We start from the raw sequence: 141522 nt of genomic DNA, 5'->3' as shown, positions 1-141522 counted from the left end.
TAGAAGTGATGCTCTCTTCTGAGAAGTTTTGTGACCATTCCACTAAGTAGTAAATTGGAGGTGCTTAGTTCCAGGTCTGGCATATAACCTTCAGCTCAGAGCTGGGGACTGACCTAGTGACCACATGACACAGTGGGGATCCCGGTCAGATCTGAGTTCCAGGCTGGAAGTGTGAGCACACCCCAAGGCAGGTGTGTGCCCTCATGTGTGTGCCCTCAGGTGTGTGCCCTCAGGTGTGTGTCCTCAGGTGCCTGCCCCCAGATGTGTGCCTTTGAACTTGACCTGATAGGGCTGCAGTTGTTTCAGGTCCCAGCATCTGACTCCCAGTTTGATGCTTCTTGGAAACTGGGGTGAGGATTGACATAACAAAAGGGTTGTGACAAGGAGGATGGCAGAGGTAGGGCAGGGCCAGGTGATGAGGGAAGAGCCCAGGACAGAGGCAAGGACGGTGACAAGGTCGCGGCCATAACCCGAGTGCCACCCCACCCTGCTCCACTACCTGTGCTTTTCGGGTTGTGCCACCGTGTACACTTCTAACCCTCACATACATTGCAGAATGTCATCCAACACCCCCAGAGGTGGGGCTGTTTCAGCCCATCGTACAGGTGAGGACACTGAGGACAGAGAGACTAGGCAGCGTGCCCGAGGTCTCATGACTGTAAGTAGCAGACTCCAGATTCCAGCCAGGTCTGTCTGGCTCCAGGCACCCCCCATCATCTCCCAAAGCCACCTCCAGCCCCCTGGCTGATTCAGTGCAGCCTCCCCACCCTGTTCATACTAGGGTGCCTCATACAGAGTGTTCCATGGATTTCCAGAAAGACAGACTGGCTGTCAGTGCTGTCTGCCTCTCTCTGCAGACAGGCAGGCTGCTCAGGTTTGTAAGAACAAGCATGCTAAAACCAGACAGTTTGATTTCGACTCCTCTCCCTGTTACTTACTGCTGTATGTCCCTGGGCAGGTGACTCAGTTTCCCTGTGCCTCTGGTTCCCTCCCTGAGGAAATGAAGTTTATGGCTGAGCTGCCTCTCGGGTGCTCTGCTTGCATTTGTAGTGTCTTTCTAGTGTTGCCAGGTAGAGAAGTAAACTTTCAACAGGGTGTCCCAGGCCAGGTCCTGGTGTCAGGATGACCTTGAATGCTCAGGGCTGAGTGGTTCTAGGAGGTCAAGGTCACCTGGCTGGGGCAGAGCCATCAGAGTCCAGAGACACCGGCCTTGTCACTTCCATGTCCAGGCATTTCATCTCCTCTCCCCTCCCCCCACCAGGAAGTAGTCCAAAGTCAGGAGGCCACCAAGGCCTGATAGAGTCCGAGGGTCCAGGGAGGACAGACTCAAGGCCACATACTGATCCAGAGGCCGAAATACCAACCTGGCCTACCCCCAGTGCGATGTCAACCTGGCAGCCCAGACTTGGGGTGACAGTGACCGCGACACAGCCTCCTTAATTGTTCTGCAGGTGTTTGCTGATTGCCTACTGCACACTGGACTGTCCTTGACACTACAGATCCAGCTGAAAACAAGGTCTCTTGTCCCAGCACTCACGCCTCATGGGCAGGTGATGACTGCAAACACAACAGACAGTGAGATTCAGAATAGACCTGTGAGGCACAGACTAGCGTGGTGAGGAAAAAAAGGGTGAGCCATGGCCGGGGGGAGAGGGGGAGAGTGCAGGAGAGGAAGGAGGGAAGTTTGGTTGTTTTTCAAAGATTGAAGACATCTGGGAAAACAATTTAAAAAATAAAAAACAAAATTTTAAACCAAGCATGGTAACATGCACCTGTAATCCCAGCATTCAGGACACTGAGGCAGGAGGATCACAAGTTCAAGTCCTTGCTATACAGCAAGGCCCTGCGTCAATAAACGACAACAAAAACCGAGCTCTCCGGTACTCCACTAAGCATTTGCCCAGTGGAGAAAGAGAATCGACCAGATTCGTGATGGACACGGAAAAGGAATTCTTGAGAGAAATATTTTGCAGCACCAAAAAGCACTGGATCATGTGCCCGTTCCTGGGACCCTCCTGAAATGACAGCCAGTTGGTCCAAGGACCAAGTTCCACCCTGCTAAGCCTCGGTCTCTTCAGCTGTAAAATGGGTCCCACGCCCATTTGGCCAAATTCAATGAGCTATGCGTAAGCAGTCCTCACACTGCCATGCCTGGCCGGGCAGTGTCTGTTCAGAAGTCTCTGAAAGCCTGCTGGAGACACTGACTTCAGGGAAGTTTCTGCAGACCCTGTCCTTTCCCTGACTCTGCCTCCTTCCCGTCCTGGGCACCAGTGGTTCTTGGCCTCTGGCTGGCCAGGCCTCCCAGGCAAAGAAAGGGCAACGGTTCCTTTAAGGCAGGCCCCAGCTGGACCGCTGGATATTGGAGCTGGGACGAGATTAGATGGGGGAGGCACGGGCCCAGGCCAGATGCGCCTGAGCGGGGCCTCGTTATGTATTCATGAGCTGTGAGGAAAAGAAATAAAAGGATTCATTATCGCCCAAACTGTTACTAATGACATGTACCTGGAGCCCGTGCACCTCTTGAATCTAATGTGACACACTCCGAGAGAAATGTATTCCTGGGCTCGGTGCCGGGGAGGGTGGAGAATATCCACCCCCCCCCCCCCGCCCTTCCTCATTGCCATTCACTCAGGCGACATTTACAATTCTTCTGCCATTATGTCAGACCAGGGCCTCTGAGCCTCAGTCACGACCCGCACATTAGCTGAAAATTGGAAATTCCACAGCGTGGTCATGACCATAGCCATGGTGGGCCAGGGCGCAGCGGGGTGTGGGAGCCCAGAGGTACATGGGTCCCGATGACGTGCTGAGGGCCAGGGACAGCAGGAGAGGAAGGACAGTGGTGCTGGCCATCAGGGGTCCTGCCTGCCCCCACATCCACCCCCAGGGTGGTCTTTCAGCACCCGAGCCCAGCCTGGGAGCCCAGACACTGGCCCTCAACTCCTGATACGCTTTAACCTGGCTCTGCCCACCACCCCAAAGTCCTTGTGCCTTCTGTGACATTTCCCGTCGTTTGTTTACTTCTAAGGCTCAGTGGTCAACAAGAAACACCTGTGCCCATCTTATTTGCAAGATAAAATGAACACCAGGTGTTTCACAGGCAAAGGGCTCCATGGGTCTTCACCACACTGGGGGTGCTCCTGAGGGGTCCCCATTTCACAGTGGGGAAGGAGGAACGGAGCTGGGATTTGACCTGGTGCTGGAGTGAGACAGAAACTCCAAGCAGCCCTCTTGGGCAGCTTTGGCCTCTATGGCCAGAGCCCTATGGGCAGCTCTAGGCCGCCCCAGGTCTGACTGCCTCAGGTGACAAGCTGTCACCTGTCTAGTGCACCTGTGTGGGAAAGAGGCTGTTGCCTGTCTGGACTGTCATACCCTGAGGGCAGATGCTTTCTGAATACCATGCACCCCCTGCAGTGTCCAGCACCATGACTGAGCCCTCTGGGGCACTTGTCTGGTCCAGGTGGCCTGGGAGGCCAGGCTACATGGATAGGAGATATAGAGGAAGACTACATAGGGAAGACTACAGTCGTTCAATGAATAATTTTTCAATTTTTCAATATAAATATGCCCCCCCAATGTAATTGTTTATCAGAAAATCAACATAACCTGTTTTTTTTGTTTTGTTTTGTTTTGTTCTTTTGGTGGTACTAGGGTTTGAACTCAAGGCCTTGTATTTACTAGGTAGGAGCTCTACCACTTGAACCATACACCCCAACCCAAGACACTTCTCTTACACATTACCACTTCCTGCTTGCTTGGTTGCAGGTGAGATGGCAGGAGCTGAAGCAACCATATTGAACCAAGTGGTACAAGCCACATGTTGGGGAAAGATACAGTTGCTAGAGAGCAGGCCTGAACCTCTGGAGTGTTACTCAAAGTAAAGAACAAACAAACAAATAGACAAAACCTTTCCAATTAGTTTATGACACTGTGTTGCTGGATTTATTTGTTCTAGTAGGTTTTTTTTTTTCATTTTTCTTTTATTATTCATATGTGCATACAAGGCTTGGTTCATTTCTCCCCCCTGCCCCCACCCCCTCCCTTACCACCCACTCCGCCCCTCCCTCTCCCCGCCCCCCGTTCTAGTAAGTTAATCTGTACCCCAAGTAATACACTCCCCCGTAATGGTGCCAGCCACCATGAAGGTGTGGACTTAGTCTGATTCACTGCTCCAGCACCTCTGTGTGTCACCAGGTAGATCTTTGATTAAGTATTTTTCATGACTGGATGAACTGTGGGGATACATTCACAAACTGTGGGTGAGCCAGTTATAACTGTCAGCACTTATTAAACGCTCACTAGATGGTTTTACAGCCAGTGATCTTTGATCCTCACAGCTCTGTGGGGTCCAGCCGTTCACATCCCCACTTTGAGGACAGTAAGGCTACGCCTCCTGGCTTATAAAGCAGGTGGGAGGGAGGTGGATCCTGACCGCAGCGTGAATCCAGGGCCTGTCGCTTAACCCTGTCTTCTGCCTCTGTGAGCAAAAGAACCAAGCAAGTAGGCAGGTGAAAATGCAACTCTACAACTTCATTTATTCAACAAATATTGCACTGTGTGTTCTAGAAGCTGAGGATTCAGCAAGGAACAAGACAAACCCACAGTCTATACTAGAGCTCCCCAAGTAAGTCAGGCGGGTAATGATTCTGTAGGACTCCATTTATATGAAGTTCAAAAACAGGCTAAGTTAATCCACAGGGACAGAACTCAGAGCAGCAGCTGCCCTGGAAGGGCAGATTGGCCGGAAGGGGATCCAGAGGGCTGTCTAGGGTGGTGAGGGGGTGGCAGGTGAACCCATTTGCCAATACTCATCACAATATGCATGTGACACCTGTGTACCCCACTAGAGCCAAAGTGACCTCAGCAAAGTGTAAGTAAAATCCATGTGTGTGGAAGAGATGGGGTGTCAGACAGTCCTCGCTACTACAAGGAAATAAGGAAGGAGAAACAGGTGGGAGATTGGGGCTTGACATCAGGCATCCATGGAGGAGGAAAGAGGGGAAGGGAGGGAACAAAGGGAAAGGGGAAAAAAAAAGAGAGAAGAGCAGAGGGAGGCGGGGTGAATGATGGAGTGAAGAAGTGGATGACTGAACTGGTAAAGGTCACCTTGTGTCTGAAGAGATGCAGTCCCCTGAGCAGAATCCCCTGGCCCAGCGTTGCAAAGCCTGGGGCACAGGCTCCTCCAAGATAGAGGGCAGAGCCATATCCGCTCTGGAACAGCCTCTTGTCAGGATGACTTTGGAGACACATTCCATCCGTGTCCCAAGCTCTAGAAGACAGAAGTCATGAGACAGACAGAGCAAGTGACTGCTCTGATACCGAGCGGCAAAGAGAGGCCCCCTACCTGTCCCACTCCAATGTCCCCAAGGCCACAGTCCCTCCCCTCTCCCACCACTGGACTTCTCAGTAGTGGCAGTGACACACCTGGAAACCCAAAAGGGAAAGACGATCCCAGCCTTCCTTGCGCCGCACAGTCAGTCCAGATGGGCTGCAGAGTTCAACATGAAGGACACGATAATAACATCATGATTTTACAGAAAAACAGAACATCTTTGTCACCTTGGAGTAGGCAGAAATTTCTTCAAAGGGTCACAAAAAATGCTACCCATCAAAGAAACCATTCGAAGTGAGACTGTCTTGAAAGGATGAAGTGCTTGCTATTCATCAATGACCCCATGAAGAAAGTGGGAAAATGGCCAGGTGCAGTGGCCATGCCTATCATCCCAGCACTGGAGAGATTGAGGCAGGAAGATCACAAGTTCAAGGCCAGCCTGGGCTGCATAGCAAAACCCTGCTCAAAAACCCAAAGAAAAAACCAACAAAACAAAACAGAAGGTGAGAAGGCAGGCTGTGGTGCAGGATGGGGGGCGGGGCGGGGGGGGGGGGACATTTGCTCCCATCCCAATACTTTTCAGGTTTTCCTACAAATAAATATGAAAAAATAACCCCATAAAAATATGGTCAAGAGACTGAGCAGGTACTTGTTAAAAGAAAATATCCAGGGCTAGAGGTGTGGCTCAAGCAGTAGAACACCTGCCTAGCAAACGCAAAGCCCTGAGTTCAAACCCCAGTTCCACCAAAAAAAAAAAAGAAAAAAAGAGGAAGAAAAGAGAAAAATAAAATATCCAAATGGCTAATGAATAGGAAAGGTGCTTGGTCCTATCAGTCATTAAGGAAATGCAAACTGAAATGACAGAAGACACTGAGTGTGGCTGGGCAGGCAGAGCAGGACTCTTGCACTCTGCTTTGGGGTGTCCCTGCATGGCCCCTTGGAACAGTGATAAGCCCTCCCTATGCCAGCAATCCCAGGTCCACAGCCCACACAAATGCTGATTCTGACTGCCTCAGGCCCCAGGTGGCACTGCCATAGAGCCCACACTGGAAGCCACACACAAGTCTATCGGCATAATAGACAGTCAGAAGCACAGTTTTGTGACAAGCCAGAAGGCCACATTGCAATGAGACAGGGATGGTGCCTAGCTGCACACCCAACAAGCCAAACCGAGGAGGCCAGACACAAACAGCACCCTGAGAAGAATATAGCACCCTGAGAGTCCATTCCTCCGATGGACAGACAGACAGATGGACATAGGTGCCCTTGGTGGGGACAGGGGCTTCCAGGCCAGGATGTCCTATTCCGGGATCTGGGTGCCAGCTACACTAACCTGGTGAGAAGTCCAGGTGTGTGCTGCAACCTGTCCTCTTGTCTGTGCTTACACTGTATTTCAAGAAAAAGGGTTTTTCAATTATTTTTAAATGGTAATTCTGCTGCTTACAGCAAGGCTCAGCTCAGCAGCCTTGACATCTGAGGTGACGTCTGCCTATCCACACACCCTTGAGAGCTGAGCTCTTGGTGGTTAGGAGCGCGTTTTTCTGAAGTTTCCCTATTTTCTGTGATTGTGAGATCGATGAGGGAGAGGAGAACCTCTGTCACAGATTTTTGTGACATGGGGTCAGTAGGACACTTCACCCAGTATGCAGAAGTGCTCAATAAGTGAATAAGTGTATATAAAACTCAAGGAGTGAAAGAAACAGGGCTCTGGCCCCTCTGCTCCTGGTCATACCTTTAGTGACCAGAGCTCTTCTGTCCTGGAGGGGCCTGACCTGCCATTGGTAAGCCCTGGTCATGAGAAGTCACTCTTGGAGGAAGCCCCCCTCCTCCTCCACCCCTCTACCCTCCAGTTCTCCAGTCACTCTCCAGCAGAAGCCTGGTTCCCAGCCACAGCCCTCAGCTCCCGGGCTGTCAGAATGAAGGAGGGATGGGGGTTGCCAGTACCCGCTGTGCACGCTCACCTGGCTCACGCTCCAGCCACGCTCCTGGGCCCCCTCCCCTGGGTAGAGCCTGAGCTGCACATTAGGGGAGTTGGCAGGATGAGGTGGTGAACGTCTATAATCCCAGCACTTAGGAGTCTGAGGCAGGAGGATCATGATTTCAAGGCCAGCTTGGGCTATATTATAGCTGGACCCTTTCAAAACAAAACAGAAGAACAGAGTTGACCGGAAAACAGCTTTTGTCCTCAAGGGGCTCCCAGTTCATTGGGGTTAGGCCGACAGATATAGATCCATGCAGTACCTGGGCTGTGCTGGGAGCCAGGAGAGAGTGGGGCGGACATCATCCCCTCCCATCCATAAACTAACGGTCCCAATCTCACTGACGTTTGCAGGGTGGCAGAGATAATAATGTCAATAGCAGGAACAGTTCTGAGCACTGAGTCTCCACTAAACCTCGTGACAGCTGGGGAAACTGGGAGGCTACCAGCTCCCTTTTGAAGGCTTCCTGGAGGAGGTGGCCCTGGATGTTGTTCTTGTTCTTGAAGGAGGTTTGTCCAGAGACCAACAAACAGTCCATGGCCATATTACACACAGAAACAGAACCTGCTTCCCCTGCTTCCTGCAGCAGCTGCCCTGAAACCAGGCCTTGACCAGCCAGGAAGCTGCCCATCCACTCGGACCTGCACACAACTGGGTACCATCTCTAGAAGACCCAGGAATTAAAACAGCTTCTCTAACAACTGGCTGGGAAATGGCCAGGGCTTAGGGACTAACTGAGGCCTCTCTAATTTTTGTCCACACTTCCAACTTAGAACCAATCAGAGAAAGCCAGATGTGTCCATAACTGACTGCATAGGATGCTCTGCTCAGTGTTAGCTGCCCATATTTCCCCAAGCCAACACCTGCTCCAGGGCATACCTCGCAGTGCCCTTCCTTCCACCACAAAGCTCTCCAGGTCCTCTGCCTGCCCTCGAGTCTCTATCAAAATGCAAGTGACAGTGGCAGACACCTTGCCACAGCCAGCACAGTATATAGAGCCTTGACCTTTCTTATAGGTTTGGTCTTGCTGTGCTACAATGTGTAGGAGTTTGCCAGGTGGCACAGAAGGCAGAACAGTGTGTGTGTGCAAAGGTACTGAAGTGTGACTTAACCAGTGATACAGTGGCAGAAGGGCAACAAGAGATGAGGCCAAAGGAGCAAGAAAGTTCCTGTGCAGCCTACAGCCCCCAGTTCATTATGTCCCCTCTATACACACAGAGTAAGGAAACTTTCTGCGTTTGTAGACAGCAAGTAAACCTGCTCAGCCAGGACTCGCCCAGCAGCACGAGTGCTGCAGCAGTTTGCCGCACCACGTAAGGATGGCTGGAGTTGTGCGGTCCTGTTTTCCAGCTGGAGGCCCAAGGTCAAAGAGCAGCTCTGGTCCTCCAGGCCCGCCTGGGCTGCACAGAGCCTCTGCTTGGCCCCGAACCTCCATCCTGGGCCCCTTGCCCTCGCGTGTCAGCCACATCTTTTCCACGTTACTCGCCCTCTCTGGCTGTGCTAACGGGCACAGACTGGTGGAGCATCCTGATTTAATCAAGGCTGAGAGAGGTTCCCCTGCCACCACCGCCGCTCACACTGCCTGGGGCCTGGGACACTCACATTTGTTCGCAGGACGTCATAGTCACTGTTCTGCTGTGTTTGTCATCTTCCCGGCCAGGTGCGAGGCTCCCCCAGCCCTGGACATGAGGCCTTAAGCATGGGCTCAGAGGCTCCATGTCCCACCCCCTCCCACAAACCCAGCACCCCAGGGAGTTCAGGCTGCATGTGAAAGGTCCTAGGTCGGGGGGCGGGGCTGGGTGGCCCCTGGTTCAGATGTCTGCATCTGAGATGGGCACAGCGTTAGGAGGAGACAGATGCCTGCCTGGGGGGTGGGCAGAGATCCAGGTTGGAGGCATGAGAGTCCAGCTCCATCAGAACACAGTCATGGGACAGTCCTTACCTTGGCCTCTCAGCGAGCCATGCTTAGAACCTGGGGCTTCTGGCTCCACATTTAGCTTTTGCATTTGCTGCCTCCTGGACCCAGAATGCTCTTCCCCTAGATCATTGCTTGGTTCCTTCTTTCTCACCCTTTCCTAGTCATGTCATCTCAAGCACAGGTCCAGCCCTTCCCCAGAAGGTCCTGTGCTCTTCCCAGCTGCATTTCCAAGTACCCCACCCACCTACCCACCCACATGGAGATGGACTTGTAACCTGTTTACCCCTTGAACCTTGCTTCCAGGCTGTCCTGCCCAGAAAGACAGGACCATGCCTGTCTGATCCCTGGCAGTCACAGTCAGAACTAGACCACCAGCACCTGGTGTGTCGGTGGGTCCGTAGCCTTTGGGGAATGAATGACTGAGGGACCATGAAGACCCCTCAGCCTGGAGCTCAGGCCTCTTCTACAGCAGTGCAGGAGGGAGGCTGGGGACCAGCACTGTGGGCCACACCCTTCTCGAGGACAGCTGTGGCTGCAGCCGTGTCTGATTAGACCTCAGTTAATAGAGAGGCCTTTCGGCCATCAGCTTCCATTAGTGGCCTTGGATTTTAGTAGGAAGTTTGGCTGAGGGCCAAGAAGTGATCTCCAGAGAGGCCGGGAGCCGTCAGGGAGGCGACTCGACAGGCTAACTCACAGTCCAAGCTGTTAGAAACACTGCACCAGTTGGGACCCCCAGGACGACTCTGCTGTCTGACATGGGGACAGGAGCCCGTATTAACCCTGACTCGGCAGCCTCCCTGTGTGACCCTGGCCAGTCACTGGCTTTCTGCAAAGGGCAGGGACACCTTTAGGGCTCTCCCAGCTTAGGGGTTCTGAGGTCCCATCCAGCTGTGCTTCCCACATTTCCTGGGTTTTGGGGGACTCCCTCCCCATCTCTCCCAGCCTCTGCTCCCACCTGCTCTGGCCCACTGCAGTAACCTCTGTCATACAAGTTGCTCTGAGTCCCATCCCACTGTCTCCTTGGCCACCTGCCTCTCGTCCCACACTCACACCCCTAGTGTGGGCCCCTGTCCCTGCCACCTGCAGTGTCCTCCCTCCCTTGTCACCCCAGCTCCCTCCTACACCCCTAGGCCCAAGCAAACAGAATCCTGACCTCTGGGTCCTCACAGCCACTCATGCTCCTGAGTGAGGGGTCCAAGCACCTGTGCTCCCCAGAGAGCCTGTGACCATCACACGTCACACGAGTCACCTCTGGGCCATCATCCCCTGCCAGTGATAGTGATCGTGATAATGACAGTAACGATGACAGCATGAACATCAGAAGAGTAAACACTGATTTTTGAACTTCTGCCATGAGCCAGGAGCTGTGTGTGTTCTTTATGCAAACATCTCATTCAGTCCTCACAACAACCTTGCAGAGCAAGGATTTAAAAACTAGACATTTATTTGTCCTCCAGCTCAGTAAGGTCTTTCCTGGACATTCATCTAGAGGTGCAAATACCAATGTCCACGCAGACGCCTGCACGTGAATGCTTGTATGAGTTTCATTTGTAATGGCCAGAAGCTGGCACCAACCCAATGTCCATCCACGGGTAAAGATCACATAGCGGCCCATCCAGGCCATGGAATCCTCAGTCATGAAGAAGAAGGAGCTGTCGATAGAAGTGACAAGAAGGATGGATGTCAAGGGAAACTGAAAAACCAAACCCGAAAGGTCCCGCACTGCGTGATGGCACTTGTATAGCGCTCTCAGACTGATGAAGTTACCGAGACAGAGGGCACATCAGTGGTCACTGGGGTTGGAGGTGTTGTGAGTGAGTATAAATGTTGGTCTTGGCTGAGTATACTGGTTCGTGCCTATAATCCCAGGCTACTCAAGAAGCAGAGATAGGGAGGACCACAGTTTGAGGTCACCCAAGGCAAAAAAGTTCTCAAGACCCCATCTCAATCAATAAGATATGGTGGCACATACCTGTTGTCCCAGTTATGAGGGAAACACAACTCAGGTGATCGTGGTCCAGGTGGACCTGGGCACAAAGTGAGACTCTATCTCAAAAATAATCAATGCAGAAAGGGCCAGCAGAGTGGCTCAAGTGGTAGAGAAAAAAAAAAGTTGGTCTTTGTGCCTGCATCTTGACTGAGGTGGTGGTGGTTACACCAATCAACTCAAGTGACAAAATGCCAGTGGACCACATAGCACAGTGGGCCAGTGGTAATGATCTGGTTTTGATCCTGGATGATAGTTAAGTAAGATGTGATTACTGGGGGAACTGGGTGAGGACACAGGCAGCCCCTTCCTATCATCTTCTCATCTGCCCGCGACTCTGTGAGTTCAACATAAATTTAATTTAAAAGCAGGACTCAAAAGTCTGTGATCCTGACAATGAGGTGACAGCGTGGGGAAGGTGGGAGCCATTCTTCCATAACCACCACGAGGTAAACCGGTGGTGCTCACACATGCTCTTTTCCACATCACCTTCCTTTATTGCCATCCTCCCGTGACACTATCCCCTCTTCCATGGGAGGAAACTGAGTCTTGGGAAACCAGAGCACCTGTTCCAGGGGGCAGAATTCGAGCCCCAAGTATCTACCTGTCGGCTGCTCCCCACCACCTCTGTGTTAGTCACGTTCTCCATTGGGAAGGGGCATGTATTTTCTTCTTTCAGCTTCTCTGTAGTATCTCTAACAAATGTGCCCCGCTGTAATCGTCAGCATTAAAAGTGAGCAAACCCTAGAGCGTTCCTTGGTAGATTGTCTGTTTGTTCTGGAGCTCGGGGCACCTCAAGTGAGCAACTTCTGTCTCTGCGACACCCTCTCCTGGCCAGGGCCCGCATCCAGGGCACTCTGCCCTATTGTCCCTATGTAGACAGTGGGGTCAGCTGTCAAACCCTGACTGCTCCCACCAACTAGGATTCTGACCTTCAGCCTCAGTTTCCTCATCTGCAAAATCAAAAGAACCCATCCTCCCTCTGCTGAGGGTTTAGGAAGAGCACGCGGTGATGCTCCACCACATCTACGCGTGCATCCCCTGCGACAGCGTCCCCTCGTGTGCAGAACGGGATTCCCACCGCGGGCGGCAATGGCTGAGTCATCAGCACTGCAGGCTGGTACTGTTGTGACTGCCTCTGTGTGCCCACAGGGGCCTTGCTCAAGCAGACGGGCAGGCGGCCGATCCTTGGGAACCTGGCGGGCCCGGTGGAACCGGAACGGCACCTCCCTGGAATGGCAGCTCTAGAAGACCCAAGGGGATGTGCCACAGCCCACAGCTCAAAAGACCCGAAAGACCCGGCTTCGCTTCTGGTTTTCCACACCAAGAATCAATTTTCCAGGGTGTTTCCAGAAGCGGGTTGGCCTCTCTCCTGGGCTGTGATCCACCGCGCCCTGGTTGCTGGCCACCTCCCTGCCACAGCGCCTCACCCTCCTGCCTCTTGCCACTGGGACCCCCACCATGACTTGGGGGAGAGGGTAGCTCAGTCAACCCCCATCGCACCCCAAGGGTCTGAGCACTGGCACCCCTGCCCCCTTGGCTTAGCCTTCACCAGCTGAGGCCCTTGGCAAGGCTGGGACCAGGGGATGCCACACAGAACCAGGACAGCCTTTCCCAGGCTGGGACTTAGAGGAGAGTGGGCCCCCGCCAAATGGCCAGAGCTGGGGTGACTTCCTGCCCTCCAGAGGAGATGAGGCGGCTGCCAGCTTCTCATACCCATCCCACTGCAGATGTCCTGGGCACAGACCCAGGGAAGGGCACTGATTCAGGAAGGGAACCAGGCAGGAGAGGCAGAGATCTCGCCAGGAAAGCTGAGAGAGGTACCATGGAAAAGGGCTGCCTCTGTGGCTGACCCGCTATGTGACCCAGGATGGTCACATTGCTCTCTGGGCCTCAGCTCCTCCATCTCCACCCCAAAAGAGCTGGACAAGTCTGCTACTTTACAGTACTCATTGAGCACCTACTGCATGCAGGGATATGGCAGCGAAGAGCACAGGCCTTCTCTTTGTGCTCTGGAGCTGATGTATGGGAGGGGGCAGAGAACAAAGGTCCAGTAAGGAAAGGCGGTGGGGGCAGATCCAAGGCTAAATAGTAGGGCAGGAGCTTGCTGGGGATTCAGGAGCCTCCTAGGGAAGCAAAAACCTAGATTTACGAGAGTCCATCAGTGTGGTGTGCAGCCGGGGCAGGGCAGGGGAAGTTGGCATGGACTAAGGATGAAAAGGCCCAGCAGCTAGTGAGGGCTGGCCGTGTTGTCTCTGAGGCCACAGGAAGCGTTTTGATCTTTATGTTAAGAATAGTCAGAAACCACTGAGGGTGAAGACCAGGTAAGATCAGAAGTTAGAAAAGCTCCTACTGGATATAGCAGACAGACAAGTCAGCACCGCCATGCACCCTTCGGTACCATTCTCACCCTCCCCCCATATTTCAGCGGAACCTCTGAGGCCCTGAGGAACCCAGTTTGGGAACCACCAGGATGGATGACCTCTAAGGGCCTTTCTGGTTTCTATAAGGGTTCTAGAACATCCCCAAGCAGCACTGGCCCCCAGTAGCAGTCCCACCCCACCCATCCTAAGGAGGCAGCTCAGCTGCGCCCCGTCCCACAGGCTCCTTGCCCGCCTCCAGCAGCCTCTGAAAGTAGGAGGTGGAAAGAGAGCCAGTGGCCTAAAGTAAAGCCTGGGGTACAGTTTTCCCATGACCCTCCTCCTGGTGGCATCACCCTAATGCTCAGGTTACTGGTCACCCCTTTTTGGAAAGTTTCCCAGACCCCTGATGGTGGTCTTGCCCCCCCACATGCCCAGAGCCTGGGGGCCACTCCTACTTTGCCAGTCTGTGGGCTCTCTGAGCAAGGGGCCAGGGTCGCTTCTTCTGCACACCCACTCCTCTGTTCATTTGCTCATCTGTTCCTTCAGCAGGGCACAGACTCCTTCAGGAACATCTGTCACCTCCTGCTGAAGAACCTCCGGCCATAGTATGGTCAACATCCCAGCTGGGTGAAAAACAAGAGCATCCCCCAAATCACCACCCCATCACCAATGACAGCACCAACACCATCCCTGCCACCACGAACAGCAGCACCACCACCAGAAATAAAATAATGTTAGCTCCAATGTCATCACCATCACCATCACCACCAGTAACCTCTCATACCAACAATGCCAATCTGCCACAACACCACCACCACCAGGAGTGAAGTTAACATCAACACTATCCGTGTTGACGCCACCATCACCAACAACAACCCTGACACCAGGAACATTACCAAACTAACACTGCCACCAATTCTACCAATACCCCCACACCACCACCATTAGCCTCTACTCATTGACTTACTGCCAAATTCTACCTTCACAGCAAACCCAATCACACAGTTGCCATCAACACCAATAAGCCCTCCCCCGCCAGCCCCTCTAGACCCGCTCTGTGCCAAGACCTCCCCGCATCAACGAAGGCTCATCCACCTCCACCTTGTATGATGGCTGTTTTACTCTCTCCACATGACACACGAAGGAACAATTGAGCACCAGGTGAGCAGTAAAGACGTTGGGCTCCTGACTCTTGGTCCAGCGCTTTCCCGCCATCGCTGCCATGTCTCCACGGCCTGAGGACCCTCCCTCAGTTGCTCCAAGGGGCTGGCTTGAAAGGAGGCTTTCACTGGCACCTACTGGCCCTGCCGCCTTAAAGGAGTCTCTACCCATCTCAGGGTCTCTCCTCCCTGGATGGAAGGGGGAGACAGTAAATTGCTGTATTCCTGAGAGGCAGGCAGAGCCCAGAGATAGCACAGGCAGGGTGCCCAGGATGCAGAGGCTGTGGAGAGGGGCAGAGGCTGTGGCTCTCAGGGTTGCAAGAAGAAAAGCGTGCTCTGAGTGTTCACCCACATGGCATTGTGAGCGATGACCAGAACCATACCAACTAGTGCTTACTGCGCTGGCAAGAACATACAGCATGCATGTGGGAAAACTAAGGTTCATTAATTCACTCAATTGGCAGAGTGGGGATTTGAACCTGGCAGGCAGGCTCTGCCTATGCTCTTAATCAACAGTCCATCCCCCTCCAGGAACATATTAGCACTGTCTGTGCTGGTGTTCCTCAGCTATTATTGCTAATCTTCACAATGACCTTGCAGAGTGGAAAATACTGGCTCTGGGATAAACTTGAACTTGAGTTCTGCCAGACTCTAGGGCTCTTGCTGTGCCATGGGCCCCCACCTCCCTGACTTCTGACCTGTGGTGCCCTAGATACCCAGTGGAAGTTCAGCACCTGAGGCAGGGACTCCATGTGCTCTCCCCAACTCTCATAGCCCCGGGGAAGTTTAGAAGCCAGGCTGGTTGAGGTTTTGGCACCGCCACAAGCAGCTGGCCGGGCAGCAGGGTTTCGTCTTTCCAGGCTGGATAGGAGACTCTTGCCCCCCTTCTGAGTTCTTGTTCCCAGAGAAAGACCTTGGCAGGACCCCCGATCCTTTCTCCTTCCCTGGGACAGATGGCTTCCAGCTGCCCGCCGCCCCAGCCTGGGAAAATTCCTCCAAGCTCTGCAGGTCCTCAGATCCTGAAACCTGAGTGGCCTCCTCCATGTGCCCCACCCAGGGATGGTGCACAAGGCCACCATTTCCCTTAGTGCCAAGCCCTCTTGTAGTCCCAGCAAGTCCTCAACGAGAGTAATTGCAGAAGCGGGGTGAGTGCAACCTAGGGGGTTCAAGACAGCTACATTCTGGGTCACTGACCACTCTGTAAGTCAGGCCTGGGGCCAGCCTGTTAACAAATGGTGAGTTGGGGCTCCCAACATCCAGGTGAGTTTCTCACTTTACAAACAGGGAAACTGAGGCTCAGAAAGGTTCCCATCACTGATTAATGACAGAGCTGCATAGTAACTGGCTTGAGATTAACTATTACACGAGTGGGGAAACAGAAGCCTGGAGAGGAGAGGTGTCTTCACAAGGGACAGTGCCAGGAACATGAGGACCAGGGGAAGCTCAGGAGGGCCTTACTCCCCAGCTTGCTCCCCACAGAAGACATCTCCAGCTTCATCGACTGCCTTTGGCCTTGCTGTTCCTAAGAGCTCAGAGAATCTTCACAGAACGTGTTCTGCTCACGTCCTTCTCCTGCAGTGTCACCCCATCACCATCAGGATTAGTCCTAGTGCAGTGCCCGGTCTCAACGATGCAGCCCCCACCTCCCCCTGCAGCCAAAGCTGCCACTTTCTGTCTCACACCTGTGAGTTTCCCTACACCCCTTCCTCCCAGCATCCACAGAGGGAGTTTATTCCCTCAGCCCAGCTCTCTTTCCCCTCACTGCCGGTGCTACTGTCCACACATTGACTCTGTCTCCCTTTAGAATGGAAGCCCTCTCAGGGCCAGAGCTGACTCCATCCTCTCTGGAGCTCTCCAGGACCTTCCACCACTTCTGGAGGGATGGGGGGAGGCCAGTGTGGTACCTAGAGGACATTCCAGGCCTTTGGCAGGCTCCCACTCTCAGCATAGCCTTGTTGCCCTGGGCGATGTCAGCCAGGCTGAGTACGTGACTGTGGCAGACATCCCCCCAGTCCTCCCCCAGCCTCATCACTGCCTCCAGAGAGCTGGAAGCCTGAAGCTGAGGTTAGAAGAGTGAGAGAAACAGGTGCCACCCCCCTCCCTCCACCCGCTCTGCCCCCAGCGGCCTTTCCCACATGCTGGCCGCCAGCTGGGAAGATGAATGGGCCTCCCCCCCAGCCAGGGCTGGGAATGGGCTCATGTCACCGGGGTCGTAAAAATGTTCCTGGGCCAGAACATAAGGGATTCGGGCCATTTCTCCAAGTCCTGGGAGAGCATGGTTGGGTGTTGTTTTTAGAGGAGAAAAGAATGAGAGAGAAGGAGAAGAGACCTTCCACAACTCACATCCACAGGCACAGCCAGGAGACACCAGCAACTCCTAGCCAGGCTTCATCTCCCACCTGTTCTGCCTCTAGGGGACTCTGCTGACCTTGCTCAGAAGCCTCAGTTGCTCCTTTGCCAAAAGCAGCCATAGACTAGGCCCTTCCAGTTCGATTTTCTGCAACCCTGGGTTTGTCCAGAGAAGAGGCAGGATTGCAGTGGGGTTTCTGAAATTCTCATCCTAAGCAGAGAAATCAGGCGGAGAGGGAAAGGGTAAGAATTTGCAGAGATGTCTCCCACTCAGTGTGCAACTTAGCTGAGTTAAATATTCAATAAATACAGGACTTGTCTCTGGGACTCACTGTTCCCTGCTGGGATATGGGTGTGCTCATGGCTTCAGTAATGTGGGACCATAGCTCCCACTCCCTTAGAATATTAGCCTTTTTACTGTTAGGAGATTTTACTATGTTCACACTGAGAACTGGGCCTGCCACCTGTTCATCCATCCAGCAGTCATTGATTGAGGGCCTATTGTGTGCTGGGCACTGAGTAGGCCCTGGAGTTCAGCAGTGAGCTCCTTCCTTCCAGCAGGCAGCGAGAAGGCACTGGGGAAAAGGGGACACAGAGGGCCAACGGGCTGGCTGGCATCCCTAAGGAGGCGATGTTCAAACTGAGACCTGAAGCCTGAGAAGGAGCCATCTGGCATCTTGTTCCAAATGAGGGAGATTTAGGCAATCTCTTTCTACTTACCTGTTGGGAAACTGAGGCACAGAATGGTCACCCAGCCAATTAGAAACTTGATAGCGTCATCAATCCAGAATTTGAGTTGTCTTCCTCCCCAGGCACCCAGGAGGTGGAGAGAGAAGGATCTCTGTAACTGAAGGACAGCTGGGGAGAGACAGGGGGAGGTGACAGGGCTATGTGCCATCTGCTGGGCACAGAGGCCTTCCCCACCCAAGCCTGAGGCTCCCTGGGCCTGCCTACCCTCCTCACTGACGGAGCTTCAGAAAACTGATTTTCTTATAGCCATCCATCAGTCCGGCACGTTCAGCTGTTGGTGAGACACCCACGTCCTCAGAGCCTCATCCACCTGCTAAAGCTGCTCCCAGACCTCCCTCTCCTTCCCCAAAATGGCCTCTGCAATCCAGGAGCTGGACACTGGAGACCCCAGAGAGCAGCTCCCTGTTAGCGCCCCTCCCACAGCCCACCAGCACCGATGGGGAGAGTCTCCCCAGCCTCACAGCCCACACCCCTCAGGTCTGGGTCCTCAGTCCCTCCTGGGGCAGCCTGATGAGGACCTGGGCCCCATAGGCTGTGGGACCACTGGAGTGGTCCTTGTTGTGCTCAAGCCTCAAATCGCTCTCATCCTTCTCATTCAAGAGCTGCTAAGTTGAGGTTACTTAGCCAGTTAATGGCTGAGTTCTATCCAAGAGCTGGCTCATCCCACTCACGGCTGGGTCTTCCTTCCTAGCTGTAAACGAGCTGTTTCACCCCAGGGCTTCTCCTACCTGCTTCGGTTCCCTGAAAAGCCTGTGGCACCTTCCCTAACACACCCCTGGAGTTGCAGAGCTGGGGAAATGGCTTGAAGCCAACTCTGAACTCTCTATTCACTTGGCCCTGACAACAACTGAGAACCAGTGTGGCTCACAGATCCCTTTCCAAAGCCAGGTGGGAAAGCAGAAGGAAGGAGTGTTCTTGCCCTGGAGTCAGCAACAGAAAACCTGAGCTCCGGTCGAATTCTACTTGCTGTAGTTTCTGAAAAAAATAGCAATTCCTACAACAGGCAAGTACCTCTTCTTATGGATTAAGTACCCCCCAGGGACAACTATGCTATGAACATGGTGAGATCCAAGGCCAAGAATCAAATTTCATAAAGACAAGGCTTGAGAAACTGGGATTCCCAGATGGGAGGTGAGGGGCCCAGAGAGGGAAAGCAACCTGCCTCAAGTCACTCGGCCACAAAGAGGCAGACTTTGAGCCAGAGCCCAGATTTTCAGGTTGGGCCAGACCCTCTGATCCCCAGACCCTCCTGCAGGTTCCAGGGGACAAACAAGACCCCAGAAGATCTATCCCTCCCCATAAGTTCCCCTGCAAGGGACCAGTTTGGCAGGGCTGGTGGAAGACAGGAGCCAAGCCCAAGCTGGTGGAAGTGGGATTGCAAGGGGTTAAGACTCTGCAGGGACCTCCTTGGTCCCCCTAAGCAGGCAGGACCCCAGGCAGAGCCAGGCTTGGGTTTCATGCCACCCCCGGCCAGGCCAGGCTATAAAATACGATCGTGTCTCGCTGCTGATTGATGGTCTGTGGGAACCTCAGGAGATGGGCTGGATGAGATCAGATTTTCAAGAGCTCAGTCACTGATATTCTATCCTGGGCCTTCAGGAACCCTCTATGGGGCCATCTCCACTGCCCCCCAAGCCCTGGAGGAGACTGGGGAGTGAGTAGGCCAGACAGAGAGTCCTCCAAGGACGGCCACGGGCACAGTCAGGCTCAAAACCCACAGTCCTCTCTGGAACTCTCAGGCAGGTTGACCTTGGGCAGCTCACACACTTCCTGACTATCTACTGTGTGCCGGGTGAAGCAGAACCAGACACAGTCCCTGACCTCATAGAGCTTTCCAGAAAACAATGATTCTGAGATATTATTCCCACCAGAGGTGTGCAAAGCCTGAAGACCAGTTCAATGGTGAAGAACCACCTAGGACCTGGGCTATCTGGGTTCAAACCTCAGCTCTGCCACTCAGGAGCTCTGTGGCCTTGAACACATTCCTCAGCCTCTCTAGGCCTCATCTATAAAATGGGCCTCATAATGATTTCCGAATGGGGTTCTGGGGTGGAGCCAATAAGGTAATGATCCCAGAGCTCTTCACACTAGGCCTGGCATCAAGTAGCTAAGTCATCAGTGATGCTCATTATGACCCTAAGTGCCGGAAGACTGCCTGGCACTGTGAGTGAGTGAGTGAGTGAGTGAGTGAGTGAGTGAGTGAATGAGCAAATGAGTGAGTGAGCAAATGAGTGAGCGAGTGAGCGAATGAGTGAGCGAGTGAGTGAGTGAATGAGTGAGTGAATGAGTGAGTGAGTGAGCAAATGAGTGAATTAGTGAGTGAGTGAATGAGTGAGTGAGTGAATGAATGAGGGAGAGAGGGAGTGAGGGACTGAGTGAGTGAGTGAGGCAGGCTGCATTATGTGCTTTCTCCATAGCTTGTTTAACCCCCATCATGATGCTATGGGGAAACTGAGTCTCATGAAGCACTCCCTTCATCCTTGGGCCTCATTTATGAAGGATGAGTCTCCAGTCAAGGTCAAAAACAAGGGAGGGTCTGAGGCCCAAAGATGAAGGGATGCCTAGAGTGAAGGTGCCCAGAGCAGACGCCCTGGTGGACTGGAACTCCTGCCATCTCTCTTTTCTGACCTCTCCCCTTCCTCTTTCTTCCTTTCTCCACATACCTGCAACACCCCCATGTGCTTGGCACTAAGTGATCAAGAAGAGGTCTCAGTGGCCATATAGGCAGGACCCCTGTTCCCAGGAAACTCCTGATTGGTATGGCTGAAAGAGAAACAGTCTTTAAAGATCATTCCAGGACTGGTGTGGTGGTGTGTACCTATAATCCCAACACTGGGGAGGCTGGGGCAGGAGAATCAAGAGTTCATGACCATCCTAGGCTACAAGCAAGACCCTGCCTGGAAGGAAGGAAAAAAGGAAAGAAGAAGGGAAGGAGGAAGGGAAGGAAGGACAGAGGGAGGGAGGAAGGGAGGAAGAGAAAAAGAGAGAGGGAGGGAGGGAAGGAAGGAAGGAAGGAAGGAAGAAAGGAAGGAAGGAAGGGCCAAGTTTCTATCTCAGCCCTGGTCAGCCATGGCTGCCCATTGAGACCCCAAGGCCAGCACCTAAGAAAGCAAGACATGACCTTGTGGACATGCACAAGTCACCAGAAAGCCCCTTTACTACTGCCCTCCAAGGAGCCAAGCAGGGAGAGAGCACTCCAAGACATGTCAGACCCCCCCCCACCGAGACCTTGCAGAGCCTCCACTCCTCCCCACAGCTGCCAGGCATCCTGGTCCGGCTTCCCAGGAGTCCCTTCTTCACCACACTGACCACCTGTCACATACCCCATGACCTGGGAGGTGGCCCCCATCTCTCCCTTATTCTGCCCTCATGTCGGTCTATGAGACTGTGTGTGAGTTCAGTGTGCAGATGTGAGCACCTGGGTCCACCATCCCTATCACCCATGTGACCTGGGGAGTTAGCTCCCCTCATCTGTCCCATGCACGGACTGTCATTTCCAAGGCCACTGTGGTATCCGAGCACATTCCCCCATTCCCCACAGAGGGACTTGGGAAGGGGAGGAGCCCCCGCTCAGCAGCTGGCCCTCAGCCCAGCCCCCCAAATCCCTTTCTCCGCACCCCCTCAACCCCCTGGCCCAGGGTATTTAATCCCCCTCAGAGTGACACAAAGCAAGTGCTACATCCCAGCACCCACCTGACCGCTGAGAGGGGCTGGAGGATCACAAAAGCCAGGAGAATTTCAAATCCCACACCCACACCCGGCCCCCAGACTCAGCGGAATGTCAACACAGATTAGAGCTCGTGCTGTTCCCAGTATCCAAGAAAGGTAGGGGTCTCTCTCAGCCCACCCCTGCCTTCTGTTCAGGGGCAGAGACCCAGCTCCCTGCCCCACAGAGCCGGGAAGGCCAGGACTGTTGATAGAGCTAATCCACTCATGGCATAGGGGCTCAAAAAGGGAAAGTGACTTGTTCAAGTCACATAGCAGTGATATCAAGAGCCAAGGCCAGACCCCGGGCTTGCTCTTCTCTGGCCTTGCTGCTTCCTGGACAGTCTCCTTGCCTTTTGATCCTATCTCACTCCAGAGACTTACCCCGACTGCAACCCCAACTAGACCAACAGAGATTTTCTTTCTCATTAACTTGTCAGCTAACAACACACACTGGCTGGAATGTCCCAGGCTGACCCAGTATCCCTGTTGCCCACCCCACCTTAGTGTTCCCCAACCTCACTGGCCAGTGCGCTAGAGAAGGGTTTACAATGCAGCCTCCAGGCTCATAGGCCCTTTCTTTCAGGAGCCAGGGTGGCCACACCACAGCTCACACTAAAAGACCTCACACTAAAACCCACATTTATGGCCTCGAGTGAAAAAAGGCACTGGGACCACATGAGTTTGGAGCATTTGGACCTGTGCTGGCCACTGTCCCGGGTGTACCACAGATATTGAGACTTCTGCCATCACGCACCAGGGACTTCCCATTCCATCCACAAAGTCACCACGCCCAGAGTGACCTGGCTTTGAGGATCATGCTCACAGCCCAGAAACAGCAGAACTGGAACTCAAACCATGGTCCAGCAACTGCAGAACCCAGAGCCCCTACCACTTCTAATCCAGAACTCTGGGGTTCCTGTTCTGTGGTCCCTCTTTTCCTTCCCAGTCCCCCAAACTCCTGGAGTTTGGGCTGGGCTTAGAGAAGCCACCCCTTCCAGCACCTCTCCCTCTGAACTCACTTGCTGGGAAGTCCTCTAGGGTCCAGCCCCCACCCCCACCCTTTCCTCTCATTGCCACCATGATGCTGAGACAGACATCAAGGTCTGACTTCCTGGACTCCTGTGGTCTAAACCAGCCCACCTTCCTTTCTCACCTCCCTCCCATTCTCTCCTGTCACCCTGTGTCCCCAGGAAATCTAAACTACTCCCTGACCCCACGGGCAGCCTGCTTCCCCGCCTTGCTCACTGTGGCCCCCCGACAGAAGTTCCCTCCCAACCCCGCTTCCCCTGGTCCAGACCTCATCCTCCTTCCAGGCGCAGCTCTGTCATACCTCCTCACATGAGATCTCCGGCTCTCCTAGGCACAGATTTTGAAGCCAGACAGACCCGGGTTCGAAACCAGATGGGTGCCCTCAGGCATTCCACTCTCCATGCACACCTCACCTTCCCCACCGGCAAAATGAATGTCTTTGAGAATTCACCCTATCCCCATCAAACGGCTGCAGAGCCCTCAGCACATTGTCGGAACTCAGGAAATGCTGCCATGCTTGGGTTAGAGACCATAGCTTGCCTCTCTTATTCCGGGTTTTTTGGAGGCTGAGGCAGAAGGATCACTTGAACCCAAGAATTCAAGACTAACCTGGGCAACATAGAGAATAAGCAAATGAATAAAGAAGCATGAGTCACAGTGTACCAGGATTTGGGATCCAAGTTGTCCTTTGTTTACTGACAGCAGCTGGGGTGAGACCGTCACAGCCAAAGAGCTGGGTAAAGGGATAGAAAGGAGAGAGATCCTTTGAGTTCACAGCAATCTTGCTCATGTGGTCAGTTAATCACTAACGTACTGACACCCTACTGCATGTTGGCATTGTCATAGGAGCTCAGGTTACCACAGTGAACAGACGAAGTCCTTGCCCTCAGGACCTTTCCATGATAGGTCATAAAGTCAAAAACGAGAAAATAAGCAAGGTAATTTCAAGTGCCCAGTGATGTGACTGGAGGTCAACATTAGCCAGGTGGTCACTAAGGTTGGACTGATAGGGAGACAGTCATGCATGCCTAGGTGTGGGGCAAAGCAGTCCCTAAAGAAAAGGGAAGAGTGTGTGCAAAGGTCCTGGGGTGAGAACAAATCAATGAGCTTAAAGAGGAGGAAGAAGGACCATTATGTTTGAAGCAATCAGAGAGTAATAAAAATGAAGGGAGGGCCATGAAAGATGACACTGGAGACTTGGGAGGTGAGACGAGTCATCAGAGCATCATGTACTGGCCAGGAGGCTCCTTCTAAGAGTGCTGAGAGGCACTGTGGGGCTGTAAGGAGGTGATGCGACTCCTACCATGGAAAGCTGTCCTTGGCTGCCTCATGAAGACTGGACCCGACAATGGAGGCAGAGGCCAGTGAGGAGTCCACAGCTGTCCAGGTGAGAGACAGCAACCAATTCCAGGATGGCGCCAAAGGAGCCAGAGTCAACATCTGGAGGTGTGAGGGTTGTCACAGCTCACCCTGGGCAGATGTGAGGGCACAGAGAGTAAGGAATTGGGGTGATTCTTGTACAGCCAGCACCAGCCACCAGGTCTCCAGTTTGGAGCCTGCATTCGGTAGGTCAAAGGTCAACTATCACTGCTAATGTGACTCAGCTACTCTCCTCCCCTCGCCGGAGCTCAGTGTCCACATCTGTGAGATGGAATTAAGAACATCTACCACGTGGGTGTGAAAGGCTTGGTAAGCTCTGAGCTTCCTGAGACGTAGAAACCGCAGCTGTGCGCTGTACAGATAAAAGCCTATAAACACCCGTGGTGGTGCTCACTGTTCAGAGTTGGAGGGTGACACAGGACACGAAACACAGAAGGCACCATGCTGTAAGCTGAGCCTTGGAGTCTGTGGCCACATCCAGAAAAACTGTCCCCAAGATGGGTGGAGGGGGATGCAGCTTGGGAAGCTGAGAACATTCCAGCTGGAATCAGGGAGCCTGAATCTATTCCAAACTCAGCTGCCAACTCTTGAATGACCTTCAGCAGGTGGCTGGGCCTCAGTTTCCCCTTCTGTAAAGCAAAGGGATGGGGCGACATGAGCCCCATTGGCCCCTCCAGTTGTGACCCGACTTAAAGCCCAAGCCCTCCTCCTCCCCCCATCACGCCTCCCTGATGCCCCCCTGAGAGCCCCAGTTGGCTACACCTGTGGATGGCTACCCAGGCCCGACCCACCACGGGCCTACTTCAGATTCGCTGAGTCCCCACCTCCCTGCTCCAGCCCTGCCAGGGTTAACTGGCCACAGCCCCTACCCCACAGGAAAAGCCGAGAAGGGGGCCCGGCTCCCAGGAGCCCTACGCCAGCCCGCACAGCTGTCTCCCCACATCCAGGATTACCAGGATCCCAGGGCCCGGGAGGAAGTGACCACATTCGACCACATTCTTGACAGCCTATGTCAGGCTGGCTGCTCCCACCCCCACCCCAGTCCTCCACCCCCTTCTCACTTCCCTGCCAAAGCAGCTCGGCAGGCATGGAGCCAGCCAGGCTGGGCACAAACCCCTGGCCAGACAGGCTTCCTCCTCCCTCCTCACTTCCTTCACCTGCAAAGTGGGATCATTTCTCCTTCGCTGGGGACAGGGATCAGTGAGGCAAGTCTGATATAGGACGTGCTGCACTCCCCTGCTCCCCCTAGTGGTCACTCCAGCTAGGGGCAAGCCCTGGGTGGGGGGTGCGTGGGTGAGTGGGAGGATCACACCGTGCCTTTCACCGGTCCTCTGCCTCCTCTGGCTGTGTTGGTGTTGCAGGAGCCACTGCCCTCTCTGTTCACAAGTCACACCTTGCACACTGAATGGTGGTGCTGGCGTGGGGGGCAGGCTGTGGATGTGGTTTTGTGGGCATGTGGACAGCTGAGCTCCCAGATACCGGCGGGCACTGGACAGGGGGTTCCCAGATGCATCTGCAGATGCATTATAAACCCATGAAAGGGAAGTCGGAAGGATGTTCAGACATCCGGGCAACTGCTCTGAAATGGATCTCAGCCCTGCTGTGGTGCAGGCCAGCCCTGAATGTCCAGATGCGCTCTGTGTCCCATCCGAAAAGCAGAAGCAAAATCAAACACCTTAACACCACAGAGAACCCCAGGCCCATCTGTGGGGAGAGAGCAGCCCAGGGTCACACAGAGGGTGGGGTGAGCTAGGGATGGACCTGGGGATAGAGTCAGAAGACTAAAGTTTACCTTCCTATGTGGTTGCCCCACCTCTACCCTGTCCCCCTCACTCTTTCCTGACCTTTGAGAAGCCCCACTCCATGTTCACACCATCCTGCTTTCCGAATACCCAGCCTGGGCCACCTCCTGGTGCCTTCTCTGGCCCTTCAGCCCCTGCATCCCCTCCAGTGCACCCCCCACTTGACACCTGCTCAGATGCCACCTTGTTTTATTCCATGGGTGGTGCGTGAATTTTCTACTTTACACGTGAATCCTGAAAATCAAAGCTCACATTTACATTTTCCCCAAAATTCTGCTGGTACAAAAACCACACTGGCTATTGAATTTGTAAGTCCTGAGTTCCTGTCACCACCACCATCATCAATGTCACCACCCTCACTCCACCACCATCAACTACCCCTGTGGTGAAGAGTCGTCCGCGAACACTGCCCTCTTCACACCTGCATCTCCAGTGAGGCACTCGTCACCCTCAGTGAGGGCAGTAGCCTGGAGGCCACCACCACAAAGCTGCCATTTACAAAGCCACCCTGGCCTCACGTGGTCAGATGTGCAGAGTCGTCCCATGGCCTCTAGTTTAATTCTCAGGATAGCCCTGGTCCAGACCTTGGCCCACGGAGTAAGTGCTCTTATTGTGCCCATTACAGAAGTGAACACTGAGGGTTGCTGGAGTCCCTGAAGTGAGAGAGGCAGGAGAAGAACCAGGTCTGTCTGACCCCAAAGTCCTTGTTCCTAAAACAAGTTTGATGTACCCTTGCCCCAAAGCCACAGCAAGACTACCACTGTTGTCACTACCACACAGCAACTGACATCAGCCTCACCAACACCATCCCCAGATGTTAACACCGGCATCATTGCTGCCACCAGGGCCGCCAGCCCGTCTTCATCTTCTACGTCCAACTCAGTGGGCAGCAGCCGGCCCCACCACACACCAGAGAGCGAGGAAGCCCAGGCCTGGCCTGAGGGAGCCCCATCCACCTCTTTGCCAGGGTCCTTACTGCCCAGCCTAGCCACCCTCACTGCACAAAGCGTGGCCACACCAGACGGCTTGATTTGCTCACCATCGCAGATGTGGGACATTTTTATGAGCAAAGGTCTCACCTTTGTTTGAATGGCAATATTCAGTCACTCGTTCAATAAGCAATCGAGCATCACGGTGTGCCCCAAAGGGACACAGAAGTAAGCAAACAGAGACATATCTACTCGAAAGGACAGAAAGGACAGATGTCAAATCATTCCAGGAAGGACAAAGTGCCGAAGAAATAGCCTAAATGTGAACTGGACAGCCTAGCCCAGTCTGGGAACTCCAGGAGGACTTCCTGGAGGGAGGAAATAGCCAACTGATGCCCAATGCTAAGAGGCACTGAGCTAGGCAAAGGGAAGACTGTGCTGGGGCAACTGGTGGACACAACACGTGCAAAGGCCCTGGGGTAGGAAAGTCACCGCCTCTTGGTGGATCTGGAAGGACCATTATTGTGGCCAGTGTGAGATGACACAAAGGAATGTGAAGGAAACCAGACACCAAGGCAGCCCTACAAGCCTCATGGGTTGTGGAATGGGGACAGCAGTGGGGGACAGGGACCAGTCTTTCTGCAATTTGGAAGCAGAGCATCAGGTCCTAGAACAGAGGCCATGGGTAGCCCAGTGTGAGGCCCCGAGGAAGCAGCCCTGAGGACTGATGGGGGCTGACGCAATGTTATGGACGGTGCTTTGTGATTATCCAGGGAGAATCGATTGCTTGGGCTGGTGCCTGCCTGGCACAGAGGCACAGACACCGAAATGTCAGCCTGTGATGTGCAGGCGTCGCCCGGCAGCCGCTGTGCAGTGAGCAACAGCCCACAGGCGCAGGCAGACACGGGAAAAGAAGAGAAGCCACAATGTCCCCCAACAGAGAGCTTGTCCTGGCAGTGCTGGAATCAGGCCATCTCAGCAGGGGCCAGCATGGAGGGATGTGCCTTCCCGATGTGCAGCGAGTTCCGCACCCAGAGACCAGGCAGGCAGGCAGGGACAGTGATGCAGCCCTCCCTTGGCAGATCCTTCTAAACGCACAATCGGAGAAGGCAAGGGGGCGCCCTCCAAACGCTGCTCCCTGGGGCCCAGTGAGAGAGAGGCTGGGGGACAGTAAACGGAGGGAGAGCTGAGGTCACCGGAGCCGGAGCTGTCCTCATGCTGACTCTGACCCCTCCTGGCTCTCTAGAGCGGGCAGGATTGTACCTCCTGAAGGAGAAGGAGGCTGGGCTGGCTGGGGCCCTCTGAACTCTCCGTGCGACACAGGTTCCCCATCTAGAGGGGGAAACACAGCGTTAGGAGACTAAGGGACCCAAAGAGGGCTCATGGGAAACTTGGTAACCACCTGAAAGCGACAGCCAATGCTAGATCTCATGAAGCACCACGTGGAGCCCTCACTCCATCCCGTCACCCCTCCCCACCACAGGCTGAGGCAGTGATCCCATTTCACAGAGAGGGAAACTGAGGCCCTCAGAGAGATACCTTGACCCAAGTCATCCTGCTGGTAAGAAATGAGCTGGGATTTGAGTCCTAGCCTGGGATCTACAGCTGGAGCCCCGCCTCCCTCCTGAGAGCCAAGAAGCCTGGATGGGGTCAAGGGGAAGGAAGAGTAAACCCAGGGTTCAAGGTTGTCCTCCCCCATGTGGCCACCCAGTGGCTTGGGGTGGCTGTTTTGTGGAATCCCTGCTGCATGTGGGCCTGACCTGCAGAACCCTCGGGGCCCACACACCATTCTCCTCCATGCATCCGGGGATTTTTGAGGCTCTAATCAGATCTCCTGTGTACATCCTCCCAACCTCCTGTGGACCTGAGAATGAAACTCTGTGTGGCCCTGCTGCCCCATCCCCTATACACCATCCCTGCCTCTGCCCAGCCCTCTGCCTGCAGACCTCCTTGTCCCCTAGGTGTCAGCAGTAAGGCCACTCCTCAGAGACAACTGCCTGTGTCCTTCACAGCCTTCCCTCGGCCCGAATGCTGGGGTTTCCTCTTTATTGCTTCTCTCATGTTCTCTGGAGGCTCCATGAGGGTAGAGGGCCTGTCTGTCCAGCTCCCCCAGGCCCCAGCATCACATAGTAGGTGTGATGTAATCAGCTACTGGAGAAACTGGGACCGAGCCCAACAAGTTTTCCTGCATGACCTCAGGGCCTAGGACACCTGGGCTGGCAGACAGGGAAACTAAGGCTTCAAGAGGCTGACCTGATGGCCGAGGGCTGTGACTGATGCTCTGTGGCAGCCCCTGCCACCCAAGCTGGGCTTTTCCACTGCTGGAACTGCCACCTTTCAACCCAGGAGTCCAGGGCTCCTTTGCCTCTTCTCACCCTTGGCCTTCACAGCTGGTGGCCCTGGCCTAAGACTCACATGACACTCCCCCACCCTGCCCCACCCCACCCTAACCCACCCCATCCCGCAGCCAGGTTTGCTGCAGGTGGAGGCAACCTAGGTATACAGCTCAGGGCAAGACTTTCACTCCAGACCCAGATCAGCAATCCCAGCTGTGAGACTCAGGCAGGTTTCTCTGCCTCCCTGGGCCTCAGTTTCCTCATCTGTGCAATGAGGCTGTTAAGGGAGCCTGCCACAAAGCAGGGGCCACTATCCCACAGTAATAGTGGCAGGGCTGGCCTTCCCAGCTCAGGACCAATCTGAGCCAGCATCTCTAGGCACACCAGGTCTGCCTGCCTCAGCCTGCTCGCTCGCCTAACAAAGAGGTCAGTGAGTCCTTCCAGCCTGTGCCTCCACACCTTCTCTGCTGCTTGTTCATCAGCCCAGCCGAGAGTCACCAGGAGTTTAGATTACCGCACAAACGCACACATGTACACATGTACACACACACACACATACACATATGGGCAGCTGTGGGCACACTGTCTCCCTACACACAGCAGAGGGGAGCTGTGTACAGCGTCTCCATGTACATACATTGCCTCCCATGGCCACATGCAGACACACACAGACCACAGACACCTGTGTGCCCACACATCTCTGCAAGAGCCCCCCACGCACACCTGTCCTTTCATTTAGCCCTGCTCTCCCTCTCTTACACCCTTGACCTCGGGACCCCACGCCACAGAAGTGGCACGTATGCTTACACGTGTATGAGTGAATACAGAAATTTGGACCACACCTTGAAAGACAGAACAGCCTGATTGCACCTCTTTGTGTCTTGGTATTTTGTGTCTGTCTATCCGTCCATCTGTTCATCTGTCTCAGATCTTTTTCACCACTTCCAGGCACTCAGGCTCAGTCTGACCAGCCCAGGAATGGAACTAACAGCACCACCTGCTGTTGGATGTTGGAACTGTCCTCCAGGGAGCACAAGCCTGGCCATGGGAACACCCCCAGTCCCCTGACCTGGAAATGAGTCCCCTCATCAGAACCATCCAAGAAGACAAGGAAACTGAGGGCCAGAGTCAGGGAGTGCAGAGACCTATTGGCTACCCCAGGGATGAGGATCACATATTTTCAAGAATGGAGTTTTTCTCAAATTCTTCCTTTTGTTCCCTAGTCCAAGGCTCAGTGCCACTGTTATGACAGGTGGGGGCTGACTGGGGGAGCTGTGTGGTGGGCCCAGAGGCAAGTGACTGGGTAAAGTGGCCAGAGCCACAGGCTCCTCCCCAAGCCTGGCCCTGTCCTGGGCAGAAGGCCACTGTGAGAGTGTTATTTCCTCCACCCCAGTGCTCACACACTGGACCCCTGTGAAAGGGGCTTGGGGCAGGGGAAGCCCTGGGACGAGGATGTGAGGGAGGCCAGACCTGGGCAGACAGTGCCAGGCCAAGGCCCTTCATGCTGATGGCAGGTGGGAAGCAGAGATGACCCAGTCCAACCTGCTCATTATACCGATGGGGAGACTGAGGCCCAGTAGGAGTGATAGGCACAGGTCCTAGAAGCCCATGGCCCAGCAAGGAATCTGCCCAGGTCCTCTGATTCCCCGCCAGAGCTCAGGCCTCTCTGCAGCTGCCTCCTTCATTCCCTTGGATGAAGAATTACCTTTTCTGGCAAGAAGGGTACCAGTTCCCTAGTGGAAGTGGGGGAGTTTGGCGCCCAGAGAGCCTAGGATGCCTCCATGTACACTGAGGGGCTCTGAAGAACCTGGGGGGAAAGAAACCTGGAGACAGGGAGGTCCTGCCAGGCTCCTAGGTTAGCGCCATTTCTGCCTCCCTGATGGAAGTCACAGATGTCAGATCTTGGGGTTCATTACAGTAATATTCATAGTGCAATGGACTAAATGCCTGGGTTCCCTAAAACTCACATGTTGAGTGAGTTTTCACTCACTCCTTCACTGTGACATATCAGCGGAGGGCCTTTGGGAGGCTATAGGTCACTGGGATGAATGCCTGTGGGTTGGATCAGTGTACTTATAAAAGGGACCCGGAGAACTCTCTCATCTCTTTCCACCATGCAAGGATGCAAAAAGTTGGCATCAGCAACCCACGAAAGGGCCAGAGCCCAGGCCTCCAGACTCCACAACTGCAAAAACTCAGTGTGTGGTTGGTAAGCCCCTCTCTGGGGCGTTTTGTTACAGCATCCAGAGCTAACTGAGACACACAGCCTGTGGCTACTGTTTATGACTGCTTAGAAAGCAGCCTGCAGGCACCTCCCCATGGGACAGATCTCAGGAAACAAGGCCCCAGGAGGGGCAGTTTCATGGTCCCCTAAGTGGCTGCACCACAACTCAGTCTGGGACACTGTCTCTGAGTCCAAATACAGGACAGGGTACTGTTCGTGTCCTGAACCTGTTCATTAGTGTTGGTGCTCAGGTGCCATTCAGAAAAATACATAGAAGTTCATTTGGGAAATTTGTCCAGCTCTGTCCCAAGTACTGAGGGTGCAGCAGAGACTAAAATGGACAAAACTGCCCTCTACAGGGAGACAGCAAAAAGCACATCTTGCAAAATGTGACAGATCCTGGAGTAAAACAGAGCAGGGAAAAGATAAGTGTGAGTGTGTGGGGTGGGGTTATGTGTGGGAGTCATTGTATACAGGAGCTCAGGAGGTGCCATTGCGAATGGAATGACTGAGCAGGGACCTGAAGGACGTGAGGGAACCAGGTATATGGATGTCACTTATAGACAGAGGAAATAGCCTGTGCAAAGGCCCCGAGGTTACTGTGTTTGAGAAGCAGCAGAAGGCCAGTGGTTGGAGCACAGGGGACGGGAGGGGAGGAGAGGGATGAGGCAGGGAGATGGGGCAGGGCCTGTGGGCCACTGTGAGGACTCTGGCTTTTACTCAGATGAGATGCGGAAGACATTGAGCAAAGAAATGGCAAAAGCTGGTGTGGGCTTCGAAGGGCACTTTGGACCCTGTGTGGTGCCAGACTGCAGGGAGGAGCAGAAGCAGGCAGGCACCCAGGAGCTGCCATCACCCAGAGCAAGACGGTGGTGGCCAGGTGAAGGTAGGAAGGATGAGGCACAGACTTGGTAGGACTTGTCCGGTTTTGAAGACAGACAGGCAGAAAGAAACACACACACACACACACACACACACGTGCACAACTGAGCCCAGGACCCCCTTAGCTACACAGGACCCAGCTACACAACAAGCCATTCACTATCATTTGGCCCCCAGGTGGCTGGCTGTGCACATAGGCTGGCTGATGGCAGTGCCCTGCAAGGCTGCAGAGGGAGCCCAGTATGGACTGTCTGCTTCATACTCACCCTAGAAGCAAGCCCTGAGGTTCAGCTCTGCTCCAACCTCCTGCGTGTGCAAGTGGGGAAACTGAGGCACAGAGAGGCAAAGAGAATTGTAATCACTGGAGAGTCAGAATTGGACTCAGTCTCCTGACTCCCTGTCCTGTGTTCTCTTCCAAATAACAGCCCAAGGTCTGCCCTCCGGATGGGGTGACATGGGGACAGGGCTTGGTCAGCTGCCCACTGTTCTAGAGAAGGGGTGGTGAGGAACTGACTGCAAGGACACAGCTATGGCTTCCAGCCACCACCACATCCACTCCAGGCTGCGGTCTGCCACTACCAACCGGAACCCGGTGGATCTATTCATCACCCAGAGCTGCCAAAGAGCAGCATCTCCATCGTGCTGGGGCAAGAAGGGACAAAAGAAGCAACCTTGGCTTTGGGCTCCTAAATCAGAGGCTTCATGAAGGCATCCTGCCAGACAGGTAGAGATCTGTGTTAGCATTCTCACCACATCACCACCAACACCACATCACCATTAACACCACCATCACCACCCCAACCACCACCACCATCAGCACCATCAGCACCATCAGCACCCTCACCATCACCTTCATCACCACCATCACCACCACCACCACCATCACCACCAACACCATCATCACCACAACCACTACCACCATCAGCACCATCAGCACCCTCACCATCACCTTCATCACCATCACCACCACCATCACCATCACCATTACCACCATCACAATCACCACCACCATCACCACCAACACCATCACCATCACAACCATCACCATCACCATCACCACCACCATCACCACCAACACCATCATCACCACAACCACTACCACCATCAGCACCATCAGCACCCTCACCATCACCTTCATCACCATCACCACCCTTACCATCACCACCACCATCACCACCTCCAACACCACCACCACCACCATCACCACCAACACCATCACCACCACCATCACCACCAACACCATCACCACCAACACCACCATCACCACAACCCCTACCACCATCAACAACACCCTCACCATCACCTTCATCACCATCACCACCCTTACCATCACCACCACCATCACCACCAACACCATCATCACCACAAACACCACCACCATCAGCACCATCAGCACCCTCACCATCACCATCACCACCACCATCACCACCAACACCATCATCACCTCCACCATCATCATCACCAACACCATCATCACCAACACCATCATCACCACCAACACCATCATCACCAACACCATCATCACCACCATCACCACCATCACCACCATCACCATCATCACCATCACCATCATCACCATCACCACCATCACCCTCACCATCACCACCCTTACCATCACCACCATTACCATCACCACCAACACCATCATCACAACCACCACCATCAACAACACCCTCACCATCACCTTCATCACCATCACCACTATCACCAACATCACCACCACCATCACCTTCACCACCTCATTATCACCACCACCAACACCACCACTCCATTATCACACTCACTGACACTACCACCATCACCACTGTCACCATCACCACCACCACCACTAGCAGCAGCATCAACATAACACTGTCACCACTACTGCCACCATGTTCCGGCACCATGTCACCACCACCTGTGCCCAGCCTCACTCCTATGAACACCTCTCTATCTCCCCACCATATGGCTGGCACAGGTCCAGGTTGGGTTGCACCAAAGAGCCCAGGGACCCCCTGCAGATGATGCTGGACTGGGCATCTCCTGGAGGGCAAGTGGCTGGGCTCAGCCCCTGGGATTGCCTGATGGCTGTCTTGGTCAGCAGGCAGGTGGAGCTGGACAGGCAAGTGACTGGCCTAGAGTCGGTCCTGTCACCAAGAAGCAGCAGACAAAAGCCTGTCCAGGGCAGCATCGGGCTGGCCAGAGAAAGAGGGACCATGTCGTCGTGGCGTGAGAAAGCAGTAGATATCATCCACATGGGACGTCAAGAAGGAAGGGTGCTGTTCTACAGGAGCCGGAGCAGATAGGGACAGCAGGCCGGGATCGTGGCTCCTGGGTGCAGCAGGCAGGGGAGCTTCACCCGGGTGCCACCGTCCTAACACTCCACGCTAGCATGGCTGTGGCCGCCTGCGTCATGAGGACCAGCCTCATCACCACCTTCTCCATGGCTACTGACGCTTGACATTCCCACGTGACCCCTGCCGTGATACCGCCACAATGACGCAAAGATGGCTGTCACCCACCAGTGGTCACTTCCCCTTCTGCCTTTAGTGACAGAGCTCCCAGGGTCTCCCAGGGTCATGCAGACCACAGAGATGGAAGCAGCCCTGGGCTGGACCTTCGTGGACAGGAAGTGTGCCGGGGGGGGCGCAGAGGGGCAGGGAAGCAAGTGGAACAGGACTGAGGGAGAAGTTGGACTGCAAGGCTGCCCCAACCAAGGTCTTAGCCGACCCACAGGACCTCTGAAGACCAGGTGACCTCACAGCTAGCCTACAAGAGCTAGAGCGACTCTCCTGCCCCATGTCATTCGGCACTGCATGCAGTCTGCCCCCAGGAAAGAAGCTGAGCATGATTAGCCACCCCCCCCACACACACATCTCAAATAAGATGTCCTTCTGTCCCCATAGGTGTCTGTGAAGTACACCAGTGCCCACTAAATACTACATTTCTACCTTCTGTTATAGAGAAACAAAGCCACAAGGCTAAATTCTGGGCAATAACATGAGAGAGGAAATTATGTCTGCCACTTCCAAGTCATGCCTGAAAAGGAATGAACATACCCTTCCCACTCTCCTGCCTACTGACTGGAATGTAGATGTGATGGTGGGAGCTGCAGCAGCCACCTTGAGTCTATGTGTGGAGGGTAGCAGAATTGCTCACTTATTCTCAGTTGTCAGAGGATAACTTCTACTGTGCTTAAGCATTTTGGGGGTCTCTTTGTTGTCTGTCCTCCTTGACCTTTATTGTGCATCACCCTTTTGTCAATAACCTGACCACTCTGTCCACTGTTATCAACACTCAAGTGGCCACCCCAGGCTCCAATCCTGGCTGGGTTGAACAACTAACTACCCCTTTCTGGGCCTCGATTTCCTCTTTGGAGAAATATATTTCCACAATTATACCTTCCAAGGTAATTTTAAGGATTAAACAAATGCGTTAGCACACAGGCTCCCCACCCTGCTGTCTGAACCCAGGGCCATCTCCTCAGTGGTAAGTGCTGTCACTGGGGCTGATGTCACTTCTGGGTTATGACAGCAGCATTGCAACGTCATCCCCAACTCAGGCACTAGAATCAACGCTGCCATTTTCACTTTAGACCAACAGAGTTGGGTCCCAGGCCACCTCCATCCATTAATGAATGAATTGCCCGTGACTGGTCACTTGGCTCCCCTGAGCCCTGGTCTTCTCTGTGCGCTGGTGGTAATGACAATCTCCAAGTGAGTGGCCGTGAGGATTAAACCTCACGGCGGGGTGTGCGTGAAAGGCCGAAGGCGGCCGCCAGCTTGTAGAAGGAGCTCAGTAGGCGGTGTCAGTTGACACTGCGGTGTCGCCGCATTGTCTCTGTAAACACCTTTGCTCCAGTCTCACCAGCGCCACGCACGAGTCCTCCTTGGACCCAGAGACGTGTGGGCTGAGGTGGACAACCTGGAATGCGTTCCAGGCGGCTCGGTTCTGGATGTGACCAGGTCCCAGCAACTCCTCACAGGCCCTGGGAACCTCACGGTGCTCTGACTGCCTCGCCGCCCGAGTTATTCCCTGGTCCCTGCGGCAGGATGACAGGTGGGCTGCCTGAGCCCTGGCTCTGAAAAACTGGATAGATAGGAGGAAAAGGACAAGAAAGGGAGGGAGGGACAGAGGACAGTGAAAACTCATCAGTTTGCCATAACCCAACCCCAGCCAATGACAAAGCACCTGGATGTCAGCCCCCCATGTCCCCGTTTACCCTCCCACCCATCAGTATCAGGCTCAAGGTCATGTGAGAGGAAATGTGAGCAGAGGTGACAGGTACCACCCCTTGCAGAAGCTTCAACGGTCATTGTGAACTTTATTTATTTTTTTTTGGCAGTGCTGGGGCTCAAACTCAGGGCCTACATCCTAAGCTGCTCCACCAGCCTTTTTCGTGATAGGTTTTTTTCATGATAGGGTCTCACAAAACTATTTGCCTGGGCTGGCTTCAAACCATGATCCTCCTGATCTCTGCCTCCTGAGTAACCAGGATTACGGGCGTGAGCCACCAGCACCCAGACCGTTGTGCACTTTTGCCGTAGCTCTTTTCCCTCTGCTGTGAGAGTAGCATGTTTCAAATAGGACCTGCTTCTTGGCCAGCCAGCCTTGCAGCATGAGAGAGAACTCAGGTTTGTTCCTGTAAGTGACTGAGACTTGGGGGATGTTTGTTACAACCGCATAAATGCTGACTGATACAACAGTTGGCATTTGTACAGCTTTGACTGTGGGTCAGGCCCAGCTCTGAGTCTGTTATGTTTGTTGCCTCATCTAGCCCTCATGGCAAACCCAATAAGATCCGGTAGACCCCTTATCCAGGGTGGAGATGCTCTGAGACCCCCACAGGATATTTGAAACCAGAGTGTGGAGCCCTGTGTATATAACACTTTCCTATTTATTCTTACCATAAATCTTGCCAACCTCAGCACAGGAGTTTATCTTTCCTTATTAAGCCAACAACATTCACCTTTTCACTTGAAGGAGACCCTGTGTGTCTTCTCTTTGGCATGTTCAAATTGCCAGTGTCACAGCTCTTGAACTCTGTGGCCATTATTAAGTAAAAGGAGTCACTCAAACATGAGTGACTGTATCATGATACAACAGGTATCTGATAACCAAGAGGATCACCAAGTGACAGATGGGTAGCATATACAGCATGGATACACTGGACACAGGTGTGATTCACATCCAAGGCCGGACAAAGTGGGACAGAGCAAGGTGTCAGCATGTCCTCAGAACAACATGCAACTTAAAACTGGTGTCTTGTTCATTTCTGGGCGACTAAGTGTTTTCAGAACACAGTTGATCTCCTTGGAAACAGCGGAAGGTGAGACTGGGGACAAGAGGTGACCACTGTGACTCTGTCTTATAGGCAAGATTTGTGGAGTACTGAGAGGTTAAGAACCAGGTGCAAACTAGTTGAGCCAAATTTGTGTGCCTTGGGTGAGGCAGGCTTGTTTTACCATTTCACAGATGGGAAAGCTGAGGTTCCAAGAGGCAAAGCCACTTGCCCAAAGCCATACAGCCTCTGTCCCTTCCTATCACAGGACCTCCATTTCTTCCTCATAGAAGGTGTGGACAGAGGACCACACTTGGAGCCCATTAGCACTCCACTGCCTCACTTGGCCGTGACAGGACCCAAGGGATCTTGGATGTCCCCAGACACTGCTGGGGTCAGGACCACCCCAGTCTTTGTACTCCTGAAGTCCAAGCTTAAGTTTCAGGAGCCCCGTGCCCCTCCTGGGTGCAGGGGGAGGAAGCAGCACTGCCCAGGCGCGTCAAAGTTTTTGACACTTGTTAATGTGCTCCACTTCTGTGTGCACCAGCTCTGGTTCCCATTAGCACCCCGCGCCCCGCGGTGGTCCAAGGCAGGGCTTGGGCTCCATCCAGAAAATGTCAGAGTCCACTGGGGCTGTCCTAACGACTTATCTAACGTGGAACATCAGATGGTTTGATATCCCAATTAGGCGTCCCCAGAGCTGCTAACTGGAAGCAGGTGGCCCATACATCACCGGGGAGAGCCGAGAGCGAGCGCCTCCCACTTCCCAGTACAGGGGATGGCAGGCCTGTCCCTCTCCCTCGCCCGCCATGGACATCCCCAGACAGGTGGGATATGGAAGGCCCAGGAAGGCTCAGCCTCACCCCCATCCCCAGAGGACCGAGGGACCCGTTCCTCTGGCAATGGCGTGGGTCTGGGTGGGAGTTGGCTCAAGTGAACCCCGATTCCCTGAGCAGCACAGCACAGCTCCACGTGGAGTCCAGGCACAGCCCTGGCATCACTGGCCACTGGACTGGGTCCCAGACCTGCACAGAGGTAGGAAGATGGTGTAGATGGTCTCGGGGTGTCCTTCTGCCACTTAAGTGACCAAACAAACCCAAAAACCTTCCCAGGCAGCCCCTACCCAAATCAGGAGTCCTTTCCCCAGCTCCCCTTGTCTCACTCCCAAGGAGAAGGCCCCAAGACATCCTGATGCGGCCCCAACCCCACAACCACCACCGCAATGCCAGGTCGCTGTCCTTGCTCACCCGGGCCTCGTAACAGACCCCTTGAGCCCCTCATGACTCTCTTCAAAAGCCCCCCCAAAGCCCAAATCCTCACTTTTGTTTGATACCAGGCTTTCTGCTGAGGGCTTCACAGCTGCCCTTTGGGGCACGGGGCGGGGCATTACCCATCATTGTCCCCACTGTCCAGAGACAGCAGAAGTGCAGAGCAGAGAGGAACAGTTAGCTCAGCCACACAGCTGCCTGACTGGCCCTGTCCACCCCCTCCATCTCTCTCTCCCTCTCCCTCAACCTTTCCTGTCTCCCCCTTGAGCTCCCTCTACGCACTCCTTCTTTTTCTCCCTTTTCTCTATCTCCCTCCATCCCCCTCTCCTTTCTTCCTCTCCTCCTTTCTTCTCCTCTCCCATCCCACACCCCCACTCTTCACCCTAAACCCCGCTGAGGTTTTCCAGACCTGCCCAGTCTCCCTGCCACAGGGCCTTTGCTCAGACTCTTCCTCCACCTGGTGCTTGAGTCCTCCACAAAAGTGCAGGGGCTGTGCCCTTGGTCCCCCACAGGGGTATTGTTCATTACCATTTGCTGAGTGAATGAAGGCACAGAGGAGGGAGGAGGGAAGAGACGGAGGGAGGGAGCAAGTAAATGCTGATCCCCAACACCCTCTCCCAGGACTGATCTGAACCACACTCACTCCAACCATTACCTTCCCGACTTCTGGACCAGCTGCTGGATCTGCTGGTTCTGACCCCATGATCCACTCCATTCCTGTGTCATCCTTCCTAGGACAGCACCTCCTCTGGGTCAGATACTTTCCTACATGCCTGATACCTCCATGTACCAGACTGACAGAACTCCCTGTTCTCATGGAGTTTAGGTGTCCTGAGTAAGTAAATAAGCCAACGAAGCAAAATAGATGTGTGCTAGACAGCAGTAAGTGTTAAGGAGAACGGTTAAGCAGGAAGGGAAAATAAATGAGAGAACAAACCATGTGATTCTCTGGAAAGAGCATTCCAAGAAGCGAATGCAGCCAGTTCAAAGGCCCTGAGGCATAAAAATGGCATTTGGGGGGTGGTGAGTAGGTCAGCATGGCTGCACAGGGGTATAGGAGGGAAAGAGGGCCCACAGTGAGGCCACAGACGTGATAGGGTGCCTTATGGCTCTGATCCACCCTGAAAACTGCCACTACCTCCCTTTCCTGGGTCTATGGTCCAGCACAAGTCTTGAGAGTCCCTTTGACTGGCCCGACCAAGGTCATGTGCTCACCCTCGAGCCAATCACTATAGACGAGGACAAGGTCACAAGGGTCTCGGGTCCCTCCCAGCACACTGAGTTCCAAACCACCCAGTTTAGTCTCTGAGAACTGGGGCTGAGGTAGCATGGGAGGGAAGGGGTGCTGAGAGTCATCAGCCCAGTCCACGGAAGTCACTGGAACCCCCCCACCGGCACTGGCGCTCTGCAGATGTGGCCCCAGCAGGTGCCCCTTGGAAGGCAATCTGGAGCAGGAAAGGGTCAAGTTACCAGCTGTCCCAATGGCTGTAGAAGGAGGTGTGGACAGCCGTCCTCTGAGGTCACTGAGACTCCCGGATTCTCTCCTCTAATGGTGGCCCACAAGGCAGAATCAAGAAATGAGGCCATTAGCTCTCTTTCAAAAAATTAAACCAAGGCGTAGGAAGCATGCAGTGAAAGCGAATTAAGAGATTAAAACTTGCTGAGCTCTGACAATCTGGTCCCGAGGGCCAGGAGAACAGGACACAGCCACGTCCAGGACCAGACCGTACAAGGCTGAACCCCAAAAGCTCATGGCCAGACCAGGCCTCTGCCAAGGCCCCAGGTCCCTCAGGAAGTCAGTGGAGGAGACAGAGAAGGGGTGTTCCCGAGAGAGCCTGCAGTCTGTCTTTGGGGTCTGTGATGGTTGATTTGGGTCGTCAACCTGATTCTTTGAGAGGCGCCAATAAAATTGGTAAAGCATGCTTCCAGGTGTTTCTGAGGGCCTTGATTGGCGGGTGAGCCAGCAAGCACCCCGAATTTGGGCAGCACCATGGGGACCCAGATAATGAAAAAGGAGAAAGAGGGAGTGCTAGCACACATACAGGCGACCTTTCTTGTCTTACTGTTGGCATCTCTTAAATCGTACATAGGAAGAGTGTTCATCAGGACACTTCTACACAAGCGTGTAATGTACTTCGATCATTTTCACCCTCTGTTATTTTTTATTCCCCTCCCTCGTTTTTCCCCTCCCCCTTTCTTTTTTGTTTTTTGTGGGGGGAGGCACTCAAGGTTTCACTACTTGCTAGGTAGGTGTTCTATCGCTGAAGTCTCACCTCCAGCCCTTTCTGCTCTGGTTATTTTAGAGATGGGGTCTCTCTTTTTGCCCAGGCCAACCTGGACCACGATCTTCCTATTTATGCTTCCCTGCATAGCTGGGATGACAGACATGACCCACCACACCTGGCGTATGGATTGAGATGGGGTCTCCTTAACTTTTTGCCCAGACTGACCTCAAACTGCAATCCTCCCAGTCACAGGCTTGAGTTACCGTGCCTGGCTTCCCTTCTCCTTTCTTGAGTTTTTTACTGCTTCTGTTGCCCCTGGACATTGGACACCAGATTCTTCTATCTTTGAAGGTGTGACTTCAAACTTGCACCAGTGACTCTCCAGGGGACTTCTGGACCTTGGACTAGGGCTGCATCACTGGTCCCTCAGGCTCCAGCCTCTTGGGCTAAGCAGCTAGCTAACAGTTTTCCTGCTCTCCAGCCTGTGGACAACCATTGCGGGACTCTCCCTCCTCTGATGGGGTGATCCATTCTACCAAACACCCACGTGTGCCCAGATATACCCTATTGGCTCTGCTTCTGTGGAGACCCCTGTGTAATATGGGGTCCCCCTGGCAGATTCCAGTCCCCTCCTCTAGACCAATATTGAAGACTGTGGGAAGAACCTGGACACAGTAAGTGAGGACCAGAATGGGGTCTCAGGTGACCCAGCAGAGGGCCCAACCACATGTGCCCAGGACACACTGACAATGGTCACCCAGGGAGGAAGAGGTCCAGCTGCCTGGGGCCAGCCCCCAGCTCTGGCCTCAGTTGTCCTTACACTTGTGTTCTCACAGTCAGGCTACCCTCAGGCACCGCTTCTCTGGACACTGCCCAGGCTTCCAAATGCCAGTTCCCGACGTCTTCCCTTGTCACTGCACCCACCAGCAGGCTCCCGAAAGCATGAGTCCCCAACCACAGCACGGTCCCTCACCTGGGGAGACTGAGTCTTCCCATCATGCATTTTGGTTCCCCCAAAGCAGCTTTCTAGGCCAGGCCATCTGGATTTACTCCATGGAGGATAGTGGTTCCAGCTGCGGGCGGGGGCTGGGGATTAGACAAGCTATGTGACCCTGGGTTCTCTCCATGACCTCTGGGAGTCTCCTTCCCCACCCTCTGTACAGTAGGGATCCTGACAGTCCCAACTGAGAGAGCTTTGTGGAGAATCCCTGGTAGGGCGGTGAGGCCCTCGGGGGGCCTGGCATCATATGTTACCTGTTGTCCTTGCCATGGCCCATGGGATAGCGCGACTCGAAGGACAAGTACAGAGCCATCTGTATCCATGGGCTCCAAGTTCACAGATTCGACCACCCACAAAGCAAATGCATATCTATTTTAAATTGCATCCCTAAACGACATAGCGTGACAACTGTTCACACAGTACTTGCACTGTCTGAGATGTTCTAAGAAGTCTGGAGAAGAGTTCAGTTTATGGGATGAAGTGCCCAGGTCACAGGGAAGTACTTTGCCATTTCACATGGAGCACTTGCGCACCCTCAGATTTGGGTATCTGTGGGGGCTCCTAGGATCCATCCCCTGTGGATATTGGGGCACAGCTGATCTGTTTTGTATTTCTGAATACCTCTATTACACCCAGCTCTAATAGATCCCTGAATTAACACTGCCATGGCTTGAAGAAATGGGTGGTGGAGGACAGCAGGGAGTCCACAGTAACTTAGCACTCGTAGAGCACCTGCTCCATGCCAGCCTCCAGAATGAGGCTTGGGAAGGGAAACCCCTGCCCTTATGGAGAAGTGGCCAGGGAGTCATCCAAGGTCCCACCACTCACCACCTTGAGTGTTAAAGAAGTAAACTGAGGACCAGGCAGAGGCAGCCCTGCTTTCCCATCAGACACTCAGCTTATGGAAGTTGTCCCTGATACGGTCACTTCTGGACAAACCATGAATCACTCCCAGAAGAGTTCTGAGGAGGCCCCCGTGTCCCCTGTCTCTCTGCTGGACTGTGGAGACTCAGACACCCACTGCCTGGCCTGCGAGCTGGAAGCAACTAAGTTCCTCGCTCGACTTCTCTGGACGGCTGTATGGAAGCCTCAGTACTGGAGCCCTGGCTCCCTGGTGAACTGCGAAGGGCCAGGTCTGACCCCTGGACACAGGGAGGTCAGGGTCCCCCTGCCATTGGAGCCCACCATAGGGGGTGGGTCACCTTGGGTAGAGCCATGCCCAGCAGTGTGGCTTCTCCAAGGTGCACAGTGCAGAGGGGACCAGGCCACAGCGCACTGGCTCTGAAGCATCCCTGAGACCCAGGGGACCCCAAGGCTGCACCAGAGCTTGCAGGGCGGGAGGCCTGTGGAAGGATTTGTGGGAGACTGATTTCCCAGCGGCAGAAGCCATGGCTGGGCATGAGGAACAAAAGCACAGCCTTATATTGTCCGATGGTTGCAAGGACACAGATTTGCCATGGGTGACATTTACTGAGCACCTATTGTGTGCATTCTACCACATTATCTTCAGTCTCAAATGCCAGTATTTGTGAAATGACCATCGTTCCAATGTCAGAGGAAGAGAAGTGGGGACATAACTGGCTCCAGGTCACACAGCCTGGAAGAGGCAATGCTGGGGTCGAACCCAAAGCCTGAGTCCATGTGTCTTTCTCAGGGGACCTCTGAAAGCAAGAAAGAAGGTCATTCATTTCACCCAAGTGAGGTTTATTCATGAGCATTTATGAAACACCCCTATGCCCAGCCATCACTTAGCGAGAACACAGAATCCCAGTCTGAGCTCTTCCAGAATCAGCAAACAGGACACAGTAATGACAGCTGCAGGACAGCATGGCTGGAGCTCATACACCAGCCCTGGCCCAAACGCCAGTGTGGCTTCCTCCACCTTAAAAATTCAGAAAGTAGCCTAAACCTGCAGGTGCCCACTATGGCCACCAGATGGCGGCTGTAGGCTACTAAATCAGACTGTCTTTGGAGACCACTAGGTCACCTTGGGTGTCTTCTTTCAGAAGGCAGTAGCAGTGCCTGGCAAGCAAAACAGCTCAAGGGAGAGGAAGAAAGTGTGGCTATTTGTAGGCAACCATCACTAAGTAAAAATGGGTAAAAATGGACCGGCTGCAGAGACCTCAGAAGAATACCATATGGGGGACCAGAATGCAGTGGGGTCATCCCTGTCCCTCATCTCATAACACCGAGACCTCTGTCCCCCAGGCTGGTGGGCGGTGCTAGTCCTTCCTCATGGTGTAGCCCTGGATCATGCTGTTAAAGTAGGCTGGTGTGTTGCGCTCTGGGCAGAAAAGGATCATATAGCATTTGGGGCCGAAGTACCCCAGGCTGATGGCCAGGAAGTTAAGCACAGTGACCAAGAGGTCCATGATGGTGACCAGCACTCCGTCATGGACAGACATGAAGGTGCAGAGCGAGATGGATGAGGTGAAGGAGAAGGTCATGCTGAGGGTGATGAACTTGGCTTCGTTGTAGTTGGTGGGCAGCTCCTTGCCCATGTAGGCGAAGCTGAAGCCCACCATGGAGAGAAGCAGGTCCATGCTGGTGTTGAACAGCAGCCCGTTGCGGTAATTGGGGTGACAGGAGAGAATCAAGATGTTGGGGTCTTCAGGGTCAGTACGGCCAATGGGGTTGATGGTGGTGGTCAGCATGTTACCAGCTATGATGGCTGCCTTAATGGCCGTCATGAGTGCCACAAAGACATAGGGGCCATGGTAGCGGACCCAGAAGCCATAGGCACGCGGGAGGCGCCTGGCCATCTTGAAGATGTAGACGATCTGGAAGGAGCGCACAGCTATGCAGGAGATACAGATGGTGAAGCAGAGGGTGAAGAAGGCCTGGCGGCAGATACAGGTGAAGACCGTGGGCGGCCCCACGTACACCGGCACCATCCCGAACACCAGCAGCAGTGGTGTGAGCATCAAGAAACACATGGGACCCCCTGCCGAGCGGACCATGGGCGTCTGGTAGTGCCTCCAGAATATGACCAGGATGGTCAGTGTGCTAAGGAAGCCTAGGACAGCCAGAATGACCACGATGATCGTGGGCACCTCCTGCCATTCGAGGAAGGCCAGGTGCCGCTTGAAGCAAGAGATGGCGTTCTTGTGTGACCATGAGGCACTAGGACAGGGCTGGCAGTCAAATTCATCTGCAAAAGCCACAGATTCCCCTTAGCTCAACACACCCTCTGCGTGCCTGCGTCCTCTGAGCCTGGCCCTGGACCAGGGAGGGGCTACAGGAACTAAGCTCACGGCTGAACCTTGCCACATCCTCCCTGCAACCCTATTTCCCAGAATAGGAAACTGAGTCTCAGCCAAGTTAAGTAATTTGCCCAAAGTCACAAAGCCAGAGAGTTTTAAAGGCAGAATTTGAACCCAGGTCTTCTTGTCTTGGAGCCTACTAACTGTAACTCCTCCACCTCTCCAAGACACCACCCTCTGCTGCAAGAGACAATGAACCACTTCTGCAAGAAATTCATCAATGAGCACCGTCTACTATGGTAGGCTCCCAAGACCGTGGAGAGACAGATGTGTACAACACAGCCCCTGCCTGCAGGCTACTGACTGTGAGAGGAAGACCAGAAAAAATGCGTTCAAGAAATTTGTTCAGCCCATACGGCATGCCTGTGCTCTGCCAGGCATGAGAGCGTTCCTCGGGAGATGAACCCACCCACTTCATTTAGTAATCAATGAAGGCACAAGAAAAAAACAATTTGAGACTCTGAACTGTACTGAAGATTAACGTGGATACGAACATGACATTGTCCCCATTTTTCAGGAGTCTATGTTGTATCAGGAGAGCCGGTATTTCCTTCAATCAAGAAATCATTTCACCCTCACCCCCTCCACCCCCACAGTGAGCAACCATGCTCACTAGCCATCAGAGACTGTCTCTGGCGGCCAGTCCGTCCTGCTGGGAGAGCCATTTGTTCCTTCACTGATCATCAGTGGACACTCTCAGGCCTGACACTAGATTCCTGTGGCTGTGTGCTTATGGCGGGCATCAGGGCGAGTCCTGCCCTGGGGGACTGGAGTCCCTTCTCCCTGAGGGACTGGAGTCCCTTCTTCCTGAGCCAGCCTGGGCTGGAGGATTTGTGCCACACAGGTAGGTACTGGGGGGCTACAGAGGAATCAGACCTGGCCCCTGGCCTTTGGGCACTTACATCCCCTGGGGAGAGGCCAGAGACCTTGTCAAAGGAGAGGAGCCCCCTGGAGAGCCCAGGGATAAAGCAGGGGTGTGGCCAGCACACTACCCCTGCAGGTTCAGGGGAATGGGGCAGAGGGGGAAGGGGAAGGGGAGGGGAAGGGAGGGGACGATGGAGAAAAGGTATGGCCAGCGCTGCATCTGCAGGCTGGGTGGGGGAGGGCTGGCCAGGTAGGCGCGCAGCAAGGGGCATGAGTCTTACCTGCTGATTGGTTGAGGAAGGTGCCAGGCATGCAGTCCAAGCACTCAAAGCAGCAGGGGTGGAGGCCCACGGGCCTCTTCATTTGCCCAGGTCGGCAGTTTTTAGAACACATGGACACAGGGATCTGCAGGGCGGAGGGCAAGAATCCCTGAGCCCCCTCTCCCACCCTCTGGGGATCTCTACGCACCCCAGTAGCCGTACACTCAGGGGAGGCCAGCCTGGTCTCTGCCTGGGAGGGGGAGGGCTGCTAGAACTGCCACTAAAACTGGACCTTCTTGGGGACCCTCAGTTTTGCCTGACCAAGACCTACTCCACCTTCCTCTGGTAAAAGCACATTAAGAAAGACCAAGAAAAGGACACTGAGGGAATTTCAAACTCTGATGTCACAGCTACAAAAAATAGTAAACAGAGCCCAACTCCTATCCAGATAAGCATAAAACTTCATACTAAAAGTTTATTTACCTCAATTTTGTTTACCCCTACATCATGTATGGCTTCCAACAAAAAATTACAAAGCATGCTAAATGTCAGAAAAACACATTTGAGCCAGGTGCTGGTGGCTCACACCTGTAGTCCCAGCTACTCAGGACGCAGAGATCAGGAGGATCACAGTTTGAAGCCAGCCCAGACAAATAGTTCAAGAGACTCTATCTTGAATAAACCCTTCACAAAACAGGACTGACGGAGTGGTTCAGGTGGTAGAGCACCTGCCTAGCAAGTATGAGGCTCTGAGTTCAAACCCTAATGCTGCCAGAAACAGTACGTTTGAAGAAAACTGCAAACATCAGAACTGACTCAGATTTGACAGATATTTTTAAATAATTTCATTTGCTAAGGGCTATAATTGAAAAAGTGGACAAAATGCAAAAAAAAATAATAAGAAGAAGATAAGTAATTTAAGAAGAAAACTGAAATCCTAAGGAAGAATCTAAAGGTAATGCTAGAAATTAAAAATAAACAGAAATAAATATATCACAGAAATTTTTTAAAATGCCTTTGATGGACTCATCAGTAGACTGGACATGGCTGAGTAATGGATTTTTGAGCTTAAAGAAATGTCCACAGAAATTGAACACCCCCAAAAAACAGGAAAAAAGTGGGAAAAATAACAGAATACCCAAGAACTATGGGACAATTATAAAAAGTATGATATGTACTTAATGGGAATACCAGAAGAAGAGAGAAAGGAACAGAAGAAATATTTGGAGCAACAATAGCTGAGAATTCTCCAAAATTAATAACCAAAGCACAGATTAAACTCAAAGATAACAAAGCAGGATAAATACAAAGTAAACCATACCTACACCTGTTAATATACTCAAACTTTAAATAGTAAAGACAAAGATAAAATCTCAAAAGAAGCCAAAGGGAAGAAAATACCAACAAAAATGGAAAAGGAGACTATTCTGTGATGATAAATGATCATTTTATCAAGAAGATATAATAATAATAAGCATATATGCCCCTAACATGAGAGCCCCAAAATACATAAGGCAAAAAAAAAAATCAGAATTGAAGGGGGAATAGACAATATGTACTAGTCAACAATAGGTGAAAACTTTGATACCCAATAGAAGACTTGAACACCACTATAAACCAACCAAACCCAACTGATGCCTACACCACACTCTACCCAGCACAGCACAACATACACCCTCTTGAGTGCACATGGAGCATTCTCCAGGATAAACGCTGAGGCAAGCCATGAAACAAGTTTTACCAAATGTAAAAGGATCGAATTCATGCCAGCATGTTCTCCAACCACAAGGTAATGAAATTAGAGATCAATAACAGAAGGAAATTTGGGAAATTTGCAAATATGTGGAAATTAAACTCCACACTCCTAAATAGCAATAGGTCAAAGAAATATTCACAAGGGAAATTAGAAAATATCTGAAGATTAATGGAAATAAAACACAGCATTCCTTCTTCACAAAAAGACAAATACTGTATGATTCCACTTACATAAGGTGTCCAGATAGACAGAGTGGCTGGCCCAGCAGAGGCTGGTTGGCCTCTGTCCTCAGCCACCCCAGGGCTTGCACAGAGTGGCTATGGGGCAGGAATGGAGGCTGAAAGCATGGACCCAAAGACCTGGGCTTTCTTTCACCATAGTCATTCTGGCTACTGCCATTGCCAGACACCTAGCCTCCCAGCCATGAAACCAGTGCCGAGCAGCCGGGAGAGTAGCTGGCCCCCACTGTTCCCCATGTTCCCTGCATCTGACCCTTTTCTGGTCACAGGAAGCAGTGCTTTGCCTTCCCTGCCCACAGCACAGCACTACTTCCCATGTGCTTACAGACCAAAGGACTCATGCACGATCCCATATAACTGCAGATAAGAGGCCCATTCCATGGTGATGGAGGTGTGACACAGCCCCAGGACCCACTGACCCTAATGCATCCGGAAGCATGCAGCCTCATAAAATGATGGGGTGGCATACCAAAGGCTCAGCCAAGGTACCACCTCAGGGATGACACTGTGGGATGGGGACACTGCCCTTGGGGATGAGACACATGCACTGAATGTGCAGGTCAGGGGTTCTAACAACTGGAACACGTGGTCCAGCAACCTCAAGGTGTGAAAGATTGGCCACAGTCCCCATTCTCCTCCCCATGGAGGTGAGATTCCCACAGGGAGGGGCGCACACTTCCACCAGCAAACACGATAGGGCTCTGTGGTCATCACTGGTCACTCTGGGTTCCTCACACCAGTGCATGAGAAGGCCGAGGAAGGAGAGGCATTTGGCCTGGGTTCCCATGAGAAGTGGGGCAGGAGGGGCGCGTGAAGCCCAGGAGCCTCTCCACGGCCCGGCCGTAATGCCCGTGCAGAGGCCCAGCAGGGACAGCCACAAGGACAAGGCAACTAGGGCTCAGGTGCCCCGGGGATGACAGTCTCCATCACCCTAAGCCAGTGACCCAAATGCTGACAGAGGGAAAGAGCAGGAAGGGAGGGAAGAAAGGACAGATGGCAACTGCCATTACAACCATAGGCCTGTCACTGAGCCCCTTTTGTAGAGGCTGGGCTGGCTGCTACTCTAAAAACTCTGTCACCCACCAGCCTCAACAGAGGACATGAGCACACTGAGTGGAACGAGGAGGGGACATCTTGGTGTCCTCCCACCTATTTTCCCTGCCATTGCACCAATATTTTTTTACAGCTGTCACCCGTCAGTACCTCGCCTCAGTTCTGGGGCTGCAGTAGGAGACGCCCAGGGGAAGCGGCAACGCTCACCCAGGTGGGGACTGGAAATACAAGGGAGTGACGCCCTTGGCCATGAGGGGGCAGAAGCCAGCAGATCAACGCTGCCCTGTTATCTCCCTTGGCAGACAGTTCTAAGGGAACTCTTTGGGGGATCTTGGTGAGCTTGAGGTCTAGCTGCTCACAGCAACATCCAAAAAGGACACTCCCTCAGAATGACTATCCCCCTTCTCTGTTGGACGCTCCCATCACCCGGCAGCATGTCCAGGTGATCTATTGCACATAACCTTGTCTCAGGCTCTGCTCTCTGGGGACACCCGGCTAAGACACTGTTATAGGCTGAACTGTGTGCCTCAAAGTCCTAATTCCCAGGACCTCAGTGTGTGACCTTTTTTGGAAACAGAGTCATTACAGAGGTAATTAGTTAAAATGAGGTCATACTGGGGGTACAATGATCTAGATGTGACTGGTGCCCTTCTGCAGAGGGGACACTTGTACTTTGGAAGAACTTCAGGTGAGGTGAAGTCAGGGATCAGGGTGAAGCCTCGACAAGCCAAGGCGGCAGAGGAGCCACCAGACACCGGGAGAGAAACAGGAGCTGGTTCTCGACCTCAGTAGGATCCAGTCCCACCCCCACCTCCATCTCAGACTTCCGCCTCCAGGACAGTAAGAATAAACATCTAGGGGTTCAGTCTGCTTGTGCCTCTTAGTTACTGCAGCCCAAGGAAATGAATTAAAGCCCCACTGGAATTGAGTCCCCAAGATCCCCAAGAAGCCCAGAACTAGCTCAAGGTACCCTGGGGAGAAGGCATTGGGTAGGGACAGGAGCACAGGATGTCATAGGAGAGAGATGAAGACGCTTTTAGATCCCTAGAGCCCTTTTTCACTCCACCAGGCTGCTCCCTATCCTGCCCCACTCCTGCAAGAGTTCTTGATGGTCTATTGACAAAAACCTTCAGATTGACAGGTGTCAGGCACAGTCGAGACACAAGTATGCAAAGTCAGGCTGCAAGCCAGAGGGCTGGATCTAGAGAACCTTCACCACCAACAAGCTGTGTGGACTTAGGCAGGTCACACAACCTCTCTGTGCCTTTAGTGTCCTGATCTATAAAATAAGGAGAATGGTAGCCTCAAACTCCTAGAGCTGATAAGGAAATTGAGGTTCTTAGCATGCGGCCGGCTACATGCAAATTTGGTACAGGGCTACTTGCCCTCAGGAGCTGGAGGACCCTAAACTCCACAGTTCTCAATCAACAGGGACGTGCAGGACCCCAGACTCTGCACCCCAAGCGGAGACCCCACCAGCAATTGCTGAGAAACCCCCAAGTGCCCTTCTGGAGAAGGGAGCTGCCCTCTGCCCGCCCCTCCGAACTGACCGTGTTGTCTGGAGTGTGCCAGGAGACGTTGCCAATGTGCTTCAGCTCCCGCTGCATGGGGTGATAAGAGGCAAAACTCTGGAACGGATTCTGGCTTAAGTCCCATCGCCACTGGATGATGTCCAAGCGCACAGGCACGTCCCCTTGCTCATCGAAGAAGATCTGGTTGCCCAGGAGGGTAAAGTTGACCTTCCAGATCTCCTGGAGTAGCTGGAGGGGTCAGAAGGAAGGGAAAGGGAGCTGGCATCAGAGCTGGAACCAGACATAGGAGTCTGTCACCTCACTAGCCTCAGTTTCCACTCAGTAAGTCTTCAGAGAGCAGCTGTTCAGAGCCAAGGAATAAGAGCACTGGCTCTAGAATAGATGCATTTGGGTCTAGACCTCACCTCTGCCTCTTGCTGTGAGACCTTGGATCTGTTGCTTAACCTCTCTGAACCTGTTTCCTCTTCTGCAAAGTGAGAGCTATCAACCCTATCTTCTGGGCTCTGGAGCCATAAATGGGCTGACCTATGGAAGGAACTTAGAACAGCACCTGAGAAGTACCTGTCTCCTCCTGAAGGGCTGTTTCCCAGAAGTCACTACGGTCATTCCGCAGGGCCCACAGCCCATGTCCCTCTGCAAAGGCCAACCAGATTGCCCCTGCTCTCTGGGTCTGTCCTGCCTCCCCACACTTTAGAGTTAGCTCTCTTCTCTTGCCAGTGTCTCCTCGCCCCCTCACCCAGAAACTTGTACTAAGCAGACCACGTGATTGCTGAGGAATCTCCAAGTTCCCTTCATAAGAAGGGCCCTGCCCTCCTTGGCCCCTCAGAAGTAGGCATTGTCTTGTCTGAATTCCAGTCCTTGTTCTGTCTTCAGTTGGCTGTGTGACTTTGGGTAAGTCACTGAACCTCTCTGGGCTGATCCCCAAAAGGTTTCCAGCTCTGATACCCCATCAATCTGCCTTCTAACTTTCCCTCCATAAATAGGAGAGTCTACCAGGCTATATGATAGGTACCCAGAGCTTACCTCACCTGGGGGACTGAAAGAGAGACAGATAGTCAAGGAGTTGGGCCCTAGCCTTCTCCACTCCCAGTTCAGGGGGTGAGGATGGGGCTCTGGAGGCCTCTCTGGGATTTTCACAGGTTGCTAGATTCAAGCATGAGAGGAAGGGGGCTCCACCCAGGTGGTCGGCCTAAGGATGGGGAGCAGGATGTAGAGACCTGGGCAGCAGGTCATGAGTATCCCCTGTCACACTCCTGCAATAACCTGGCCATGTACAGCTGAGTGACCTGGGCTCCCACTGCCAAGGGGCCAGAAAGTATGGTCTCTGTGATTCTCCTGAGTGGGTGGGGACCCAGGTATCCTGGGGCTCCCCTGTTAGATCTTAACCCTGTTTCTCCTTCTTACCTAGTCCTGCCACCCCAACATTGGCCATAAGTATCTAAGGCAGACCCAAGTCACCTCTCCAGCCCCACCCTCCCTCTGGAGGAAAGGCACTTGTCAGAAATGAAGGAGGAGGAGGAGGAGGAGAGACACTCCTCCTGCACCAGGAAGCTTGCATACATCGTTGTTATGCTTTTTAATAACTGTTCAGGGCTCCTACCATTCCTTCTACTTAACAGAGATAGTAAGTAACTTGCTCAAGTTTGCACAGCTAGCAATGGCAGAGCTGGGATTTGAACACTGTCTGTTCTGATTACAAAGCTCTGCTAGCTCATCACCATCAGCCTCCCACAGGTGGACACATGGGCCATATCTGAGATGTCAAGGGATGGAGAGAAGGGTGCAGAGACAAGCAAGTGAGGATGGTGAGCAGGCGCTGTCACCCACCAGCTGCACTCACACCAAGCTCCATCCCTAAGATCCCTCTGCACCCCCAGGGCCTGCTGCCTGGCCTCTCACAAGTGCCCATCTCCACTGCCCTGTCCCCTGTCACTCTCTAGATGGGTGACCCATTTCACCTGTATGTGAGAGAACAGTACAGTCACAGTGTCTTGTCAGGGGTGTCATGGAAGGGGCATGACAGGGCCGGGCACATGGAAGCATCACTCCTTGATTAACTCATGGGTTCACTCATTAAATAGTCACTGAGCATCAACTCCACCCAGAACAGCAGTCTGGATACAGCACTGACCAGGACTGAGATGTGCAGGGTGGGGTGGGAAGGGAAGTAGACAATAAACAAAAAAGCAAATACATTCAGTAACTACAGGATAACTGCTAGGACAAAAATGACCACAGTGTTGTGGTTTGGCTCAGCACAGGGGCCTTGGGGAAGTAAGGGTGCTACAGGCGGTCTTGGAGGTTGCACTCTGCTCGGGTGGGTCCTTGTAGGGCGGTAGGGATGGTTCAACTGGCTCAGCTCACCAAATCATGTGCTCAGGCAGGCCTGTGTGTCACCCAGGGAAAGGGGATCTTGGTCTAATGTGTCCATACAAAAGAATATGGCTTCCCGACTCACACAGGACACCGTTAGGCCAGTGGAGACCCTGCGTGAAGCCTATCCAGGACGGTCTGGGCTGCACCTTCCAATGCAACCCCAAACTGGCTTATTGGATTGTCTCAAACATCAGCTCAGGGCTCAGCTTGGAACTTTCTGTGGGCCTCCAGGACAAAGTGCCAACTCCTTCATCTGGCCCTTGACACCCTCCGCTGCCACCTACAGTCCCCTTTGTCCCCTTGCTCTACCACACCAGCTGACCTCGCTCCAGGTCATCACTCTCCACTCTCCTCCTAGACTGTGCTGCTTTCCCCACTCCCTCAGTGAGACCCCTGCCCCACCTCTATGCACAGCAGCAATTCTGGCTCCCTGCTGCACTGTCCTCCCCTCCTCCTAGGTGGGGGTCCCCAGGACCTGGCACACCACAGGTGCTCCATAAATGGGACTGGATATCCTGACTGCTATACTTGCTGCCCTTGATCTCTACTGTCTGGGGAAGAAGGAAGTCAACTGGCCCTTCACCGCAGCTCCTGCTGGTCTTGGATGGGAGAACACCGGGAAGATGATGGGAGAAGCCACAGCAGACCGACTTCAAAGCCAAGGTTGCCACTCACCACTGAGTCAGCAAGACAAGGCATTTTCACTCCCCATGCCTCAGTCTTCCAATCTGTAGAAGATCAACCCCACAGGGTGGCTGTGAGCTAGATGTGAGGCACTCGGGCAATGTACCTGGTAGTCACTCAGCAAGCAGCAATGTGCTTGTGATGATTATATGTGTCAGCGATGTGGCAGGACATAAACTTCACGAGAAGCTACCAACTTTACTGCTTGGCACCAGAGCTCCTTTTGAAGGTGATGAGTGTGTAAGGGTGCAAGATTCAGCATTGAGATTATGGGATGGAAGGTGCAATTAAAATAGAATGAGGTTTTTTTTTTCCCTGCTGGGACTCAAACCCAGAGCCTTGGACACGCTAGGCAAGCACTCTGCTACTGAGCTACATCCCACCCAGAGAGAATGTTTTAAAGAGATAACCGGACAGGTGTGGCGACTCAAGCCTGTAAGTTCATCTACTTGGGAGGCAGAAACAGGGAGAATCCATTTGAGGCCAGGGCAAAAAGTACATTGAGCCCATCTCAACCTATGCCCTGGGCATGGTGGCTTGCTCCTGTCATCCCGGCTATGCTGGGAATCACAAATAGAAAGATCACCACCCAAGATGGGCCGGGCATGAGGCAAGACCCCATCTCAAAAATAACCAACACAAAAAGGGCTGGTGGAGTGGTTCAAGTGCCAGGGCACCTGCCTAGCAAGGGTGAGGTCCTGAGTTCAAATCCTAGTACCACCAAAAAAACCTTAACAACAGAGATGTACGGCAGCAAAGTATAAAATATCCATCTGTAATGTGAGTGCTTGAGCTCCCCTCAGTCAAACCTACAGCTCTGCAGGCTTCGTGGCAATGTGTGTGCATGAAATCAGAAAAACACGGATTGAAATTCTAGGTCAGAATCAAGGTGACACAGAACAAACGGGACAATGAGAAGATCACACACCCATCAGGGCCTCAGGGAGCCCGGGAAACTGCCAGGCCCTCAACCTGGAGCGGCTGGGGGTTGGGAAACCGTGTCCTCCCTGTCCCAGGGACTTCCTTCCAGTGAATTCCACCTGATCTCCAAGGGCAGACTACCCTGGATGATTAATTTTTAAAAGAATTTGGTTTAAGCACCAGGAAGGACTTCTGGTTCTATGCACCTGGAGGCAGGGGCTGCGCCCTGGCATCTCACACCTTTTTGCCTAGAACCGCCACCCCCCAAGGGAGGGGCAACCTGAAGCTGCGCGCCAGGCGGAGCCCTGTGGTCTCCATGGCAACCGCAGAGTCTGCGTCTGCGCCGTGGGCTCTCACCCGCCAGGGGTAGACCACCTTCTTGGCGCAGTTGGTCTGGTTGCAGCCCAGGAGGCTGTGCAGAGCGTGGGCCACGGCGTAGACTGCCGAGTACACGCTGTATACCACGCGCTCTCCGGAGAGCGTGAGGATGTTGTTGAAGGACGCGGTGATGTTCAAGCAGGCGTCGCACTCCTGGTTGCAGGTGGTCTGCTGGCTGGTCCCACTGGATGGCGGCGGGCTGTCCCGAGTGCCGCGTACACGGAACTCGCTGAAGCCAGGCATGGGCACTCTCTGGATGGTGATGCCGAGGAAGGTGCCCGTGTGGCGCAGCTCGGTGAGGTTGTGCAGGACCGGGTCGATGGACCAGGACTCGGACGCGATCCACACGGTGTTGGTGAGGTTCCAGCGCAGCACGGTGAGGAAGAAGTTACGCAGGGCCAGTTCGGGCGAGAACACGATCACCACGCGCGCCGTGGTCTGCTGCAGCTTGCGCAGGATGGCCTCCAGCTGCGCCTGCTCCGTCGGCGTCATGATCTGGTTGGGCGCCGGCGTGGGCAGCACCTCCTGGAAGGCGATGCAGATGTCGCCTCCACTGAGCAGGCGCTGGTTGAGTAGCTGGCTGTTGTCACGGCCGTACTCGTCGTTGCTCACCAGCACGACGATCCAGTTCCAGCGGAAGTGGATCATCAGCTGCACCATGGCCTCGATGTGGTGGCTGCCACTGGGCACCGTGCGCAGCATGGCGGGGAAGCGCTGCTTGTCCCGGAGCTGGTCGGAGATGGCGCTGTATGTGATCTGCCAGAGGGGAGAGGCGGCTGGCATTAGGGAGGGATGCACTGAGTGCCCTTCTGGTGGGGAGGACAGGAAAGGAGACTCTACCTGCCATCACCACTCTGGTGACATTTGGAGGACACATAGCGTGAACCACACCCAGGCTACGTGTTCACACCACCGTTATCATTTACATCCCGCAGTAACATGGAACACCCTCCTACGTGCTGGGCCCTAGGCTAGCCGATAGGGGGTGTTCCACACCCTATTTATTGAGCACCTGTAGTGTGACCTTCCTCGCCATTGGGCCCCTCAACCAGTCTCATGTCTTCCCTCAGCCTCCTGGACTCCACCTCTTGCCTTGCCTTTCCTCCTAGATTAATGATTGCTCTGTCTCCTCTCCTGCTTCCTTCTCTTCACTATGACCTTGTAGTCTTGAAGAACCCGTCTCCCAGCCTTGTTTCTTCTCCCCTCCTTCCCTTGGTGATACCAACCAGCTTTCTGCTTTGAATAGCATTTCCAGGCCAACAAGTCTGTATCTCGCCCCAGCCCAGACTCTCTCTTCAACTTCAGGCTCAGAGTTGTAATTGCCCACCTCACATCTCCAAAACTCAGGCTTTCTGCTGAACCTATTCCGTCCACAACCTTCCAATCCCTGTTGATAGTGAATATATCCTTTCCAGTACTCAGGTCAAAAACTTGGCCATCATCCTTGACCCTTCTGTCTAAGACATATCACATTCACCCCTCAGCAAATCCTTTGGGATCTACCTTCAGAATGAGTCTGTCCAGCACCTGCCACCTCCCCTTCTCCAGTCTCTGGCCTGAATCTGGGCTGGGCATTGTCTCCTCTCCCCCATGGTCTACCCTTTACGTGGGTGTCAGCTAACTTGACCCTACCCACATGCATGTCAAATCCCCTTACTCCTCTTCTCAGAATCCTCTGACAGCTCCTATTGTCACCCAGGAAAAGCCAGAGTCCTTCAATGGCCCCCCGGGGCTCCAACACATACACAGCCCCTTACTCTCTGGTTTCCTCTCCTACGCATCCCCTGGCCCTGGTTCTGCTCACCCAGTTCTGGAATGACACCAGGTCTTTGCAATTGCTAACACTTCTTCCTGGAATATTCTCCTCCCCCCCTCCCTCCTCCCCCCAGTCATCAAGTCTTTGTCTGGTTGTCACTGAGCCCATCCAACCATTCTGAGCAAATTTACATTCTCCCTCTACCTGTCTTAATCTCCTGTCCCCAACATGCCTGTCCCCCTCCCTGCTTGACACTTCAATGGCACGTCTCTAGCATTCTGCATCACTTATTTATTTACACTTCCTGCATGCCTCAACCTACTAGCAATGACTTGTGTTTGGTTTCCAGCTGTATCCCCAGCATCTATAATACTCCCTGGCACACAGGAGGTATTCAAGCAATTGTTATATGAACAAAAGGGCGAATTCAATCTGGGGCTAGATGTGTTACATAAAAATATTAGCATGTGTTGGTCACCTACTATGAGTCAGAGTCTGCACTGGGTGCTCTACATAGTAACGATAGCCACCCTCAGTAGAGTCTTATGCAAGCTGCTCTTTAATGAATACTCTGTGCCCACTTGGACTAGAAACGCTCACTGGTGATGATGACCATGGTAGCCATACTAACAGTGCTTTTATGAGGACCTACTATGAGGCAGATCCTGTAACTGAACAGGATAACATTGAGCACTTTCCGAGTTTTCATTCCTGTGTGAGATGCTCTACACGGTAACAGTATTGACTACCTACTGTGTGCTGGAAACTCCAACAGGTTGAATGTGTCAATCTGCTGCTAGTCCTGAGATGGAGCTCTTCCATCCCACTTTACACATGGGGAAAATGAAGCACAGAAGTGCTAAAAGATTTGACAAAGACTGCAGCGGCCCAGACGCAGGGCCCAGATGTACCCCTAGGTCTGTTCACCTCCAAAGCCTGAGGTGCCCCTGCCCATTTCCTCACAAGCATCTCACAGAGGAGAGGAAGGGCGCCCTCTGGATAACCACTGGTAAACCCCACCCCCAGCCCTTTCTCCTAGGACCCAGGGGCCTCACCTGTGGAAGGAGAAAAAGGGAGAGGAAGTTGGCCACGGTTATGGTGGACTCAGAGTTGTCAGGGCCAATAACAGCCACCACGTGGGGCACATAGTGGCTGTAGTCCTTGAGGATGGGCAGGGAGTAGTCCTTCTGTGCCAGGAAGTAGAGCACAGGCTGGACATTGTTGGAGAGGTAGCAGATGTCCACAATCTCGTACCCCAGCAGCACCCCGGGCAGCAGGCTGCTGTGGGCGTTGATCTCCTCCACCGCAAAACGCATGGCCTGCATGAGGTTGTAACCCAGCACCTTCATGTCGTACCTGGGCCAAGGCACGAGGAAAAGCAGGTCCAGAGTGAGGAGGGGAGAGGAGAGACCACGGCCCTCCTCCCTGCTACAGGACACCCACTCCAGAAGACTGGCATTTTACCACATCCTTGTCACCAGACCGTATCACTAGGGTCACCATTGTCCTTGTGACCACCACTGACACTATGACCCCTGAGGCCACCAGCACTGCCATCCCTATGATCTCTATTTATGTCCACCTGTGACCACCAATGCCTACATGACTTCCATCACCACCATCCCCCTTGTCACCATCATCTCCCTCTACAACTATTACCAGTGTCACCACTGCTTCATCACCATTGCCACCACCACATCACCACCACCATCACTGCCAACATCACCACCACCATCACCACTGTTGCCACTACCACTACCAACATCACTGCTGCCTCCACCACCATCACCGTCACTGCCATCACCTCCACTATCACCATCACCAACGTCACTGACACCACCACCATTACCACTGTGTCACCACTAACTTCTGTATCAGCAGTACCACTCAGCATCACCACCACCATTCCCACCACAAGCATCACCTTCATCAGCCAGTCTGTCATTATCAAAAAATCCAACACCACCGTTGGCACCACCATCCTCACCATTCTCAAGGCAACATGTCATTCTTCCAACATCATGGGGGAGTCACCCCTTAGTCATCTTTTCCTCTCTCCTTCCTTCCTTCCTTCCTCCCTATCTCTAGAATGTCCCACCTTCTCTGAACACAGTAACCGGTAACTATTTTATAATTCCAGACTACATACAAGGTCCCAGACTTCATGACTAAAAGAACATGGTCCACCCAATCTCCAAGTGACACTGTCATCCCAAGGGGCTCATGAAGGAGGAGATAGGAGAGGGAGTCCCCTCCAGTCCTGGAAGCACCCCCTACCCACCCAACTATAGCCCTTGGAAAATACAATGTTCTCCTGCTGGTTTGAGAACTTGCTACACAAAACTGCATTCTGCCTTCCCAAAGGCACCGCACCTGGAGATTAAACCTGGCCTTGACACAGACTCATTGGGGTTCTGCCCAGTTGCCAAAGTGGGTGAGGATGGGTTTGATGGTCTTTAAGGCCCCTCAAAGCGCAAACATCCTGTAATTGTTTACAGGAAGACATGACATTGGGACGCCCCAGGTCTCAGTGTTGTGAAACACAATCACTGAAGATCTCAGTCACATGGACTGGGTGGGACCTCCCTGGGGAGCAGGGAACCAGGATGGAGCGGGGATAGACAATGGGTGAGGAGTGTTCTGGTTCCTGGTCCTCGCCTGGCATCCTGAGAACCCAGGGTCAACCCTGTCTCCCCACTCTAGGCCCACCACCACTTCCAGCCTCATGCAGAGACTCACTCCTTGCACTTTGGCACCTGCAGGATGTTGAGGTGGACAGTGCCCTTCACGTTGGCATGGAGGGAGAAGAGGCCACCCAGAAGGTAGTCCCCAGCCAGGTGGAAGTTGGAGTTCTCTGCTGGCTCTGCCAGGACCTGCAGCAGGAACAGCAGTGAGCAGAGCATCCTTGCCCAGAGCCCCATGGATGCGAAGTGACAGTGTTGGGAGGTGCTCCGCCTCACTGAAGAACTGGCGGGTGGACACTAGGCCATTTGCACAGACATTTACATAGTGATGGGCCTGCCCCAGACCATGGGGTGCCCCAGACAGGTGGAGAGCTCTGGGGGCAGGAAAGAAGGCCGGAACCAGGATGCTCCATTCCAAGGGCCCAGTGAGGCCTGGTGATCAGAGGGGAGAGAACGTCCAGCCACACCAGTCTTCTGCCACTTGGTTGGGAACAGGTTTCACCACCTGATGTTTAACATTTCACAAGTGGCATAGGCGCTGCCAGAGGCAAAGCCATGTGGCAAAAAGATCCCCCCCCCAAACTTTAGGGCCTGACCAAGTTGGGCCCTGCACGTGGTAAGATACATATGGCAGCTGGCCCAGCGGTTATTCAAAAAGCACTAGCCACTCTCAGCGAGGATCAGGCATCGCCCAAGGGCTCGCCACCCATCGTCTCCTTCAAGTCTCCCAATATCTGAGACTATTACTAACCCCATTTCACAGATGAGGAAACTGAGGCCCTGAGAAGTTAAGAAACTCACCCTGGGTAGCACAGTTAGCAGGGCAGGCACTGAAACCACATAGTCCGACTACATGGCGAATGGCTTAATACCACACCATGGGATGTCACAGGGTTATTGCTTTTCTTTCTCTTTCTTTTTGTGTGATACTGGGGTTTGAACTCAGGGCCTAGATCTTGAGCCACTCCACCAGCCCTTTTTTTATGATTTTTTTTTCCGAGATAGGGTCTCCAGAACTATTTGTCCGGGGCTGGCTTCAAACCTCGATCCTCCTGATCTCTGCCTTCTGAGTAGCTAGGATTACAGGAGTGAGCCGCCAGTGCAACAGCAGCTATAAGAATGGGGCAGTAGTGGGGGAGGGACCTGGCTCCATCTCACCAATGCCACCTGTCAAGCCCACATCTGTCTGCCCTGATATGAGTCCCCCTGACTCTATGCCAAGAGACAGAGGTATGAGCAAAACAGAAAAAGTTGCCAAGTTTTGAATTCAAAGGTGGCCACTGATGAGTTGGAGGGAGAATGACATCTCCATGAATTAGGGACCCAGTGGATCAGAGACCTTTGTCCCCAGAACACCGCTCTGTCCCTTTCCAACTCTAACAACACGTGGCCCAGCAGGAGTCTCAAGGGACCTGAGCCCCAGCTTCAACAGCTCTGCCTCCAGCATCATTTGAGCAAGTCTGCAGGCCCTCAGAGGAGGCTCCAAGTACAAAGAGGTGACTGAAGCCCCAAGAGTCCCCCCCACACCCCACACCCTGGCAAGTCCTCTGCTCCTTCAAGGTCCCTCTGAGCTCCTCCCTTCCAAGACACCACCCGTGCCCAACCTTCCAGGGGACCTGCCTGGACCCTTTTGCCTGCACTGGCACTGGCACCTGTGTCTAGCCTTGCATTGTGGCTAGTTCCTCCTGATATGTGTCTGGAGGAACCTAGAGGCACCTAGCTCTAACCTACCTTTATTTCACAGCAGTTTTCTTGCTGTGTGACCATTGGTACTTGATTTCACCTCTCTGAGCCTGTTTCCCCTCCACAGAAATAAGGTTAATAACTCCAGTCTGATAGGAATGGTGTGGGAATTAAAAAGAAAAGTAGGGTGCAGAGGAGGCCCAAGAGAACGGTGAGCTTGCCAAGTTCAAGATTGTCCCTTTTTGTAATAAAGTGAACTTCCACAGTGGCATCTCCACCTCCCTGCCTGGCAGAAAGTACCTCCCTGTGCCCCAAAGTACCTCAAAGTTACCCTGGGGGTGCCAGATGTCTTCAGCAGCTCCAGAGTTAGGAGTGTACCTCCCTTTGCCCTGACCCCTTTTGGGGCAGGGTCATCCTGCAGACATTTAAAAACAACAAGGAGAGGCCTCCTTGGAAGACAGGATTTGCTGGGTGACCTCAGGCCTGTCCCTGCCCCTCTCTGAGTCTTTGTAAGCCAGCTGGGGTAGGGGAAGACCCCATAAAACAAAAGGAAGAGCCCTACATGTGGTGTTTGAGAGGTGGGTTCCTGACCTGATATTCCTTCTCTGGGCCTCAGTGTCCCTCTCTGTACAATGGGGAGGCCCTCTTTGCACTGCATCACCCCCCTTACCTGCCTATCAGTTAGCCAAAAGCCCTCACATCAACCCATCTCTGCCCCCTGGCTTCTCTCCAGACCTCTGCCCCCTATCTGGCACACCCCAACTCAGACTCATGCCACCTCCTTCCTGACCTCTCTGTTGGCCCCACACTGACTGCTGAAGCCCCAGAGGAACAGCTCTGGGCCCTGACCATCCTACTCTCCCGCTGCCTGCAAGACCAAGACCAAGGGTGAGCTCCTTGTCCTGGATTCAGGTTTCTGCAACCTGACTCAGCTCCCTCATCCGGCTCTCCCTGTCCCACCAGCCCACTTTCTCCTGCTTTGTGAGCCCCAAACCACAGCCACTCAGGCCTCCTTGGATGGGGCTTCCTGCAGGAACTTCCTGGGGTGGTGATCTAGCAAGATAATAGTCACCAGCACATAAGGGGGCTCCAAAGGAGCTGTACCAACGACAAATAGCTCCCTTTCTACAGTGCATTAAATGCATTATATCGTTGGTTCTCACAGCCACCCTGCAAAGTACCACACTGACTCCCAGTTTAAAGATGAGGAGACTAGACTCAGAGAGGTTAAATGACTTACCAGAGACACACAGCCAGCAGAAGTTAAAGGCAAAACGTAACCTCACTGCCCACCTTTGTGCTGCATGACCTTGGTGTGTCCTGCCTGCAGGAGCTGTCACTGCTCCTCTGGCCATGGGTGAGGGACATGCTGTCCTCCCCCACGCAGGTTCCATCTCAAGGCCCAATTGTTGGGAAAGGGTCAGTTCCTGGCAGTGCCTCAGGAGGCACGACGACAATACCTGTGAGTTGTGAAGAGGGAGCAGAAGGATGCCAGGGGAAGAGGGGGTAAGCATGGGGAAAGAGAGAGAGACAGAATCTGAATTAACCCAGAGCCCTGCCTGGGTGTTGCCTGACTCTCAGGGTCTAGGGTGGGGGTTGAGAGCCAGAATGACTGGGAAAGCCATTAGTGCATTTATGGGCACTGGTGAAGCCCACTGGGCATGGCACAAGAGCCAGAACACATGGAGGACATGGGGTACGGTCTGGAGAGACAATCAGGGCCCTGGCGAGTGCCAGGCAGGCCAGAAGGTCCCCACTGTGACATATTGTGCCAGAACTGAGAGGCTGCTGAAGGTCCACAAACACACCCAGCCTGCAGAGAGGGAAACTGAAGTCCAGAGGAGAGCAGTCACCCAAGTTCAGAAAGTTTGATTTCCTCGGGGCTCTAATTAAGTCAATCAAAGGTATGTCAGGACAGTTCTGTGCCATCATCGAGATGGGGCAAGGTGGCAGAAGATGCCAGCCAGCAGAGAGCTCCTGGAGGGAGGGGGACAAGTCTATGCCATGAAACATGGGTGAATGAGGCTAAAAGAACACGTACCCTCTTGCAGACTGGTGTGGTTCAAGATAGTTAGTAGGGGCACAGAGCCTACAAACAGGTACTCAGTCAAACCTGGGTCCCCGCCTACCTGGAACACACATGCAGGACCATGTGCTGAGGTTGGAAGTCACAGTGACAAGAACTCCATTATTGAACTTCTCACTCTGGCGGTCCCAGGCCCGGGGCCCCAGCACTTCGCTTTTAAATAATTCACTGGATCCCCAATTCCCAAAGAAATGTCAAATCCAAGCTGGTAGGGTTAGGTAGAGAAGAGGGGTCCTGGCTGGGATTCTGCACAGGTCTGCCTGGCTCTGGGGGCTGTTCCGTGGTGATAGCCACTGAAACCCAGGCAGGTCATTTCCTCCTTGTATACTAGTTTAACCTGTCAGTGCCTCAGTTTCCTCAACTGTAAAATGGGAGTCACAGAGCGTGTTTCATAGGGCCACTATAGGGGGTGAGGCCAGGGTCTCTCGAATACTTACCACAGTACCAGCCATGCAGCCTGCATTCAAGGCTAGCCTGGCCTCTGCAGACACACAGGAATGACAATGATGAATGAATGGATGAGTGAATGACTCAATGAAAATGAAGCTATGACTGTATAGAGGGTGAGGCTGTACCCTGCCACGTCCTCTGCCCCCAATTTCCACTGAAGTTCCGGATTGCCTGGTAGCCAGGAGCCAGCACAGGTGGCCCTTCATTTCCTTAGAGTACACGCTTGGCTGGCAGCTGTGGGACAGTGGCAGCAGGGACGTCCGGCCGCAGTCAAATGGTCCGCACTCCAGTTCAGGGCCATGGCTGGGCCCCTGGCCACAGCAGGGAAATGAAGGGGCTCCTTGGGCTACCGCAGACATGGGGACTTACCGTGATGACCATGCAAAGTATCAGGCACTGGGCCAGGAGCCACCAGCCTCAAATCTTGGGGGGGGGGGGTGGGGTAGGATGTGGGCAGAGGGCAGAGAGTGACAGCTTTGAGTGACTCTTTGCCCTAGTTAAAAGGGAAGCAAAGGTGTCTAAGTAAGGCGGTGGTTATTTGACAGTAGCTGAGGAGCTTGGAGGCTGGGGACCTGATGGGACAGTTAGCAAAGGAGACTAGACTGCAGGCACCCAGATTCAGACCTACCTTCCTACCAGATGACTGTAGGTAGGGCTGTGACCTTGGGCTATCCATTCTCCCGACCTCCTAATTAGCCCTGCTACTGACCTGGTACAGTCACTGCTAAGGCTACATGAGGGCTGGGGGTGTAGCTCAGTGGCTGATTTTGTCTAGTTTGCTTAATGTGTCCAAGGCCATGGGTTCAATCCCCAGCACTGGCCAGGGGAGGGGGGGAAGGAGGCTATCATAGCCAGTTCTGCTACGGTCTTGGTGTGACCTTAAGCAAGTCACACCATTCATTCACAGACATTAACAGTCTCCACGTCCCTCAACTATAAAATGCCACCCTTTCTTCTGTGAGCTCCAGCTGGGCACTCTGGCTTCTGCTCTGTCCCTGGGCACAGCAGAGTTGTGCAGGGGCCTCGTTCCTTCTTGCATGAATCAGTGGCAGCTATGATGGAGCTAGGGAGAGGGGCTCTGCCAAAGAGCAGTCTCCACCTGCCTCCCCCAACTGTCCTGATGGACAGACATGGTTGTGTATGGTGAAGACACCAGGATACACTTTCCCCTCCATAAGTCAGCTGGCTGGCAAAGGCTTGGTTGGACCCGCAGTCAGCTCAGGCTAACCGGCCACCGTCACTCCTTTCCAAGTCATCATGGGACCAGCCGAGAAGGTCTCCCCAAGGTGGTTTAGTGCCAGATGTGGACAGCAGGGTGCAGGAAAGACCTGGTTTACATCCCAGCAACACCACACCCTTGGGAAGTATCTTAAGCCCTCTGCGCCTCAGTTTCCTCATCTGCAAAATGGAAACATGGCAGTGCTGACTTGTGAAGCTGTTCTGTGTGAGGAGACATACAGAGTTCTTGGCACGGGTGTTCCAGGAAAACAATGGGATGCATTAAAAAACGTGTGTGTGTGTGTGTGTTTATATATGTGTGTGTGTGTGTGTGTAGACAGAGAGAGAGAGGAAAAAAGACACAGATTTTTCTTTTCATACTGGAGATAGAATCCAGGGCCTCGTGCGTGCTAGGCAAATGCTCTACCACTTCAGCCACACCCCAAGTCCTTTTGTTTGCATTTTGAGATAGTTTCACTAGCTTTGCTTGGATTGGCCTCCAACTTGAGATCCTCCTGCTTCTGCCTCCCAAGCAACTGAGATTACAGGTGTGACCCACCACACCCGGTTAGCCATAGATTATTAAGGAATTGGCTTACATGACTGTGGGGCTTACCTGTCCAAAACTTGTCTAGCAAGCCAGCAGGCTGTTAACCAGGAAGAGCTGCAGTTTACACCAAAGGGCACTTGCTAGAATTCCTTCCTGCCTCTCCAAACATGGTGGTGCACACCTGTAATCCTAGGACTACATAGCATGATCCTGTCTCAAAAAACAAAAGTTGCTTCCTAAGGGAGCTTATTCTTTGTTCTATTCAGGCCTTCAGCTGATTGGACAAGGCCCACTCACGTTATGTTACTTGTTACTTAAATCCACTGACTTATACGTTCTTCTCATCCAAAAAGCACCTTCAACAGAACCATCCAGAATGTTTGACCAAATATCTGGATACTGAGATTCAGCCAAACTTCACATAAAATGAACCATCACAGTATGTGAGTTATTACAAGGGTAACATTTTTAATCTGGTTCTATTCTAAAATTGCATGAATTAACTCACTCAAGTATCATGGCCAGTGTGTATGCATTATGTGAAGGAGTTAGCCTTATATTGTAGACAATGAGACAGAGGTCAGAGAGGCTGCACAACTTTTTGGAAATCACCTGGCTGGGAGGCAGTGAGGCAGGATTTGGACCCATCGTGCTCCAGAGCTCCTGCTACCTCCAGCAGGCACTCCCCAACATCAGGGCCCACCCTTCCCATCCTGCTGAGGGCCCTATGCCACCACCTCCCAGCACTCTGGCAATACCATCAGCCTTGAAAGGAAAAGCCACCCACCCCCTGAAAGGCCACCAGTGGCTGTGATTAGGTAACAGGCATTTTATTTGGTGGCACTGGGTGCACCCCACTGCCACCTCACAGTGTAGAACCAGTAGTACCAAGCACACCTCCAGCCTGCACCCCAGCCACCGCCCCTGGCCCCCACAGGAGATGACTCAGATCCTAGAACCCACACTGGCCCAGGCAGCACCTGCCCAACCATGGGCCATGGTGAGAAACGGGCATGAGGGGCTGGCCACACCTGCTCCATGGGGGCTCTGTGGGGCTGTCCTTGAGGGAGAGCCCCAGCACTCTTCTCCCAGAAAGTCACATCTTAGCAATCCCTGGCCACCAGAACCCAGTCAGAAGGAGTTTGCCCCTAGCCACTACTGGACTAGCTGCATCTGACGAAGAGTAAGCAACTGGGGGGCCCAGGACACTCAGAGCCCTTCCATACTGGGGAGGGGCAATTCTACAGACCACATCCCAGGCTGGAGGGGACCCCAGGCTAGGTGTTGATGACTGGGCAGAACTGAGGCCCTGAGATGGGCTCTGGGAGTGGCACCTGCAGAGGAAGGACCAGAAGAACTCAGGAACAGTCCCACGACATGGAGTTCCTCAAGGTTTTGCAGAATCACAGCTGTGGAAGGACTGCCACACGCCACACCTCAGCAAGTGGCCAGGAATGGCATGGCCTCAGGGGAACACAGGCACTCTGCAGGAAGGCACATGGGTCTAAGGCCGGATGGGACCAGGTGCCCACTGGCTCAGGCAGATCTAGACAAAAGTAGCAGTGGGCAGCCCAGACCTCAGAGGGCAAGGCTAGCTAGTGCCACTTGTGCCCTGCAGCCACTCAGGTTCACACCTCACTCTGGATACCTGGAGGAGCCTCTGTGAGTGGCAAGAGTGCCAAGGGGCCAGAGATGCCTGCTTTCCCCACATGGTCCCTAGACCTGCCCCCTCTCCATTCCCTAGGGAAGCAGACAGGTGGAAAACCTGCTGGACTCCAGGGTCATACCCAGCAGGTGGGATTTCCAGGGTGGCTGATGGGAGACAGTGTAGCGGCCCAGCATGACCTGATCAAACAAGACCACAGGTCAATGGCGGGGAGGGGAGGTGTGGCTTGGCTCCAGAAGGGGGCTGTCCATAAGGAGCAAGTGGAGGGGTAGGCAGGGGTGCAGTGGGGTCAACCCTCTGGATGGACAGACAGGTGGACAGTGGACTGGCCGAGCAGGAATCACTGCATGTATGAGTAGCGCCAGTCTCCTAGGGGCTGGTGGGTCTCTTTGATGACCTGGGGTGACGTCCAGCGCAGGATGTAGTGAGGGCCCCCTGGCTTGTCATTGGTTCCTGTGGAAAAAGACAGTTGTTTTTCTTGGAAGACAATGGTTCTGAGAAGGGAAAGGAGTGGGAGGAGGGGTGCAGTGGTGGGGCACCAGGATGGGCAGTAGAAGACAGCCAAGGGGGATGGGCCATACAAAGTTTCTATCTTTCAAAAAAGCTTGCTACAATGAGAAGAGAGCTTCTGTAAGCTTCACTATAATAGACAAACCAAAAGTAAGAATCAATTACACTAGTACTAGATAAGTCACTTAACCACAAAGATTAAAAAAGATTGGGACGGGAACTACAATGAACCTAGAAAGCAAGTGACAAAACGGTCCCAGTGAGACCTTATCTATTGATAATTGCCTGAAATGTAAACGGATTAAATTCTCCAATTAAAAGTGACTGGATTAAAGAGAAAAATGAAACCCAACCATATGTTGCTTACAAGAAACTCACTTCACCTACAGAATGAAAGTGAAGGGACAGAATAAGACAGTCCATGTAAATGCAATCCAGAGGAAGCAGGATTACATAGCACTTATATCAGATAAAATAGACTTAAATGAAAAGCAGTCAAAAGAGACATAGGAAGTAATTATATAATGATAAAGGAGTCAAGTCAGCAAGAGGAAATAACAATTCTAAATATATATACAAGCAATATTAGAGCAGGCAAATATGTAAAGCAAATATTAATAGACGTGAAGGAAGAGGGAGATTCTAGCACAATAGTAGGGGACTTTAACCTCCCACTTTCAGCAATGGACAGATCCAGACAGAAAGTCAACAAAGAAACAGCACAATTAAACTGCACCCCATACCAAATGGACTTTGAAGCTATACACAGAAATTAAACACCTTACACATGAACAATCAGTGGACCAACAAGGAATCAGTGGAGGAGATCAGGCAGGGAACTGAAACTTCTCTTGCAACTCATGATACTGGACATGCTAACACACCAGAACCTTTGGGACACGGAAGCAGTACTAGGAGGGAATTTTACTGCAACTGATACCCATGTCAAAACACACAGCAAGATCTCAAATAAACAACCTATCACTGCATTTTAAGGAACTAGAAAGACAAGAAACAAACCCAAAATTAGTAGAAAGAAATAATAAAGACCAAAACAGAAATAAGTGAAATAGACATAAAAAATACAAAAGACCAACAAAAAAGGAAGAGCTGGCTCTTTAAAAAGATAAAATTAGCCTGGTGCCAGTGGCTCACGCCTATAATCCTAGCTACTCAGGAGGCAGAGATCAGGAGGATCGTGGTTCCAAGACAGCCTGGGGAACCCTATCTCAAAAATACCTAACACACAAAAATACAGGGCTGGTGGAGTCGCTCAAGATATAGGCCTTGAGTTCAAGCCCCAGTACTGCAAAAAAAAAAAAAAAAAAAGACTCAAGCAAATAAAATCAGACATGAAAAGGGAGACATTTCAACTAACACCAGAGAAACACAAAGAATCATTAAGATCAAGATTTTATGAACAACTATACACCAACAAATTTGATAACCTAGAAGAAGCAGACAAATTCCTGAGATTGAATCACTGAGATTGAATCATTGTGAAACAGGAAATCTGACAGACCAATAACAAGAAATGAAGTAGAATCCGGAATGAAATGTCTCCCAAGAAAGAGCAGCCCAGGACCGGAGAGCTGAGCTCCAGCAAAGACTGAGTTAATACTGATTCTTCTTAGCCTATTCCAAAACACTGAAGAGAATTCCTCCAAATGCATTCTCCGAGGACAAAACCAGATAAGGACACGGCAAACGAAGCTAAAAACCAATATCCTGGATGAGCACAGGTGCAAAAATCCTCAACAAAACCCTAGTGAACTGAATCAGTGAGATTATTCACCATGAATGAGTAGATTCATCCCAGGGATGCAAGGATGGCTCAACATAGACAAATGATAAATGAGATAGAACGCATCAAGAGAAGGAAGGACAAAAGCCATACAATCACCTCAGCAGGTGCAAGAAAGGCATTTAATAAAATTCAGCATACTAGGGATGATGGCATAGCTCAAGTAATAGAGAGCTTGCCTAGCAAGTGTGAGGCCTCAGGAATCTTAAGTACCAAAAAAAAAAAAAAAAAAAAAAATCAAAGCAAAGTAGCTCAAGGTCATTTATAGTAAGTCAACAGCTGACATCATAGTGAATGAGGAAAAGCTGGAGGCTTTTTCTCTAAGCTCTGGAATGAGATAGATGCTCACTTTCACCATTTTTATTCAACACTGAACTGAAAGTCCTAGCCAGAGCAATTGGGCAACAGTAAGAAAGGCCATCAACTGGAAGAGGAAGTCAAATGGTTACTGTTTTGCAGATGACATGATCTCATATATAGGAAACCCCAAAGGGGGGAAAAATTACAGAATACAAAGCCAATCAGTATTATTTTTGTGTGTTGGGCTAGTGGAGTGGCTCAAGCAGTAAGAGCAATTGTGAGGCCCTGAGTTCAAACCCCAGTAGTACCAAAAACAAAAACAAAAAACAGTAGCACTGCTACACACCAATAGCTAATTATCTGAAACAGAACTCAAGAAAGGAATCTCATTTACAACAGATACACAAGCACCTGAAAATAAATTAACACAGGATTTAGCCAATATCTCTACAATGAAAACCACACAACATCTGAAAGAAAGTGAAAAGGACACAAAATATAGAAAGACATCCCTTGTCCATGAATTGGAAGACTGAACATTGTTGTAATGTCCACACTGCCTAGTGCAATCAACAGATACAGTGCAGTGCCTGTCAAAACACCAATGACACGATTCAGAGAACAAGAGAAAAAGCCTAAAATTTGCATGGAACCACACACACACAATCACACACAATAACCACAGTAATCTTAGAGGGGAAAAGGAGGCATTACATTTACCTGACTTCAAATATTATTACTACAAAGCTATTGTAATCCAAACAAGGTTTTAGTATAAGAACAGACACACACACCAATGCGACAGAATAGAAAACCCAGAAGTAAAGCCATACATCTACAGCCAACAGATTTTTTTTTACAAGGATGCTATGAACACGCATTGGAGACACACATACAGTTTTTTCCAACAAATGGTGCAGAAGAATGAAATTACACCCCACCTCTCACCTGTTACAAAAATCAACTCTAACTGGATTAAAGACTTCTATTTAAGACCTCTAATCGTGAAGCCAACTACTAAGAAATCAGGGGAAATGATTCCAGACGTTGCAATGGACTGCATTTTTTGGATAAGACCCCAAAAGCACAGGAAACTAAAGGAAAAAAATAGACAAATGGGATTACATCAGAGTCAAAAGCTTCTGCATAGCAGAGGAAACAATCACCAGAGTGAAAAGACAGCCAGAGAACAGGAAAAAACACTCGCAAAGTGTCCATCTGACAAGAGTTACATAAGGAACTCAAACCACCACCCAATGGCAAAAAACAAATAACCAATTTAAAAATGGGCAATGAACCTAAAAAGGCATTTCTCAAAAGATGTGCAAAAGAGCAACAAATGCATGAAGAATGCTCCAGATCGAGAGTCCTCAGGGAAGTGCAAATTAAAGCCACACGAGGCATCACTCACTCCAGTCAGAATGGCTGTTACCAAGAAGACAAAAGAAGCCAGGCGCTGGCAGCTCATGCCTGGGCAATAGTTGGTGAGACCCTATCTCAAAAAAACCCTTCACAAACCCTTCACAAAAAAGGGCTGGCAGAATGGCTCAAGTGGTAGAGCACCTGCTTAGTAAGCATGAGGCCCTGAGCTCAAAGCCCAGTACCATCAAAAACAAAACAAAAGACCAAATATAACATCCTTGCTAGCGAGGATGTGGAGGAAAGGAAACCCTTTATACTGTTGATGAAGATGTATATTACTACAGCCATTATGGAAAATAAGAAAGAGGTTTTCTCAAAGAATTAAAAAGCTATTGTAGTGCATACAGACAATGGAATACTATTCAGCCATAAAAAAGAATGAAATCTTGTCTTTTCCTGCAACACAGATGAAGATGAAATCATTAAGTGAAATGAACCAGGCACGGAAAAACAAGTGCTGCAGCATCTTCCTCACCTGCAGAATCTACAAAATTGATCTTGTGGCAGTTGAGAGTAGAGTGGCAGTTACTAGAGGCTCAGGACAGGGGGTGGGCACTGAGTTACACTCAGACAGGAGCAAGAGGGTCTAGCATGCTACTGCACAGTAGAGTGACTGGAGACGACAGTTATACACTGCGTTTTTCTAAAAGCTACAAGAAAGGACTCCAGTGTCTTCACCTTAAAGAAATGATCAATGTTTGGGGAGACACTGTTTAACCCAACTTGAGCATTATGCGACCTGTACGTGTATCTCGACCCACTCACACGTATGAGTTTATGTCTCCACCAATTAAAAATAAATTTAACTTAAAAGAAAAAATAAATTATTAACAATACAAAAACATATTCTTTGTAATAAGTTGGTAAGACTAAGCAAACGTTCCTGGGTTCCAGCAAATCAGAGACCTGAGGATGTGGTTGTGGGAATCTGGTTGACATGGAACCCACCTTGCGACTGGCGTCTGCAGTGAGGACATCTTGTGAGACTGAGCCCTAACCCACGGGGTCTGTGCGACCTGCAGTCAGCATCAGAGCAGAGCTGAGCTGAGCCGCAGGACCCTGGCAGTGTCTGCCGAGTCAGACACCTGGCTGGGGTGAAAAACCCCACACCGCTTGGCTCAGCACTGGCCCTGCCACAGGGAACAGCAGCCTCTGGCAAGTAATCACCCCTTCTAAGCCTCAGTTTCCCCTTTTGTGAAGTGGAGATCATTGGACTTAAGTGATCTCAAGTGTGGTGCTAGGAAGCACGGGTGCAGGTGCCAAAACCTCAACCCCACACCTGTTTCCTCCTACGTAAGACGGGAAGAGGAGACTCCTGAAGCTGGGGAAAGGGTCTGCCTGTTCATCTGGTCCACAGTGTGCTATTCCTGCTTCTCTAACACCCTGAACAGAAAGAATCTAAGGCCTCCCACTCAGCTCCCTTCTGGGAAAAGAACACACTCACCAGAGGCCCGGGAGCCCCCAAAGGGCTGCTGGCCCACCACTGAGCCAGTGGACTTGTCGTTGATGTAGAAGTTGCCGGCAGCATTCCTCAGCATTTTTGTGGCCTCTTGGATGACGTTCCTATGGGCCAGGGCAGTGGTAAGGGGGCGCCCAGCCCATCTGCCCCTCTAGCCCCAGATCCCACCTCAGCTCTCTGCCCAGCCTGCACTGGTTTCCCAGCTAAGCTTGAGGCCACTCCTAGAACACATGGCACTGGTCAATTGCTAGCAGTAGCCCCTGCAGAGAACAGAGGGTCTCTGAGGCTCTGTTTCCTCTCTGGGAAGGGAGTGAAGCCACCTCCCTCACAGGGCAGATGCAGAGGTGGAACGGGAGAACAGAAGTTCAGGAAGCCCCAGAGCCAGTGGCCTGGCCTAATCCAATTTTCTTATCTTTTGGGAGCTGGGGGCCTCCCAGACCCCACCCTTCCTCCAGGGTTCCAATCCCACCCCCATCCTCTCAAGGAAGATACAGCAGCATCTGTGCTGAGGGGGACAGAAAACCCTTGGGGATAGTGGCCCGGACCCAGTGAGAACTGTCTCCACACACATATAGTGAGCCCTGGCCCCCACGCCTTGTTCCTGCTCTGCACCACAGGCCGGTCACTTTGCTCAGAGGAGGCCAATCAGGTCCAGGGGAGCCGGTCACATACTCCCTAGGCCTGGTTCCTAGAGATTTAGTCATGGTGGTCACCAGGAGGGCTGTCATCCGTATTTGTAACAAAGAGCCCAGCTGCCTGTGCTACCTGTGCTGGGCTATCTGCCTGCCTCTCCCGGCTTTGCGGAGGGGACAGAAGGAAAGGCTGGAAGAGTAAGCAGGGATAGGACAGGAAAACGAGTGTTCCCCAGGCTGGGCCGCTCACTTATCCTGGGCAAACACTGCCCCCGTGAGGCCGTAGCTGGTGGTGTTGTCAACTAGCTGCAGGGTTTCCTTGTACTTGTCATCAGGGTAGACATACACAGTCAGCACAGGCCCGAAGATCTCCTGAAAAAGAGGCTGGGTCAGGCCTCCCAGTCTCCACACCTCGACCCTGCATGAAGGGCCAGACTGCTTCCTCCTGGTTCCCTCAGGGCAATATGCCCAGTTTTCTGCCCTACCCACTCTACTACCATGCTACATAAGATCTAAACTTTCTGGCCTCCATGCCAAACCCTCACCTGGACAGCAACTGGGCCAGGGCTAGGCCTAAGGAGACAGAAGGCTCCTGTCACAGCTAGTGCTGAGTGCTGTCTGACGAAACCACTCCCTCCTCAGGGTCCCTCTGCCACCAAGAACTCCAGTCCTGCTGCAGTACCCTGGACAAGTACCTCAACTTCTTAGAGCCTTGGTCTCCCCTCTTTAAGATGGGAATGGTGACATCACCCTCCCTCAGCCAGGATCAGCAATGGCTGCCCAGCAGTGAGTGTTGGTACACATCAGCTGCCACAAAGGTGGCCCTGGTGGGTGCAGCGGTAGGAGTGTTGGGACATGGTCCATGCCAGTGGTGAAAGCACTGGATTTGGGGGCCTGCTGTGTTCTCTGCAGCCATAAGACACTCCATTTAGGGTCCCCTCATCTGTGAAATAGATGCCTCGGGAAGAAAGCGCATGCAAGAGCCCTGTGTGTGCTGTGCCCCGGCCCAGGCTGCCCGCCCTGTCACCTCCTTCATGATGGGATCCTGTGGGTCCTTGCTTTCAACGATGCAGGGTTCCACGAAGTAACCCACGGAGTCGTCACACTTGCCCCCGGCCAGGATGGTGAGGCTGGGTGAGGAGCCTGCATGCTCCAGCCACTTTTTGATGCGGGCAAAGGACTGGGGCAGGCGAGGAGGGAGGGGAAGGTCAAAGACAGGCCTGGGGGTCACGGTCAGCAGCAGCTCCCAACACTCACTCCAAAACACCTCTACCAGAAGGGCCCAAATTCTGGAAAAGAGGGCAGGGTAGGGAAACACCGAGGGCAAAAGCCAGGGCCTGCTGAGCCACAGCAGAGACTAGGGATGACGTGAGTGTGTGTGTGTGTGTGTGTGTGTGTGTGTGTGTGTGTGTGTGTGTGTATGGCTGTATGCACATGGTAGAACTGTAGAGGTACTAACATACAAACACTCGCACTCGCAGAGCTAAACATACATATAGGAATACACACAGCCACGCGTCTTCACACTTAAGCAACATAGGTGTCTGGTTGTGCAGATATGCATGCCTACGCACACAGGGATGCTGGGCCTGCTCTACCTAAGTGTTATGTGTGCACACATGCACTTTGGGGCTTGCTGAGCCTGGATCCAGGTGTGTGGAAGAGCAGCTCTTGCTGGTTATGGACAATTCTGCCTTTCCAAGGCAGGGGAGGTGTGTGTAGCTACAGAACTGCCTAGTTCAGAGCAGCAGGGCCGAGTCACCCAAATCAGAGCTCCACACCTCTTCTCTCTCCTTGCCCAGGGACCAGCCCCCCAGGAATGCCCACACCCTCACCTTTGCATCAATCACTGCAGAGAAGAAGGTCCCAAAGTCCTCTGCCGGCTGGAGGCAAAGCATGGGGGAGGAGGCGGTCAAGCCCAGGAGAGATGAGACAAGACAGTCCCCTCCCCATGCACCCACCCCACCTACAGAGCCTGGGGACCTGCACTCAGAAGCAGAGGCTGGGGGGGCTGCCCAATCCCATCAGCCACCCGCTGGGCCGAGGCTGTAAGGCCACTCACATCGCCCACTTTGATCCTGCCATGCTCCTCCAGGAGCCGCCCTTTGATCTGTGGCCACAGCGAGTGTGGCACGTAGAGACGAGAGCAGGCTGAGCACTTCTGGCCACCATACTCAAAGGCTGAGCGCAGGGTCCCGCTCACTACGCTGTCCACGTCCGCAGAGTGGTGCACGAAGTGGAAGTTCTTCCCACCACACTCTACAAGGGGATGGGGGTGAGAACGTGACTGAGGGATCCCCTGGCTGCCCTGCAGCTCAAGCCACTGCCCACAGGCCAGTGACCAACGCCAGCCTTATCTACCAATGAGGAAACTGAGAGCCAGGGAAGGGTGACGGACACCAGAGGTCATCTGCTCCCACTCCCCCATCACACAGATGGGGAAAATGAGACACCCAACGTACAAGCAGAGGAAAGAACGGATCCAAGGTTCCCAGGAGCTGGCCCCTCCACAGAAGAGGGCAGAGTTTCCTTGAGGCCATCTAGCGAGGAAGAGGAGAGTCCAACCCCTCTGCTCCTCCCTCCTATGCAGTGTAAGCCTGGCCCAATTCCTTAGTGCAGTGTGCTCCAGGTAGGTCTCTGCACCCTCCAGCCTCGGTTTCCCCACTCAGAAACACCAGCTAACAGTAGCTGATAGCACTTGCCACCTGTCAGGCTTCAGAGAGACTTGCTGCTGTATCCCCTGATGCCTCGCAACCACCTCCATTTTTATTCCCATAAAGACAACAAAACTGAGATGAAGATGGGCTCCGGGTGGGTCGTGGTGAACAGAGGCCTCTCTCATCAGGAAGGTGGTAGGAGACAGGGAGGCTCTGAGAGCAGAAAGCCCACCCCCCTGCAGGCGCTCAGTATCAATGTCACGAAGGAGGGGATGAAACACTGAACACAAAAGCTGAGGGGAGCCTCCTTCCCTTATACCCATCCAACCTCCTGCCAGCTCGGGAATGGGGTGCAGACTCCCTATGCACCCCACCTCGCCCTAGGGACCAAGGACACCCCACCTCTGCCCCCTCGGTCTCGGCACTGTCCCAAAGTGTGTGCCACAAATGCGTGGTCCACAGGGCCTTTACAAAACGGGGCCCTGTAGCCTAATGAGCCTGGGAAGCACTGCATGGCTGACCTTTCCCTTGAAGAGGGCAATGTATAATCAGAGCATTGAAGGCTCTGAAGTCCTGCAGAAGAATCTGTTTGGCTTTGGTTTCCTTGCCCATAAAACTTTCTCTGCGGGTAGTTATCAGCAGGACAAGATTAGGCCCCACTGTCCTCCAGCCCCTCCTTGTTTCATTCCTTCAGATACAAGCTCCTTCCTAACAGCCTGTGCAGTTGCACTTTCTCTATTCAGACCTGCCACCAGCTGCATGTGGCTACTGACACTTAACATAAGACTGAAGACAAAACATCTGACCCCTCATCACTCAAGCGACACTTCAAGTGCTCAGTGGCCACGTGCAGCTCGTGGCTACCGTACTGAGGCAGACAGACAGCACCCATTACCGCACCCCCGCCCCGCCTCACCCATGGCCACTCCACCTCCTCCTTTCTCCCCACAGCCAGGAGCCTGGCGGGGCTCTCACCTCCAGCCAAGCGTGGGAAGGTACGGAACCGGTCTATGTTCTGGGCCACCTGCTTCCATAGGTGTTTGAAAGTGCTGGAACCAGAGAACAGAGCAGGTGTCAGGGAGCAGGGTTCAGCATCTGGGAGGGTGAGGGTCTCCGGCTTGGGGAACAGCCCTACCAGAGGAAGGGGCTGAAAAGCCTGGGAAGAGTGCAAGGGCTGGCAGCCCAGCAGGAGCTGGGCAGGGTCATGGTGGTGGTAGGGAGCCAAGTAGGTGGTGACAGCTCAGAAGGCGGGGAGGAGAAGGTCCAGTTATGACAACAGAAGGTCCTGGGCCCCAGTCCCGGCTTAGACATGCAGGGTTCATTCACTTAACCTCTCTGAGCCTCAAAATCAGCACCTCACCCAGGAACTAGAGAACAAGCCTACAAGCCCCGCACAGCTGGGCTGTTCTATGATTAGCGCCAATTCGAGTCAAGCGCTTCGGACCTGCAGGGCACAGAACGGGCACCCACTCTCGTGGCTGCAAGGGGCATCCCCAGCCCAGTGCCTGTGTCCAAGGCCAAACCAAGGAAGGGCTGGGGAAGAGAGCTCAGGGCCCTGCCTCAAGCTGCCACCCAGGAGGCCCTGCCTCCTCCCCTGGCTGGGACTGTGACCAACCTCAGCACCACAAAACAATAAAAATGCTAATCACCCCAGAGCGGCTTCACAGAAGCTAATACTAATTTATGACTTTCCTACCTTAAGCCCGGTGCTCATCCGAGCGTGGCGAATGTGAGCTAGGCCCGCTCCGCCCGCTAACAGGCAGGGACCCAGGGCCCAACTGGCAGAGCCGGCCTTTTGGAAAATGGCCCTCCTCAGCAATTCTAACGGTGCCGTTGCACCTCCAGGCCCAACCCCAAACCATAGACAGGGAAGGGGGCTACAGACTCTAAGGCCAGAGGAGAAAAGAAGCCACTGCCCATATTCCTGGGAAGAACCCTCCCCACCCCAGCTGAAGACCTGGACATCTGGCTGACCCCAGACACTTCCACCCAGATGACCTAAGGCCAAAGTGACCAAAGACTGGGTGATCCATCTTCTTCCAAGCCTACTCACTCCTGGGAGGGACACCCTTCCCCCAAAGCCTGCACTTTTGCTGATCACCTCCTGGACACCCCAGCCTCACGACAGGCGCTGCCCACTGCATTTCCCTGCCACATTCCCACTTCTGCACACCACTCTGTGCCCTACGGTCTCCACTCCAACTCGAGGCCATCACCCCTCCCGACCAGCCTCTGGCCACGGAGGCTCCTCCAGACAGCAGCCAAAGCTATCAACCAGGACAAAAGGTACAAACACAGGTCCCTGGCAGGGCCAGTAATAGAGCAGACCAGATTGACTATGCGGGACCAGAGAGGGTGCTGCCCACCTCCCGCCAACAGGAGCATGGGATCAGAATGTGCAGGCTCTCGAGAGAAGCCAACGTTTCCATTTTTGAATGGAACTGTCCCAATTATACAAGGCTAGGCCACCACAACCAGGAGTCAAAGAAGACAGACTCTTGGCAGGTCAGATTCAAGGCCACTGAATAAGCCACTGCTTATTCCACTTCTGCTTCCTTCTGTGGCTCCCACCACCTTAAGAATAAAGTCCAGACACCGCTGCAGACTCATAGGGTCCTAAAGTCACTGAGAGGGGTATAAAGAGAGGAGGGACAGGGAGTGAGGACCTTAACCTTGGTGTTCACTCATTCCCAGCCTTAGCAGGAGCTAAGTTCCTGTACAGCAGGAACCGGAATGGTGAACACCCACCCACCTCAGCCTCCGCGCCATGCTGCCCTCCAGGAAGCCTGCCAACCTCCTCCAATCTCAGCTCCTTCCCGCCCTTGCCAGTGATAAGATGACCCAACAACCACAGAACACTTCCAGCCCACACAGCTCTTCCCTTGTTCAATCCTTGCAAATACTTGGTAAGGTAGGGCTCACTGCTCCCAATGGGCAGGTGAAGAAACAAAGATCAGAGAGGTGAAGTGGCTCGCCTATGGCCACACAGCAAGGAGGTGATACGGTCAGCAGTCAGTGTGTGACTTCTGGATTCACAGTCCCAGTCCCTGGGCAGGTGATGAGACGGCTGCCTGGTGAACTTCCCCTCCACTGCCACAACCTGCCCCACCATGCCCTGCCACACTCTGCCCCGCCCCAGGGACTCACGGCACACTGCCTGTGAAGTTGAGGCCGCAGAGATGCTCTGAGCTGGTGACCGTGTCCCCAAATACAGGCCCGTCAGCTGGCACAAACTGGATGATGTTGGGGGGTAGGCCGGCCTCCCGCAAGATTCGGTAGACAGCATAGCTGGCCAGCATGGCCGTGTCACTGGGCTTCCACAGGACCACATTGCCCTATTGGCAGAGCAGACGATGACTCACAAGGCCAGAGCCACCAGCCCTGCTCCTATCCCACCCCAACCCACAGGACAGTCGTGTCTCATCTGGAGCTACCAGGCCCCTGTGCTGCAGGAGTCCCCCATGTGACCGCACTCCTCCACATCTCACAGTGCCTCAGAAGCCCTTGCCAGTGAGGTCCCAGCCTGGCCTGTCCACCCATCCCCTGTTCTGGCCAGGGCTCCCTATATGGGGAAGCCCACACTAGCCATCCTGCTCCCACCCCAGGCAGCTCTGTTCTCAGAGCTTCTGGGTGCTCCCCGAGCATGGCTGGGCTCCTGGGTCCTGTCTATGCCTGGGTCAGGGCATGGTGCAGCATCACGGACATGTGGGTACTGTGGTGTGTGCCCTGTCTGCAGGTACACAGGATGTCCCTGGGCAAGCACACAGTGCACACATGGGCATCACAGTCAGCTGACCCACTAGGGCCCAGGCCTCCCGACAATGCCTGCTCTCCTCCTGCCCGGGCATTCTGAGGGCTGGCCTGCGCCTCCCCCATCAGACCGTGAGCTCATCATACAGGGACAACCACCTTCACTCTGATAATGGAGGAGGAGCCCCGTGACTTTCAGACCACATTCTGAGACAATGTCCAAATCCCTCTCTGTTTAATTGCTTCCTAGCTGTGCAGCCTTGACAAGTAAGTCACCACAGCATGTCTCAGACTGTCACCTCACAAAGAGGCATAAAGGCAGCCTCCCTCTTGGAGCCAGTGAGAGAAGTAAACCAGGTCATCTGCCACAACATTCACAGCAGCTGCACACAGTGGCCACTTCAGGTGAGTGACTGATCACCACCACTATCAATAGCCATGGACCCACGGTCCATTCTTGGCCAGACCTGCCTGGTATGCAGCGTGTCTCATTCAATCCTCACATCCTATAATGTGGGCCTCTCTGTTGCTTCCACTTGGCAGAGGAGAAAATTGTGTCTCAGACCTCAAGGCCTGCCTGGGTCTCCCACAGAGAGAAAAGGCTGGGATCTGAACCAGGTGTTGGAACCCAACGTCCATCCACAGTCCCAGCTGCCTCACCATCTGTGCCTCTCCCATGACTAGTACTAGAGAGGGCTCAGTGTGGCCTTTATCCGTTGGAACCAGGGATGTGGCTAGCTGCCGCTGTTCTCACCATCAAAGCTGGTGCTCCTGCCAGGTTGCCACCAATCGCAGTGAAGTTGAAGGGGGAGATGGCCGCTACGAAGCCCTGAGGAAGAAAGAGGCAGTAAGGCCTGGCTTGAGGCTTCCAGCAGCCCCTGCAGTCTGCCCCCTGTGGGTACCTCCAGCCCTCGGTAGACCACACTGTTGGTGCTGGGCGGCACACTGATGGGCTGCTCCCCCTCCAGCTCCATGGCAAACTTGGCATTGAATCGGAAGAAGTCAATGAGCTCAGCTGCAGCGTCGATCTCTGCTTGGATCACCGTCTTACCCTGCAGAGCAGGTGGGCCAGGCTCAGTGGCAGCAGAGGCAACGTGTGGCCCCTTTTCCCACAGGAAGCACAGAGCCAGGCCCCAGTGGGGATGGGAAGCCTCCAGTGGGCAGACCAGGACTGTCTCTGGGACTGAGGAGAGAAAGGACTGTGATCTCAGCACCAGAACCTCCTCCCTCAGGTGGCCTGACGCCTTCTGGTAGGGTTCAGGATCAGTTAAACACTTACTGGCCCCCTGCTGGGGCCAGGCGGTTCACATCTTCATGTCACAGCCACTCTGATCAGTAATACACTGGAATGGATCTACAATCACAATCCTCAGACCAAACTAAGGACAGAACCTTCTAGACAAAGGGGCACACCAGCATGAGCAGGGGACTGTCTGGAAAACCAGGGCAGAGTCAAGGTGTGTGGGACATAGATGGCTCCTTCCTCGGGTGAGCATGCACCTCACTAGTTAGTTCGGGCCAAGAACCAGGAGACCTACGACAATGATTCTTTTCCAGATGGGAAGGGTTCTTCTTTGGCACACGTGGTCACTAGTAAATATGCACGTTGAGAGACCCCAGTGTTTCTCGTGTGTGTGTGTGTGTGTGTGTGTGTGTGTGTGTGTGTGTATCCAAACCCAGAAAAGACAACACACAAGGTATGGAGCTGTCATCCCACCTCTGTGCAGCAAAGGGCGCCCTCACCATAGGAGCAAATGAGCAAATGGTCAGACCCAACAGGCAGCCAGGATTATGGTTTCTATAATTTTCAGAAAGCCAGGGAATCAGCACCCTAAGCTGAGCTCCTGAAGATGGCAAAATCGACCCTTTCTCCTTCAACTCCTTCCTCGGCAGTAGCTCAAAACCCATTTATCAGGAATTTTCTATGACTCCCTGAAGTCATCATGCAGAAACCAAAGACTGAAAACATCATGAACTGGTTTCTTTGAGCAGTGAATACATAAGAATTCAATACATCCCTGCCACAGAGCTGTAACTGATGAAGGAACAGAGTACTCTGGGAGAACAGAGTGGAACCAACACGGTGGGGCTGGGAAGGTCAGGAAGCCTCATGGAGGAGGGCGTGGCTGGGCTGGACAGTCAGATGTGTTCTAGACAGGGGACTCCAGGCAGAGACAGAAAGGGTACCTGTGGAGTGCAGGGAACCTTCCTAAGTCCAAATTGGGTATATTATGGGCAGAACAGAATGGTTGAGATGCTGGCCAGAAGGTTGGGAGGAGAGCCCTAGGTGCGAGGTGAGGACCTGGGAATCACCTCCAGTGATAGAGAGGAGTGACCTGCCAGGCATCGGAAGGACCACTCTGAGGCCTGCAGAGGGCTGACAGATTTGGGAGGCAGGGAGACTGTGCAGGGCAACTGTCCAGGCAAAGCTTGACAAAGACTTGGTCCAGGGCAGGGCCAGAGGAGATACAGGGGAGGAAACAGGACCATAGTACACATGGGCTTAGCCATGTCTGAGAATTTCTGTTCCTCTGCCCTGGATCCCAGGCCCTGTCCCTCCAGGTGTCCAATAGCACCTGGCACCCAAAGCTGATGTCTGATAAAAGGGATGGGGCAAGACTGCCTCCCACCTTACTGCAAAACTGGGCCCTCGGCACCTTACCTGTCCCACCATGGTCTTGGCAAGAATCTCAGCCCTTCTTGGCCCACTCAGCATATCTGCCGCCTTCAGAAAGATCTGGGCCCGGTCTGCGACAGGCCTCAGGTCCCATTCTTTCCTGGCAGCCAAGGCAGCCTCAATGGCTTTGTTGATCAGGGCCTGATGAAAGAGGCAAAGGTCAGGGCTGCAGCCCATGGCAGGAAGGGTGTCAGGGGAGGGAGGAGAGATGGGAAAGGCTTCCCTGCCCCCCAACCTGTCCCCAGAGCTGTACAGTCCATCCGTCACTGGTTGACAACAGCACACTCAGAACCTGTCCTGCTGTCAGTCTGAGGTCTGAAGGATCTTCCAGGTTGGCTGGTGTGCCAAGCGGGACCAAGTCCCTCTCTGTTAACCTTCTCCACTTCTCTCATGGTCTAATCAGGGGCTCACCTTATTCCTGGGCCCTGTGGTCCATGCTCCCACTGTCCTGAGGCTCCAACCCCAAGGGCAGTACTGTGGCCTGAGACCCTGCTTGCTGCGAGCATCCCAGTTCCTACCACGCAGCTCCCAAATCCCTCCCACAGACCACCCTACCTCTTCCCTCAGGCCCTCCCTAAAAGCCAATCTCTACCTGGCTTTCCCTCTATGTCTCCAATTGCCCTGACTCAGCCTTCCAGAATTTTCTTCCTCCCCAAATCAAGGTCGGCCCCACTGCACTAGGCATGTCTGGAGATGTCCCAGCCCTGGCCAAGGCAGCTCGCCATTTGGCATAAGTTAACCTGTGCATGCCTGGCCCTGTCACGGACCCCGCCTAGAGACAAAGTCAGCACCAGTTGCCCCCTACCCACTCCCAGGGCCAGAGGGAGGGGCAGCAACTGAAGTGTATCCCACATCAGTGACTGGCAGGGCAGGGCCACCAACCCCAGCCCCAAGATCACCAGAGACTCACCTTGTCTGCATAACAGAACTTGGCTACTTTGTGTCCATGGTTAAAGGGCTGAAACAAGAAAGAAGAGTGGGTTCATAGCCCAGAAGGCAGGGACCATAGACCACAGGGCCTATCAGGGAAAGCGTGGCCTCTATGGTCAGACAGACACACCCGAATACCACTCTGCTGCCTGCTGGTTCTGGCTGGGCCTGTGTCAACTTACTTCCCCTCTCCAAGGCTTCTGGCCTGGGACATGGGTATGTTTGGTCTACGGCATGGGACCAAATGGGATTATGAGGGGAAGCTCTTCTGAACTAGGTCCAGGATTCACACATCCAGGATTCCACATGGACGGAATCATTTGCAAAAGGGTCAAGCTTTTACTCTCCCCAAATTAGAGACCTGGGAGTCTCCTGGTCCACCTGAAGTACCTGCCAGCCTGTGGAAAGATAACCTCTGAGTGCGGGGGCTTGACACCCAGCTTTCTGCCCTCAGTTTCCAAATTCCCATCAGCCCTCCAGAAGTGAAGACCCACCAGGGAAAAGGGGAGATGATGTGTACACCCCTCCTGGGCTTTCTTGCTGGGGACAAGATTCAAGTGCGAGCTAGGCACATTGCCCCTTGCTTCTGGAAATTTTATAGTGAACAGCATTCCAAATCTGGATGAGGACAACCACCACAAAGACAGCGACACAGGCTCTGCTGTGAGCTGTCAGATATGGGGAGAGGCCAAGCCCCTGCTGTTCCAGACCTACCGACACCTGGTACTGCACATCTGATGTCCACATCTCCTCATCCCCCACCACGCATGGGATGGCTTCTGTCTGGTCCTTCAGGTCCTTTAAGGCCTAGGGAGAGGGACAAGAGTGTGGATGGGCACTTTTGGCCTCTCTTCCTCCTGCCTAGAACCCTGAGGTGGAGTCTGCAAGCAGCAGTCCAAGTGGGAACATAGTGAGAAGGGGACTAGGCTGGGACTGGGGTCAGAGAGCATGTGTACCCTTCAAGGGCAGCAGGACCCTGCTCTAGCCATAGTTACCCTGCAGGAAAGTGAGAGGCCACTGTCACCAGATCTTTCCATCCCAAACATAAAAACCTGCATCTGAAATGTATGTGAAGTCTTATGATTTTTAAAACTCTGATGGCAAACTGGAATATGTCTTTAGCATAAAGCATTTGGGTGCATGACCTCTGTCCTAGCCTTACAAGCCACAAGAGGGCCCCAGCTGACACTTGCTGCTCAGCTTCAACTGCCTCCAGGTCCCACGAGACCTTCCCAGGGGCGGGAAGGCAATGGATCCAGGTGTGGCCATCTGGAAGCCACTGGGGGCAGCCTCAGGCCCTAGGCCCTGCACCCTCTGGAAGCTCCCACCCTATTACCTTCTGCAGCGCATCTCGCTCAGGGCTGCCCTGCGTGAATCCTAGGATGGGCTCATTGGCCACCTTCAAGGAGGAGGCATGCTTCTGCCGCAGCCTGGGAATAAGGGCAGAACAGAGGCAGAAAAATCAGCAGCTGTTACTGCCAGCCCCAAGTCCCTCTGTCTCCTACCTGGGGTCCTACCTGGCCCAGAAGTTTGAAATCCAAAGCAAGTATAGGGTCTAGTGAATAGAACTGACCTTGGGGACCAAGCCCCAGAAAGTCCTAGTCCTGCCACTGTGTGTCCTCCACCACTGTGTGTTCTCTGGTGTGTGACTTGCCTTCTCAGGACCTACTTCTATAGCTAGTTACTAAGTGAGCACAATCCCACCCAACTCACATGAAGTGAAGTTCAAATGCATAGCTGCAAGGTGGTGTTTGGGTGTTTTGCACAGGCAGAGGGCAAAGGGTTACTCTCTCTGCAGTTCCCACAATGCCATCCTCTCTTTCTCTAGGCTGAAAAGGCAGCACATTCCAGAGCTGAGTCTCAGAATGTGAAAAGGCTGAGACTTCCTTGGCACAGAGCCGAGCCCTCCAGGTGGGCAAGGAAGTCCAAGATGTGGACTATAAACCTGGAGGACGCCCTGAGTCCGTTCAGTGTCAAGGAGGGCTGGTTTGGGGGCTCAGTGCCTGATTCCAGCAGACTAAGTGTCAAAAATTCCTTGCTGACTCTAGGACCAACCTCGCTGACTAGTGACCTCCGCGTCCTTTGTGTGCGGGGAGGGGTCAGAGCAAAGCCTCGGGGCTCAGTCATTTTGGAGCTGGAGACCCAGGTCTGCTACTTCCCAGCCACAGGACTTCCCCTCCAGGCTTCAGGTTCCTCCTCTGCAAAGCACACCTAGAACACACAGGGCCTAGATGGCTTCCCTAGCAGTCCCTAACAGAAATAAGGTCCTAAAAGGAAAATTTGAGCAAGAGGTGCTCAAACTGCTTTTACTAAAAAAAACACTGACTCCTTCTTGGGCCCACGAATTAACTAAAAGCAGGAGAAAAGCCTGACATCCCTGCCTCCATTTTGAATCTGTCTTTGCTCTAAGCCATTCTCTTTGCAGTCACCTTGCAATCACCTTGGATTCCAAGAAAGACAGATGATAACATCTTCATGACAAGGGACAGAAACTACCACCAACAATAGAGCTTCCTCAGGATGAAACACCCTGCAGGAACCTCTCCCAAAACAAGGACTGAGATAATGACCAAACAGGCCACGCGTGTGATTGAACTGTTTGCCTATGCATACTTCTTGTCTCCTGTCACCTGTTCTTTTGTCTGTTTAAACCTACAGCTCATGTCTGTATCCTGAAGATGGCTGAGGATGAGCTGAGTGCTGACTCTGCCTCTTCCCATGGCAAGTCCCAAGCTGTGTAATAAATCCCCCTTCTCTGCCTTCACCATGCCTTTTTTTTTTTTTTTCAGTGTTGGAGCTTGAATTCAGGGCCTTCACCCTGAGCCACTCCACCAGCCCTTTTTTTGTGGTGAGTTTTTTTCAACATAGGGTCTCAAAAACTATTTGCTCGGGCTGGTGTTGAACCTCAATCCTCCTGATCTTTGCCTCCTGACTAGCTAGGATTATAGGTGTGAGCCACCAGCACCTGGCACCATGCCTCTTTATTTGGTGTTTAGGAATGAGTGGCCAGACTTGGCATATGGAATCCCAGGAGTTTGGCCTTGGGTCCAAAACTCCAGTTTCAAAATGAATGATTTGAGCCAGTCCCAAGATTAGGAGAAAACTGAACTTGAGTCTAGACAAACCCAGACATAGTCCCCCTGGGAGGGACCACATGTTGTGGGGACCATCAGCAGTTCAGCAGGATGTCACTTGCTGGGAAAAACCTATCACACGATTTGGGCTCTGGCTGGGTGATTGGGGTGGGGGGAGTGTTCAAGAAGCTGGGATTTGCTCTGGGGCTGGATACTGTCACAAAGTGGGGGTAGCTCCAGGATTGACATAGAAGCAACCTGTCACCAAGTCAGTGTCTTGGGTGGCTCAGTGGTCATGCCACTGTGATTTTGCCCACGCTTAGACAAAATGATAACGAGGGCTCTGTGTGCCTCATTTTGCCGTGGTCTCGGAGTGACACTCTCAGGATGGCATTCTGTGAGGTCACTTATGCCCAACAGGGCAAAGAAGCCTGGCAATGGGAATCTGGGGCAACAGTTGTTTCATTGTTTCTGGGAAGAGGCCTGGGAGCCCAGAGACCCACTCTGGGAGGCCTGGAAGAAGGACACAAAGCCAGAGACACTGGGGCGGGCAGGCCCTGTGTTCACTCTACAAGGCTGCCTGAGTCCTCCTGCAACGTCGATATATTCCAGACCCTGGTGGTCAGCAAGTGACCAAGACAGCAGCTAGCCTCCAGGGGGCTGTGTCAGCAAACACACAGGACAATTACATAAGAGATCCTGAAAACAGCACGTAAGGGGAAGGAGGGCTACTTCAACCAGGGTGGGCAAGAGCAAGCATTCCAGGCAGAGAGCAGGGCAGTGCCAAGGCCAGGACAGGAAGCCTGTGAAGCTGAAAAACAAAAATGGCCTGTGGGGGTCAACGCCAACCAAGATCCCAAAGAGGGAGGTGAGCCTGTGGGACCTTCTCCCTCCCAGACTACCACACCCAAAGAAGCCCAGCCACATTCCTCAACCCCACCCTTCCCGTAGCCTGAGAAGAAAAGTGGGACTGGGACAGATCTGCCACAAATCCAGTCCTGCCTCCCACTAACTGTGACCCTGAGCAAGTCATTCGCCCCATGTGAGGCCCGTCTCACCAGCTTACTAAGATTTCACAGCTAAAACACAAAGCTACGGAAGCCCACACGCCTCCTTGGACCTGAGATACTGGGGAAGAAAGCGGAGAGGCGGCCACAAATTGCAACAGAGCCTCAGGAAGCAGGAAGGAGGGAGGGCGGGCAGTGTCTACCCCCTGGGGCCATGGCAAGGTTCCAGCTGGGCTCTGGGCCTCCGAGCACCACATCCACCATACAGGGCAGCGGGACACCACCATCTCCTCTCCTAGCCAGCCAGGAGGTGGGACACTATCTCCCAGGCCCTCTCTGGGTCCCAGGAAAAGCCGGGGCTCCAGAAACACACAAATCCAGTACTAACCCCCACACCTGCTCAGGGTCTCAGCCCACTATTACCTGCTCTGGAGCCTGTTTCCTCACCTGAAGAATGGTGACAGCACCATGTGCCATGCACGGTCACCGCAATCTGAGCATCAAAGCACTGGCCAGGCTTTCAAAGGCAAACAGGTTCCCAGAGACCCCCAAGGATCATACGGTGGGAGCAGTGCTCCACGGCTGGTGGAAAAGGCACTGTGTTCTAGCCCCGACTTAAACGACAGAAGCTATAAGCTCTCCTTTCCCTCCCGGTTCCCTCCTAGGCAGAGCCAGAAACAGAAATCTGCAGACCTCCCTCCACCTTCCACAGAGTAGCGGTCCACGGTGACCTCAGGATCACAGGCTCTCAAGACTTTCCCTGTACCTGGAAAGTCTCCTGGCCCTGGCCAGCTGTCCATCCACCAAGTGTGGCTTGGGGAACAGAGACAAGTTCAAAGTTCAACCTTAAACAACTGTTGTCAGAAGTAACCAGGGCACTCCAGGAAAACTTTTTTTGTTGATTGGTTCATGAGCCATTTTGATTTAGCACAAGCACTGGCCCCACTGGCTTGGAAGGCAGATTAGTCACTGACAAGACTCGGCCGCTGGGAGGATCTCTGAGGACCCCGGAGGCAGGACTGCTTTCCTCCTTCATTTACTCCTGCATCCATGCAGCCAGCACACATTCATCCACATGGGACCGGGTCAGTATCAGTTCACCTGTTTCCTCACTGCCCACCTCCTGAGCTCAGGGAGGTGCCTGGCTCAGGGATGCAAACCCTACACAGCTCTCAGTCCTCCGCTGTGTCAGGAGGAGGCGCAGTCCATGGCGTGAGTCCATCCCAGGTTCCCCTCACAACCTGGGGCTCCCCATCTGCTCACCTGAGGACCCCACAGCCAGGGCCTGGGACCTCATGCTTGCTACCTTTCTCCACTCTCTGGAGATGCTAGGGTAGGTGTTTACAAAGGCTACATCTGTTTGCCCTCTGGCAGTAGATGTCAAGGCCAGTATATGCAACTCAGAAATCCAGGGGGAAAAATTAGGAGGTGGACGGCCGAAGCTCGCAGACATCCCTTGGTCTCCACCCTGTCCAAGGCATTCGAAAGTGACCTCACTGGTCACTCCTGCTCCACCACCTCCAAGTCACTCTCTGCCACAACCAAACCTATACAGCCCTGCCTCCCTTACAACAGGCATATTCTGTGAACTAGTTTGCTAGGCATTTTTGTCATTGTGGGAACATCACAGAGCATCCAGGTGACATAAACCAGTCACCCCAAATGGCCTCTCACATTGGGGATGCCTTAATTATGAGATGAAGGAAGCTGCTGCCTGTGTGATATGGTGTACTGATTCACAATAAACCTTTTCTTTTTCTTTTTTTTGGAAACAGGGTCTCACTTTGCAGCTCAGACTGGCCTGGAACTCTCAAGCCTCCTGTCTCTGCTTTCCAAGAGCTGGGATGACAGGTGTGTGCTACCATACCTCATTAAACTTTTTTTTTTTAATAAGTAGAATACTCTAGAATAAGAAAAGTATAGGATAGTATATGCATAACCCAGTAACAGTCACCAACAAGCATACGTTGTACTGTGACCTTACCCCAGTTACAACATCACCATGTTTGCTAATACCCGGGTTTGAATGCAGGTCCCCCGAGCTCCCCAGTTGCTAGGGACAGGGGTGGACAAGGCCAAGGAGAGGAAAAACAGAAAGGCTTTGCTTCACTCAGGCACCTGTTTCCCCGCTGCTATCTGGGGCCTGATAAGGCAAATCCTCCTTATCACCATGATTTGAGCAGTAGGCCTTAGTCAGGGAAAGTGCAGGACTAAGGTGGGGCAGAGCCTGGCTAAGCTACTCTCCTGCACAGAGAAAGGAGCTCTTACAGGGCCAGCATTTGCTATGTGAGATACAGAACCAGCTCATTGAATCCACCCTAGGAATGTACGAGAGGTTCTATTATGACCTGTATTTTACAGATGAGTAAGCTGAGGTTCAGAAAGACTAACTTACACATTCATGGGCTCATGGCTCACAGCCACAGTTTGTGACAAAGCAGGATTTGAACTCGGCCTTTCCTCACTCAGAAAACACAGTCTGTGGTCAAAGCACCTACAATATCTCAGAGCCCCATAGTCAGCCTGGGCCGACAGGGCAGCTCTATCCTCCTTATCCTATGTAAGGCTAGAACTTCATTTCCCGCCTGGGGAAAGAGGCTACACTGAGATGGGCAGAGACTGGCCCAGGGCTGCTCAGCTGTCTACTGGCACTGCAGACCAGTCCAGGGGTCTTTTTCTTTCTATGCTGTTGCTTCCGTCAGTAAAGTTCCTGGGGCTTAGGGGCCTCCAAGAAGAGGAGGGGCTGAGGATATCTGATTCCCATAGCTCTTGCCCTACAGCATCCTTAGTATTCCTGATCAGGGAGGGGGGACTGTAACCACAATGTAGCGGCCCTTACTGAGTTGTGTGTGAATCCATCTAATCCCCAAGACAACCCTGTGAAGTGACTACTGTTATTTTTCATATGACAAGCCAAGGCAGCACAGAGAGATAAGTAACCTGTCCGGGGCCACAGAACTGCTAAGAGGTGAAGTCAGGCTCCAAGCCATGCTCTGTGTCATCTAACAACAACCATATAATATCTACTGTGTGTCGGGTGTAGAGTGCTTCCAGGGGTGCCAGTGCCAGTGCCAGCTGCTGCCTCTGTAGGGACTTGAACAACCTTAGAAGCACTGTGGTACCTACAGGTTCTATTTACTCCTGTACTGAAATACTTACTGAGCACACACTAGGTACCAGACACCCAGCAAGCTCTAATCTTTACAATCAGTCACCTGCAAGGGGCAGGCTGGGAAACGCACTGAGTAGATTTGAAATTATCAAGAGTCTAAAATCCCCCAGGACAATTGCGGACACAGTAGGGCAGTGGCCAGTTCCAGCCCACAAGCTCTCTTAGCTCCCCAGCAGCCCAGCAGGTGTCACCTCTGGGTCTGGCACAAGGGACAGAAGTTGACATTCATATGTGCCTGGCTTTTTTATTAAGTTTATATATAAATCTGTATTCCACCTAAATCCAAAGAGAATGTGCAGAGATGTACACCAAGAACACAGATAAGAAAGTTAATACAGAAAAGGACAAAGCCAAGGTCAAGAGAAAGGAGGCAAGTAGTTGGGAGTCCTGGTGATCACTGGCTTCAGGTCAGACAAGTTTTCCTTAACTTCCACTGATGTCAGTTGTTTGATTCATGAAATGGGGAGAGTAACACCTACATCCTAGGTGCTGAGGAGCTGAGTAATAGACATAAAAGACAAATGGTAGCCACTGTCACCAGCTACAATTCCTGGACTCATTCTCGAAGGCCACATGTTGCCGGGAGCTGGTGGCTTACGCCTATAATCCTAGTTTCTCAGAGGCAAATAACAGGAGGACTGCAGTTTAAAGCCAGCCCAAGCAAATAGTCCGTGAGACCCTATCTCAAAAACACCTATCACAAAAAAGGGCTGGCAGAGTGGCTTGAGGTGTAGGCCCTGAGTTTTTTTTTGTACTACAAAAAAAAAAAAAAAAAAAAAACAAACACATTTGTGGTGATCTTCTCAAGACTGTTTGCATTAAATACCTATTGATAAGGAAGGGCCCACCTCTAAATTCATTCATTCACCAGTTTGCCAAGCAAGGGCTTACCACATGTCAGACATAGCTCTGGGTCCTGTGGACACACAGTAAGGCATGTCAAGTTGATGAAAGGGAAAAAGCAAGTTACAAAAAAAGCACAGGTGGAACAGTCCTTACCTGAAATGCTTGAGACCAAAGACTTTTGTATTTGCACGGACATAACGAGGTATCTTGGGTCCGTTCCCAAGTCTAAACAGGAAATCCCTTTATGTTTTATACACAGCTTCTACACAGCCTGAATGTGACTTTATTCAGTATTTTTAGTGCACCTGCATTAAAAGGAGGTCCTTTTAGTGCAAAATGTGGAATCTTCTTCTTGGCAGATCAGCCCATTTTTATGTGGGTTTTTGTTTGTTTTAAAGTGTATGGGTTCATGGAAAGTTAGAAGAGAATTCCTCAGAACAATGACAGTGGCTACTTCTGTGCATTGAGATTACACATTATTTGTAATAATAAAAAAACTAAAAATAAAGAGATTATTTGTAATCTTTATTTTTGAGCTGCACTTTTACAATGGACACAATATTAATTAAACTTTAAAAACACATACTACCAAGAATTTTTTTAAAAAACTGGTGGAGATTTCTGGCACTCAGGGCAAAAAAGGAAATACTACTAGTAGATTCCTCAAGGGAGGTGATTTTCCTTGGTACTAGAATTTACATCTAGGACACTGAGAGCTATCACTAAAAGGTGTCCTCCAACCATTTCTCCATATATGCAGACACAGCACCCTACAGGTATGTCCTAAATATATGTTAAATAAATGAACAAGTACCAAACACCAGCTGTCCTAGAGCTGCGGCTCTCAATTAGGAACAACAGATGACAAGTAGCATTTTTTATTGTCATAAGTCAGGGTGCTACTCATACCCAGTGGGCAAAGCCAAAGGTACTGCCAGAGCAACCCCCAACAAAGGATTATCTGACCCCAAGTGTTCATGGTGCCCAGGTTTGGGAATCTGGCCAGGCCAGCTGCATGCCAAATTGGAAGGAACTGGTTGCAAAATACTCTCCCCTGCTCTCAACCCAGGAGGCCTCATAATTAAGAGCAGGAATCTGGAGTCAGTGCAACTATAACTTATCCTGCATCTGTTGTAACTGGTAGATGTTCCCTATCTGTTGAATGGGCACAAGTAGGTGCTTACCAGCAGTGACTGGGCCATGGTACTTAACTGCTTTGCTTTGCTTCTAGAACATGGGTTGCTTTCTGCCAGATATTAGAAGGTCTTTATGTCTACACCTTTCTCCCCCACTAAGCAGAAAACTCCTTAAAGGCTAACCCACGGGAAATCCCCTCCAGCATGCCTAGCAGAGCACCTGCATGGTTCAGATCGGAAGGTAAGGGAGGTAAACAGATGGCCTCACCGAACCTGGGCTTCCCTCTGGGGTCTGAAAGTGATGATCTTAAGAGTTCAGAAGAGGCCTGCAAATGGGACCACAATGAGGGTCTGGCAAATGTGGTCCCGTCTCTATTTGGAAGAGGAGCCCCTCTTCCCACGTCTTCTTCTTGTGTCCTTCTCTATCCCTTCCCCACTGGGGACACACCGAGGACTTGAAACTCACTCATGCTATCCCATGGGGGCAGGGAAGAGGGACACTGATTAACTCAGAAAGGACACAGCTCAGTAGGGGAGACACAGGCAGTCAATCACAAGGCAAGGGGCCAGCAAACAAAACTCAGGTGGGGGCAAGGGAGTGCTGTCCAGCTTTATAAGGGAGGCAAACAGAAACATGGACTCAAACTCACAGTCCTGCCAGACTGCAAGCCCCTCCCAGGCAGTCTCTCTGTTGTCTTCCCTCTAGCCCAGAGCAGGAGGGGCTCTTAGAACACTTGTCACTGTGGAGATTTGCAAATATGGATTTGAAGGGCAGCTCCACCCTGCAAGTGCTCCTCCATTTCTTCATAGTATGTATGCCTCACGGCAGTGAGAAGCTTGGAGTGGCTGAGATGACCACGGCAAGAGTAAAACCAGGCACCTAACATGTATTAAGGCGTGCGATCCCCACACTCAGACACGTGCAACTGCATTAGTTTAGCACACTGTAAGCACTCCATAAATACTACTGCATCTATCAGGAGACAGTTCCGCCTTTCGGCCCAACGTTTAACTTAAAAAAAAAAAGGTGGGGGGACAAGGATCGAGTAGATGGAAGACAGAACTCAGGAATTCTCGAGCGGGGACCGGAATGTAAGCTGAGGGTAGGGAAGTGAGACGCATGGTGTGCTAAAAATAGAGGTGCTCCTCGGCAGAAGCCAGCAGATTTCGAACATGCAGTATTCGGAGAGAGACAGTGAAGACGGAGACCACTTTCCGAGCGTGGGTGGGACAGGGGCCCGGGCACCCAACTCGGTCGCAGGAGTCGGGAAGGCGATCCCCTCGTTCAGGGAAGGTGAGCAATTGAGGAAGACAAGGAACGAGACTGCGGGATCTCCGCGGGACGAAGGCTGGGCAGGGGGTGGGGGGAGACACTTGGAGGACCCGACCCCGCGTGGAGAGGAGCCCTGAAACTCCGGCGGATACCCGAGCAGCCTAGGGAATTTCGTAGGGAGGACTCCGGCTTGGAGGACGCCCAGGCACTCTGAGGACTGGGTCAACTGGCACCGGTTCGGCCGGGCCTGGGGTTCACTCACCCGGCCCCCCTCCACGTGCGGGTCAGCAGGGCGCAACGCAAAACGGACGGCTGCAGCATCTCTGCCAGGGCTCGGCTGTTCCCAGCAGCGTCCGCCCGGCGCCGCTAGGCTGCGTGGCCCCGCCCCGAGCGCACCACCTCGGCGGGAGAGGGAGCACATCGCCCCAGTCGTTCTCTGACCTCGGGAGTCCCTCTGCATGGATTCATTTTCTATTAATAATCATCGACATATGATGACATGATAGAGGCCATTATGTATCGCGGGACAAGGGAACCGGGAAGAGAAGTTGTGAAATATATACGTTTTCGCCTCCTCTCCTAATGGTATAACCCAGGGCGGAGGGCGTGAGATCCACTAACCAATTAGAGTCACGTATTGAAGCCCCTAGGCCAATCAGCGGGGCAGCTATGTTGCAGCCTTCTTAGGCGGGGAAGAAAGGGCCGCACGAGCCAATGAGAGAGCGGGCGGAAGGCCGGCGGGCGGGTGAGCTGAGCAGGTCAGTGTTACCGGTGCAGTGAGGGTCCACCGGCCTCCTCTCCCGCTGCCCTTGGCTGATGGAAGGCTGAAAATCTTCCCCCTACCAGATTCAGTCCCGCAGGGCCACACAGCGGCCAGCTTCCTGCCCCAACCCGGGGTTGCAGCCCTGGCTTGAGCCTGCCTGCAGCTTCCTGGCCAGGACCCAGCCTTGCTCCACCTTCTGGCTTGGGGCGGGGCCCGCCAGCTGCCCAAGGCCTGTCCGTTCCAGATTGCGATCAATGCGAGCTAAAGCTCTAGTGGATCTGTGCTTAGCTTCTCGTTCAGAACCTCTGGCCGCAAAATTAATTGTTCCTGCGCTCCTACCCCCGAGCCCCCAAATGAAAAATTTCAGTTTTCTGCATGAGAAGTTGATGAACACTTGAATGTATTTAAAACTCTGATTCTGAAGTCTTCTCTGATGATGAGGGTTTAGGGGCCCACTCTACTCCGAAAATAGTTACTTCCCCCTCCCCCATTCTAATAATATTCGCCAACAGTGTAAACCAAGCTGCTTCAGAGTGTGTTCCTCTGCTAATTCTGGTTACTTGATATGACACTGAGCAAATTTTACAGTGTAAAATGGGGGTAATAATACCCACCTAGAATAGAATACACTCATCTCAGACCACTCCTTTTCCTTCAGATTACTAGAGACACTTAGGGAAATTGGAGCACGAAGAGTGGGGAGTAAGAAAGAGAAACTACCTAAGTGCCATGTTTTGTCTTAAAGCCAACTGTAATTAGCTGTGGCGGTTTCTCTTCATCTCTGGTGAAGGCCCTAGTCAGATGACTTCATTTCACATTAGAGAGATGTTGCCCGGAATATGGGCAGTTAAGAAGAAATTAGAATACCAGACAGTATCAAATCCAGAGGCCGAGGAGTTGGCCTCTTGTGGACACAGTGCGGAGGCTTCAGAAATGAGGGCTTTGTGATGAACGGGACCTCAATTCCAGACTAGGCTGCGCCAGTTAGCCTGTGATTTCTGGCCCTGTCTTCCCCTTTTGCAAAACTTGTCATCATCCCTGCCTTATCTTCTTCCAAAGATCTTATTGTGAGATGTAAATTAGCAGGTGATACGGAATTTCCCTATTTGTTAATCAGTTTGGTTTAGTTTTTGTGTGGCCCTTAGGTTTCTAGCCACTGCCTCGATCACCACAATTTAAAAAGAATGCACCATGAATTCTAAGACATTTTACTTTATTTAAAAGAAGCCAATATACAGGATACAAAGGGCACAATATTTACAACAGTACAGTAAACAGGTTGGTTTTCTGGTAGGATCAGTAGTCTTTCAGTGAGAAGGAACCCCCTCCCTAGTGATGCTAGACCCTGGTGGCAAACAAACAGCAACAGTGGGGTAGAGCAGTACTAAAAACCAGGTAAATGCTAAAATGTTCACAAAGGGGTCTTGATAGGGGGCTTTGCATCATTTATTTGAGAGCTTGAGAGGGAGGGGGAATGGTGAGCTGAGCTCAGTGTCCAAAAGAGAGGGCTCAGACCTAGGAAACTTCATCCAGGGCCCTCAGGGGCACAAGGACTATAACCTACCAGTTGTTGGCTTGAGTAGGCACAGCCAGGGCTGGGCATCTTCCTGCACATGTACTTCTGTCCCAGTTGCCTGATAGCCTTGGGCACACTATGGCCCAGGCCTAAGGAGGTTAAGTGCTTCCCAAACTGAGAGCCCCATTGCTAACCACACCCTGCTGCTTCTTAGCCCACTCCCAATACAGCTGAGCTGGAAGTGGGTTTTGCCAGAGCAGAGCTAGGATAACTAATGACACAGAGCTTAATCCCACCTAGGACCCCTTTTCCCTCCACACCTCAATTCTGAAAAACCTGCAGCCCCCCCACCCCCCCACCATACCCCCTTCCAAGACTTCCAAAGAGCTGAGGGGTCAGGAAAGAAGGAAACTCTGCTGAAACCCTTCATGGTTGTGAATGGAAAGGTGAGGGGGGGGGTTACTGATTATATTAAATCCAGCAGCAGCATGCACGATATCTCGTCCACAGAAAAATGCTGGCTACCATGACTGCCTACCCTAGATTAAAAACCCTTTCCTTCCATAAAAATAGATGAGAGTCTCTTGCTTTATAAATAGATTACCTTTAACTTAATTTACACCTTATATTATCCCCCATCCTGCCCCTCTCCTCCTACCCCAAGCAAAAGTGATTTGACTGTCCATAGATCATCTGAGCTCTATCCCCAGAGCTGAGTCCATGACAGACAGTCCTCCAGAGCTCTGGAGACACACTGCCATGAGAAAGCAAAATGTGTTTCCTTGCCAATCATTTTCCCATTTGGAGTCTCAGTGTAGTGTGTCGTGTGTGTGTGTGTGTGTGTGTGTGTGTGTGTGTGTGTGTGTGTGTTTCACAACCAACCAGGGAGCCAAAAGGATGCTACTTCCCTGCCACTCCCCAGTCTATAGAACCCCCAAAAGCAGGAGAGTAAGGGGGGGCAGCATGGGACAGCCCATCTGAGAACAATTCCAAAATACCAATGTCAATATGACACTGGGTTTAGAAGTAGAAAACCAAAAACGTAAGTATTTACAGCTTTACAAAGGACGGACCAGTTTAGCCCAACTGGGCCAGGTGCTGCCCCAGTGAGCAGTGGGGTCTTTCTTGGCAAGCTGTGGGCTTATGGTGAGGGGACAAGCAGGACCCACTGGCAACAAACTTAAAAAAGAACTTAGTGGAGTGGGAGGCGGCCAGGCTGAGACCCAGGAACCAGCCCAGGAGGCAGGGCCACCACACCCTTGCTCTTCCTCCCTCACCCTCCTGCCCTAAAACCTTGCTCCCAATGGAAAAGCAGACATTGAAAGCCAGCAGGAAGGAACTCTCAGGCCCATGTCTCTCTCTGGAAACTGCCATTCTCATATGACCTAGACATAGTCAGAGCACCCGACAGACAAACGACCTCTGTATACAGTGGAGAAAGCAAAAATAACACCACAGAACATCAATGGCCACGGTCACCTTTGTCATCCTCAGATACTCACACTGTTGCCTTACTGTCGTAACTCTAAAGATAAGTCTGTCACCCTCCCACCACCTTGAGGAACAGCCCAGGACTGGCTTCTACCCTGCCTGTGAAATTCCCAAAGCCCACCATCGGATGCCTCCCTCAGCCCTGGGCAGAGAAGACCCATGGGGCAGCCATCTTCCTGCCCTCACGGAAACGGAAAATCTTTTCAGCAGCTGAGGTTCAAGCCCATGGCTCTGATAACCTTTGGTTAAAATCAAAACAACAATGAAATAATAACAATAACAACAATAATAATAATCAGTTATGTGTGAACCCTGTAACCTTTACAACAAGGATCAGTGGGAGTGGGGGCTGTCTCTTTTCCCAAACCACTGTCCCTCCAAGTACCTGCCAAAAGGGACTGTTTGGCTAAGAGATGATAACAGAAGTCTTGCAGCCAGGCTGCACAGGGGACTGGTGGGATGTCCCCCAACATTACAAAACAAAACAAAGGAAAAAAATGCATAAGAAAGGCCACCAAATTCTGATAAGTTACATTACAGTCACTAGCACTCGCTCTCTTTCTCTACACATATATATGAATATTATGTACAATGGTTTTAAAACGCAAAACAGGTGTGGATGATGGAAGAGCGAGAAAGTCTTTAAAGGTCGATAGTGCCCTGCACAGGAAAGTCCACTCCAGCCCAGAGTCCCTCTCTGCCTGCACATATAGGCAGAGGATGGTAGTTCTGGTCCTCCAGGCACATTTTGCTCCTTTGGCCTCTAGAGGGAGCCCCTGGGTCAAGAAAAACCAGGGTGGGCAATCACACCCATAGTAGTGGGCACAAAAAGTGGGGGTTGGGGGCAGAGCCTGCTTGCTGGGCAGGCTCCCAGCGGAGACTTGGCGGACGGGCTCAGAACCCTGCAAGTCAGATCCACTCGAGCCTTGGGGAGAGACTGGCTCAGGTTAACTCCCCAACTGGGCAGTCAAGTCAATCATGGAGAGGCTTGCAAATGAGCAAAATGAGCATGGTTCTCACCTGGGCTCCTACCCAAGCCACCTCCAGCCCACCATTTCCCTCCCCTCTGTTTCCGATGCCAGCTTCCTGCCAGTAACCAAGCAGCAGGTGGTAGCAGGACAGTGGAGAACCAAGATGGTGGCGTGCTGGTACTAACCAGCTCCACTGTGGACAGAGTAGGTACCAGGCCTGGCCTCTTCAGACTTTCTCACAGAGAAAGTATAGTTCTATAACCCCTTATGGTTGGCTGGAGAGGGAGGGGAGAACATCAAGTCATCAGGACAATAAGACCCCCACTCCCCACCCCACAGAGGTCCCAAAGAAAGCAAGCAGTCAGGTGGGCTGAGCTTGCAGGAATGCAGGTCTCATAACCAACCTTGGCCAGACCCCCTCCCCTGCTACTGCTCGCCCTTGGGGCTGCAAGAGAGATACCCTAACTCCAGCCTCCCTCCTAGACCTGGGGAACACCAGGAGTCCAGGAGAAGGCCTATCTTCCACAATGATATAAGGCAAGCTGCTTTTAGTTTGTTTTGTTTTTTTGCATAGGTAGTTTAAACACAGTGAGGCTCCACCTTCCCCCCACCCCACAGTGCCTTGTCCCTCCACTTTGCCACTAAATCCAAAAAACAGAAAAGGAAAAAATTGGTCTTCTCTCCCTTCCTTCCACCTTTCTCTCTTTCAGTGAGTGAGAGCATGGGAGGTCCCCACCCAGGCCTGGAGGCAAATGGTTCCTTCCTGGGGAAGGCAGATCACCCCAAGCACAGAGCCAGTCCAGTGCCAGGACAGAGGAAGGGAGGGCAAAGCTCATAGCCAATCAGAGGAGCAGGTGGGAGGGTAGAGAACCTTATGATACCGCGCCCCGCCCCGGGCCCCGCCCTCACCTTAGAATTTTGTATAAAAACACCTGCTTAGTAATAATACTTTGGAGCTCAAAGTGGCTCAGCTTAAGGGAGAAGGCACAGTGACACCTGCATCATCGCACAGAAGTCTGCATTTGTAATGTGGAGAACGATAGAAATTGACAGCACCATTCCGTGGGTGGAGGGGTGGTGGATGGACGGAAAAGGGGCACTGGTCGGTGGTGGAGTGGTGAAGAAGGAAGGAAGGAAGCAGCGGTCCCTCAGGCCTCCAGAGAAAGGAAGACGGAGGAAGTCTGTGTGGTGAGGACTGGAGCCCGCTCCAAGGAGCCTTCCTGGCCCTGTGGAGAGAGAGGGGGCCGGAACCCCATCACCAGAACCACCAGCTGTGTGAGGCCTCCGTCATCAGCTGACCATGGGCTCCACATCTGCCTCCCGCTCCAACTCATCCTGGATCTCATCTGTACTTCCTGAGTCGCTACTGGCCACGGAGCTGGGGGACGGTGAATTTCTGGAAGGCACAGTAGAATGGGAGACATTGAGAAGGTAGTTCAAGGTTCCTGAAGGGTCCAGGGGCAGGAAGGATGAGCAGTCCCTCCTCTAAAATCTACCCTCAAGAGTTCTTCCCTGAGATCCTGCCCTGGCCCCACTTTCCTCAGGATCATGTTAGCTCATGAGTTGAACATGGCTCTGTCCCTCACCATGTCCCCCACCCCCAGATCCACCCCCTCTGCTAGGTCTGAATACTTGGCTTTCCTAGATGGAAAGTTCCATGGGAACAGGGTTCGTGGATAAAGCTTGGTTTTTATCCTGCAACATCCATCCCAGGTCCAGGCACATAGTGGGCGCTTAGTAAACCCAAACAACTCAAAGCACAAAAAGAGGCTACATAGGATGGAGGTTAATGGCTGTGTTGCAATTCTGGTTCTATCATAGACGGCTGGGGGCCCCTAATCAAGCTTCTCCACTTGCCTATATTAAGAGGATTCTGGGGGACTCCATGAGTTAAAGGTAGCACAGGTTAAGCCAAGCACCCCCCCCACCCTGCTCCCCCTTATACAGGAGCAATTTTAACAAGGAAGAAAATGTGGACTAGGGTATAGCTCAAGTGGTAAAGCACCTGCCTAGCAAGCACAAGGTCCCGTGTTCAAACCCCAGTACACAGAAAAAATAGGCAAAAGAATGATAAGAATTACAATCTACACATGTGTGTGCTTCATAGCAAGCATTGTCCCAGGATTATGTCATTCTACTATCAGTTGTCTGTCTCCCAACAAGGTTGCATGTCCTGGGGCGGGGTGGGCAGGGGAGGATGGCCCTCCGTCCTTGTGTGTCATGCCTGGTGGACATCAGTCACTAGGGGACAGACCCATCTGGCTCTGGGCTGGAAGGTGGGAAAGGAGGAAGGGAAGTCACTTCCCAGAGACATTTACGAGCCTAATCAGCAATAGTGGGGACTACCCTGTTCCCTCCTCCACCCCCAGCTCAGCAGAAATGGGGTGTAAGCTCCAGAAGGGCAGAGGCTCTCACTTTCCAGCACTGGGTCCCATGGCCTTGCACACACCAGGCCTTTGACAATGGAGACAGGGTTGTTGTAGGAATCCCATGAGATTAGATATGTGAGTCACCTAGCACATAGGTAGGATAATATGCACTGAATGCAGAGGTGGGTAGATGGATGGACAGACAGATGGGCTGGGAAGATGAAGTGTGGCCAGACTATAAGCTGGATCCCCCTAAAGACAGCACCGAATCCCCAGAGGGGACCGGGCCAGTACCTGTCTGCAGAGCCTTTGATGAGCCTGCGGCAGGTCTCCATCTGCACATCCAGGCCTCGCTTCATGCTGCACATCTCCATGTACTCATGCAGGTGGCGGTTCATGTCACTTTTGGCTGTGGCCAGCTCCAGCTGGGAGGAACCAACCAAGAATACGAGTGAGAACAAGTCATTCTCAGGATAGACCCTTCCTCCTTCCTTCCTCAGTGGGGACACCACTAAGGCCGCTGCTGGACACTATTCCCTTTAGACCTTGCCTCACGGAAATCACCTTCCCTCGCCTTCTACTCTCCACAAACCGGTCCATATCTTCTTGAAGTACTTCTGGTCAAAGAGGAATGGTTGCTTAGCAACCCCAGAGCTATCCTGCCCTGCTAAGCCCCACCCAGTTCTGGTGACTCCTGTGCACTCAGCATCTCTGGATTCATTTACGTAGACTTGAGTATAAAACATCTCCAGTCTCTTTCATGTTTCTGAACCTTCTCCTCCTCCCAATGACATTTCCTCCAGGAGTACCTGGAGCTCTCTTTCTCCAGCATGGTAATGGCATTCATTTTTGTTTATAGACGTGGCCAAGTGCACATACTGTCGAGCCAAAGAGAACTGGCTTGAATGCTGCTTCCTGGGTGTGGGGACTTGGACAAGTCACTTGGGCTCTTAACCTCATCTCCTCTCCTGTAAAGTGGGAGCACAGATCGTACAGCATAGGTAGAGGTAAGGACAGTGGGAGGATGTGCTCACAATGGGCTTATGTAGTAACTACCGTCATTCAGAATCACTCAAAAGTTAGCTGTGGTTATTCTGGGATCATCATCTCAAATAATTTTCTCTCTCTCTTTCTTTCTTTTTTTATTTTTTGAGGAGAAGTTCTCACTATGAAGCCCAAACTGACCTTGAACTTGAAATCCTTCTGCCTCTGCCTCCTGAGTGCTGGAATTACAGGCATATGCCACCATTCCCAGCTCAAACGAATAATTAAAAAAAAAAATAAAACTCTCTGGGGCAGGCAGCAATGACTACCCCACTTTACAGGTTAGGGACATTGTAAAATGAATGTGATTCCAAGGCTAGGGAGGGACTCTGTAGGCTTCCCAAGTCCTGACCATGTGTCAGTCAAGACTTACATAACACCTGATCACCTGGGAGCAAAACCATGTGGACCTCAGGTCACTAGTGGGTACCATGGCCCGAGCCCTCACCTCGATCTGGCCTATGGTTTCCTGGTACTCTTTGTCTCTTGTCTTAAAGAAGGATTCGGTCTCATGGATCAGGTTGCCCAAGTTTTCCTCTTGCTGGGGAAACAAAGCAGAGGGGACATTTTAGCTGGGTGGTTGGGAATGCAAGTGAAGAATGAGGATCTAGAAAAGGAAGTGTCCCAGATCCCCAACCCCTGGACTTGGGAAGCCGGGCCCCAGGCTCACCTCGCCCTGCAGGTCAATGGTCGGGTTACAGTTGGTGAAATCTTCCCAAAGCAGCAACGTGTCTTCATTCTCTTCCCACGTCAGGCTGTCACAGTCATCATCAAAATCAAAGGTCTCTCTCCTATGGGGATGACATTGGAGGGCATGACTGAACAGAAGCCAGGCCCCACAGGAGACAGAAACACTTTTCTGTTCCCTGGGTTTACACCTCCAAGGCTGCCCCCAGGAAACAGTGTGCCCCCCAGGCATAGTAGCCAAAGGGACATGTGTCTTATCAAAAAAGAGTTTAACTCTTTTGAAATGCAGAATGTATTTACATTTTATTTGTCAATTAAAAGTATTTAGTAGCTGGCTCTGGTGGCTCACGCCTGTAATCCTGGCTACTCAGGAGGCAGAGATCAGGAGGATTACAATTCAAAGTCAGCCCAAGCAAATAGTTCAAGAGACCCTATCTTGAAAAAATCGTCACAAAAAAAGGGCTGGTGGAGTGGCTCAAGGTGTAGGCCCTGAGTTCAAACCCCAGTACGACAAAAACAAAAAAAGATGGTATATATTTTTTGGGCTGAGGGTGTAGCGCAATGGTAAAGCATTTGCCTCGTACCTGCAAGGTCCTGGGTTCCATCCCTGGCACCATGTACACATAAAAAAAGGGCTTTCATTAATGGAAACTAAAGATATTTTCCTCCCAAATCCAATGTTAAGATTTTTTTTTACTCATTTAATAACTATCTATTGCTCCCCTACTATGAGCAAGGCGACTTATATTCTATGCAATTTAGCAAGGTGATATTACTAATTCCTACTTTGCAGATGAGGAAATCATAGCTCAGAAAAAATAGCTCACTTGTCCAAAGTCACACCACTAATGTGGAGCAGAAACTGGGGCCGAAAACCAGACTTTTCTGTTTCTACAGCATTTCCCTCCCCATCAAAACATCACCAAGTACCTACTGCATGCTGGGCCAGGCTGTCACCTTAGCATGGTGCCCTCACAAAAAATCCCTGTGAGGTAAGCATGAGTATTAGTCCTGTTTTCAGATGAGGAGACAGAGGCTCCAACAGAATAAGCAGCCAGATAGACTGAAACATGCGAGAAACTGGACTGGAATTCAAAGTCTGAGTAATTTTAGGGCTTCCCTATTGGCTAGAACTGGAAGTGGAGTGACCAACCATCCAATTTTGCCTGGGACTAAGATGCACTGGTTACCTAACTGGAGGGGATCTTCGTGAGCATCCACTCAACATAGCTACTATTCAAAGGGGAAGGCTAGGTTCGGGTTTTAAGCACATTGTGGTACAGGAGAATAGGATCCATCCCAGGGCTCCTCTCGTTGCCGAAGCTTCCTTCCTCCACTCTTCTTGGATCCTCTAGAACACGTCTCCCAACTGTCTAATGGGTTAAGGATGGGCTGAGGACCACTGGGCAGGAGCCCAGAAGAATTTCTGATAAAAAGCTGTCTAGAGCGTCCCCTGGAGTCAGGCGAGGCTGGTTCCCCGTCCAACAGCAGTTCCTGCCGGAGCCTGTAGGCAGCTCTGTGAGTCAGGGTTCAGAGCTGGGGTTGGAGGGCTGGAGAGGGAGGCACTGCTGGAGCCCCTAGGGTCCACCCGTCATTGCCACACATACTACACTCCTGACTTCACTTCCTTCCCAGCTTCTGGGACCTGAAGGAAATCCTTACTGAGGTACAGTGAGCCAGAAAGGACCAGAAGATAGACAAGAGTAGGGATTGGAAGAGGACCCATCCCAGGGGAGGGTTTGGAGGGAGGCTGGCCTCCATGTAGGGAGGAAACAAATTCCTCCTGTTCTCCTTGGTCTGAAGCCCAAGCAACTGATTTGGATCAAAACAAAACAGCCCTGACACGGGTGTGTCATTCAGAGACTTCACTAGAACTGGCTGGGGGCAGCCTCTGACTTGGGTCTGGGCCACAGCTAGCGGAGATGTCAGGAGGAAGCCAGGGCCTGCCTAGAGTGGGTCATTGCTGCCTTGCCTACACCTGCAGGATAGGAGTGGGGCGGGGGGAGAGATCATAGTGTCAAAGTGATCAGAGGACTTGTTTTTTCTTTTTAAATTGGGCAACTTGACAGGCAGATAAATCTAATTCAATATGGAACCCAATTCAGATCTGTCAACACTTAGGTGCACCCACTTCTGCAACACTGCTTTTGGCCCGACATAGAGCTTGGCACTCCTACATACAGAAGGAGCCTTTGCCTGTGGAGCCCCTGATGGCTCTCACCCCATTCCTGGTCAGCTTAGCTATTTCCTGCAGACCTTATGAAAATCAGGATAATTTCTTCAGAGAAGCACCCCCTCCCTTTTATTTTTGGAGACAGGGTCTCACTCTGTGGCCCAGATGGCCTCAAACTCACAATCCTGTCTCCACCTCCTAATCTCCCATGTGCTAGGATTACAGGTGTGAGTCACCACGTCCAGCTCATAGAAGCCCTTTAATTCAATTTCACAAAGCTTGGCTGGGGTCTTTGGGGCATCCCACCCTGTCTTAGACTCAGGAATGTCTATAGCAACATTCAGAAAACCTAGACACAGCCAGGCACCAGTGACTCACACCTGTAATCCTAGCTGCTCAGAAGACAGAGATCAGGAAGATCACTGAGCAGTTTGAAGCCAGCCCAGGCAAGTAGTTCGTGAGACACTATCTTGAAAAAAACCCATCATGAAAAAGGGCTAGTGGAGTGGCTCAAGGTATAAACCCTGAGTTCAAATCCCAGCACCCCAAAAAAAGAGGAGGAGGAGGAGGAGAAGAAGAAGGAGGAGGAGGAGGAAGAGGAGGAGGAGGAGGAGGAGGAGGAGGAGGAGAAGAAGAAGAAGAAAAGAAGAAAGCCTGGACCCAATCCCTATTTTTTTCAAAAGCCCTTCCTGTCAGCAGAACATGAGAATAAGAAATTTGGTGGGGAGGGAAGATTCATGTTGACAATGAATCAAGAGTCTAGGTGTCTCCTTGTCACTCTCAAACAGCAAATGTCCAGAATGCAGCCCATCTCAGCTCTGTTTAAAGGGAATGGCAGGTCTAGGAGGATATCAAGCCAGTGGACACCCACCCCACCCTGTCCCTGTCTTCCTTACAAGTCAGCCTGGCTTAGCCAAAACCAGACCAGCTCAGGGACAGTGATACAGCAGAGACAGAAGAGGGACATCTCTTCCAAGCAGAAAGACAGCTGGTATAAAAGACAAAGCACGTGGTAGGCCTGTCTCTGTCCCAATCCTTGAGTGCCCCTCTCTGAGCAGTTCCCTCATCTGTACCGTGGTGCCATGAGCTTGGATTGTCATGCAGGGGCAACATAGGGAATATCTGAGTTCTCAGGGTATAGATGCGCAACTCCAAGGGGAGGGGGAAGAGAGAGAAAGTCCAGGCCGGTGCACCAGGGGAAAAGGCAGACCCTAGAGACCAAGTTCTAGCCATGCTCTTTGACTCACAGGATGCCCATGGATACACCTGTCTCCTCTTTCTCACCCCATCCCATTTTAGGAAACTATAAGGATTAGAGCTCAAGATAGATCAGAATCCAGAATACAGCACCAAACAGGCCAAGGCCAGCTACCCTTCCCTGGTATTCCAGTGAAGCTGGTATACCAGTTCTCTGTAGGGTGAGGCAGGGACCCCTGACTGGTAGCATTTGCCAATTTCCTGCAATGGCAGGATAGAACATCACTGAACCTGCACTCAGGTAGCACATGTACTCAGTCAGCTCCGGCCACCTCTGCCCCCACCCAGCCACTCTGCCATCACCTGGGTAGCATCTCAGGCCACGAAAGTGAGAGGCAGGCCTGGGGCTGACTTCCAGCTCCAGATACTGGCTGAGTATCTTTGTCAGGTTTCTTACCTTCTCAGCCTCAGTTTCTTCATTTACAAAAGGAGATTGGTGGCCCTGCCTCCTGGTGTCTGGTGTCAGCCAAGTGCCCTCAGCACGTGCTGGGCCCTTCCTACAAGCCGTGATTCAACTCAGCCAGCCCACCAAGGGAGACTGGGAGTAGTGGGACTGCCTAAGACCTGATCAGAAATAGCACATGCAGGTGATCACTGTATCACTGGCCCTTTCTGTATTCATGGAATCATCAGACACAGGCTCTTCTACACATGACCAGAAAATGGGGATAGTTCAGCCCCTTCATCCCATGGACAAGAAAGGGCTCTCCCTAGCTGAAGCAATTCCCTCCTCCTCCCCCTCTTTTGGAGAGGGGCAGGGAGCAAAGGTAGCAGGTGACATAAATGACTACTGTGTCCAATTCAGCAGCCGCTACCCATCCCTGTTGTCAGCCCTGCCCTGCACTCAGCGATAATCAAGTTTCCAAGAGAGGCTGAAAATGTGAAGTTTCTCAAACAATTACTGTTGAAGTGAATCCCAATCCTTCCGGAATACCGTGCTGACGAAGGCAAATATATCTTCAGGCCACTCTGAGCCTTGGCCACTAGTGTTCCTTCCCAACCCCCATGCCCTGTTGATCAGGGATACTCACAACTGGTTAAACATGCGTTTCATCTCATCTGTGATATTCATGGAGCCGACCTCGTCATCTGAGAACCGATTCACCTCCCCGTCCTGCTCCGAGATGTCATCATCTGAAGCCACTTTACGCTCTTTCTTTTTGGGGACCACCTGCACCAGAAGGGAAGAAGAGATCAAGATAACTGGAGGGGCTCATCTGGGATGGAGGGGCAGGGTGGGCCAGAAAGGGAAATGGCATCTCAGGGGGTTGATGGAGCAAGGCTAGGGTCGTGCTGCAGAGAGATGTGCAGACCCTCTAGGAAGCAGAGGGCATTAGCAGGAAGCATGTGGTGGGGAGACATGCAAGAGGAGAACAGACGTGGATCAAGCCCTGCCCTGGAAGGCCTGGTGGTTGGGCCGGCTCAGCTCACCCCTTCACCACAAAAGCAACCTCATGATTTGGGGTGAGGGCAGGCCAAGCCAGGGCACAGTCACCTGGGGTATCTCAGAGCCAGCCAGAGAGACGAAGAAGCCCTGACAAAGGCAAAAACAGACCCATGACTCCAAGCCCTTCTCTCACATGCAAAGGCACAGATGGGCAGCCCGAGGCTCACCAAGCTTCCTTTCCAAGCAGACAACACATGAGCAAATGGGGGTGCAGGGATCCCCCATTTTCCAGCAGAGGGATGGCAACGGCGAGAAGGCATGGAGGTGGAGAAAGGGCCCCAGGGAGGCACAGACCTCGCCCAGCTACATCCAAAGTCACACACAGAAAGCAACAACACACCATACTGCCCTGAGCTCAAGCAAAAGGCAAACCACAAGCCTAAACTCAGGACAAAGCTTTTCGGAGAGTGACATGTGCCCTCGATTGGCTGAATCACTCCCAGCCCTCTCCAGAGGACAGTCCACTGGTGCTGGCTGACTGCTTTCTCTCAGGGCCCCCCACAGAAGTTTCAAGAGACTCTTCCAAGGAACAGGAAGAAAGCAAAGGTCAACAGCTGCTCTCCTGCATTCTGAGGCCCAGCTGCCAGGCCTCAAGTCAGTCCCCTAGCCTGGCCAGGGCTCCCCACTATGGGGACAGTGCCTAATCCTGGCACCCAGAAAAGGGGCAGCAAGGGAGGCAGTGGGCCCAGCATGGAACAGAGAGCAAGTCCTGGAGGGTCAGGAGACCTGAGTGCTGGCCCAGTTCTGCCAGGTCCTTCCTGTGCTGCTCTGCCATGGGACAAAGCTATCAGACTTGGTGGTGGCATCACAGAGCCCTATAAGTCCCTGAGCCTATGTTTTCCTGGGGAGGCTGGAGGGGCAGGCCAACGCTACCTCTCAGGGAGGGGGCTGAGGGGGATGTTGGGAGGACAGGGGGTTGGCCAGGCAGCAGTAGGGACCAGGGCTGCTCTGGGAGCATCAGGGGACAGCTGGTGAGTGGGGCAGCCCTAGTCACCTGGAAGATCTTGGACACGTCTTCCGAGTTCCGCTGCTGTGCGACATCGCACAGCTTGGCCGTGATATCGATTCGGCGACAGATGTCCATATCCACCTTCATGGCCTTTTCTTGGATCTTTGTGTCCAGGTCTGTCATGGGCTGCAGGGAGGATAGCAGGGGTTACATGAGCGAGGGGTGGAGCAAGCAGGATGGGCTGGAGAGACGTGGGGAGGCCCCTAGGTGTGAGGAGATCCCCTGGAGTCTAGGGCTCCTTGAGCCTATGCTGGTAGTGGAAGGGTGGTGAGCACTGCTCAGGCTGGGAAGGAAAGTGGGGGGCCTTGGGAGGATGACGTGAGACCGTGTGTGCTGGTCCCCTCTTGGCACCCTCTTGGCACCCTCTTGGCAGAATACATCAGTTTTGTGGGAGAAAAAGAAAAAGAAAGGCCACACCCATTGTTGAAAGCTGTCCCTTCTTTTCCCACCCGCATTGCCAGCCTGTCCCCACACAGCGCACCTGCCTCAGCAGCTCTCTCTCCTGGATTCTTCCCCAGCTAACAGTGGGAGGTGCCTAGGATGAGTGGGGTCCTCTGGACCCAAGAGAGGGGAAGCCTGGTGGCCTACGCCTGGGACTCCGCATCTTCTCCCAGCCAGCCCAACCGCTAGCCCTTGAACACCAGGAGCTGTGCCAGGCTGAGTCACCACGTTTGTTTGGGCTCCTTCTCCTTTCTGGCGGGCTCTCCCTGCACCTTGCCCTCTGCATGAAAACAGCAAGAAACCTGGGTCCCGGCATCAAGGAGGCCTTTGCAGCCAATAGCTGCTTCCATCCTTGGTCGGTCACTCAGACAGGTCCCAGATGGCCAAAAGAACACACACGGGCTGCTCCTAACTTGACAAAGCAACCCTATTAGAGACCCTGGGTCTGGGAACCTCTCTGGCTGGCACAGCCCAGACCACACTGTCGCCCCTGTGCCAGACACCAAGGCCACAGCATGGCGAGCTGGAAAGGAGTCGAGCAACACACACAGACCGTCAGAGGAGCCCAGGGAGGGCAGATGGGTTAAGCGGCAGATTAATGCATCTCTACTCAGACCAAGGGAAGCAACGTGGGGAGGGCGGGGAGGGCTTCTGGTCTCTGATGCGTCCCTCATCCTCAGGACAAACCAGCCAGCCAGAACTCTAACTAGAAGCCGAGCTCAGAGCCTCGGAGTGAATGAAGCATTTTGCATGATGGGTGTGGGGGAAGTCATGATGCCTGGGACGGCGGCTAGTGGCACTTACGTCACTCATGAGCCCCTTGAACACCACTAGCTCAGCCTTGAGCCGCTCAATCTTCTCGTTCATCTCCTCTTGGATGGCCTCAGCTTCCTGCGCTGCCTGCAAACCGAGATGGACAGGCTGTAGACGACCAGCGCCCTTGGAGTGATGAGAGGCTGGACACCAGAGTCCAATGCTCTGGGCACCCGATGCTCAACCAAGCTGGGCACCTGCATGCCCAGGAGAAGCATGAGCCTCCAATGGAACCCAGCTGACGTTCCCGACACTCCCCTCCCTAATCCCTGTATTGGGATTTGAACTCAGGGCCTCGCATTTGCTAGGCAGACAGTCTACCAACTTGAGCCACACCCCCAGCCCTCCCAACATGTTTCAAAGGCTCAGTTATGGCAGGGGAAAATCCAAGGCAGATATAAAAAGAGAGGGTTAAGGTAACAAGGGAGCCTATCATTTTAAAAGATTGATCCATGCGAAATTGCCAATATTTGGCCATCTCTGATCTCGAAAATGGCGTCACGAGTGTCACTCTAAAGTAGGCATCTAGAAGTATGGATGTTTGCATAGAAAACACTGGAAGGTCACACGACAATTGATAAAGCGCACAGGGTAGAACTGGAGCAAATTCTGATTCTGTTCTTTGTGCTTTTCTGAATTGTCTGAGTATCCAACCAGGAACACGTTAGGTTTATAAAGAAAAAACACTTTGTTCTAAAAGAAAGCGTATGTTTGTCCTTTTCCTTCTACACCTTGCTAATTATTTCATCTGCTTCTAACTTTCTAAGAAGATAAATGCTTTAAGTATCAGAAAGCAAAAAAAAAAATTTTTTTTGATGTAATGGGGTTTGATCTCAGGGCCTCAGGTGTGCTAGGCAGGCACCCTACCACTTAAGCCATGCCCCTAGTCCTTTTTGCTTTAGTTATTTTTCAGATAAAGACTTGAGTTTTTGCACAGGCCAGCCTGGGTCCACGATCCACCTACCATGATCCTCCTAATAGGTGGGATCACAGGCATACATCACCACACTAGGCTTATTGGTTGAGATGGGGTTTGCTAACTTTTTGCTTGCTTGGCCTCGAGCTGTGATTCTCCTGGTCTCCACCTCGAGGAGCAGCTGGTATTACAAGGGTAAGCCACTGTGCCCGGCACAAAGAAATTTTTTATTTTATTTTTTTCGTGGTGTTGGGTATTAAACCCAGGACCTCGTGCGAGCTATCCAGTGGTCTATCACTGAGCTCCAAGCCTAGCCCAGTTTTTAGGATTTTCTAAGGAAATGGGAATGCTACTTCTGTTCCCACAGGAAAATAAAGTCGGAGGTGACGTTTGCTGCTCAGGGTCCACCACCGGCAGGTGAACAGCAGAACCACCAGCCACAGTGGCAAGGGAATGTCCTTGGCATCCACCATGGAGTCCACTCAGGCGAGCAGCCCGCCTGATGACATGTCTCCCAGCTCTCTCCAAGGCATCAGTCCCAATTCAGGGGACCTGCAAGCTGAGGGCAGGGGAACTTAGAACCCACCTAGCCCAGAAACAGAGGCTAGAGAAGGAAGTCCCTGACCCCAGGTCATCCAGCAAGACCCTGAAGCTCCAGCTCCTGGGCCTGAGCTGTTCTGCTCTGCTCTTAAGTAGAGGAGGGGAAGAGACCTCTTAGCTCCACAGGGGAGAGACAAAGGCAACAGAAGGGAACACGGAGCAGAGGCTGTGCTGGGAATTGCTTCCCAGCATCCGGGTGCCTCTCCTGGACCACTCAGAACCCGAGGGCTCTTACCTCCTGCAGCGTGTCTACCATGGTCTGAAGGTTCATGCGCTTAGCAAGCTCCTCCTCCCATCTGCAAAAGTCAAGAAGGACAGGGGGTCAGACGGGGGGGGCCTCTATGTGCCAGTGCAGTGCTCAGTACCCACCCTGGGCCTGTCCCCAGGCTGGGTGGGGATGGTGCATGAGTGAATACATCCCACCTGCCCTCCAAGAGCTCCCAGCTGAGAGGTGGTGGTGCAACCAGACAGCGGGGTTGATGCCAACCATAAAACTAGGTGTGACTGCCACCTTCAAGGCACAAGCACAGCGCTGAGGGAGACAGACAGGAGGGACCACCTCCCCCTTTGCATAAACTATAAAGTGCTGCTCCTGCCATCGGGCAAGGCACAATCACAAAGCTGGATGCTAGGAGCCAGGCTGCAGCTGACTCTGCCCTTGGGCTCTGCACCCACAAGAAGCAAACTTATGATACTAAGCATTGCAATCTTGGAGCCTGCTTGTTTTGCAGTTCATTCGAACTACCACTCCTAAATAAGGGTTGTTAGCCCATTTTACAGATGTGAGCTCAGAGATGTTAAATGTCTTGCCTGAAGACACAGAACCAGTCAATGGCTGAAGCCAAAACTCAAACCCAGATCTGTTTTATTACAGTCAAACAAAACAAATACAGCCCTCACTTCTTTAGCATTGATTAGATGCCTGGCCCTATTCCCAGGGCATTCTGGGTATTATTTAATTCATTCACACATTGGTTGAAGAGGAGCAGGAAAGAATAAAAGGACACAGGCACCAGGACTCATGGTGAACCCTAGCACCAAGAGAAGCAGCTCCCTGGGGCTGATGACAATAGTGCCAATCGCAGCTCCCAGTTACGGAGACTTCCTTTCTACCAGACACTGATTTACAAGAAGGGGTTCAAGTCCCTAACAGCCCTCAGCATAGGTGCTGTCATCATTCCTGTTCTGAAGCACACCCAAGGCAGGGTGAGGGTGGGTAGAGCAGAGACTCAGTCCTACAGGAGGATCCAGCCTGGGTGCTTAGATACCCTGAGGGGCTCCCCACAGCCAGGCGCCTCCAAGCTTAAGGTTCTACCCTGGCTGTCTCCACTAGCACCTCCTCTCCCCACCCCCCATCCTGGGACAGACAGCCCAGCTTCTGTCTCTCTTCACCTCATGCCGACCTCCCTACATGGCCGCAGAGCAACGAGGTCTGGAAGCCTTTTAGGATACTGTCTGTCGGGCCAGCTAAAAATAGGCCAGAGGGGAAGAATCGGTTACATCACCAGCTTTTGGAAGCAAGAGAAAACGGATACTGTTTGCACACACAAGAGGAAAATTCCTGCTCGCTCCCACACGAGACAAGTCGGCCCTAGCTGGGCTTCCAGAGGACACACACGCCCTCTCATTCACTTGGGTCTGCACAGCCCACAGTGGCTGCTAGTGGGCTCCTGGGTCCAGACCTACAGCCATACTGCTGTCCCAAGGAGAGATGAGGACTCAGTTCCAAAGCCACTGAGCAGAGCCTGTGCAAGGGAGCATCTGAAAGTGGCGGTGGCTGCAGCCTGGCCTCAGGACCAGCCTCACCACTGTGTCTCAGCAAGAGCAGAAGCAGCTGAACAGGGCAGCCTGAAGGACAAAGAATAACACAGCCCATTCCCCACATGGTCCTTGGAATTTGGCAGAGTTCCCCTCCCCCTTCCTCAAGAGACCATCTAGTGTGGAAGTGGAAGGTGGGGCAGAGATCCAAAGACAAGAGCAGCTGGGGAAAATGAGGTCCAGAGAGAGAAAGTGACTTGCCCTAAATCAACCCAGGACAAGAACTAAGTCCACATCTTTGAGTCTCCAGACAGTAACAGCAACATTGTTGGCACACACAGTGTGGTCACCCCACACTGGGCTCAGTCCCTCGTACACACATCATCTGCTTTAATGTAAATGATTAACCCTCTCGGGTAAAGAATTTTTATCCTAATTCATTTAGCAGATGAGGAAACTGGGGTTCAGAGAAGTAAAGCAACTTGGGTAAAGGCACACAGCTAGTGGACAAGGAGCTGGGACTCAAACTCAGCCCAGCTCCAAAGTAGGGAGTGTCACTTGGCGATCGTGTTCCCACAGACCTGTGTAGACAGACAGCTCCCAGGGGATGCTGGTCTGCAGACACTTTTTGAGTGGCCAGGCTCCAGGGACCAACACAATTCAGTGCCTTCACCTTTCCCATTCCCACCCCTTCCCTCCCACTTCCTGCACCCCACCACCATGTTTCCCATGTTGTACCCCAAGAATGAGTGTGCACAAATGACCTCATGGCCTTTTATTTCCAAAGCCTGGCTGAGTGGGCAGCTGGTGACTGACCCTACCCGCCCACACACACACACCCAGCTCCCCAGGAGATGGAAGACAGACCCTGTCTGTGGACGCAGCTGGCTGCACACTGAGCCGAAACCTGGCTTAGCCAGCTCTAGTGTTGACAGTGCAGAAAATCTATTCCTTCAGCTGCCAGTCTGCCTGGGGTAAAGGGCTAGTCAGGCAATATGTCTCTTAGGATGACCCAGACACTCTGCACTAACCACAATTCAGCCCAGAGCCAGAGAGGATCGGCTTTACCAAAAACTGGTCAACCGAGTTGTTGGCTCTGAGATCTCAGCACCCACTCCCCAGACACCATCTCTTCCCTGCTCTGGGTCTGCCCCCAGGAAGGGTGACCAGCTCCTCAGGCAAGAGGACCAGCTACAGGAAGGCTCAGTGTATCACCAAGAGAGAACGCATTTGTAGAGTCAGGGGCTTGGTGGGTGGCTAAGGTTTCCTCTGTCCTCCTTACTCCCAGTCCCAGCCCACAGCTGTGCCCAAGACTTGCCCAAAGTCAGTCCTGCTAGGAAATAGTAGAGCCTGGAATCAAACCCAAGTCTGACCAAGTCCAACGTCTGGGCTCTCCAAGGCAGAAAGGGCTGCTGTGATTACAGCTGGAGAAGGCAGGCTACGGTGACCTTAGAGAGACTATCTTGGGGGCAGGAGGGTGAGTGACCTAACTGCTTAATCCTTCCACCTTCGGCTCTCAAGCAGTGGCCAAGGGAGGAGCCGTTCAATGATCCCAATCGTCTGTGCATATATAAAACATCTTTTATCCCCTCGAAGGATGGATGCTCTCCATTTCTCAGGGGAGAAAACAGAGGTAACCATTTCTCCTCTCCCTCCCTCCTCCTCTGCCTCCTGAAATCCTATCCCTTTTCCCAGGCTTGTCTCAAATGTCATCTCCCCAAGCCTGATCCACTTCAATTGTTTTTCCTCCTGGAACAGCACAGGCTTGAGGCACCTGGCCCTAATCTGGTCTACCTAGACAGTCTGGCTATCATGTACCATGGCACATGTCTTTCACTGAAAACAGCCAGCACAGTGATGACAGGGACAGTGACAGGTTCCACAGGGAGGTTCCACCTCCATCTTCTTCCCCATGCCAGGGGCTGCTGGCACCTACCCCAGGACATGCTGGGCCCTGGCAAGATGGGCAGGGAGGGATGGAGAGGAGTGAGATCCCTGGTTTTGGTGGGAAAAGGGGTGCAGAGGAGGAGCTGAGGCTAAAGCTAAGGTCCAGCCCCATGACCTGTGCAGAGAACTGGTTATGTCCACCAGTCCATGATGTATTTTACAGCCCACTGAGCACTTCATAAGGAGTAGGACATTTATTGGACCTGTTGAATGAATGAATGAACAAATGAATGAATGAATCCATACAGAACTCACTTCTCTGCCCCCTCTTCCACCCGCCCCCAGTCACTCCCTTCCCCCAGCCAGAACCCCTCACCCATCCATCACCTTATCTTCACTTCCCACCCTGGGGCCTGGGGGGCCAAGTTCTCAGCACAGTCTGAGCTGGCTGTGTCCCAGGAGAGAAAGGCCAGGCTGGGAAAGGGCTGTCCTGGGCAGGAAGCAGGGCGGGAGGAAGACAAGCCTCCTTCTCCCACTGCCCTTGGCCCTGCAGGGCCAGGAAGGGGAGGCAGGGGCTTCAGGACAATGAGTGCAGGGAAAGGAAATGACTTCACAAAGTGACATCGCTGAGCTGAGAACTAGGGCCTGGCCTTCATCTTTATGGAACAGGCACACATGGGAGAGTGGTGGCCAGGAGGGGGAGGTGGCTGCACAGCCCCAGCCAGATGTGGTCTCTCTGCATTCCTGAGGAGCCACCGCTGGAACCACGTGATGGACGAGAAGTCTCAGTGGCCGCTGGGGGGAGGGGGCGGCTTCAAGGCCAGTCCCCACCCACCCACCCACCCAGGCCCAGCATCAGGGCCTGTGACTCCCCTCCCCCATCAGTTCAAAATGACCCTCAGATCCAGGAAAGGGGCCTACGAAGCTACGAAGCGGAAACCAGAGCTGAAGCCACTGGCAGAGGGGCTGACTCACAGGGTTTTCATTTCCTGTGCTGTTAGAGGAGAAAAGTGGGTGCAGCCCCAGCAAATAATTAAGGCTCCAGGATAGCCTGGGGCTGGACAGTTCACCTCCTGTCCCACCTTGGGCAAGTGAATTACCCTCTCTGGGCCTCAGTTTTCCTAACAGTGAGGAGGTAAGAACACCACCCCTTCTGAGGGTGGTTGTGACAACAACAGGAGAAAAAGGAGGAGAAACACCCAGTCCCAGCCAAGCATTCACAGGCCCAGCAGCTCAGTGTGGCTCCAACAGCCAACAAGGGAGTGGGAGGGAGCTGCAGGAATGGTCCACGCCTTGCCAGGGAAGGGCGTGCCTAGGCCACCTCACTCAGGTGATGGGAAACCAGCTCAGGTGAGTCTGGACCATAGCCATCAATGGAAAACTTCATTCTGGGCCAAGTGTGGGCCCAGCCTGGGGCTGAGGACAGGTAGGGGCAGAAAACAGCTTCCTTCCCCCGCCGTGGGTTGGCACCTGGGCCCTCTCTGCTCCACCCTGGCCACGGACAGCTCACTCCACTGCACTGCTGTAGGGCTGAGCACGGGCTGCCAGGGACAGCCAGGCTGTGCTGAACCAGTGAGTCTGACCACAGGAGGCTTTGCCTGGCTGGTGCTACCCACAGATGCACAAGGGTCTACGCTGTCCCCACCTGGACAGTGCCCTGGCGAGGGCCTCCCAGCTGAGCAGAGGCCAAGCCCTTGCCTTTCTGCACTGGAGAAGGGACTGTAGCTGAGACTGACCAGGAGGCTCTGGGTCACACAGCCCGGGGGGTGCACTCCCAGGGGGACACCTGGGGCCCCACCAGCTTCCACTGCACCCTTCCAGAGAGCTCACAAACCATGACTGAGGGCTGTCCTTATTCCATACCACCCCCTTTCATACCGTGGACCATCCATGTTTGGGGCAGAATAAGGATAAGGGAAAAGGGCTATGAGAGGGGGTGGGGCTAGGACACAATGACAGACCGAGCCCACTGCTACCAACCACACAGCTAAGTGCTACAACACAGGAGCCTCTTCCCCTCCTGACTTCCTCCTCCCACTAGATGTATTATGAGCATTCATCTTCCCCAGAAATGACAGCCAGAAAGCAGAAGGAAGGTCCCTCTAACGCTCCCCTCACCCTTGCCTGCCCTGCCCCTGCCGGGTACCACCCATCTCACCTCCCCATCTCCATAAGCCCCTGATCCCCAGGAAGGGACAGGGCACAGACATGCCCATCAGAGCTGCCCAACTGTACTCTGCTGCTCCTGGAAGGAAACACAAATTAAATGCCAACTGATCGTCTCCACGGAGGAGGTATTAATTTAATGTGCACACTTAACCAGGGCAAGCGATTCCATTACAGGCGGGCAGTAATGGCCAGGGTAGGCCAGAGCACAGGCTGCAGGCTGGTGACGAGGCTGGGTTTGTGGAACCACTGGATCAAGTACACCCTCCACCAGCTCCAGCACACTGCCACATACCCAGAACCAGCAGCTTCCACCAGGGATCCCAGTGGCTGAAGACTGGCAAGGATGCTCAGGGTTCAAAGGTCACAGAGTTCTCTGTAGAGTTCAGGGCACTGGGCTAGCAGGCAGGAGATCCTGTTTCTAGTCCTGGATGTGAGGCTAATTCACTGTATGACCTGGGGTAGTCCTGGCTCAGTCTGGGCCTCAGTCTCTCCATCTGTAACAGGGTCTCTAAGAATCCCTCTGGATAGGACATTTGCAGTGCTACCTGCAGACTGTGCACATGGCACTTTGTTGGAGCCTGGAAGAGGTGACATCCAGCATTATCCTGGGTAATTCCAGGCTCTGGCTGCCAGTCCTTACTGGCAAATGCCCCCTCCGCACAAACTGCCTGGCCCACCAGCAGGGCATGAGGTGGTAGCATTTGTATGTCAGTCACTGGCTAATTTGTGTATCACTCATTCATTCCACAAACAGTTCTCTGGCCGACTGCCATGAGCTGCTCAGTCCTTAGAGTGAAAGATTGTAGGCCTCTCCTGTTTCCCAGTGACAAAGGGGATTCTGCAGGGCAGCTGGTGGGCTCTGGGCCATCTGTGGAGAACCACCAGGCTTGAGAGGGACAAAAGAGAGAAAATGACAAGCCCCAGCCTGGTATCGGTCAGGCATCAAGGCACTTGGTACCAAGCAGGAAGTCCTGGATCTAGCCTGCCCTGCCCCTAACTGGCTGTGTGACCTTGGGCAAGTCCCTTCTCTGCTTCTAGAATCACTTCCCCTTTAGCAATACAATGAGGTCAGACTGGATGAATTCTCAGGGCCCACCTGGCCAATCCAGAAACTGGTTTCCAAGATCCCTGGACAAACAACCCCCCCCACCCCCCACACACACACACTGACCACAAAGCTATCTGATAAACTGCAAAGTCTCACAGGCCAGCTGGGACATCTGTCCTTGAGGTCAAACCTTTGCATGTAGTGAAGAAAAGAGCAGGAGCCCTGGAGCCAGAGTGTCCTGGAATCAAATCCCAACTGTATACACATCTCGCAGCTCTGTGACCTCAATGAGTTACCGCCCCTCTCTGGGCCTCAGCACTGCCACCCACTTCATAGGGCCTTTGCAATTATTCCAGGGCATAACGGGTGAAAGGTGCCCAGAGCAGTGCCTAGTGTGCCCTAAGCTCACAGTCAGAGTCCTCATCTTCATCCTCACGGCCTCCAGTGACAGTGACAATACACAGTGACAGTAGGAGTGTGCTCCAGGACCATACTGCAGGGGTTGTCCGACCCCAGAGCAAATGCCACTCACCTGGCTGGGTGACCAGCAGCATACAGGGATACTTATGTCACCAACTCCCCCACCAGCAAACCCAGCAAACATCTACTTCCGCCCTCCATAGCTGAGACATACCCCACGAATTAATGGGCACTGCCACTGTGGCAGCAGGTGAGAGCAAGGCAGGAGAGCCCAGCTGGCCTGATGGCGCCACCCGACAGGCACAAGCACTTAAGGGCGTCCTCCTGGGCCAGCTGCTGGCTTTGTGGGCAAAGTAGGGCCCAGAGAAGCCCAGGTCTCCCACCCCAATGCCAAGCTGAGTTTCAGTTGTTTTATTAGACGCTGTCCCAATGACCCAATGTCCATGTCAGCAAGACCTGGAATCAGTCAGTGAAGACGCCTTTGGAGAAACAGCAGCTCTGGGGAGGCCTGTAATCAATCCCACAATCCAGAGCAGCACGCTGAGCCCTCTTCCAGCGTCTCTGAGTGGGGCCTCCTCATACACCCTACGCATTCTAAGGAAGGGAACTCATGGAGTCACCAATGGAAAAAAGGAATCTGCATCCCAAATTGCAGTCCACTGTGAGGGTTGTGGGCACCATTTGCAACCCCTTACATGCTTAGATCCACCTCTGTCACCTCCTCCAGGGAGCCCTCACTCCTTCCTCAGGATAAGTCACTATACCCATCGCAGTATTTCTTGTCCTTGGCCACAAGGACGGAACACTCTAAATGTCCACTTCTCTGCCTCTCTCATCAGACCCTGCTCCCCCAGGAGAAGAGAAGGACCTGCATGGACTGTACAATGCTTATTATGTGCTAGTCATTTGACTCCACCACAGCCTCATGTGACAGGTGAGAACCTGGAGGCTTGGGTGAAAAGACTTGCTCAAGATCCACCAGCACCCTCCCTAGCAGTAGGACGGCACCCCTCAGCTCCATAAGCCCCTCTCCCAGCCTTCTCCGTAAGGCCCCCAACACATTGCTCAGAAAATACCCAGTACTACCAAGGCTCGTGCCCAGGTGTGCATGTGGAGTCACAGCCACCGACTTGGCCAAGCAGGCCCTCAAACCTGCGGAGACAAAGGCTTCCACCTACTGCTACCTCCACTGGCTGATGTGACCAGCTGGGGCCAGCACATGGTGGGCAGAACCCACTAGCTTTGGAGTTGGACAGAACTGGGCTGAACCCAACATTCCAGGTCACATGCTCCTGGGCAAATGACTTCCTATCCTCTGAGCCTGCTGCTGTGGCCATCATGAAGTGGGAATCACAGAGGGGGCTGCCTTTGTTTGTGGAGGGGAGGAGATGGGCAGTTTTTGCATAATGAGAGGCTTTTCCATTCCCAGCTTTCCTGCGGCTTTCTCTCCAGCCTCAGTTTCTTCATTTATAAATGGTCTCGGCTAATTTCTGTGTCTGCTCTGGACGGCCAAAATCGTGGTGGGAAAAACTAGTTTATGTCAGGCCCCTGGGTGCTGACTGCAGAGGTCTACAGTGCCTCACCAGCCCAGGATGGTAGAGCGACAAAGGTGCCTGAGTGCCTCTGGGCAAAGCACTTGACCCTGTGCTCCAGGCCCACCTTAGTAGGAGTTAATGGAAGCGCCTTCCTTCCGGGCTGCTAGTTACCCTAGTGCTTAGTGAGCCAAGCTCAGTAAGCACTTGCTTAGGAAAGGGCTTGGCTCCAGGAGGCTATGACTAGTCACAGAATGTGAGGATCAGCAGCCCAGTTAGGTGGCATTTCTGCCGAGGAGACTGCCCAGTGCCCTGGGCACCTGGGTGCCAAATCAGCCCCCTGCTGTCACTGCCTGGCAACACACAGGGCTGTCAGAGACAATGTCTCAGCTACTTGTGTCCAGTAGCTCGGAGGAAAGAACCTTTGTGAGTGAGTGTTGGGTGTCCAGAGCCACCGGGCCCAGCTCAGCCCACTCCTGCTCAGACCTCACCATCCATCCCCAGTTGAGACTCAGCAGAAAATTCCCACCTGCCCACTCAGGAGCCAAGTCCTGGGGGACACAGGAGTAGACTGAGACGTTCCCCCCACCAGATCCTTGGCTCTTCCAACAGATCAGGAAGCCCTGAGCACTGGCTGCCTGGGCCCTGGGCACGGGTGAAAGGGCACCCACCTTGGGCTCTTGGGGATCTGGGGGGGCAGGAGGCATCTTGGCTCCACCCATGAGTGAAGGGTCCCATCTGAGTTGCCCTTGCTCATAGCACCCAAGAACCTTCACACTGAGAACATCAGTTGCCTCTAAAGAGGGAACTGGATGTCCCTGTCCTTTCTGTACCGTTTTTCCGTAATTGCAGTAAAATACATACAACATAATATTTACCATTTTAACCATTTTAATGAATGCATCACATGCATTCATTGTTATGCAACCATCTCCAGAAATTTTTTATCTTCCCAAATCAAAATCTCACACCCATTAAACATTAAACCCCCATCCCCCCGCCCCCCCCCCCGATTTCTGTCTATGATGGTGGTCACTAGACAGCTCATATAAGTGGAACCATATAATATCCGTCCTTTTGTGGCTGGCTTATTCCACTTAGCATAATGTCTTTGAGGCTCATCCATGTTGTAGCATGTGTCAAAATGTCCTCCCTCCTGTGGTTTGGATATGGTTTGAGTGTGTCCCCAGAGATTTGTGTGTTGGAAGTTTGGTCCTCAGTGTGGTGCTGTGAGAGGTAGTGGGACCTTTAAGAGGTGGGGCCTAGTGGGAGTTGGTTAGGTCTCTGGGGTGTGGCTCTTGGAAGCAATTAAGGTGGTTCTCATGAGACCCTGGGTTATTTTCTCAAGAGGTTGTAATAAAAGGGCAAGCTTGGCCCCTCCCATGCTCTGGTTTCCTGTCTCGCCATGGGGTCACTCCCTCCTGTACGCCATGGGGTCACTCCCTCCTGTACGAGCTCCCTCCATGATGTGACACAGCTAAAGAGGCCTGCGCCAGAGCCAGCTCCATGCTGTTTAGACTTTCAGTCTCCAAAACTGTGAGCTAAATACAATTTTTTAATAAGCTACCCAGCCTTGGGCATTTTGTTTTAGCCATGGAAAACAAACACATCCTCCTTCTGTATCTTTTTAATTTTGAATGATGCTATGTACACTTAGTCAAAAAGTCAAAACCACTTCCATTTTAAGAAGACAAAAATACCTGCTCATTTTCTCCGTGTTTTAAATTGCAGGACTGTTTTACAATGATTATATATATATAAGTATATTTATATGTATTTATATATAAAGCAAGGAAAAAATCAGGTGAGCCAAACAAAAAGAATTCAAAACCCACCTAAAACTCCTGCCTGGAACAGTGACCACTGGCATGGGTGGGTGTGGTCTCCTAACTTCTCCTTAGATTATTTTCTCCTTACGAGGATTTACAAAGTGGAAATGGGATCGGACTAGACCTAGTTTTCAAGCTTGCTTTCCCACCTGGCTGCACCTTCCAAGCAGGTGACAAAGGTGGATGTGATGTCATGGCTCCTCCACTGCCATTCCCCAGTCCTAGCAACCTAACCAACACTGCAAAGAAGATCTTGGTACAGCTCACTGGCGTGTTGGTCCAGATGTCCTCCATGTGGGTTGCTGTGTCAAGGAGCAGCCTTAGAAAGGCTTTTGTCTCTCTGAAGCACGGTGTGTGATAAGGCTGCTAGCTGGCAGGTGTGATGCCTGGAGCTGCTCTCCCCAGCATCCCCATCACAGGCTCCCAGCTGCTCAGGGAAATAAGGAAAAGCAGGATCCCCAGGTCCTCATCCCAGCTCCTATTCTGTGCCTCAGTTTCCTCCAGAGTAATATGCTGTCTCTCCATTCTCTCCATACTACCCTTTCTCATGGGTGGTTCTCTGCCTTTCACAAAAAGCCAGGGTGAGCTCAGGCTCACCTGAGCTATAAGCCACACCTCTTGGTAAGCCCTGGACAGAGGGGACAGAGACCAGGGTGGGCCAAGATGAACCAGCACCCCCTTGAGAACCGCAGTCCCATGTCACACTCCAAGCCAAGATGTATCACACCCACAGGCCTTTGCATGTGTTGTGTTCTTTGCCAAAGCTCACACTCCCTCCCCCTGTCATTCTCTCCTTTACCTAAAGCCTACCTACTTCAGGTCCCAGCTTACCTTCCCCCTCTTCCAGAAAGTCTTCCCTGACTACAGGGCTCTGGGTCACTTTGAGGCTATTACCTGCAGGTCTCTACTTCTTAACTCAGCTCTTGCAATATCCAGCCCATCTCTGGGTCACAGCTGCGACTCCAGTGCCCGGCCCAGAGCCTGGCACCTAGCAGGCACTGAATAAAAATGGTCTATCAAGTGTCACTTCCAGACCTTCCCCAGGAAGGAGATCCAATAATCTAGGGCCAGTCCAGCCCTGACTCACTGTGGTGTTGGACCTGATCTCTCTGCCTGCCCTCCTGTGAGTCTCAGTTTCCCCAGACAACTTCCACAGTCCAGGCTAGCTCTGCTACTCTCTTCTCTCCATCTTGAAGCTTGGGCCACAGCTCTCCATCCACAGGCCATAGACTTTCTGCCCAGGCTGGCCAGACCCCCAGAGAGACCCTCCATTTCACCCCCTCCCCAGCATCATCTGGCTTGCAGACTCCAGGCTTCAGCTCTGGCCATTGGCCAGAAGCCAGCTGGCGGTCTGGGCACCATGTCTCTGACAGCTAGGCCAAAAAGCAGGGGACTCCAGAGGTCTATGCCCAGCAGGGTGCAGGACCCCACCCAGGGATATGTTTACAGCCTTGAGAAAAACAGCAACTCCCAATGCTATTTTAGAAACCTAATATGCACCTTGAGTCTCTCAATTGTTTATTCTGAGTGACCGAGAGGCTGCAGGTGAGCACAGGGCAGTGGGGGTCAGTGCTTCGTGATCTCCCATCACAGTTAGTCACTCACTCCAGCAGCTGGGGCAGGAGCAGGGGTGGGCAATGGCCTTGGGGTCACACTCTCCCTTCTCATCTGCAGCCTGACAAATGAGGGGGTGGCAGCCAAGCACAGCCTCCAGACAAGAGTAGGGTCCCTGTACCAGGTTTAAAACAAGGCTCTGCAGCCTGCAGCCACATCACCTGCCCAGGGCTCAGTCTCATCAGTAAAATGGGGGAGAGAGGGCCACTCCTGCCTGGAGTAAATGAGGATGGACAAGCACAAAGTGTGTGGGGTGAAAAAAAAAAAGCACAAAATACAGGATCCCAAGACGTCACAGAGGATACTCAGAAGCCCAGGCCATTCAGGAGAAGCCTGAGGCTCAGAGAGGTGATGATGTGTGCAAGGTCACACAGCCAGGCAGGGGCTCAGCACCTCTCTAGAGCCTATGTGCTTCCTTCCAGGCCACTGGCAAGGGGAGAAAGACATTCCTGAGCAACCCTCCTGAGGAGGCAGGAAGAGCGACAAGTACCTGCCAATTACATATGGGGTTCGTGCAACTGGGGATAGGTTGTGGCAGGGAGCGCCTGTATGTGCATTCCTGCAATTGTTCTAACTGGCAAGGAAGGGCAGGCTCCAGGCAGAGCTGGGGCAATTAGACTGCAATGGCCCACGCTGAGAGAGGGGTTAGTGACTAAACACAGCTCAAGGGGACTGACTTGTTTCTTAGTACCAGCCTTATTCAACTTGATGAGAACCAGGTAGGACAGAGGGGGAGCTCTGGGCACCCCTACCCCACCCCAAGACAGACAGACAGACAGACAGACACACACACACACACACACACACACACACACACACACACACACATGTGTTCCTTCCAACCGGCCATGTACCTGGGGTCTCTTCCCAGCAGAGAGAAGTCAGTCCCCCGAAGAAGGAGGGAAGATGGATGACATGGAGCAAAGATTCCCAGAGAACCTTCTGTGACATCACAGTCCCAGGTGCAACATTTCATTTCCTTGTCCCTACTCTGCAGATGGGGAAACCGAGGCACATGAAAGTGAAGTGATCTGGCCAGGGTCATAACAGTTGACGCTGTGGACTGCTAGCACTATGAACTCATCTAGTCTTCACGATGAACCTCATGAGGCAGGTCTTATTAGTATGCCCATTTTAAAAGTAAGGAAACAGAGGCCCAGGGAAGTGAAGCAACTTGCCCAAGGTCACAGAGCTCAGAAGTTGTAGAGCCAGGATTTGAACCCAGACTGGCTTTGGAGCCCAGGTTCATGGCCATCAGAGTCCCCCAAGCACAACCCAGGACAAGGCAGCAGGTCACCAACCCCAACTATGGCAAAGGGCCAATGCCAGCACAACTCCTCTTCTCAACCCAAGCCTGCTGGGGATACTCTTGCCCTGAGATTTGCTCCTCTGGCCACAAGACCCCCAGCCTGAACTCAGCAAAAAGCCCAAGGGCAATGCTCCAAGATAGAGGGGTGATGGGAGCCCATCTGGGGAGAGAAGCAAAGTCATTTGCACCTGTCCCCATCTCCAAACCTGGGATGGCTGCCCAATTCAGTCACTCCCTAGCTGGGGATCTGCTAAAAGTAATTTTACCTCTCTGAGCCTCAGTTTGCTCATCTGTAAAATGGGGGTAACAGCAGTACCTACAACTCACTGGCTTGGGAGGAGGTTTTTAAGGTGACAAACACCAAGCACCTAACAGTTTTCTCCTCTTAGTGAGCAGGTCCCACTTTCAGCTGCTGGGAGTGGCCACAAGCTCCTCCTTTAGGGTTTTGTCCTCTGGGTTCCTTCTCCCCCTCACTGGGACTGAGCCATTATCCTGTATCCTGAGTCTCCAACTGCCTAGCACATAGTAGGCCCTCAACCAGTATGTACCAGATGAATGAACTATGAATGAGCCATGGGGCAGAACAGCAAGCAGGGCCCACGTGCAAGTCCCATTCTGCCTGCGTTGACTCAGTATGTGACCTGGGCCTGTTCCTGCACCTCTCTGGGCCCAACTGCACAAGGATGCACAGGAAGACCCTCAGGCTACCTCACAGCAGGAGGGAGAGTGGTTAGGGACAGCCTGCCTGGAGGTGGGCCCTTTCCCAAGTGGCCTGGCATCACAGGGACAGACAGTGGGGGCCACGCCCACCCCTTAGTCCCACAAAGGCAGCAGGCTGGTCTCCTGGTGACTTTGCCTTGGGACAGATGGGACACAGTGTGGCATCTGTAGGCCAGATGGCCTGGATGGCCCGAGGGGCCAAGACAGCAGCTGGGAGTCCAGTTCTAGCAGGCAGAACTGCTTAACCCCTTCCTGCCCCAGCCCCAGGAGCAGTGTCCTCTGAGCAGCATACTCCCTGTGGCCTCTACTTGTGGAGGCGAGGGGCCTCCCTGGGCTAAGAGGGAGGTTGGAAGGTTGTGGGAACCTCAGGACGGCCAGGCGCGGAGGAGGTGTCGCAGTACAGCTCAGAGAGCAGCTGTGGAGCGCCAGGAGTCTGTCAATTAGGGACCAGCAGGCAAGGGTGCTGACTCAAGACCAGGGAGGCCTGGGGAACATGCAGCATTGGCTGATTTGGGGGACACCTGTTGGGGCAGGGACCACCAACCACCATTACAAACTGGAAAGCCCAGTCCCTGTCCAAACAACAGAAACATCACTGCCAGTGAAGGAGGACCCCAACTCTGCTATAGCAGAGCCATGTGGCTCAACCTCACTGGGCCTCAGTTTCCCCATCAGGAAGATGGGCCTGGGCTCCAGGGCCACTTCTGGCTCCAAGGGCTCCATGGAGAAGGAATGTGCTGCCCTCCAAGAATCTGCAGGATCTAAGGGATCATTCAGATCCTCCCTACAGAGTGTGCCCCAGCTCCTGTCTGAGTCAAGACATGGGCCCTCTCAGGAGGGTGACAAAAAGGGTTTTAGGCAGGAAGAGGGTCTGCTGCTTAGGCTGGATGGGACTTGGTGCTCCCTTGAGTTCTACCAGGCAATTAGTGTCCCATCCGTCTTCCTGCTCTGTGGAAAACCAAACAAGGGGAAATGCAGCAGTCAGGCCATGGCTAGAGACCAGGAAGCACTTCCCAATAGAACAGACATATCCAGGGGCAGGCCTTCAGCAGCATGATATTTATGCAGACTTTGGAATGGACTCAGCCTTAGGGGAAAGAGGACCAGATGACCTCTGGAGACGCATTGGGGACAGCCAGCACTAGGAGGCTGGTGCTCCAGATGGGCAAGGGTGACATCTCGGAGCACAGCACAGCCAAGCTTGGCTCCAGCCTGGGTCCCACACTCTGGCATCTCTGGGTGTCTCAGAACAGAGGTTGTGGGAGATTCCAGAAAAGCCCAAGAGCACATAAAAGTAGCTGAGGAGGGAAGGGCTGGGTAAGAGGGCTGCCGGCCCCAGCAAGAACTGCCTCTTGGTGCAGCAGAGAAAGAATGTGGGGCTGACGTGAGCCCTGGCTCTGCAACCTTGGCCTAGTCACTGCCCGCCTCTGTACACAGGGGAATTAAACAATTTCTCAGGACTCTTCTTGCCCTGATTGGACAGTCATTTGGAAAGCTCCAGTCCATGAAGTGCCCTCCCCAAAGCTCGAGCAAAGGGCCTGAGCACAAGGGCACAGAAAGTGACGGATGGATGAGTGGGATGGATGGAGGAATGGAAAGATCACGTGGTGTCATCTTGAAAAAGAAGAGCAGACAGCCCCAGGTGTCCCCTGGGGTGACACATCACACCAGCCCACAAGGCCAACCTGGACTTAATTTTCAGTGAGTATAGGCCCTCCAGCATCTGATTCCCTTCCCCAACATGTGCACACCTGTATACACATCTACACATGCAGACACATATCCACACACTGTGACTCAACTCTCCATCCTGAGGAGTTCAAAGTGCACCTCCCACAGGGTCTGTCCATTGCAGCCTTACCCTAGGGGGTCTCAGATTTCTAAATACCCCAGCAAAGCTGGGTGTGCAGTACGGTTAATGGGGGTAGAATCTGGTGTTGATCCTCAAAGCCAAAGAGACCCACATGCAATGCCAGTCCTGCCACTGTCTGGCTATGACAAGTACAAGTGGTTTCACCTCTCAAGACTCAGTTTTCTCATCTGGACAACAGGTGAAATTGCAGTTACCTTCCAGAAGGGGGGAGAGGTTCAAGAGAATGTGTCCATGCAGCTCTGAGCACAGGAAGGGGAACGGGCTGCTCTGGGCATGAGAGAGGGTGCCATGGGATTGGGAGAACAAATTGGGAGCCTGGCCTCCCCTCAGGCAGGGGGCTAAAGACCTGCAGTCCCTCCCACCTGGAGGGGAGGGGCCTGGACTTGGACCCACAGAAGCTACAAAGCAGTCTTTGTCTCACTGATGAAACCTTAAACCACTGCCCTGACGTCAACCCAGGAAAACACTGCCAAGTCAGCCTTCACTATCAACCTCTGCCAAGGTCTGGGAGGAGTACTTCATGCCCAAGACCTGGAAGAGGCCATCCATGAGATACCAGGAGTCATCTGCCTGTCCCCCAGGGGCCCAGAGGAAAAGTAGCTACCTGGCTACCTTGAACCCCTGTCTTCTAACTCCCTGCATCTCATTGGAGGCAGAGGGCCAGAGACATGAGCCCATTTCTCAGCCTGGCAGAGTGAGCCAAGAGTTAACAGTCTACCAGATGTGAATTCAAATTCCAGCCTTCCCCTGCCTCATAGTGAAACCTTAGGTCAGTAGTAGGACCACCTGAGACTGCTTCCACTGTCACACAGATCCCGGGGAAGACAGGGACAGAAAGAGATTCCCCACTCCTGCCCACTTCAGACCTACAGGTTCCAAGCGACACTGTCCTGAACACAGCCCTGAATGCCAGATCATGTCTTCCTGGTCACCCTCCTGAACAGCCTGTAGAGAACGAGAGGGGACGTGACCTCCTGGCTGGCCAGGAGTTGGTCCTGCTGGTGAAAGGAAGCGCCAGAACACAAAAGGCCAGTCTTCCCTGGAAGCAGGAGGAAGTAGACAGTTCTCGTTGTGTGAGGACTGGAGATTGGGGAGGGCCAGGTCCAGGGGAAGGTACAGAGGAACAGCTAAGGGGCCAGCACCACACTTGGCACTCAGCACACACTCTCAGTGAATTCTCATCACGAACTATGAGCTAGAGTTGTCATACCCACTTTACAGATGAGAGAACTGAGGTCAGGCAGGGATACAAGCCCAGGTGGTCTCATCTAGAGCCGGAGGTCTGGGTCAGCAGTGAGCACCAGGGAAGAGCAGGGAGAGCGATTGGTTTTTTAAAGCCCCATAGTTTAATTGTGCCTTAAGGCTCAGGAAGGAACAGCCTACAAGTTGGAGGCCCCTTAACCTTGGCCTCAGGTCAATGCTGGCTCTGCCAGTAGCAACCTGCTGAGCTCAGCCTTCAGTTGCCCCAAGTGGGTAAGTCCTGACGTTTTCAATGTTCTCGTAAAACCCACAGTCATGTAATAGTAACACTTTCCATGTGCAAACCACAAGTGCTGTGTCAAGCCACATTCCCTGCTCACTGGGGACGTTAGAGGGATGGCTCATTCAAGCAGGGTGCTGGATGAAATGACCTTGGAAAACACCTCAACACCCTGGATCTTCAGGAATGAGAGGAGGTCACAGGGTGAGGAGCAGACACAGACAAGTGGTCTGTGTAAGGTGGAGAAGTAAGGTGAGCATCTGGTGCCCCGGCCTCCCACTCTCCACCTGTATCTGATCCCAGGCCCTAGATCCAAGGGCCCCTAATGACCTGTAAGATCTGGTAGCCTCCTCTGCCCGCCCCCAAGATGTCAAGACCCCATCCCATAGCACAAAGGGTCTGGGGACCAGGGGCAGGGTCCAGGGCCTAGCATCTGGTTGAGGGGTGGGGGACAGAATACCCTGCATGCCCTGCTGCTGCCTCAGACAGGAGTGACAGAGCCAGCTATAGAGAAGAAAGATCAGAGTCAGGCATGGTGGTGCACTTGGAGGCTGAGAGCCGGCCTGGGCTACGGGAGTATCACAAGTTCGAGGCCAGTCTGGGCTACATAATGAGACCCTATTTTAAAAAAGCCCAGGGGCTGGGGGCATAACTCAGTGGTAGCTGCTTGCTTTGCATGCTTTGGTTTCCATCATCAGCATTGGGGAAAAAAAGTAGCAAGATCAGAACAAGAAAAGAAAGAGGGACAGGAAAGAGGACAACAGACAGCAAACAGAAAATGAGAGCCCAGACAATAGATGACAGAGGACAAGAATGGGAAGAGGACAGGAATGGGAAGAGGAAAGAGCTGACCAGAACTCCCACTCCTAGCTACAAGGAGCAGCTCCAGCATGTGTGCCACGAGGCAGCCTCACTTCTCAGTCTCTGCACACAGTGCTCTCCCCACCCAGGGCGCCTTACTCCTCCACTGCTCTCCTGTCTGGACCTTCAAAATACAACCCAGTGATGTCCCCTCCAGGAGGCCTTCCTTGGCTGGCCCAGGTGCTTCTGGAATCCTGGGAGCGTCTCCACCTATAGCTCCAGGACTCTCTGGTCCTGACTACAATAAGCTTCCCCCAAAACTTCTACTATCTGCCCCCAAGATGGCCTTCTGCTATCCCACAGTGGGTCAGGGCAGACAGGGGGTTCCCAACAGGTCCTGCGAAGATGTACTGACCTGGCCCAGAGAGGAGCCTATTTGCTGGGGAATTTCACAAGGTCCACTTAGACCAGTAGATTTTCTCCTCCCCCAAGATGGCCAACAGGTGGCAGCAAGCCAAGAACTGTCTTAAATAACTAGAGTAATAAAAGTGGCCAATTAAGAGGGCAGAAGGCAACATCTCCTTCTGGATGGGGCCTCTCTCCATCCAGAAGCAGATGCTCAGGGTGTGCGTGAAGATACACGGACCAAAGGTGGAGCACACACAGCAAGAACTCTGAGTAAGCATCTCAGGCGGCAGCTCAGAGGCAGCCTCACCCAGCCCAGCCACATGGAGGGGCTTCTACCCAGGCCCAAGCTGGAACCAGATTCCATGCCTACCCTGCTCTCTCCAGAAGCCCCAGAGCAGCAGCCAGGGCCTAGGCACCATCAATTCCTTTGGTTTTCATGCAACCCAAGCAATATGACAAGGAAACAGAGCTTTGCAAAGGCAAAGCGACTCTCCCAAGGTCTCATTGCACAAAAGCAGTGGAAACAGCCTGCGCTGTCTCTCTCCGCAGCGTCCACTCTAAGCTGCCTCATTCAGCAGCTTTTGGTCCAAAGGCCCTTGCCAGCTGCCCTCTGGGTACAGAGGAGGAATGGACGTAAGGGCAAAAAAAGGACAAGCATTTCTATACTCTCTCTACAACAAAATTAGAGATAAGGGCAAAATAGTTTCTGCTGGGTATTGAGGGGGGGAGCGGGAGGGGGTGGAGTGGGTGGTAAGGGAGGGGGTGGGGGCAGGGGGGAGAAATAAACCAAGCCTTGTATGCACATATGAATAATAAAAGAAAAATGAAAAAAAAAAAAAAAAAAAAGGACAAGCATTTCGTAGAGCTTCAAGCAGCCCCATGTTGCACAGGAAGTCCAGAGCTTCCAAGGGTTTAATCTCCTTGGAAAGAGCACTCACCAGTTTACATCACTGCAGGTAGTCTTCAAATGGCCTCATGAAGTCAGATTGCTCACCTCTCTTTCACAGAAGTGAAAACTGAGGCTCAAGCAAGACAGCTGCTTGCAATGGACACCGCACAGGATAAGGGTTCAGCCTGTCACTTTCAAGCTGTGTTTGGAGCCACTTCCCTCAATGCTTCTCTGTGACTCAGTTTCAGCATCTCTAAAATGGGATGATGGGATGATGGTACGCAATTCACAGGGTTGGTGTGAGGTCCCATGAATTGAGTAATGAGTGTGTAAACTGCTGAGTGGACCTGGCAATGGGTAAGGCTATAGAAATATTTAAGAAATTAATAATAAATGTCTGTTAGGTTCCTGCTACACACAGGCACATGTGAGCAGGCACTTGTCACGTGGCATTGTCACATAATACTGCCAAGTGCCATGACACATTTGCTGTGTCCCCACACTCTCAGCTCTGAGGGCAGAGGCTGTGTCTGCTTCCCCTGGTGCCATGCATGGGGACCTGGCACACGGCAGGTTCTCAGCCACTGTCATGAGAAGGAGAGAACTCAGTTTTCAGACCTCACACCCAGCAGGTTCATCTTCCCCAGAAAAAGGCACAAAGTGATGGTGACAACTTTGCCCTGGCAAAGTTCACAGAGCTACATAAAACAAAAGCCAGGGAGTCCCCTGGGCAGAGGTCAGCTTCCATCCTGCCCCAGAATAGTCACTACTCTCCTCCTTCTACTGGTTGACAAGCACCTCTGGCCACTACCCTGGGACACTCCATTGTTGGGCAGGATAAAATACATATTAATTTAGAGCCTGGGACATGCAGCCTGGCTTTGCTGTGTACTTGGGGCCAAGTTCCTCTCTCTGAGCTTGGGTTCAGCCTACATTGTCACACAGGGCTTACACAAGACTACACGGAAAGCCCTTGGCAGGTGCATTTCCTATCTCCACGCTGTTCCTGGCCCATACACGGTGGGATTGTGGGGAGGGCACCCTCTGTGGCTGACCAGGTGCTCCCCCAACCTGGAGCTCCTCCCCACCCAGGGCCCACTCTCAGTAAGAACCTCTCCAAAGTGCTGTAGAGTAGCATGGAAGCCTCATCTGCCTGCCCACTATTTAATTGCTTCTCAAGAAATAATTACTGTGAAGTGACAGCAGGAAGTCTTCTGGGTGCAGCCACCACCTACTGTTCTGCCACCTGCCATGGCGATATTATGACCAGGGAGGTGCCAGGGAGACCCCACTCCTGTGCCTGACTCCTGACTGTCTTCTGACCCTAGCTTAGCCTTTGCCAGCTTTCAGGTGACATGGACAAGATCACTGCCTTGGAGAAAGAGCATTGAGCTTGGGGTATTGAGACACACATGGGACTCCTTGAGACCTGAGGCAGAACTCATCACCTCTCTGAGCCTCTCACTTGTAAAAGGAGCATAACCAATTCCTACCTCTTGAGCCTGTGCTAATAATCATCACTTATGCAAAGAGTTCATTCCAGGGCATGGTATGTACCTGGTGCTCAATAAATGGCAGTTGTTAAGTCATATTGGCGTATGTTTAAGCCCTTTTTCAAAATGTTTTCATACTGCATTATTTCAGTCTATTTTTACATCAACCTTGGGAAGCAGAACTCGTAAGGAAACTTACGCCCATTTTATAGAGTGACAAACTGAGGTGTGAGAGAGTTAATGGCACTCACAGCATCCAGTAAAGTCACAGAGAGAAACAGTCTTCACAGGCACTGGGCAAGGTTACCTCCCCACTGTGCCCATTTCTGGCTGGGCAAAACAAAGTTCCAACCACCTACAAGCAAGACTCTGCAGGGCTCTAGCAGCCCCATGCCACCGCCTAGGGGCTCAGCCGGGCCCAGTCCTTGAAAGACTGGGTAGGTGCCAGCTACCCTCTCTTGTACCAGGGACTACCTGTGCAGGAAGCAAGTGCCAGTGTGCAGAGTGGCAGGAGGGCACTCCCCTCAGAGGCAGCAGAGGGATACAGATGCACACATCTGTATCCACTCATCTGGCCTTCCATCTGGCCTTGAACCTTCCAGGATGGTGATACCCAGAAGGTTGCAAACCCACAAAGGCTGCGGAAAGGGCAAGGACCACTCACCCCGGCCCCTCTCCCAGAGCGGCACAGCTTCCCTTCTGCCCTGCAAAGTCTTCCCTTACAATTTTTTTTTAAAACTTGACCCTGTACCTGTGACCTGTTGTAGCCATGGGAGCCCACGGACTCCTCCCTATTCTCGGGACACAGAGCTTAGCATGGCCAACTTTGCAAACAAGGGAACTGAGTCAGAGAGAGAGGTAAGGTGCCTAGCCCAGCTCACTTGGCTTTTCACTCTTGTGTTGCACCTCCACGCATCTGGTGCCAGGCATTGGGTATTCATTCAACTCACTCTGTTGAGGTGCTCGGACTAAAGCCCAGGTCTTCAGACTCTGAGTGCAGACCCTCCCCTCCACATATGGCTGAAGCCCTGGATGCTGAGTCTGCATCATTGACCTCCATGCCCCTGGGTGTCTGGTAGCACACAGCAGCCAGAGTCCTTCCCAACTGCACAAATATTTACTTGGCGTGGACTCCGGCCGGCCTGGCTGGGCTCTGCGGGCATCAAAAGAAAGACAGGAGCTGCTCTGCGAGCTTGCAGTGGGTGAGGGAGCAGACACATCCCAGGTGATTACAGTGCAGGGCGCAGGGGGGCTGTGGCGTGGGAGGCAATGGCTCTCAGGAATGCTTAGGAGGAAAGTCAGGAAAGGACACACTCCTTCATCCTTGGGGCAGGGGGCGGGGGGGGGGGGCAGGAAGTAAGGCTACATCTTGTCCCTGTCCCAGGCTTTCTGCCATCCGTGACATAGAACATATACACAGAATGCCACCCCAACTTCATCTCCCCAGTGTGATCAAAAGCCAAGATTACAAATGCAAAATGTGAGCCTCCAGGAGCAAGGATCCACGGCAGGCTTAAATCAGTTCTGCTGGAAGGCAACGCATCCCCTTGCAGCACAGGCATGTTCAAATTCTGCTCTACCCTTCGGTGTCCTTCAAAGAGCGACATGACACGTACAGGATTGGAGCCACAGAACTGAAGAGAGAGCCTGGGGGGTATGTGCGTCTGTGTGTGCATGTGTGTGAGTGTACATGCGCTGGGGATGAGGGGACCGAGGGCCATGGCCAAGCAAAAGCCCCGCCTCACATTCCTCTGGGAAGGAATCTTCAGCGTCAGCTGTCTGCCCGCTTCCTTTGCTTTTCTGGGACCTCACTCTCTCTCTCCTCCCTCTAGATTGCTTGAGGCTCTGAGAATCCTCCCCAAATTCGTCCCCAGAGAGATGCCAGCTGGGTCAAGAGACTCAGTAACACGGTTCTCCAGTGAACTGAGGACCTACATGGAGGGGGTCGGTGTGTTTCTTTTAAAGGTTAGGACAAAGGATTGGGGGAGGCAAGATTTCCGGAGGCACAAATCACTGCTAAGAGTGGACCCAAAAGCCCTTCTGGGATGCAGGACAAAGAGGCAGCTCTGCCTCCCTCCGCCCCCAGCACCATCTCTGGCGCCTTCCATGGGACAGAGAGAGCCGAGACGTGTCCTGAAATGGATTTGCTGGGCAGCCAGGGCTATGCCCGGAAATCCTCATAAATTAAGGGAACAGACTTTACTAGAGGAAGAGGGGTGGGCTCAAGTGGAGGACATCCGGGGAGCCTACCAAGCTCCAGGGGCCTTAACACAGGCGCTCCTTCATTCCTTCCCAGTCCCTGGGGGAGCCACATCAGTGTCCTTCTGTATACAGGAAGAAGTGGTGGCTCAGGCAACTCAGAGAGGCCAGGCGACTTGCCCGCGGTCACACAGAGAGGGGCAGAGCTGGGATTCAAACGCTTTTCCACAGTCCCAGGCTACGTCTCTGGGAAATCAGAACAGAGAACTCCCATCAGTGGGAGCTTCAGGAATAACAAAGTGTTGGTGGAAGTTCCAGGGGCAACAATGTCCTTTGACAGCTTTCTGGGTCACTCTTCGGGCTTTGGGGCACTCAGGGGCCAGCACCCACCTGCTGAAGGGCCTCCCTGGGTGTGATGGGAAAAGGCAGGGACACCAGCTAACCCACCCACCATCCCTTTTTGGAGACCTCCATTCTGGCTGACAGCCCAGCCCCTTCCGGCTCACAGTCAGAAATAGCTGTGACAAAAGTCCCTCTCATCCCAGAAAGGGTTTTTTTTTTAATGCTTAGAACTGGCAAATGTGAAGATGGAGAAACTCGGCTAAGCCTGGTCAGGAGGCAGATGATGTGGGAATGGTGGAGCAGTGAGGGGAGATCCGAATGACAGTGGAAGGTCTGCATGGGTGGGCTGTTTGCAGCAGCCCCTCTGGGTCCCAGTTTCCCCAGCTCTAAAATGAAAGTACACAGCTGAATCAGCAACTTGGTTTCTTTTTTTATTTGTTTGTTTTGAGTTTTGGGGGGTTTTTTTAGCAGCAAATTCCTGTTTTTGAATTGAATCTTTCTCAGACTATGATTTGGAAATCAGGTTGAAATGTAGAAGCTATGGTTGATATGGGTCAAATCCCAGGTCCTCACCTTTCCACTATCCCCAGAATCGCCCCAAGGCACCTTGCTATGGGCTCCAGGACCCTGAGGTCCCTCTAGGCTCTCAAAAGACACTGTGATCATCCTGGATACCAAGAAAAAACCTAGCCAAACCTAGCCAGGAGCGCATAAGCTCTGCTTGGCACCCTGCAGAAAGGAAGCAAAGCTAACCAGCCCCAAATCACACTGGGCCTGAGAAGCCCAGGAGGGCTACAGGAGTTGTGGACCAGGGGCACCAGACCCTCCAAAAGTCACCCTGTCCATAGGCAGCGAGGTCAGCTCTACCAGCACCCAGCAATTTTCTCCACCAGCCTATGGCAACTTCCCCCACTGCCAGGCTAGATGGAACTCAAAGCTGTCCTGCTTCCTCTTTCAGCCAAGGAAGAGAGAGGAAACCAGCGAAACAGCTCGACCTAGCAAGGAGTATGGACCCTCAACATCCAAAGCAAGGACAGGAGAGGACCAGGACACCCAGAACAGAGAAGGACCACAGTAAACACAATGTCACCTCAAAAGGCAAAAAGCTCATCTGTGACATAGGCCCCTTTGATTCACAGACCTGAAAATACAGAGCAAGCAAAAGGAATCACCCAATGGAGCCACCTAATCTAAAGGTGGAGGATCAGAGACCCAGAGAGGGCAGTGGTTGGCTGTAAGTCACACAGCATATAGTGACAGAACTGGACCTACAGTCCCGATTCAGCAGGAATCTCCCAGGGAAAAGCCCCCAGCTTGCAAACTCCGAACAGGCTACTTAGGTGCAATGGGCGGGGACAAAGTGAAGTGTTTGTTTGGTTTCCAAACCAACGCTTGTCCTCTGTAGAGTTTCAGTGACCACATTTCCCACATGGTAAAGAGCTGGTTGGGCAGAGGGGAAACCAAAGAAGTAACGAGCAGGGCCAGCACTAGAACACCCCCGCCAGGAGCTCTAGTTGGGGTTCATGTTTCCAAAACATGGTTCTCAGACCACTGATGGCACAGGAGATGATGTTCAGTGGTACGCCTATGACTCTTAAAATCTTAAATACCATGACTATGCAGGTGAGTGGATAAACAAAGTAGAGTCTGTGAATCTTGTGGAATGTCATTCACCAATAAATAGAATCATCCTACGGAGACATGCTACAACAGGGATGAGCCCCCAAAACATTGTCTAAGCAAAGGAAGCCAGGCACAAATGACTACATATTACAATGATTCCATTCACACACAATGTCTGGAGAAGGCAAAATTGATAGACACGGAACAAAACACTGATTGCCTGGGGATGGGAAATGTTTGGTTTTTATTTCTTTGCTGTGCTGGAGATTGAACCCAGAACCTCATGCATGCTAGGCAAGTGCTCTGCCACTGAGCTGCATTCCCAACCCAAACTCAGATTTATGTACTGTTAAGTCTGGGAAGACTCTCTAAGATCATGTAGCATAGGTTTGGTTTTGTTTTTTTAAAAACTTTTTTAAAAAGTTGATTATATGCCCACCCTCCTCTGAAAAGAAAATTCTTATGAGAAAGCCCAATATGCCCACATGTCAAAACAGAATGTTACATGTATAAATGTGCATTATAAAGCTCAAGTACATAACAGTCGCCTCTTCTAAATTTGATCAAAGCAATTGATTAGGCCATTTTGATCCATTAACATTGAGGATGGGGATAACAGTTCCAAATCCAGTTTAATTCTATCTCCAGTTTCAGCTGCAGAGCATATAAAAGATCCTGCAGCACAAAGATGATGGTGCTAGCCTGCTTGGGCGGAGGGTGAGGAAGGAGACAAAGGCCCAGCTCCAGGACGGACTGTAGGGGACAGGAGGCATGGTCTCGCTCAGTTCAGAGCCGTAGAGCAGAAATTGAATAAAGCAGCTTGCTTGGTAATCTGGGAATAGTCTTCAAACAGAGACGGGGAGAGAGATACTTTAACTCAAGGCCAATCATTATTAACAAGTTAACATGTTAGTGGAATCCGATGAGTCAATGTTAAAAGTGAATGAGAACATTATTACGGCTGTATTAGTATCTCGACGTATTTTTAAAGAATAGCTTTTATGAAGTATTAATTTCCCCTAAAGCATCATGAGGAAGTATATGACTTTAGAAGCTCAGTTCTGGCCCAATCACCTTGTTTTACAGGTAGGGAAACCAAGGCCCAGGGAAGGGAATATACTGGTTTTGGAAAAATACAACATGAGCCTTCATTCAACTTCAGAAAAGATGGGTCTTTCTAATTCACAAAACAATGTAGGAAGGGAAGGTGTGTCCCAGAAAGGCGGGAACAGAGACACTCGCACTCCACCTGCCTCAGCAGCACGGGCTCATTCCAGGCCAGCGCCAGAAGCTGACATCACACCCCACACCCTGGGTGCAACCTGAACAGATCATTGCTCAATGCCAACCCATCTCCCTCTAAGCCTGGGCACAGTCTTTCCATCGCCCTTGTATCCAGGTGCAAAAGGCATACACACAATTAAACAAACATAACACAGCCTGTGGCATGACTGTGGTCAACAGTACAGTACTGATCCATCCCTCCTCAAGTTTCACCATTAAAAGCAAGTGCCTCTTTCTCTGGCCCACCAGGATGAGGCTGACCACCAAGGGAAGAGCGGTGGCACAGGTACATAAAAGGCACTGATCCATTCTTAAATCTTCTAGAGAGAAAGATACCCTAGGAGAGAAGAGAATATACCAGAAAGACAGACCCTGTATGGGAGTCGGGTGACTCCAGACACTTCTGCTCCCTACCACCCTGACAGCGTTAATAGCATCCACTTGACTACTTTACACCTTGCAAAAAGCGTCAGCACCCTACCCCAGGCCCTCCCCTGCCCCTGGAGCACTGTGGCTGGAGTTTACTATTTCCTTTTCTCTGATGAGCAAACAGGCTTACTGGTGGTTTGCCAATCTTCCAGGCAGGTGATGGTGGTGGCATTTGAATTCTTCCCAAACTAGCCTTCTCAGTGAGGGGATAAGGAAGAGACCCAGGCCCAGCCCCCAGAGCAAACTGCAGAGGATGGGAGGAATGGTCTTCCTCAGTTCAGAACTGTAACTCCAAAGACAGATGCCCTATGCATGAGACGGGAGGGCCCTCCCCCACACAATCCTGAGCCCTACAGACAGACCCCTCTCCTCTTATCGGAAAGCTGAGCAGACAGTATTGTCAGTCAGGGTGCAGGCAGGAAGCAAGGTCAGTCTCCCAGCCAAGGAATCTGAGCTGGACAGGAGCTCACTAACCAGTCCTGCACACAGTCTGCTCCCCAGCTCCAGCAGGAGCAGGTAATCTAGTTCCATCTAATGTCTAGTCTTCCAGCCCAAGGTTATCTCTTCCTGGAGGCCTTTAAGGCTGAGTTCATGGGAGCTTGATATGCCATAAGACTTGGGGAGTGTGGAGGAGAGGAGGCATTTTACAAGCTTGTCTGATGGAGTTCTGGTTCTGCAGCCTAGGAGCTTACAGGGCTGGATCAAAACAGTGAGCCCTGGTCCCCAGGAACAGAGACAGATCTATCCATTTTCACACACATGTTCTCATTTAGTTCAAGGAATAAAAGGGCAGTGGACTGGTTAAGAGTTTTTCTTTTCACCCAGTGAGGGAGAGGAGCCTATTTCCTACATCTTTGGGGAAATACCGAGGCTGGGAGGCAGACTAGCCAGAAGTAAAGTCACTGGTCCAAATCCTGACTTCACCACGTATTAACCAAGTCGCCTGGGGCAAGTCACTTCACATCTCTGCCCCACAGTTTCCTCATCTGTAAAACTGGGATGAGACTGCCTCACACTGCATTGTCATGAGGACGAAATGAGATCACATACAACACCGCTACTTATTACGTCCCTAGGAAACAATGTGCCGGCCCAGTGACGGCTCCGAAGTCAGAGCCCGCCCCCATTCTTGGATCGAGATAACTGAGTCTTCCCAGCGCGTGCGGGGCGCTCGGCAAACCCAGCTTCCACCCCACCTGCCAGGGCCAGCTGCCCATCCCGCCCCTCGGCACACATTCCGTGGCTGCCGGACCTGGACACCCCCTCCCCCGGAGCGTCGAAGAGGGGAGGGGGGAGGGGCGGGTCCACTCACCTCCGCTTGTACTCGTCGCGCTCCCGCTTCACCTTGGCCAGCACGTTATAGAGCGCGCGGATCTCCGGCGTGATGGTGTCGATCTGCACGCCCACGCCGTCGGGGTGCACCCACGACACGCCGGGGCCCTGCACGGTCTCCACGCCGCCGCCACCCGTGCGCCGCACCTGCGTGTAGCTCCAGATGGTCCCGGGCAGGCGGCCGTAGTGCTGCGGGTGCGAGCCGCCGCCGGGGGGCAGGCCGCCCAGGGCCATCGCGTTGGCGTTGACGCCGACAGCAACGCTGCTGCCGTGGCCGCCGCCGGCTGCGGGCGGCCGCAGTAGCTCGGGCCCAGTCTGCACGGCCTGCTCCCGGGAGAAGGTTTTGTAGCGGAGCCGCCGCTCGCGCTCGCTCTGCTGCTGCTCCAGCTGCTTCTCCAGCAGCCGGTTGCGCCGCTCCAGCTCGTGCACCTTGGCCAGAAAGCAGCGGAAGCGCACGTTGAGTCCTTTCAGGAGATGGATGTTGGATCCCAGGTCATCCCGCAGCGCCGCCGTCACTGGCGACGGCCCTGGACCGGCCCCGCCGCCGCCACCGCCTCCACCGGGGCAGCCCCCGCCGCCGCCGCCGCCGCCGCCGCCGGGCGGGCAGCCGAAGGCCAAGGCCATCTCTCCGAACAGCAGCGAGTTCACCATGCGCCGGCTGCGCGGCTCAGGGCCTCGGGCCCGCGGCTCCAGATGCGGCTCCAGCTCCGGGCAGGGCTCCCGGCGTGGCCGGGCCAGGGCAGGCGCGGGCTCCAGCGCGGTGGGCCGGGCGGTTCCAGATGCGCGCCAGATGCGGCCTCCGCAGCGACAACGGGCCGGACTGCCCCCAGTTGTGGCCGCCGAGACGAAGGATGGGACGCGGCTGCCCCTCTGGACGCGGTGGAGGCCGCGGTGACTGCGCGAGGCTGGCGAGGGGCTCAGATCCCACCGCCGAGGCTGTCAGAGACGCTGTGAAGGGGCCGCGGCAGCCGCACTCAGAGGACTCTTGGCCGGCACTGCCCCCTCTGCGGCGGGCCCCGCCCTCTGCAGACACGGGCCCCGCCCCCGACTTGGCCCCGCCCGTCCCTCCTCCCTCTGCGGCGGTCCCCGGCACAGAGACTCCGCCCACCCAGGCCTGCAGCTCCGAGCCACGCCCACACGCCCGAGGCCCCGCCCACTCCCGGGCACCGCGGCTTTCTACGCTGCGGAGACCCGCTGCTGCAGCTCTGGCTCCGCCCAGCTCCTCGACTGGAGCACGCCCTCCCCTGCATCCGGTGCGGCCGCCCGCCGGGCTCTGATTCTCTGCCCCGGAACGCGGACCGCAGAGCAGCACCAGGGACGGGTTATCTGGAACCGCCGCAGAACCAGCCCAGCCTCTTAAAGGGGCCATCAGCCTCGGCAATGCTTCCTTCTAGGGAGCCTCTCCCCCACCTGGTCTGTAGGGCAAGCTCTGCTTCTCTGACCTCCTATCCCCAAAGGCCCATTGACCACAGCATCCAAAGGTGCATTGTCTGCCACCCCCACTTCAGCCTGGGACGGCCTAGATCTTGCTTCTCCGAATGAGGAAATGCTTCTGCCCGCACGTCCCCCACGCCGCGGATCCCTACTCCTAGCTGCTTGCCACCGCCCTCCCCTCCCTCCTGCCTGTAGCCACGGGC

General features: G+C 52.8%; 3 protein-coding genes and 2 long non-coding RNA genes across 7 annotated transcripts; all 5 read right to left on the bottom strand.

The window, feature by feature from the left end:
- Positions 1-17003: 17003 nt before the first annotated feature.
- Positions 17004-23399, bottom strand: LOC141424704 (uncharacterized). Its single transcript, XR_012449553.1, has 3 exons — positions 23239-23399; positions 17809-17946; positions 17004-17299 (listed from the first exon to the last, which is right to left on the bottom strand). It is a non-coding gene; the product is annotated as an uncharacterized lncRNA (long non-coding RNA).
- Positions 23400-43564: 20165 nt separating this feature from the next.
- On the bottom strand, positions 43565-65927 carry Tas1r2 (taste 1 receptor member 2). The gene is made up of 6 exons (XM_020163466.2): positions 59703-65927; positions 58019-58319; positions 55187-55963; positions 50867-51076; positions 46290-46413; positions 43565-45032 (listed from the first exon to the last, which is right to left on the bottom strand). The coding sequence occupies exons 1-6, from the start codon at positions 59882-59884 to the stop codon at positions 44104-44106; spliced, it is 2523 nt and encodes an 840-aa protein (XP_020019055.1). The 5' UTR covers positions 59885-65927; the 3' UTR covers positions 43565-44103.
- Positions 65928-66448: 521 nt separating this feature from the next.
- Positions 66449-94385, bottom strand: Aldh4a1 (aldehyde dehydrogenase 4 family member A1). Of its 2 annotated transcripts, XM_020163469.2 has the most exons (15): positions 94212-94362; positions 84778-84871; positions 84156-84248; positions 83422-83469; positions 82497-82652; positions 80737-80886; positions 80589-80663; positions 79232-79419; positions 77060-77133; positions 75490-75686; positions 75263-75310; positions 74455-74607; positions 73678-73799; positions 72781-72899; positions 66449-67753 (listed from the first exon to the last, which is right to left on the bottom strand). In XM_020163469.2, exons 1-15 carry the CDS (start codon positions 94268-94270, stop codon positions 67641-67643), a joined length of 1689 nt encoding a protein of 562 aa, XP_020019058.1. In that variant the 5' UTR covers positions 94271-94362; the 3' UTR covers positions 66449-67640. The 2 variants fall into 2 exon arrangements, with proteins under 2 accessions (XP_020019058.1, XP_073937294.1); XM_074081193.1 differs by lacking the exon at positions 84778-84871 and having other exon boundaries at positions 94212-94385.
- LOC141425026 (uncharacterized) lies at positions 86208-94196 on the bottom strand. The gene is made up of 2 exons (XR_012450100.1): positions 88216-94196; positions 86208-88104 (listed from the first exon to the last, which is right to left on the bottom strand). It is a non-coding gene; the product is annotated as an uncharacterized lncRNA (long non-coding RNA).
- A 1519-nt stretch (positions 94386-95904) lies between the features above and the next one.
- On the bottom strand, positions 95905-140848 carry Iffo2 (intermediate filament family orphan 2). Of its 2 annotated transcripts, XM_020163471.2 has the most exons (9): positions 139866-140837; positions 111682-111742; positions 109922-110017; positions 108662-108802; positions 107252-107391; positions 102774-102894; positions 102552-102644; positions 101354-101484; positions 95905-100086 (listed from the first exon to the last, which is right to left on the bottom strand). In XM_020163471.2, the coding sequence occupies exons 1-9, from the start codon at positions 140534-140536 to the stop codon at positions 99981-99983; spliced, it is 1560 nt and encodes a 519-aa protein (XP_020019060.1). In that variant the 5' UTR covers positions 140537-140837; the 3' UTR covers positions 95905-99980. The 2 variants fall into 2 exon arrangements, with proteins under 2 accessions (XP_020019060.1, XP_020019061.1); XM_020163472.2 differs by lacking the exon at positions 108662-108802 and having other exon boundaries at positions 139866-140848.
- Positions 140849-141522: the final 674 nt, after the last annotated feature.

Source organism: Castor canadensis, chromosome 7, assembly GCF_047511655.1.
Source record: "Castor canadensis chromosome 7, mCasCan1.hap1v2, whole genome shotgun sequence".
NCBI classification, from domain to species: Eukaryota; Metazoa; Chordata; class Mammalia; order Rodentia; family Castoridae; genus Castor; species Castor canadensis.
Note: the sequence above shows the minus strand (reverse complement) of the source record. Positions and strands in the feature narration are given on the sequence as shown.

Coding starts and splice junctions, on each gene's coding strand:
- Iffo2 (XM_020163471.2), bottom strand. CDS start 140,536: ATGGTGAACTCGCTGCTGTTCGGAGAGATGGCCTTGGCCTTCGGCTGC. Junction 101,485..102,551: donor AAACCATAGGCCAGATCGAG/GTGAGGGCTCGG, acceptor GGTTCCTCCCAG/CTGGAGCTGGCCACAGCCAA. Junction 100,087..101,353: donor ATCAAAGGCTCTGCAGACAG/GTACTGGCCCGG, acceptor TGTGCCTTCCAG/AAATTCACCGTCCCCCAGCT.
- Aldh4a1 (XM_074081193.1), bottom strand. CDS start 94,370: ATGTGCTCCCTCTCCCGCCGAGGTGGTGCGCTCGGGGCGGGGCCACGC. Junction 84,249..94,211: donor CGCACGTGGAGGGGGGCCGG/GTGAGTGAACCC, acceptor CCCTCTCCCTAG/GCCTTAAAGGACCTGAAGGA. Junction 75,311..75,489: donor GCAGGATCAAAGTGGGCGAT/GTGAGTGGCCTT, acceptor CTTTGCCTCCAG/CCGGCAGAGGACTTTGGGAC.
- Tas1r2 (XM_020163466.2), bottom strand. CDS start 59,884: ATGGGGCTCTGGGCAAGGATGCTCTGCTCACTGCTGTTCCTGCTGCAG. Junction 58,320..59,702: donor CAGGTGCCAAAGTGCAAGGA/GTGAGTCTCTGC, acceptor GCCTTGGCCCAG/GTACGACATGAAGGTGCTGG. Junction 46,414..50,866: donor GGCACACTCCAGACAACACG/GTCAGTTCGGAG, acceptor TCCGCCCTGCAG/ATCCCTGTGTCCATGTGTTC.